Source organism: Bacillus rossius, chromosome 16, assembly GCF_032445375.1.
Source record: "Bacillus rossius redtenbacheri isolate Brsri chromosome 16, Brsri_v3, whole genome shotgun sequence".
NCBI classification, from domain to species: domain Eukaryota; kingdom Metazoa; phylum Arthropoda; class Insecta; order Phasmatodea; family Bacillidae; genus Bacillus; species Bacillus rossius.
Genome location: NC_086343.1, coordinates 26,450,324 through 26,594,502, shown reverse-complemented (window position 1 = coordinate 26,594,502; position 144,179 = coordinate 26,450,324). Strand labels below are relative to the sequence as shown.

The 144,179-nt window shown below is 37.6% G+C and overlaps 3 protein-coding genes across 5 annotated transcripts; all 3 read right to left on the bottom strand.

The window, feature by feature from the left end:
- Positions 1-60,351: 60,351 nt before the first annotated feature.
- LOC134540237 (uncharacterized) lies at positions 60,352-85,244 on the bottom strand. Of its 3 annotated transcripts, none has more exons than XM_063382853.1 (9): positions 85,160-85,244; positions 79,113-79,213; positions 68,154-68,291; positions 66,205-66,368; positions 64,915-65,249; positions 64,491-64,822; positions 63,424-63,561; positions 61,456-61,619; positions 60,352-60,863 (listed from the first exon to the last, which is right to left on the bottom strand). In XM_063382853.1, exons 2-9 carry the CDS (start codon positions 79,146-79,148, stop codon positions 60,569-60,571), a joined length of 1,602 nt encoding a protein of 533 aa, XP_063238923.1. In that variant the 5' UTR covers positions 79,149-79,213; positions 85,160-85,244; the 3' UTR covers positions 60,352-60,568. The 3 variants fall into 3 exon arrangements, with proteins under 3 accessions (XP_063238923.1, XP_063238922.1, XP_063238925.1); XM_063382852.1 differs by having other exon boundaries at positions 79,108-79,213; positions 85,160-85,238; XM_063382855.1 differs by lacking the exon at positions 68,154-68,291 and having other exon boundaries at positions 79,108-79,213; positions 85,160-85,238.
- A 5,393-nt stretch (positions 85,245-90,637) lies between these two features.
- Positions 90,638-113,680, bottom strand: LOC134540227 (serine-rich adhesin for platelets-like). The gene is made up of 8 exons (XM_063382842.1): positions 113,507-113,680; positions 110,197-110,305; positions 100,834-100,971; positions 99,885-100,039; positions 97,756-98,242; positions 95,474-95,608; positions 94,729-94,880; positions 90,638-91,555 (listed from the first exon to the last, which is right to left on the bottom strand). The coding sequence occupies exons 1-8, from the start codon at positions 113,581-113,583 to the stop codon at positions 90,949-90,951; spliced, it is 1,860 nt and encodes a 619-aa protein (XP_063238912.1). The 5' UTR covers positions 113,584-113,680; the 3' UTR covers positions 90,638-90,948.
- Positions 113,681-116,791: 3,111 nt separating this feature from the next.
- LOC134540214 (mucin-2-like) lies at positions 116,792-143,600 on the bottom strand. The gene is made up of 8 exons (XM_063382807.1): positions 143,500-143,600; positions 139,205-139,310; positions 137,963-138,100; positions 133,723-133,877; positions 124,340-126,671; positions 121,075-121,212; positions 119,678-119,832; positions 116,792-118,146 (listed from the first exon to the last, which is right to left on the bottom strand). Exons 1-8 carry the CDS (start codon positions 143,565-143,567, stop codon positions 117,489-117,491), a joined length of 3,750 nt encoding a protein of 1,249 aa, XP_063238877.1. The 5' UTR covers positions 143,568-143,600; the 3' UTR covers positions 116,792-117,488.
- Positions 143,601-144,179: the final 579 nt, after the last annotated feature.

The window sequence follows — 144,179 nt, the reverse complement described above, 5'->3', positions numbered from 1 at the left end:
ATAAAAATCAGAGTCGCTAAAATTTTTAAATAGTTAAAAGTTCTTAAAATGTAACTTATATTATATTTTTTATTTCAAAGACTTTTTAGATGACTTGCAAACTTTCACATATATTACACAAAGATAAGAGCGTTTTCACGTGACACTGTAACAGCCTGGAGGGGAACCAAACGTGGAAAGGAAAATGTGATTTGTCGCCTGCTGTCAGACATGGCGTGAGTAAATTTGCGAATTATGGTTAGCTGGTAAAATGTGCTCTATACAAAACACTGACTGGCGAATGCGATTAAAATTGAGTACATGCACAAAAACCTATGCGAATGACTTGCGCGTTTCACACTCTTAGTGTTTAATGTCGTGAAATTTATGTGAAAAAATTGAAAAAGAAAGTTTGATTTTTGTGCTTCAAAGATTACACACAATCCCTTACAAATTAATAGCTATAATTCATCCCAACCTATTTAAACAGAGGCATAATACAAAACCTCACTCTATTGACGAGGAATCCAACCCATGCCCAGGACGGATCTAGGGCTTTCCTTCAACGGGGTCAAAAATGTGTTTGCGCTTCCCACTCACAATGTATTACAGACCAACAGCAAAATTATTAATTTGCGTCCGTGTACATTATAGTCCTAGTATAAAATTAAAGTTAACATTCGTCTAACCCGTGTACTTGAATTTCATTTCACAGGTTTAAGTATAAAAAAATTTGGTTTGATGAAGCACGGACTGGATTAAAATTAGTAATTTTCCTAACTAACAAATGTGGTGAATGTAGCCGACGCTCGGTGGGTTTACTTGGGGCTCTCTCGTGTTTTATCACCCCTTGAGGAAAATATATTTTAAACAAATAATAACAATTTTGTCACTATTTATTACATACAGCAAGCACTACGCGGCTTTCACAAGGGACTTCCAGAAAAAAAAATCTGTCGCTCTCATCCCCACCCTGCTTTTCCTCCCGCGGATCAAAACAACTGCATTCCATGGTGAACACACCACAGATTGCACAAGTCACTGGTGATGTTCTGGCTTGCGATGCTCGAGCCGATCCCCCAAGAGAGACTTCACTCCTCACAGCACCGAGTCGGCACACAAGTCACACAAGTGATTCAAAGCCCACTATCGCCAGGCTCAGGCTTACACGCTATATTAATTCTTCCCCATCCCCCCCCCCTTTGCTTATTTTTCATTTTCTCTCAATAAGTATTGGTCAATAGGTAGTACTGCTAATTGAATATTATATTTCTTTTGCGTGTGTTGTTCTGTCACAGATATGTCCAACTGATATTTATAAAGTGTAATATAACGGGCGTAAAATGTTGCGTAAATGTTAATTATTAGCAGTTTCGCAACTGTCTACACTCATTTTGTTGTAGCAGAACTACAAATGCAAAAGAGTTCTAAAGATAAAATCTACAGAAATAGCCCTTATAGTAGAGAAATGTCGTAAAAATGAAGTCATCAACATATGCAGGCCGTGCTCGGCTTGGCTTCAAGGTCACAGGTTGTGGAGTTAAGACGGGTCCTGTTGTTTTTCTGTAATATAAGTTTATTGTGTTGGTTGGGGGAGGGGAGTGGAGAGGTTTGTAAGCTGTCACCAGCTTCCTACCCAGTAGCAAGATAGGCACACATAGTCTAGCCGTGGTTTTACAACGCTCCCGACTGTGCGACCGGCCGAACCAACAGCAATTAGATACGGCACGCGGCAGAAGCACCACGAACTCTTCGGCTGTGCACTTGATTTGCGCTGTAGGACGCAGCAAGCCTTGATCTTTACATTTAATGACCAATCCCCAGGTGCTTAGTCGGAGGAATTAGATTAGTTTTTCTGAGAGTTCGCCGGGATTCTACTCTAAATTAAAAATGACAAAAATCTCTACAGAAATTTGTAACATAAATTAACCTGCCATCTGTAATAAGAGACCAGCATTTAGTTATGAAGATACCTTTATGAATACGTCCTGTTGACAGCGACGAGTTTTATTATGACTGCAGAATTTTTGAAATTAAACTTTATGCAGACAATAAACGCATTTATCCTTAATACTTGTCCAATAATTTGCAATAAACGATTTGTTCATCTCCAACTTAAAGGCGTATATAATACTTGGAAAGCACTAATAACCATCAGTTGTATATTTTTGGGTTATATTTTCGTGATAAACCTTCAGCCGAAGTTTGTTGTTTGAATTCTTACTCATACTGGATAGCATCAGTTCTTCTTCATTGCACTAACGGCACAGATATCCATGAACTTAAATCCTCTCTCTATTAATAGACGTAATTTTGTCAATGAAGCAAAATTTCCTTGAATACACCAGCAATAGTCTCTAAAAAATAAAACACTTACATAGGTTGGTTACTAAATGAGATTTTCTCCATGGTATCTCGGCTTCCTACAGATAAAGAAGAATATTATAACAAAGTCATAAATTACAAATAAATAATAAAAATAATTAATATGGCTTAGGAAAATATTACCTATTATAGATAATATCAACACATGTAATAAATATTTTCTTTCGTTTCACAATCATAATCCTTGATTTATCTTCTCTTTGAAAATTTTATTTTTTACTTCCAAAATTTTCCTTGGCCCTGTATATGATTTTACTTATCTTTGTAAATGATCAAATCTATAGGGAACAGTCGGTTAAATTACTCGTTTCCTTCGTTTATTCGAAGTGGAAATGAGCAGAAATACCGGCCTTCCTAATTAAAATCACTGTGGTTAAGTAACAAAATGTACATTGTGTGTACCTATTTTAGTTAGAATCTGCTTTTTTAACAGTTTAACTATAAAAATGCGAATAATTAAAATCACGTTTTTAAATATTACTCTTAAAGTAAATAATTTTATGATAAGCGGGGGTGAATATGTCAACAGCACTTAACAGATCAAAATAGTTGCTAAGTTATTTAAATGCACTGTATTTATTTCAGTAACATACTTATTTTCTAGTACACGTTTTAGTCCAATTACTTATAGCGTGAGTGTAATAAATACTATTCATTATTACATCATTTTTTAGGGGCTAGTGTTAGAAACCAAAAGGTTATGCAAGTTTTGTTTCCAACAGTTAACCGTATTAACACGTCCGTATACCACAACATTCTCTAGTGAGAAGTTAAAAACATAAATTTCAACAACAAATATGTTTATTGGTTTAAATTTTTTAATGGCTTTTAAGTAGATAAGTTTATTACATTCTTTACGATTGGTATATTTCGTGTCCATTTGCAGGCTATAAACAAGAGCGATTATAATAACAAATAAGTAATTTATAGACAATATTCCATTATGATTTTGTAAATTATAATTTTTTTCTAAACAACTATTATTTATAAATTAATTTAAAGAGAGGTAAATAATAATTTTAAAATACATTCCTAAGAACTACAGCAGAAAATTTAAATGTGTAAGTGAAACACATTTCTCAAACATGCATGTTATTCGGAAAGTCTTAGTTATGCACCAAGCGCGCAACGCGTGAGAAGAAGACGTGAGAGGATGACCTTGCGAAAGGGTTGGTAACCTTCCAGGAAGGAGTTAGCAACGCAGCCGGCCTACGCCTCCTCTCCTGCTGAGACTGCGCCCAGACGCGTGCTGGAGCCTCGGGCCCTCTATGTCTCCATTAGAAATGTGCATGCTGTGTTTATTCTGTGTTTTGACTGTTAAGTTGATTAAATGACTAGTCTGGAACCTATACTATTTTGAAATTCTTCATTTTTAAATATAAAATAAATATTTACGCCATTCCTCTACAAAGCTCTTGAAACTCTCAGTTTTTTTTAATCACAATGGTGATAACGGTGCGAAGATTTATTTTGCATATGGATACCTGTCCGGCAGCCGGTCTGGATTCGAATGATTCAACCATGCGACTTCGAAATCTTCTTAAGAGGATAGGAAAAGTAGCAACGTGCATTACTGACGAAAATATAAATACAAAAATAGAATTTGAGAGACCTCAAAGAATACAACGGGATTTGTTATGTCGTCTAAATATTTTCATTATGGTGACCTGAAGTACAGAGAAAGTAAAAAAAGACAATATTTAGTTTTAAAATTTTTAACTTTCTTCATAAAAAATGGGCTTTAAAATAAAATTACATGGAAAGAAAAAATTGATTGTAAAGTTATAAAAATCAGTTAAGTTAAACCTCTACAATAACCAAATAAAAGAAAGAAATTCATAACTATTTTCGTTTTCAATTTTTAAATTAATGTGAAAATAATTTAAAATTATTATTTTGTTAAAATGTTTAGTAATTATATTGCTTTTTCTTTTATGATTCCAATAATTTTACAGTTATGTTTATTTCATAGATTGTATTTTTTTTCTAGGGTTTCACAAGCCATTATTTTATTTTAAAAAAATTCGACTAAAAATAACAATACACTCCATTATTTCAGGAAATTCAGGTCTCCATAATGAAAAGATCTAGTCGGCCAGATTATATATATATAGATAGATAGGTAGATAGATACGATAGATAGATAGATAGATAGATAGATAGATAGATAGATAGATAGATAGATAGATAGATAGATAGATAGATAGATAGATAGATAGATAGATATATAGATAGTTTCTCAAAGATGTTTTTGGTCAGTTCGCCATATCTTCCTTACAACTTCAAAATTAATGATTTAATAATGTAAATAGACAATTTACAAAAATTAATGTTTTAAATTAAATTATTATAAAAACATGTTTATAAAAGCCTTATTTTGGTCACAAGTCTACGCCATTTTTGAGATTGCCGTAGCTATATAAATAATCTTACATGCATGACAGCTGTTGAAGCAAATTAACCGAAGTAAGTTCCACATACTTTTATAACTTAATTTGTAACATAACTTATTTAATTTTTTCATTACTTATTTATATAGAGTTTGCAATGTTACTTTATATTTATCTAAACCCCAATAACACTGATATTGTCTGCTGTTAGGCTATATATTATTTCTCATAGGTGTTTCTTTGCCGTTACGCTAAATCTCCCATTGTACTTCATCAAAATGTATGATTTGCATTTACACAGCAACTTTGCTCATAGATTCCGCATTATACTCACAATTTATTATACAACTTTGTATTTCCAAATGATGAGGAATGTATTTCCAAATGATGAGGAAATAATTCCCAAGAAAAGTAGGCATAACAATGACCATTAATAAAACACAAGGTCAGACGCTTTAAAGGGCAGGTTTATATTTCCCAGAACCTCTTTACCACATGGTTTTTTCACGAGTTCGTATATTCAAAGGTAGGCCTATTTATGTTTGTATCAGGCACATACAGCCAAAAAGTAAACGATTATCACATTATAACTTCTAACATTGTTATTGAAGAAGATTTTAACTGTAAGAAGTGTAAAAATAAATATTCGATACGGCCAAAATCTGTTGGTACTATATTTTCAATACTTTGCATTAATAAATACTTGCATTTACATACTACCCCATTATTATATTACCATTCGATGTCTGATCAAGATAAAATGTTATATTCGCACGGGTAAGTTATTTGTTTTTATATTCTCGTCATTCATCCTTACAGCTCCCGCACACTAGGCGACTAATCACACAAATGACATGGTCTGCATCCACCTTCAAGTCGTAGCGACACGCCTGAGCCTGGCCGCCGCGGACAAGTGTGTGCTCTCTCAGTAGTTGCCACGCACTCTCAGGTCACGGCGAACTGGCCACGGCAACTTGGCCGTCTAGTGCGGGAGCTGTTAAACATTATATTTTAGGATTGGCATCCATGTTTTCTGGACCCGGCCACAGGCTGAAAGCAGTGATGTTGTTATCCATGCGGTGTCATTATTGACAGTTGAAATAACCATAAAGCCATTAATTATTATCTCCTTTAAAGAGTTACTTTATGTGATTAAATACTACATATCTCAAAATAAATAAGCTACTTTAATACACGTGCTGTTCTGTTAAAACCAAAGTTAATACAATTGTTGATATCAATCACTTCACCACTTGATGCCGGGAACATAAAATGGGAACGTTTTAAAAACTGATCTCATCTAACTTACGTCAAGTACGTCACAAACCATCTCCCGAATGGTCTTTTGCTATAAAATACGTAAAGAGGCCGGCAAAAATGTGTTTAGTTCAAGTCGTACAAACGTTCATGGAAGTTACTTAGTTATATATTTGAGTTCATATTATGATACGCAAACACAAGTATCTATAGGTGTAATTTTGCAGAACTACACAGCGTTGTCTATGTCATTAACATTAAACTAGGTCAAAGTTATTCTGTTTATTTTACCAAAGCGTGAAAGTGAGAATTTCTCAAGAATATCTGAATAACTGTTTATTTATCCTTACATATACATTTATTATCTCAAAGGCGGCCATATTGTGTTTTCGCTACGTATGGCCACATGTGACACAACGCTAAGGCGGAAGAATACTTTGTGATCCTTACGGTGTTCCCGAGCCGTGATAAAACAGTCTGCGTTTGAACTTCACTGTGAGAAACGATAGCAACAATATTCACTGAAATATCATTTGCAAGTTTCATAAAAATTATAATTTGTCATCATTATAAAACTATTGCAAGTAGTGTTGTACGTTTTCTCGTAAAAATACATATTTATAATCAAATTCCCATGAACGCAATGAAACACGCAGTAAAATATTTTCGGGGCGGTAAATTAATCTTAAGAAATATGTTGTTCAATAATAAATTTTTTCCCAAAAAATATATTTGTTTAATGAAACAACGTAGGTTACGTAAATTATTTTTATTTATTATCTAGGGATGAGCAGTATGATGGAGGAGGGGGGGAGGAAGCAAATTGCCAGAAGTATTAAAAAACATTGGTTAAGTCAAAGCGTTCAGAAGCATAAAAAAAGACTTTATTTGATGCCCCTGACTTTTTACTTACTGACATAGGCGATAAAGTAAACGTGTATAGACGGTTGCAGTGAATGTCCGAAAATATTCGTGTATGGACTGCACTACACGAATCTGAAATAACAACTAAGAAGGCAAAATTCGTTTGTAAAACAGCGTTTTATACATTCCAGGAAAACGCAAATTTCAGCTCTTGTATTCAAATGGTTGCAACTTTTATGTTTAACCGCATCCAGTAGGCAAAATTGAACAAGCTTAAAACGTCCACACACCATTTGGGTGTATATATAGGTACATATATATATATACATATGTATAACATATAAAATCACTGTTCGTACAACGTACAAGTCCTCGTTTACCACCAGAAAATGCAAGGCCCTCTGATAGCAGTGTAAATACCAACGTGTGTGTGAAGCTATAGGTCCGCACTTCATATGGGTATATTTATATAATATTAACACACTGTGCCTCCAAGTCCTCGTTTAACACCAGAATATGCAAGGTCCTCCGATTGCAGTGTAAATGCCAACGTGTGTTTGAAGCCATAGGTCCGCACTTCATATGGGTATATTTATATCATATTAACACACTGTGCCTACAAGTCCTCGTTTAACACCAGAATATGCAAGGTCTTCTGATTGCAGTTTAAATACCAACGTGTGTTTGAAGCCATAGGTCCTTTTTTCATATGGGTACGTTTATATCATCTAACACACTATACTTACAAGTCCTTCGTTTAACACCAGAAAATGCAAGGTCTTCTGATTACGGTGTAAATGCCTTTGTGTGTTTGAAGTTATAGGTCCGCATTTCACATGGGTATATATATATATATATGGTTTGGCACCGACTTTAAACCGATTAGTAGGTAGCACCTACCAATTATAATATTTTATTAAAATTATAGGTAATAATTATGTTTGGACAAGAACTGTCACATCGAAATTTATTGTATTGTTTATACAATTTTATTGTTTATACAATTACAATGTGAAAATTCGTATCCAAACATATTACCTATAATTTTAATAAAATATTATAATTGTAATTATTAATTTTTCGATTTCTAGTACCTATAGTATTTTGTTGTGTTTTTTTAGGTCCGTTTGGTTTTTAAAAATATTATTTTTATGTTTTAATCTTCATGTTCGAAGGCTTAGGGTAATTATGACTTCCAAATAAAATTAAAAATACATATTTCTAATAATACATATTCCTACTAAGAAGTTTATGAATTGAATGTAAGATAAAGGCTGTAAAGTAACGCGTAATAAAGAATTAATTGTTCATGTAGCACAGCTTACATGTATACGCCTGAAATGGCACCCAGTTAAGGTCCTCGGATCATGCGTCTGTGGCTTCGTAATGTGTGAAATGAGAGACGTCCACCACGTCCTCGCAACCAGCGTTAGACACTACGGAGATGTGTATTAGATGTGTGTAAACTCGAGCGAAATGTCCTCGTTTGGAGCGTTGAGAAACATGGGATACACACAGTGTGTAAAGGAGTGTAAGTGACAACGATACTAGCGCGACGTGGTGGTAACACACACGCACTACATACTTGATTCTCTACGGTCTATCCGAGGACCTCAAAAAAAAATTTAAAAATCATGTTTTCACACACTAGGTTGACAGAACAGCGTGAATCCGAGGTCTTTTAATCCGAGGACCTGGGGGAGGTCCTCGGATTGCCAAAGGTCCTCGGATCCACGCTGAAATATCATGCGCAAGTCCTCGGATGATACCCTAAGTCCACACGTACGTATATACACAAACCAGCTTCGCTCGCATAATTTCTGTGTATTGCTCATATCTCACCAATAAAACAAAAATTATGTGATTATTTACAAACATGTTTATCGAATCAATATACAAAATAAATTGTCAGATAAAAAACAGTTATTTCATAACATAACATTTTAATCATGATATTTTTGGAGTAGAGATTAAGTATCTGGTTTTAAAACTTCCGTTTCAGAGTGTTCGGGGATATATTTGACCTTGATTAAATCACACTTAACTCCTTTTCAATTCATTAGGTAGACGATTAAAAAAAACTCTTAAACTTAAACCTATATTATTTTAGCAAAGTTTATGTCATCGTTTACACTGAACCTTTTATTTACTGTGGTTAGAGATATTATTAGAATTATTAAATAATTTCACCTTACTACAAATATATCCCATTATTTAAGCATATTTGATACAATCACATATTATTTTAAATATAAAATGTACATCAAAATTATTATACGAAGACTGCCATGCCAAAACGTTGAAAGTGCCAAACCCGGCGAAATGTGTATTCCTGTAAAAAAAGGTTGTAAGTGCCATGTTTTTTAATGTGTTAAAAATAGGTGACGATTTTGGCGCTCCAAGTGGCAAAATATGTTATGTGAATCTCAAAACGTTGTAAGTGCCATAGTGCGAGTGCATTCTCTATGCTGTTGCTAGTGTTGTGTGTGTTGCCTCCTTTATCTATGGGGTGTTGTTTTCATTGGTTGTTTATAAAAGTGTTGTTATTTATTTTGTTTAAACTGTTGTGTGTAGTAATGGTTTGTACCTTATAATGATGAATAGTGCTAGTGAAAATTGTAACAAACGAAAAAGTGATAAATGGAAGAAAAACATACGTAAGAAGAAGCGAAATTCTGGCGAAGCGTACGTTTCTGCAGGAAAAGGCTCAGCTAATGTACCACGCCCGGAAATGTCTGTAGAGGTATGTATTATATTTAATAAGCAAATTTACAGAATAAAAAAGACATAGAAGCGATATGGCATGGGCTTTATCATTCTCTTTTTTTTTTGTTGCTTTGAAATGGCATCAGAGCTTGTTTACTCCGTCTTGATGTTTGGTTATAGTGAAACTTTATTAAACAAATGTTATTTAAATATCTGTCAATGTAGTATTCCTGAATAGTGTTACAGTAACTTACTAGACTTAATTATAACCAATATTTTATTTTGTTCTCAGGTGAACTGTAAGTGCAAGCTTTCATGTAGGACATTGCGCCCAGATTACCGTAGTGAGCTTATCAGGCAGTTTCAACTGCTTGCTGATTATGAGAAACAGCAGGACTTCTTGGCACGGTTTGTTCACCCTCAGGTGATACAGAGGAGGAGACATGGCACTTATGACCATCCGAGTGAAAGTAGGAGACAGCATACATTTACTTACTTCTTGCCACTGCCAGGTGGTTCGGAAGTGAGAGTGTGCCAGAAAGTGTTTTGTAACACTTTTGGAGTCACACCTCGTCGAATCCAGTTGTTAGGAGGGAAAATACTAGCAGGAGCCACACACTTTAAGTATAAGAGAGGGGGTGCACGTACTGCCAAGAAGAACGAGGAATCGAAGGCGAAAATTGTTGTACATATTGGGTCATTTCCAACCATGGAGAGCCATTATTCAAGGAAAAATTCTGATAAACTATTTCGGAGTTCCGACTTAAATGTCAGCCGCATGTATCGTGCTTTTGTTGAAAAGTATTGCTCAAATTATGCTGTGTGTCCTGTTTCGCGGCAATGGTATCATCAAATTTTTCAAACCAACTTTAACTTACGCTTCCGTGCTTTGCGAGTGGATACATGTTCTACTTGCGATAAACTAGCAGTACGGATAAAAAATGGCGGGGATAGGGAAGCTTCCGTAATGCAAGAGCTGCATCACCGTAAGGCAGAGAGTGCTGCAAATGGAATGAAAAGTGATTGTGAAAATGCCAAACAATCAGATGCATATGTTGTTTCTTTTGATATGCAGCAGCAGATGTATCTGCCTCAGTTAACACACACCGAAATGTATTATTCCAGGCAGATAGCATGTCAAAACCTTGGTATACATGACTCGGACAAAAGACGAGGACACATGTGTGTGTGGACTTAAGATGTCGGGGGCAGAGGATCATTGGAGATTGCCCATTGTCTTTTCACATACTTAATAACAGAAGTATCGACACAAAAGAAGAATTTAATTTTGTGGTCCGATAATTGCGCAGGTCAAAATAAGAACCAGATTCTTCTTGCTATGTACCTGACGCTGCTGTCAAAAGGGATTTATGCAGAGATAATCCAAAAATTCCCAGTCAAAGGCCATACTTTCTTGGACTGCGATAGGGATTTTGCAGTCATAGAGCGACGCAAGAAACGATGCACAGCACTCACCTTGAAGGACATAATCAGTATCATTACTGAATCAGCTATCGAAAATCCATTCATGGTGACAGTTATGACGGAGTTCATTGATTTCAAGGCATTAGCTAAGGAGAAACTTTCCACTGGTAAACTGAAAATATCGTCTGCTTCTCAAATAAAAGTATATTCTGAAAGATTCGGTGATGTTCTCATAGCAACAAGTCACAGTGATATTGCTGTGTGGTCGGATCCTGTAAATGTCCTGAAGCCTGGTGTTACATCAACAGATTTTCTGAACTTCCCATTGGTTGCATCCAGGACTAGATTTGGGCTGCCTGACAACAAGAAAAAAGACATCAGGAACATGCTGGACTATGTTGCTGGCAATGCAAAGCAGTTATTATTAGATGTCCTTAATGAATGCCCTGAAGTTGTGTCCGAAAACCAGTGATAGTGTGCAAGAAAACTGTGAACTGAAAAAGTTTAGGACAATTTTAATTATTGTTTTTTTCCTAAGTTGTCTCATTACTAAAACATACTATAAAAGTATGTTGCTGAATCATCTTAATATTTTGTAGACTAGTACTTCCCATCGATTTATGTATTTTGCATTGTGTATTAATCTCTTTTATCTTTTCCCTGATCATAGAATATTTTGCATATGTGGCACTTACAACATCTTGCTTGGCACAAGAAACAATACATCAGTATTATACTTGACTATGGTAATGGCCATGAAATACAGAATACTCTTTATAAATGCCCTGAATTTATGCCAGAAACCTAGTGACAGTGTGCGATTGAACAGTGGACATACAACGTTTTGGAACATTTGTCATATTTCCATTTTATTATTACACATAAGTTTGTCAGATAGTTTAAGTATACTACCAGGTATTATTGATGCATCATATAAACATGTATAGGAGTGTATCCCATTGTGTTATTTATATTTAAATATATATTAATCACATTTTTCCTTCTCCTGAACATTTTAGTCAATGGCACTTACAACGTTTTGGCATGGCAGTCTTCACAATATATTAGTTGACTCTTCACTCCTCACCTCTTTTCCCATAGGGATGCCAATGTGAAAATTAAGAACTAAGTTGATATTGCAATTAATAAAAAGTTGATATGGCATATAAATAAAAAAAACATTTTCTTTCTTTTAACAACATTTGTGAACTCCAAAACAATTATAATAAATTTATTTTTATATTGACTTATAATTAATTTTGCCAATAATTATTTAATATTTTCCATAGTTTAAAAAAATTGTTTAATTATATTACCCCATGTTACAACTTAAGAGGGGATATTTCGGAAAATGTTGAATAAGAGAAGTTAGGGAAAGGAATGTTTACTTAAACATTTCCTATCCTTAAATTATGTTTGTTATGATCAGAGTTCAATGTTAAAACCACTATTTTAAAATTTTCACCTTTTATAAAAGTAGAATTTAAGCATTTTGTAAGGAAGAGATGGTGCACGTTCACGTCTGTAAATAATACCACATGACATACATCTCTCCGCTTGATTATCTTCGGAGGTACGACAGAGCAGTTCGCAGCTCATCCTGCACAGGGGTACCAACTCTCGCTCAGAAACCAGTTCCAGCCGCTTTCACGACTGCGGCCGTCCGAAAGACCACCCCTAAACTTCACCCCCCCCCCTACCCCCTTCACCGCATTTCCCGAAAAGTGGTTCGCGCGCGCACGTCAGTGTACAGTGTCTCGGCCGAAGAAACAGCGGACAAAGGCGGGGTCGCTACGCCGGAGATTCCTTCTGTCCCTAGGAGAGCCCCGGGGCTATCGCGGCGCAGTCGGAGAGACTTCCTCAAGAGAGAGAGAGAGAGAGAGAGAGAGAGAGAGAGAGAGGGTGGGCGCTCTACCAACTCCCCCAAAGGAAGTTCCCAAAGCTCCACTGTATTCCCCGTTTGTGTTCGGGGAGAAATTGGAACGGGGGCAGGACGTCGCTGCCGGAAACACCCTCGACCAAGGACATACGCCTACTAGTCTCTCGATCCTCCGGGCGAAAAGTTCTGAATTTGTGGTTTTGTTCTACTGACGATCATTAGCACGAAACAAGAATCCTCCGCTTCACAACTCAACGTGTCCAAAACGGAACTTAAATACAGGTTGAATCTTTTAAAAAAGAGAAAACTGTGAAACGGTGTGAAAATATTGAATAGCTAAATACATTACAACCAAAAGGGGACGAAATTTTTAGCACCACCTCCAGGTAAGTTTCTGTCGTACATGCACTGTTTTCATGATATCACTCATGCTTTTCACACATCACTCACGGGCCTCTTTTTTGAAAAACGTACTTCTCTCATATCTTTGTAAATCCGAGTTTACTTTCTTTGAAGTAACTTCGCTGCAGCCATATTTTAGTGTATTGCCTTACCTTCAAGAACTTTCCAAGTCTACGTCAAGAATACACTCTTCCTTACACACACATGTATTTTTACAGTCTGATTTCAAAGGGACATGTCATGACTTAAAGGTATGCTTATCGCGAGGTTTCTGCAAAGATCCGGTCATGTGTAAACACGAAAAAAAAAAAATTCCATCGTTCGTTTGACTTGCAAATTTCGTTGAGAATTCGTTACGGTGTGTTCTCCCGTAAGTTATTACCTCGACGCTGTTGTGTACGAGAAGCGCGTTGGACGAACAAAAACGTTCACCGTTGGACGAACAAAATCGTTCATTCTTGGCCGAACAACAACGTTTACCGTTGGCCGAACAAAAACGTTCACTCTTGGCCGAACAACAACGTTTACCGTTGGCCGAACAACAATGTTCACCGTTGGCCGAAGAACAAAAATTTTCACCACAAGTTTGGTTTGCAAGTTTCAGCCGAAGTAAAAACATAAAAATCCTCGTCTCGCCGCTGCAACTGTGGAAACAAAGAGCTCGGGGGTTGGAATAAGAGTCATGAGCCAGCTCAAGGGGTGGTTTCATCTTCTGGGATGCCGAGGGGATTGGGAGGGGAGGGAGGGAGGGCGAGATAACGTGCGAGGAGTTGCGAAGTTTCTCCGAGCAGTTCCCGGCCCAAACTGCTGGAACGTGATGATAAAGTCTCCGGGTAACTGCACTCCGAGCAATCCCGAGAAAGAGTGCCCACGCAGAATTAGTTCAGCGCGCCCCTTTAAACCCCCCCCCCCCCCCCAGCCACACCCCCAATTTCGCAGAATCGTCCTTTCCAGCAGTCCCGCGACGGTAAAACAATCGCCTGAAATCCTCGAGTATCCCGGGAGTCGCTATCCTTTCTAGCGAGGCACTTGGATCTCTTTTGAATTTCACCTATCACAAGATTTTACGAGGGAATTGCTTGAAAAGACTTTGGGAGAGCAGCAAAAGAAGGAGAAGAAAAATAATATTCGCGACTTTACCAAAAAAAAAAACACATAGCTTCTTCCGTCTTCCATGGGAAACGGTGTCCGTGTGTGTGTGTGAAAAGATTACGTCAAGGACAAAATTATCAGTGGCATGATGGCGCAAAAACTGTTGTCAGCTTACTGAAAAAGTACAGAAACTTATTCGGTGTAATACGTACAAGCTCCGCCGTTCTTGAATTGGCGCAGTGGTAACTAAATAGACTTGTGTACCAGAATTTGGTCCAGTTATAGAAAGAGTGGTTTTTTTTTCTGTGATTGTTTCAAACTACCATCAGAAAAATTCTGATATGGCTTCTTACTTGGTGCCATAGTTAATTTCTTCTCCAAAATCCTAGATTCGTGACTTTATCTGATCCCGTCCCTAATGACCTCACTGGTAGCGAGATGTAAAGCCCAAGTAAAATAAAACATAATTTTTACAATCAATAAATGTTAATATTAATATTTAATACAATTTTTAAATAGTTTTTTCCAGACTTTTTACTTGAAATTGTCAACCATTTAACTTTAAAACTATAGTCTGTAGCTATTTATAGAATGTCCATGTTTATCTTAACAGCGAATTAAAAAATAGCACAAAATGTGCAAATAGATGGAAGCGACGGACATAAAAAATATTCTTAACCAATCACGTACGACAAATGTGTGACGTCAGCGCGTCAAAATTCGTGGGCGTTAGACTTTACTGACATTTTATACTTACATCACGCTGCGGGTGCGATGTTGATGTAACGTGTGTCAGTAATAATTTTACTTTCGAGTGATGGTTAGAAAACTTGAAATTGTTTATGGCTGTTGAAGAATTTGTGATGTGTAGGTATTGGCAAAAATATTTGCAAGTAACTGTTACCTGAAATAAACGTAGATTTCTTCGTAATCTCAGATAGTTGGATCCTGATAGGAATTACAGCATATTCCGACTTCTAAGTTTTGTGTTTTTTTTTTTTTCGTAAACAATGTAATGACACATATTAAAGAAAAAAAATGGGTGCGTATACTTATGCACGCGCGTTAGAAGTTATACTTTTTTGGCGTAGTAAAGAACAAACTTCAATTTTGCATGCAAATAATTGCTAGAACTAAAACAATAAAAATACTTGAGTGATAATACAAATATGGTGGATAAATTATAATTTCAATCCAATAAAAAATTTAAATAAATTTTCAGTATTCATTATTTGTGTAAACACATGCATAATATTTATTATTTAATTTAGTAAAACAATAAAGTTAAATTTGAAATAATAATGAAAATCAATACATATGCTGAATGTTTATTCTAATTTTTAATTTTAATTATTTATTATGTAGCAAATAATAACATATAATTTATAAAGAAAATAATTTTACAATCGGTAACGTAACCTTATTTACATAAATACACTTAGCCTACTATTGTACGTACACATGAAAAACTTTATAAACACAATTTCTATCACTTATAATCACAATAAATAAGTGCTTTAATAATATGGAGCAGTATTCAATATCAATAACTAAAGTTAATATTTCTGAAATTTATTACATTTTTATATATAATAGTTTCCTTCCTTCATTATTAAAAGCGAATTTTCGAGAATAACCCTAATATTAATAAATACTTGGATTTCTTTGTATTGGGATATTTAATATTTCAAAACCTAGGTAATTTTTTTATTAGGTTAAGTGGTTTCTCTAGTTCCAAATGACAAACAATGTCCTTTCATATTATTATATAATGCCTCTTTTTTCAACATTAGATAGATATTCACAAAAATTTGGTCTTTGTGTGAACGTTACAGGCAAAATTTTATAAGGAAAATCACAATAAAAATTTATCATAAAATTCGTCTGAAAATTAAAAAAATAAGCATTGATAAGTAAAGAGTGACTTATGTTTTTGAAAGGCCTTCAGTGTATTAGTCGGTTGCTTTCATTCTTTGGATGGGGTATTTTCTTCTCTTGTACTTGAGATATACAGAAAATTATAGGTCATTATTTACATACGAAGACAAAGTTGTTATTTTTTTTAACGTGACAACGTCTAATAAATCGATGAACACCAGCTGCACGCACGAAAAAGTGTCCCGTTACACACATTGTCCCGTTTCGCATTGTCCCGTTACGCTCATTTTATATTGCTCTTTGAAAACCTGAACCTCCTAGAATTGCGACCGAGTCCGTGGCGTAATTCTGTTTTCATGCATTTCAATGTAACATTTTCATTGCTCTTTGCTAACCCGTTCCTCCTAGCATTGCTGCAGAGTCCGTGGCGCAAATATATTATTTTTGACTTCATTTTGGTGTTGGGTAAGCCATTTTTTTTCACATCATCCTTTTCCTACTTTCCCTATCATCGTCCTATCCTTAACAGAATAACACAGATTGGAAGAAGTTAAATAGCAAACATGTATAAAAGTTATAGTTAAAATAATCTCTTCGTTAAAGTAATAAACACATTTGAATTAATGAGTGCAAATAATAGTAAATTTATCAATTTAATTGTAGATTTCATTTCATTCCTTCTTTGTATCCATACAAAATAGTGATAATTCAATAAAAATGATTCAATTTTATTCATAAAAGTATGAAATAATTTCATCAATGTTTTATTATGACTTCACGTTAAACTATCGTTCGTAAACCGACTTTAGAGACAACCAATTTTTTTTCCGAATAAACGTCTAATAGTCAAAGTTTTCGTTATGGATGGACAAATACAGTTACGTTTCGTCGGTCGTCAGTTTTTCGACAGTTAAAATCAGTTGCCCTGATTCCGCAAGGTCACAAATGGCACGAGGCCAATTCGTTCCAGCTCATCGCCGCACTCTGAGTGTCCCGTTAAGTGGAGGGCGAAGAAGACCAGAGAGTCGACTCTCTTAAAAGGCACGCGCACACACACACGATCAGTTTGAACTGTCAGTTCAGACAAATCAATTGGAACTGCCGTGTGTGAACAAGGACGGTGGGCTGGTCAGTCGGAACTGGTGGACTGACGAACTGATGGCTTTCCATCAAATCGGACCTTTTTGGCTCTAGAACCCTCAGTACGACATTCCGGGTGTGGGAACAGCGTATTGCCAGTCGGAACTGATGGACTGACGAACTGATGGCTTCCCATCAAAAGGACTTTCGGCTCTAGAACCCTCAGTACGAAATTCTGGGTGTGGGAACAGCGTATTGTCGGTCCAAACGACTCAAATGACTCTCGATCCACCGACTTCTACCCGACACGAAAAACCCGAAACTAGTTGTTTTTCTTTTCCTGGCTGCAACAGAAAAAAATGGACCGGGAGAGTTCAGCTGCGAGGCGTAGGCCTACACCCTTCCAAGGAGAGTATTGTGGCCAGCGCGCTGGGGGACTCGTGTGAATATGCATGAGCTTTGTTTTAGGTTGTTGAGGAGAGGGAGGATGCGAAAGGGGCTGAAAGGGGGTGGTATGTCATAGAGTGGTGGGGTGGGGAATAGGGAGGAGGCGGAGCCACACACGACATTAGTCCAGTTAATTTCAGCTGAGACCTGGCATCCCCTTAGCTGGGATGGGACCAGGAGACAAAAGGCCGGTGTTTTCGGCAGGGAGAGGGGTGAAGGGGGGGGGGGGTGGATCGTTGCTTGCGCACGTGAAGGCCAACAACACACATCGTCCATCAAGGGATGTAGCCCTGAGGCCGAACGCAAGACGAAAGGCGAAAGGAAGAGAGGGGGGTGGGACGACAGTTTTGGGTGGTGGGGAGGGAGGGGTTCTTAATTAAACCAAACACACACACCAGCTCCCGCGCCTCCAGTTCATTACGCACACACTTTACCCTCCTCCCGGAGGGTTTTCACTTGGGTAAAGGGGGGGGGGGCGTGTTTCGGCTGGCCTCTCGCGTGACAAGGGCTAGCAGGCCTCGGCACAACGGCGTAACTCCCTCGAAATTAAACTGTAGCTGGGACCCTGCGAGTTTGTACCCACTTTCGCCTGACCCTCGCGAGCATGCAGCCAGGGACATGTTATGTACAGCCTGTCTCAGGCGACGTGACATTTCTCAGAGCATCCGCGCCAGAGACTTAATTTGGTGGTCGGTGTTCGTGGACAAGATATCGTGTGTTCATTTGCAAGTGACGGCGACGTCTGGTACTTCTTTCGAGAACCGTAATTATTTTTTTTGTGTTAACGTCCTAGCTCTCGGCGTGCGAAATTCGGTAGGCGTGATTTCTTTAAACGGAAATGTGTAACAACCACGTCTGTAGCGGAAGGCGAAAACACAAAATTTCACAAAGGACCAAAGGGAAACTTTACAGTTTTAACGGTTTAATGAGCTATTAACAAGATAGGTAGTATTTTAATAAAACTCCTTGTCGAAAGTTGGTCAATAGTCTGTCCAAAGATGGGGTTTCTTCATTTTGTTACATAGTACAAAAATTTCAGGCTGCTAACGGATGTGATTTCATCATACTAGCCAGCGATATATACATACCTTGGCATTAGTGGTGGGAGATCAGTCTGCGGGTGGCTTCCGAGGAGAAAGACTCTGTCACCATTTTTATTTTTTCTCTCACCATGTTTGAACTAAAGACTCCATTTTAATACAATTTTATGAGTTGAATTTTTTGATTTATTTTTTTTATTTTCTTCTCGAACTTTTGGAATAATTTTTACAAATTTTTAATATGGCGAATATGCACTCAAAACTCAGTCCTACTATTGGCGAAGGAGGAACATTTACAAACTACTAGTTCTACTGTATGAATTATTCGTTGCATTAACTTTTGAAAACAATTTGCAGTTTTGTCTATTTTCTTACGTTGTCGATAAGAAGGCGAATAAAGTGTTATTAGGTTGGCGTTATTTTAATTCAAATAATTTCCTTTTTTTTTTATCTATTTTTAACTTTATAAAGACTAAAAATCAACGAACCTACATTTATAATCTTCCTCGGGATTGTTTTCTGATTTTACTTCAAACTATTTCCTTGGTTCTTCTGATACGAAGAAAGTAGGTACCTACAATTGTCAGTACGTACCAAAAATAAAAACGGAAAATCACGAGGTCACAGTTCGGGGGAAACTGGCAGTACGAAGTGTAATAACCTGAGCGAAAAAATTGATAGGCACATCAACTAAACACCATGCAAAATATTTGTGTGGATCTGTGTCGGGACACACGGCCGTTGGTTTGACGTGAAACGTCAGTGTCAGCGAGTCACTCTTGGTGTGATGGACTATAATGTCAACGAGACGTTGCCAGGGTACTAAAGCTTGTAACACAAGAGAATGGTGCTACCAGCATGTCCACTGGTGCAGACAACAGCGGTGTAGGCGCTCCAGAGACAGTCTCTCTGCTCGGCGCTCAGCCTCCTCTGTCCAGCGACTCGCGTGGTTTATATCCTCGGCCGGCTCTTGCACGGGCTGAGCCTCACATACTGTAGGTTAATACTTTCTCGTAGACTCACTGTATACTTATACATATAGATACTGTACAAATAAACATCTTTTTTTGCTTAAGTCTATCGCTCTAAATAAACTCTTCACACAAACACACGAACCACCGCCCTGTCACGTCTGAGTCGTGAGCTGCTCTGAGTAGAAAGGAGCTATAACGCCGGTTGTGACCAATCCGCGCGGTTCCCCTCCCCCGCCAACCAGCCCGCCCGCGACAAAAACTCAAGGACGTATCAGTGAGATGAATGTACACACTAAATAATGACACCGCACTTGCATCTCTGAGTCTAATAGATACGGAATTGTTAAGGCAAGACGATATTTACATTTAATTAGTTACTGTAAAATTTCTGTTCTCGAATCCGTGTGTTTCGCTGTGATTTGCGGAAGGTAATACCTATTCCAGGATAAGACAAAAAAAAAGACACTCACCTGAGAATAGCCTCCAAAATAATTGGAACATTTAATTTAAAATATTTAATTTTACTCAATTTTCAGTGTAATTATTCTCGATGTTCCTTAAAGCAGGTGCCCCGAAAAGCAGAGCAAAAAAAATCCAATACACAAAATATAAGGTAAGAACCAAATGAAATCACACTATCATAAGAAATTATGCAACTAGAAATATCAACTAGAAAATACGTACAACGCTTTATTAAAAATTAACTCAGAGTTTGAACATGGTTCCTCTATCATGCAATGGATCAGCCCGAATTCAATAAGATCTACTTAATATTTGCAACTACTGAAACTTTTTTTTAAAAATATATGTACCGCACTTGCAAATACCTCAAATGTCTTAGTACAATTCAGCCTGGCTATAATACTTAAGCAATTTAAGACTCTACACATGTAAAATACTAAAAAAAAATTAAAAAAATTCTTATTAAATTGTCTTAAACAATAATTTTTAAATGATACGAACCGGGCCTACTGATAGCCCGCGGGTTGCGGTACCGCATATTTTTAATTCGGGAGCATGTTTTCTTCTTTTACTTAAAGTAGTTCTACTGACCATAAATTCCACTTTCGTGATAGTTTAACTATAGTTTACGGGTGGTCCTCTCGCGCGAACAGTTGACATGAAGTCGCGACACTCGCACAGTCAAACTGGGCCGCCACGTGACACAGCAGGGGAGTGCAAGGGCATGCAGGACGGAGCTGGTGACTCACTTGTTCGCTGAAGACGTCGCTGCTGGAACCAGGTCTCCCGACCCTGCAGCTGCCTGGAGGCCTGTCCGGCTCGTGGACTCACTGGCTCGCCACGAACACCCCGTCCGGGACTATCCACTCGTGCAGTTCGAACACGTTACTCTCACGTGAAGTTGTTCGAGTTGAGCCGTGACTCCCGCACAGCCCGGCCCTTACACACGCCCGCACCAGTCAGCTGGGAGCTGGCGACTGCCCCGTCCTACTCGTCACTGGAATACTCTTCATCCGTCTCTCCTAGCGCGCCTGGCGGCGGAGACGTGCAAACAGTCTTCATTAGCTCGCACGATCGTCAACTTATTTTATACTCCGTACTTGTCCACGTAGTTCAGGCCTCACGTAAAATATATGGTACACTAAAACTAACTGAATATCTTTGAAACAATTTAAACTAAAAATTGCATTTAAAATGTAACAATGAGAACCAGGCTGTCAAATTTACCTTAAAAATAAAAAAATGAAAGTTTTCTTCTATCGGCGCTTACGGTTAAAACCAGTTAACTAAAATTAATTTACTAAAGTAAACTAAAAATTAATTCATATTTAGAAACAAGAAAAAAACAATTAAAAAAAAGATTACCCAGTTCAAACACATTTCCTAGGGGAGCAGCCGTTAACGACTCTTAAAAAGTGTGTTTTGGCCATTGCTTAGCTGGCCACGACTTTAAAGACTTTTCAAGTAATAAATATGTATATTTATATTCTTGAGGCATTTATTTGCTGGGAAAGAGACTGTGGCTCGCGGCCACTGGGTTGCAGACCTTGTATTACGCGCGCGCGTAGACCGTACGTCGCCGGCGGTCGACGGACACCGCCTCCTCCAGCCGGCAGCTGCGCGCGGGCTGTTCCAGGGGCTGGTTGTCTACCTTCGCTCACGGTTTGAACAAAAACAAGCGATTAAAATAAGTGTGTGCGTGTAGTTCACGGATGACAGAACTGAAACATTTTGCTCATCAGGTAGTATATAGTTATAAATTATTAGTCTTTCTTAATGAACAAGAGATAATACAATTCAGAATAGTAACGATGCGGGTATTTTCTTAAAAAAAAAAAAAAAAAAAACTGAGAAGTAGACAAACACAAGCAGCATCACTGCTGCGTCATTTCTATCTCTCCCCTGCTGTATTCCCTTCCGTCTGTGTTTACTTAGCATATAGCATCCTACGGTATGCACCTATCCCCCCTCCCGTCTGGTCGTCCTCCCATTGAACCGCTAGCGCATGTGTTGGAGTGGCGTTGCCGCTGACCGCACTCGCATGCTCTGCCGGTTCCCCAACACGTGCCTAACTATCCCCCTCTTGCGATCGTAATTTTCGTAACGCTCGAAAATTGTAACCTCCTCAGCAAAGAAGTTTTACTTCAAAAATTTAACCATGCGGCGAGACATGTGTCGCGATCTGAGGTGGAAACTAGGGACTGTACCGTAAGGATGATGTCTTTTCCAAGTAACCACTCGATCTAGTATATGGAGATAGGAACTTATGTAGTGGGCATGCACTATATTTGTCATTCAATTAATTGAAGTCTATAAAAACGACTCCTTACCACTTTTTCCCACCTGGTTAAAAAAAACAGTGTTTTTTAGTATGATTAAAGATAGTGAAATTTCCACGCAATGATTTTTGCACAGTAATATGAAAATCTATGTTTTTAAATTGCATACTTCACGATGTCTGATATTGAGGATGATTAAGCGTAATGGTTTAACATATTACATTTTATCTTTAAATTATGATAGGTTAGGATAAAACAATTCCAATTTTACCATTCTTCCTAGCGAGTGACTTTAAAAATTTTCATTACACAACTACGGTTTATTATCCTAATCAATGGCTAACCAGAGAGACCTAAATTTGGGACAGACACCAATTTAAACTCCTTCATGATCAATGTTGACTTGATATTAATCAGTAAGTAATAACATTCAGCAATAATATCTTATTTTAAAGGAATAAAAGTGAACTTTGCTATGCGTCATTTTATTAATGGGTTCGAGCCATCTTTAAATGCTGAAAACATATATTTGGATCCACGCCAAAAGTCTTGCAAACTGTTAGCAGACAAATTGCTTTAAAATCAAAACCCATATAATTTTTATTAGTTACTTCATTAACGTCTGCTTAAATTACACATTTAAAGACATGCACATACGGCAATAATATAGACTGCAATCAAGCTCTTGAGTTTTGATTAGGGATGAAACGGAAATTTAAATATTTTAAACAGGAAATAATTTTTATGTAAATTATATAATTAACGCTTATTGAAAATGTGTAAAAATTTAAGATTTATCTCTTTCTTTCCAAAGAAATCGATTTATAGGTTAAACAAAAACTGCTTATTGAAGTATAGTAAAATTGGAAAATGTTTCATTTTGCACTATGTTTTTTTAATTAATGTACATATTTCGTAATTGATACAAAACTCTACATATGTTACGATATATCTGCTATCTGATAGTAGATCCGTGGACAAATACATAAGCTCTAATTATAATTATCGATGGGCCAAGATGTGAGTTAGTGAGAATTGTAGCCCATTTGGATGTATCCAGGCTGTCGGTTCTGGGTTCGATTCCTAAGAAAGATGAGTTAACTCTTTATCTTCAAAACTGGTGAAAACTATCAAAACGTACAATAACCAAGCCATAAAAGTTATTAGGAATGGGTCAATTCATTCACCTCTCACGAGATCGATTCAGGTTCATTTTCCGGTGATGATATTTTCCTATGTAAGAAACGGGGCGGACGTTTCCATCGGAGGAAATGTTTTCTCGGGGTACTTCCCGTTCCCCCCTTACCCTTTCATACCGCTAATGATCTCAGATTAAAGGGAAAAAAATATTACCTCTTTACGGCAGGGAAATTAATGTCTGATAAAAGATTCCCGGCAGCTAAACATGTTTAACGCGAAAATCCAATTATTTTTCAGTGGATTCGTTGATAAAAAAAAATTATCCTGAAATAATATCATTCAAGCCACTTGCCGTTGGTAATATAATAATCTGTAACTTTCCATTGACTCTTTTGGCGTGAATTCATTTCGCTACTCCACAACTTTAAAGCAAAAAAAATAAAAAATCCTTAATGTCGTTATCTGTTGCTTATCTATTTTTTTTCGGTGGATTCTAACCGAAAAAAATAAAACAGTTGCTGAACCACCCCTTCCAGCAGTGACTGGACGAGTGGACAAACTCCTGACCGCGTTATTTTTTTTTATGACGGGGTGGAAAAAGAGTTTGTAGATAAAGCGAGACCGCACACGCACTCAAGGAGTGTGTGTGTGTGTGATTGTAGGAGAGGGGGGATTTGGGGCGGCAGTTTACGTAGGGATATAACTGGCCAATCAGGGCGATGGAGAGAGGGAGGGGGGTTTCGCTGCACGCCCCGCCTGCAAGCCGTAAATCTAATTTAACGCCGGTTGTGATTAGATAGCCCGCGACGCACGTGATGCTACAGGGGTTGAAACGAGACAGGGGAGATCTCCTCTCTCACTCTCTCTCTCTCTCTCTCTCTCTCTCTCTCCCCCCCGTCACTGCGGTAAAAGTGCTGGTCGCGGATTAATAGCATTAAAAAAAAAAAACACCCAGTGGGTGGACTACTCGACCACGCGTTTAGCGCAGTAGGGTGGGTTCATTTTCCGGAACCACTTTATTTAGGAAAAGTTGCCTGCTTTAATGAGAAGTAAATGTAAAAGAAAAAGACCTCAAAATCAGGTAATTATTCCGTATCTCGTATCCAAGTTTATCCCTTGTTCCTGATGGCATCATCTTGTGTTTATTGATTCTACAGTGCATGATGATTGCTGTTTTAAATGTTTACGTCGAAATATCCTCAAAAAAAGAAATTATCACAATGTCTACAAAGTAATTATTTCTTTTCTATTTCCTTTCGTATACATTGTAAAATCATAATTCTTTGTTAAATCGCAAGTTTTTTTTAAAGTCCAGGATATTTCGACGTACTAAATCAAAACAGCAGATATTTGTAGGTATTGTAAGATCAATGCATATTGGATCATGCCGTCAGGATCATAGTTTAAAATTGGTTAAATTAAAGGGTACTTTTTTCCCAATAAAAAATTGTGAGTTTACGAATGCGCGCACGTTCGTTTTGATTATGTTTGTTTTTTAATTTCGTGTACTAAAATATCTTGAAATTGGTGGCTTAAAAATTGTATCAAATCTTATTACAAATATTTTTTTGCAAAAAAAAACACTTAACAGCATAGTGTATATATAATTAATTATATTGCACCCTATTGGCTTCACAGGGAAACCAATAAGGTACAATCCACCCTGATCTAGCGAACAACAAACAAAGGAAATGCGCAGGATACTGTTATCTATTACACGGAACAGAGACATGAATTATTTGTGCGTTACTTAACTCAGCAACATGAAAATTTTCTGTAAACAGGATACCACAGATTTAATTAAAGAATAAAAATCGTAAAAAAATTTTCATCAGCGTCAATTTTTATCAAAGGATTTTAAAAAATTAACCACTTCAATATATGAAAATAAACACAAAATACAAACAAGTATAAGGGACGCTTACAAGTGCTTACAATAGCATTATTAAGAACACAGACCAAAAAAGTCAGCATTAAAAAACAGGGTTCAACCAGAAGTTTTGCAAATTAAACAAAAGATTACATAGGTTAACACGATGCCAAATTAAGATCACAGCAACCTTAATGAAACACATGCAATCTTAAAGGTTTAGTTAATTTTATGCCAATTTCATTATTATGATTATTATTAAGTTTTTATTATATAGCTGCTTCTCCTTCACTATATTTAATAGTTTAAATTATATTTTTTATTAGTTTGGTTTCTTGAGTTATGATGAACGCATAAGCGACGCCCAAGGGATAACTTAAATAAGGCAGAATGCTCAGAAAGGTTTGCACAAAAAAAACCATAACAATGAATCGCGCCCACAAAAACATCGAATATTCATTAATAGGGCGGAGAGGAATAGATAAATATCCTTAAAGGCTACAATAATTACATATCAATGTTTAGCATGAATCGCTCAGAGGTTAACTGAGGCTCGTCATGCCATACATAGCCAGAGATCTTTCAATGGCATCAATGCCACTAGGGCACAGACAACTTGAAAACCTGAACTCAAATTTGGACGGTGGCGTTCCAGGACAACGATTAAAGACGAACGCGACCCATTAAAAGATGTAAAGCGAATACATCACATAATAACCATTATTTTCCTATACGTGACCTTGTAGGCACAGATAACAAACTTGATTACGGTTGTAAACAGTTACAGTTTCATTTTATTGTCAGAATTATCATTCTAAATGAATTTTTTTATATTATTGATTTAAATATATAGATTTAAGCATAACTAAATATACCCAACTTAATGTAAGCATTCCATTTCACCTTGGTTTGGACGTTGATAGAAGGTAATTTCTGACTTTTAACTGTATACTTATTCTTTGAAGTATTTATTCCGTTTCTAAACTTATATATGCACCAGACACATATTTTTAGTTGTTTTCTCTTCTCGCAATTTTCATTAACTCCGTTTGGAAATAATTCTCATATTTTCCTTGTGCCATGGTTGCTACAAAAAAAATAAGAATGGCTTCGAAATTAGAATAGGAAGGAAGCTAAAGGAGAAGAAGTGAGAAGAAGTCGTCTCATCACGTGTGGGACTGGCTGGATATCCTGGACCCGCGCGGGAGATTTGAAGAGACGCGACTATCAAGATTTAGCTAACAGTCATCGGCAAAGTGTTGGTTATTGGAAACTCTGATTTTTCTAGTGTCAGAATTAGGGAGTATACACGTCCCAACAAGTCTACCACGTCGGTTGCAGTCGTTTGTGAATGCGACGAGATGACTGTGTTGCTAAGCTTGGTTGCTACTAGATCATCGATGGTGACCCAGTTCCAAGTCTTTAAGAGGCTTTTCAGGAGCCACAGAAATCCCTGATTTCTGACGACGTTCTATTTTCCGGCATCCATGGCAGTAGTTTTTCTTGAAAGCTGTCCGTAGTAAGTTCCTGCATGTCAGTTTATTGAAGACTATTTACCACTTGTGAGTAAGAAATGAATATTTATGAAACTTAACTACCCTCTTTGCAAAGCTCACTTCTCTGATTGTCCTTTATAGCAAGGAGTTTTGCGCCGCTTAAGAATTGTGCTCTGTTTTTTGAAGCGCAGTTTTGGAGGTTGCTTGACACCGTGTGTAAGGGCCCTTCAAATTAACTGTAGGCAATTGCTTATAATTTATATTAAAAAGTCTCAATTTAAAGATATCATTCGTAGATCACTACATATTTTGGTTTTTAATAATTCTTTAACCTAGAAATATTGAAGATTTTCGCGGAAAACAGAATTTTTCTTCTTTTATGAATGGTATTCTAAAAATAAAGAATTTTACTACAAATGCTTAATGCAAAACGGTCACATTAAATCTGTTTAACACACGATCAAATGCTCTCAATTAATGTTAATATTTAAATATAAATACTTTATAAATTTCTCGAAACCATTTAATGTCCATTATTAGGGTGCTATAATCTTTTAAAATCCATCAAAAAAATTGGTTGTCTGTAAAGTCAGTTAACGGATGATAGTTTAACGTGGCAACGTGACAACGTCATAACAAAACATTGATGAAATGATTGCATACTTTTATGAATAAAATTGAATCATTTTAATTTTAATAATAAAATAATAAATACTTTAAATAATAATTAACCTATATTGCCGAAATTTTTGTTGTAATAAGCAATGAAAACCACATTAACTTTTCACTTTACTTTATAAACAGTCGACGAAACAGTTCACGTGTAGATGTAAGTTGTGTGCTGCCGCTGTCTTTCTTCTCCTCGGACTCATAGGCCAATCGAGTGGAAGAGTGATAGATGCGGCGCAAGCGTACAATTAGCGTAACGGGACACAACGTAACGGAACAATGTGCGTAACGTGACACAGCGTAACGGAACAATGTGCATAACGGGACACTTTTTCGTGCTTGCAGCTCGCGTTCATCGATTTATTAGACGTTGTCACGTCAAAAAATATTTTATTTTCTCATTTGAAATCATTTGCAAAATACCAAACTATAATAACAAAAAATATTACAAAACCACAACTTAAAAAAACTAAAATTATAAAAATGCTTCAAATTATTTAGTAAAATTGTAAATGTGCTCTGTATTTAAAAATCAATGTATCGATATATATTATGAAAGGAAAGTGATCGATCACGGCTGTTCAGTACTCTCGATTGCGAAGGGGTCGGTTGGAGAGAGACCTTGCTAGAGTTCCCGCGACTGACAACCCGGGAAAACCTCACGCTTTGATTGAGTGCTCCGGCAGAATCTAAGAGTGTCATTAGCAGGCGCGATGTAAACTGTCGCTTATTGGCAGGTGAGAGAAACGACGCGGCGGAAAGTATTTATCCGCCAATCTCTTTTAAAGAATGAAGACGTGAAAAGACTGGAAAGCGCAAAATGGTTCCGCGAAGGAAAAAAAAAAAGAACGTTTTGCAGAGCTGAATGACAGGCCGGAAACCAATAAAGACTTCGATGTGGGAAGCACCGAAACGTCTCTCTCTCTCTCTCTCTCTCTTTCTCTCTCCATCTTTCTCCACCTCTCACTCTCTACATCTTCTTTTCCACCCCAGCAAATCCCGCGGCGGAACTTCCCGGGTGATGAGGAACCCCTCGGAGAATGATGGATTGCAAACCACTTTATGCGCGGTTGCCGCCCGCTCTCGTCAGATCGCGTTTTAATTCGTCACGCCGCTGGAGATTCTCGGGCCGATGACGTATTGCCTGCCAAGAGCCGAGCGTCCTGGTAAACTGCACAGGGACACGGTGATTTATCCACGAAGGGGACTACGCAAACCACGATTCCACGAGAAAAAAATAATGGCATTTGCTTTCACGGCTATATTCCTATTGTGATTGATTTAATACAAATTATTGGTATTATCATTGAAAGATTTGTGCAATGGGAGTGCATGACTTGATGTAAGCTTTTGGATTTAATATTTTTGTGCTCTCATCATTTGTGTTTTTTTTTTTTTTTTTTTTCGTTCTGTTAGTCCATTTTTCTTAGTTTTTCTTTGTTTGCTGACCATATTCCTGTTATGGAATATTATGTGGTGTTTATATCCTGTTGACAACAGCAGTTTTTTTTGCTTAATTTGTGTTTTTATCTTTTGTAGTTTTTTGTAGTTTTCTTCTACAGATGTACATGTGCTTAGCTATAGCGTATGTCCAAAAGCTTACATCAAGACAAATTCTTGGATATACGCTATTGCAGTTTTACGTGTTCGTCAAGCGAAAATAATCATAAATTAAAAATAAGAAATAAAAATATAAAAATAAACACACATAAAACAAGTCTAAATCAGCTAGCTGAAGTCAAACAGATAAACACAACGATAAACGTAATCAGGTATTGTGGACAACACGACAGCACATATGAACACATTCAAACCGAAATATCAGACAGCACAAGAATTCTGTGGAAGTAATTTAGTCATGAAAATATTATAACGGCATAGACGAACACAGTGGGCTAACAACAAAGAGACTACAATAACAGAAAATGCAGACGGACAATAAAAGCTTGTACAATGCAGCAAATAAACGAACATAACAATGAGGATAAATGCATATTATGAACAACACAATGACGTCAACACCGACGAACACAGTGGAAAACAGTGGAAAACATAAATGGCGTTTGTCCAAGAAATTGTATTTTATCTAAATCCCCGTTGCATGTATCATTTAAATAACCTATCGTCATTATCATCAATGTAGCATTTCCAAGAAAATCGTATTATTGTTTTAATACTCAGTTTATATGAATGATTAATTAATATATTCATTTAACTACAATTTGAATGTCTGACACCTCTCAATGCCTTTGAAAGTCAGGAACTCAACAAATGATACCATAAATACAGATTCAAATTACACTCTTGAATACAGGATAACACAATAAATTACGTAATGCAAACAATAATTTCACGACAAAGACAAACACAGAACGAAGATACGAAAAACAACCAAACAATATAGCAGAATGTTTACAATTAACTTAATCATACACACAGTAATTAACCATGCTTTTCATCTTGATTTATCCAGGATGATCAACCTGGATATCAGCCATCCTGAAGTGTGCAATTTTTAAATACAGATTTTTAGAACACTGTGCCAGTACCATTGTGTACAACATCATTAACTTCATTTAAAATAAATAATTATTTTTCTATTAATATGAGTAAAAGTAGCAAGGAGTCATTTTCATATGAATTAATGGCAAATGTTGTGCACGCCCACTAAATAAGTCTTACCTCCATGGTTACTTGGAAAAGGCATTGTTGCAAGCTTACTGTAATGCAGGGCTGTGAAATGATAACAACATTACTCAGTGTAATATTTACTGGGCATCTCTGTGCACAGTCACACGCAGAGCCTACAAGCACACTGTCCCCTCGCGAGCTCTGCGGCTCCCGCTTCACGGCACCCCTCTGTTCGCTACCCTTCAAAACCGGTTTCAATCCTCCCCTGCCTGACCCTCTTCTGTCAGTACAGTCTGTCCATCACCATTAATGACACACAACATCAAACATTCTCCGCCCCCTTGAAACCATTGGTTTCAAATTTAAAATGCTAAGTACACACAGAATTTGTTGAGAACACACTCACAAAAACTAGTCTGTAGGTAAAATCACAAGTTTTTGAACAGGTCGCTTCAAGATGCCACTGGAAGTTTTAACATTCACCACCCTTACTACACCATCAGTTCCAGGAAATGTCTCCTGGACAACTGCTAGTCGCCATCCAAGAGGAGGCATGTTGTCTTCCTTGACAAGGACCACCATTCCTGACTGAATGTTGGCATTATTAGACTGCCATTTACTTCTTTGTTGTAGCGAGTTCAGATAGTCTTTAGACCAATGGGTCCACAACTGTTGAGATAACCTTTGAACATGTTGCCACCTGGATAGCTGCTTCATTGGTAAGTCAGACACATCAGGCTCAGGAAAGGACATGAGTGGACAACCAATTAGGAAATGTCCAGGACTAAGGTAACTAGGGTCATTAGGGTCGTCGCACAACACTGTCAGTGTCCTGGAATTGAGACATGCCTCTATTTGAGCGAGCAATGTGGTCAGCTCTTCAAAGGTAAGAAGGGATTTTCCTGCCACCCTTCTCAAATGATGCTTCAATGATCGCACTCCAGCCTCCCATAGCCCACCAAAATGAGGGGAACTTGGGGGAATAAAGTGCCATGTGATACCCTCTGATGATGCAAACCCATGTAGCATTTGGCTGGATTCATCATTAAAGAAAAGTTTCCGAAGTTGTTGTAGTTCCTTGTTAGCACCAACAAAGTTGGTAGCATTGTCACTATAAAGATTTAACACCTTGCCTCGGCGAGCTATAAACCGCCGGAGTGCCGCAATAAATGCCTCTGATGTAAGAGAACTGACCAGTTCTAAATGGATTGCTTTTGTTGCCAAGCATACAAAAACAGCTATGTAGCACTTGACCACAGATTTGCTCCTGACACTACCAGATTTTACTGCCAGGGGTCCTGCATAGTCAATACCAGTGTTCAGAAATGCACGAGCAGGCCGAACCCATGCTGCTGGTAATTGGCCCATCAGTTGTTGGGTAACAACTCCCTTCAGTTTTGAACATGTCACACACTTGTGGATGACAGAGCGCACATTTTGACGAATTTTTGGTATCCAGAACTCCTGGCGCAATGATGCTATCAAAAGTTGAGGCCCCGCATGTAGCAGACGTTTGTGTTCAGCTGTAATTATGAGTCTTGTAATGTGGTGTTTGGGTGGCAGGATAAGTTGGTGCTTGTTACCGAAAGGCAGCTCCGAATTATGTAAACGTCCACCCACACGTAAGCACCCCTTTGCGTCAATGAAGATATTCAAGTCCTTTAACTCACTCTTAGAGTTGACTACATTAATTTCCTTTAAGTCATTTATTTCCTTTAGAAACTCCTCATGTTGTGCAATTTTGATGCAGGTTTGCAAAGATTTCTGTAACTCTTCAGCTGTCAAGAAGCCTGTCTTTTTGTTCACTGTATGTCTTGCATTGTATGCAAATATTTGGATGTATGCAATTACTCTTTTCAGTCTAGCTAGTGAGGAAAAGTCTCTCAGAATGTTTTGAAAACAGTTCATGGTTGGTTTTGTTGTCATTGCAGAGATCACTGGCATTCGTTGTTCTGGAGTATTTTTGTCTTGATCCTTGCTGGCTGTACAGGGCCAAGCATCTGGTTGCTGCAGAAGCCATGATGGACCATGCCACCACAGATGTAAGTGATGCAATGTCTCTGGATCAACTCCTCTAGAGATTAAGTCAGCAGGGTTGTCTTGCGATCTTACATGTCTCCATTGACATCCATTGGTTAAATCCTGAATATGTTCTACTCTGTTTGCAACAAATGATTTCCATCTTGCAGCTGGTGAGTCTAACCAGGACAGGACAATTGTGGAATCCGACCAAAGTGTGATACTGGAAACACTGAGTTCTAGAACTGGCAATGTCCTGCTTAAAAGGTCTGCAAGTAGTACTGCACCACATAATTCCAATCGAGGAAGAGTTGTGTGTTTAACTGGAGCAACCCGAGATTTGGAAACCAGTAACATCACTGCAACATCACCACAACTGGAAACAGATCTTAGGTACAGACAGGCCCCATATGCTTGTTCGCTGGCATCTGAGAACCCATGAACTTGCACATCGCAGTTTAGACCACTGACAAGTACGTGTCTATCGATTTCGATGTCTCTGACAGCTGCTAGTCTCATATAGAGCCTTTGCCACTGCAATGTAAATTCTGGTGGAATGATTTCATCCCAACCTAACTGGAGGGACCAAAGATTTTGTAGAAATATCTTGAAACAAATGACCACTGGACTAATCAGTCCCAAAGGATCAAATATGGATGAAACTGCTGAAGATATCATGCGCTTTGTTGTACCACTTAACTGATCATGTGTCCTCATAGCTGGTCCTATATTATTCGTTGCTACATGAAATGTGTCAGTCACTGGCTGCCACAATAGACCAAGAGTTCTTACTTCATCTGAAGTTTCAAATTAGTGCAGTGCTTGATTTTCTCTATACTCTGGTGAAATTGCTTCTAGAACAGCTGGGTGATTAGAACAAAATTTTCTTAAGGGAAAGCCACCAGAGTTAAGAAGTTTGATCAGTTGATCTTGTATGCTAAGTGCCTCTTCTACTGTGTTAGCCCCACAGAGTACATCATCTACATAAAAATCCCTCTTTAATATTTCTGCTGCTTTAGGGTACTGGTGACATTCATCTGCAGCAAGCTGCTGCAGGCACCTTGTAGCCAAAAATGGCGCAGAAGCTGTGCCATAAGTTACAGTTTGAAGCTCATAGATCTTGACTAGATCATCTGGAGATTTTCTCCATAAGATTCGCTGAAGTCTGGTGTCATTAGGATGAATGTTGATCTGTCTATACATTTTTTCAATATCTGCTGTAAAGGCTATTGCATGTGTTCTGAATCTCACGATTATTGAATACAAGTCCTGCTGTATGGTTGCACCAACCAGAAGTGTATCATTGAGGGATACACCTGTTGTGGTTTTTGCAGATGCATCGAAAACTACCCGTGTTTTTGTTGTTGAACTTGATGCCTTTACCACTGCATGATGGGGAAGATAATATGCCATATTTTCATTTCTACTCGTATCCCTTATTTCTGACATGTGCCCTAACATCTCATACTCCTCCATAAATTTATTGTATTCAGTACGAAGTTCTGGTTGCTTGTGTAAACGATGTTCCAATTGCTGCAACCTTCTAAGTGCATGATCATGCGAGTTACCCAATTTAAGTTCATCTTGACAACGTGGTAATCTGACTGTGTACCTGCCATTGGAGTCCCTAGTGGTGTGGTTTATGAAGTGCTCCTCACACTGAATTTCTTCCTTTGAGCCTAGTGCTTGATTAACTTCTTCTATTTCCCAAAATTTTTGAAGTCTCCTGTCAAGTGTTAAGTCACGTCTGGAAAGGAAAGACTTAGAATGTGAAGATGGAACCTTTGTGTTATGTGATTTAACACATCCAGATAGGATGTAACCTAGCTCTGTGTTTTGAAGTACTGGATAATAACCTGTCCTGGTTATTTTATCCCCCTTTAACAAATGACAGAAAAGCTCAGCTCCAATCAGAACATCAATTCTTCCTGGCTGATCAAACTTATCATCGGCTAGCACAACATCATAAGGAATGTTCCAGCCTTGGGTGTCTATGGATACTGCTGGAACATTGTCAGTTATTTTTTGCAGTATTGCACAGTTGAGATTTGTCCTAAAGTTGCTAGTGTTAGAATGCAGCTCAATGTTTACACTATGAGTTGCTTGAGTCAGGACATTACCGATTCCATGTATGGGCATTCTGTCGTATGACCGCCGTAGATTAAGTAACTTGGCTAATGAGTCTGTTATGAAGTTGCTTTGTGATGCTGAGTCAAGTAGGGCACGGCACAGATGCAGCTTTCCTGAACTGTCGCATACCTTAACTATGGCTGTTGACAGTAAAACATGAGTGGTACTTCTGATTTTCAAGCTACAATAACTTGCTGTTGAGCCCCTTAGGCTATTTGCATTGCCAATGCCAGATTCTTGTGTTGATGCAGTGCTGTTCTCTAGGTATGATATTTTATTGTTATGATTCTGGCGGGTTTCTTGATTTTCTCGATGTAGCAGTGTGTGGTGCCTTTTTGTGCATTTTCCACAATGGCCAGACCAACATTTTGCTTCATGATGAGATGATCTAAGACAATTGAAGCATAAGTTGTGCTGCCTTGCATGTTCGTATCTCTCTTCTACACTGGCTTCTGCGAATGAACTACATTTGTAAAGTGAATGATTCTGATTACAGAATGGGAAATTATCAGTGTTAGTTGCCACAAAAATATTAGTATTTCTAGAAGTGCTAGCATACTTGATTTTGGAATCATTTGAAGTGACACTGGAGGCATTATTGAACCTTGCATTTTGACTTGACTGAATAAGTTCCAGTGCCTGGCATCGCTTTTCCAGAAATCCCAACAGTCTCTCAAGGGAAGGAAATTCACAAGATGCAGTTTCGTGTTCCCACTCCCTTCTTGTATTGATATCTGTATGATCAAGCAATATATGTATGAGCAGGGTTTCATGAAGTGGTGTGTCAGTCTTGAGACTAGTTATAGCATTTAGATTACGCCTGACATGGCTAACGAGCTGTCGTAATTGTGGTCCTGACTCTTTGGTTACTTTTGGTGGTGTTAACAGTTCGGTTACATATTTGGCCACAATAAGCTTGGGATTGTTATAACGCTGGTTTAGTAACTGCCATGCCACTTGAAAGTTTTCGTCGGAAATAGTCAAATTTTGCACCATTTCAAGTGCTTCACCTTTCAATGAAGAAATCAAGTAGTGAAGTTTCTGTACTTCTGGGAGAGATTTATTGCCAACGATCAAACCTTTGAATGTGTCCCTGAATTGTACCCATGTTGCAAAATCACCAGAAAATGTAGGCAGATTGACTGCAGGGAGATGTAAATAATTTGGTTTGCCATGGGTAGATTTATCTGTTGAACTGAGTGTCATAAATGTTTCTAAGTGGGCCTTAACATGATAAAACATAGCTTCAAATTCCGCTCTGTGTTCACTATGGTCAGTTTCTTCATCATCCAATTCCAATTTTAATTTACATCGTCAAACCGTGACCATAAGTCGGGAAGTGCCTGTAATCTACTTAGAATCTCACCAATGTTCTGAGATTCACTGTAATTGGATGCAAAGGTTTGCATACGAGTCAATGAACCCTTGTACACAGCGCGTTGTTTCTTAAGTCGTTTGCACTGATCCTCATCCATGGTCGAAAATCGACATACAATATACAATGGATATGAGTAGAAGGATTAGTAGGGACAAGGGAGGCCTGTCATGATGTCTAAATAACCTGTCTCTGTTCAATGTTGATCCTGAAGAACCCCTGTAGTAGTCCAAATTATACTTCGTCTGCTGGCATTTGCACTCTATTGCTGGGAATACTTGTCGCGGATGAACGCTAGTTCAGATGCGCGCGTAGTTGCGTTTTTACGGCTCGTGCCTCGCCGGAAACATGCGCGGACGCGACCGGGAATGATTGCGATGACGTAACACGGGAAGCTCCCAAACTGTACCAAGTCTCTTACACAAACACAATGACTGTTCGTTACATTTGTATAAATTACGCCACTGTATTGTTAGTCGTGTTTTCATAGTGCGCGGAACCGGTAAACACTCACTTGTCGTACCGATCCGGCCCGGAGGACCAAAATGTTGCAAGCTTACTGTAATGCAGGGCTGTGAAATGATAACAACATTGCTCAGTGTAATATTTACTGGGCATCTCTGTGCACAGTCACACGCAGAGCCTACAAGCACACTGTCCCCTCGCGAGCTCTGCGGCTCCCGCTTCACGGCACCCCTCTGTCCGCTACCCTTCAAAACCGGTTACAATCCTCCCCTGCCTGACCCTCTTCTGTCAGTACAGTCTGTCCATCACCATTAATGACACACAACATCAAACAGGCATCTTGCGGTAGTCCCTAGTTTCCACCACAGATCGCGACACCAGCGTGTCTCGCCGCATGGTTAGATTTTTTAAGTGAAACTTCTTTGCTGAGGAGGTTACAATTTTCGAGCGTTACGAAATTTACGATCGCATGAGGGGGATAGTTAGGCACGTGGTGGGGGAACTAGCAGAGCAGGAGAGTGCGTCAGCGGCGACGCCACTCCAACACATGCGCTAGCGGTTCAATGGGAGGACGACCAGAAGGGAGGGGGGATAGGTGCATACCGTAGGATGCTATATGCTAAGTAAACACAGACGGAAGGGAATACAGCAGGGGAGAGATAGAAATGACGCAGCAGTGATGCTGCTTGTGTTTGTCTACTTCTCAGTTTTTTTTTTTTTTTTTTAAGAAAATACCCGCATCGTTACTATTCTGAATTGTATTATCTCTTGTTCATTAAGAAAGACTAATAATTTATATTTATATACTACCTAATGGGCCAAATGTTTCAGTTCTGTCACCCGTGAACTACACGCACACACTTCTTTTATTCGCTTGTTTTTTTTTGTTTTTGTTCAAACCGTGAGCGAAGGTAGACAACCAGCCCCTGGAACAGCCCGCGCGCAGCTGCCGCCTGGAGGAGGCGGTGTCCGTCGACCGCCGGGGACGTACGATCTACGCGCGCGCGTAATACAAGGTTTGCAACCCAGCGGCCGCGAGCCACAGTCTCTTTCTCAGCAAATAAATGCCTCAAGAATATATAGATTTATATTTATTACTTGAAACGTCTTTAAAATTGTGGCCAGCTCCGCTACGACCAAAACACTTTAAGAGTCGTTAACGGCTGCTCCCCTAGGAAATGTGTTTTATTTGGTTGATTTAGTTAATAATTTGTTATGATTGTTTCTAAATCATTAATAAGTTTTAGTTTATTGCAGTAAATTAATTTAATTTGATTGGCACTTAACCGCCGATAGAAATAAAACTGTCTAGTTATTTTAAGGTACAGTTGGCAGCCTGGATTTATATTATACGTTAAGTTTTTATTACGGTTTTTTTTTTTAATTGTTTTAAAGATAGTTCGTTAGTTATTGTGTAACGTATATTTTACGTGAGGCCTGAACTACGTGGACAAGTACGGACTATAAAATAAGTTGACGATCGTGCGAGCTAATGAAGACTGTTTGCACGTCTCCGCCGCCAGGCGCGCTAGGAGAGACGGATGAAGAGTATTCTAGTGACGAGTAGGACGGGGCAGTCGCCAGCTCCCAGCTGACTGGTGCGGGCGTGTGTGTGAGTGTTCGCCGGCCGCTATCGGGCCGGGCAGTGCGGGAGTCACGGCTCAACTCGAACAACTTTACGTGAAAGTGACGTGTTTGAACTGCACGAGTGGAGAGTCCCGGACGGGGTGTTCGTGTCGAGCCAGTGAGTCCACGAGCCGGACAGGCCTCCAGGCAGCTGCAGGGTCGGGAGACCTGGTTCCAGCGGCGACGTCTTCAGCGAACAAGTGAGTCACCAGCTCCGTCCTGCATGCCCTTGCACTCCCGCTGCCGTGTCACGTGGCGGCCCAGTTTGACTGTGCGAGTGTCGCGACTTCATGTCAACTGTTCGCGCGAGAGGACCACCAGAAATCTTAAATTAAACGATATCGAAAGTGGAAGTTATGGCCAGTAAAACTAATTTAAGTAAAAGGCGAAAACATGCTCCCGAATTTGAAATATGCGGTACCGCAACGCGCGGGCTATCAGTAGACCCGGGTTAGATCATTTAAAAATTATGGTATATGACAATTAATATGTATTTGAGAAAAAAAAACGTTTTTGAGTATTTTCCAAGCGTAGTGGCTTTAATTGCTTAAGTATGATAACCAGGCTGAATTGTTTTAAGACGTTCGTGGAAATTAATTCTAAGTTCGGTACATATATAGTAAAATGTAATGCAGTAGCATATAATTTGTAACTCTTATTGAATGCAGGCGAATCCTTTGCATGATACAGTAACCATGTTCAGACTCTGAGTTAATTTTGAATAAAATTATGAACGCATTTTTTTGTGGCGTAATTTCTTCTATTAAGGTAATTGCACTTTTTTCTTAACTTGTCTTGTGATTTTTTTTTTCTCTGCTTCTCGTGGTACCTGCCTTGAGGAACAGCGAGAAAAATCACACACTTAAATATTAGGTAATGCATATTAGGAAGGAAATTGTAAGTTTTAAATTATAATTATATGCCGTTCCTAGGCGGGTGTCTGACATGTGTTTGATTATATAAAATTGCATAACCCACCGCTAAATCACAGCTACAAAAACGGGTAAGAGAATAGAAATTTTACAGTAACGAAAATGTTGATATCGTCTTGCCTTAATAAAATCCAAACTATTAGACTCAGAGACGTAAGTGCGGTGTCATTATTAAGCGTGTACATTCATCTCACTGACAAGTCCTTGAGTTTGCGTCGCGGGCGGGCGGATTGGTGTGGGAGGGGAACCGCCTGGATTGGTCACAACCGGCGCTATCGCTCATTTCTACTCAGCGCAGCTGACGACTCGGACGGGATTCGTGTGTTTGTGTGCATAGTTTATTTAGAGCGATCGACTAAGGCAAAAAAAATAGACAGTTATTCTGTACAGTATCTATATGTATAAGTATACAGTGAGTCTACGAGAAAGTATTAAAGTACAGTATGTGAGGCTCAGCCCGTGCAAGAGCCGGCCGAGGATATAAACCACGCGAGTCGCTGGACAGAGGAGGCTGAGCGCCGAGCAGAGAGACTGTCTCTGGAGCGCCTACACCGCTCTTGTCTGCACCAGTGGACATGCTGGTAGCACCATTCTCTTGTGTTACAAGCTTTAGTACCCTGGCAACGTCTCGTTGACATTATAGTCCATCACACTAAGAGTGACTCGCTGACACTGACGTTTCACGTCAAACCAACGGCCGTGTGTCCCGACACAGCCCCACACAAATATTTTCCCGGGTGTTTAGGTGACGTGGCTATAAATTTTCGCTAAGGTTATATATAACACTTCGTAATGCCAGTTCCTCCTGAACTGAGACCTCGCGATTTTCCGTTTTTATTTTTGGTACCTACTTTCTTATTATCAGAAGAACCAAGGAAATAGTTCGAAGTAAAATCAGAAAACAATCCCGAGGAAAACTATATAAGTAGGTACGTTGATATTAGTCCTTACAAAGTTACAAATAGGTAAAAACAAACAGAAAAACAAACAAATAAATAGTTCGAATTAAAATAACGCCAAACTAATAGCTATTTTTTTTGCAATGTAATCGACAACCTTACAAGGTAATAATACGAAAATAGATAACAGAGCAAAATTTTCTTAATTTAACATGACTTATAACTGTTACAAGTGTGTTAGATATAATTCAGTTACATTTGATTGTTTGTTTGAAATATCATGATTTCTATAGGTACAATCTTGTTTGGTTTGGATAGCCTAAAGTTCACAGGAATTAAAGCCACATATACAACCCGAACATTCGAAAGCCACATCCACAACCTGAACAATCGAAAGTTTACTTAAGTAAAAGTTTAGGTTAGATTCGGCCAGTATAATAAATTATTATTTTTTTTCGGGAGGGTAGGTTAGTTTATGATAGGTTATCGCAAATAAAATGAAAGGATGATAAGGTTAGGTTAGCTTTATTTAAATTATTTTTTTGATCGTAAAATATATAAATCCTTGCAATATAGTTTTTTTTTTTTTTTTTTTTTTTTAACGGGCCATTGGCAAACTTCGGAGAACTTCGGAACTCTTCGGGTGTGGCTCTCATCCCTGTGAACTGCAGGCTTCCCAATTGGATTCCAAGCCAGAAATTTTATTCAGTTACGTTGAATTATTTTTTTTTCTTTTTTTTCTTTACTTTACTTTGAGACGTTCAGTATCATACTCACTGCTATGTGGAAGTTAACGTGCGGGAGAAAATAAACAGCGTGTACCCCCAAGCTGGATTGTATTTTGATCCTCGATGTCGCTTGTGCCGCTGTTTCCCCCACGCCCGCGGATCGTAAGTGGGTAATGCCGTGTTTTCCGCCGCTGCACTTCCGAGAGACGTCACAAGGCCTCTTAGCCCGCTCTTCGCCGTAACCTGCAGTATACTCGGAGGATAACGAAAATGGGTCATCCTCCTGAGCCGCTGTCGATCCTTTATCGCGTCGCAGCTGGAGAGACGAGTCGCGAAAATACCTAAGGGGGGGGGGGGAAGGGGGAATTTCGGCGGAGGAATTCTTTAAAAGCATCAAGCACTTGTCAACTTGATGCGTATCATCTGACGCAAACTGCAACAAGTAATTCGATCTCCCCTGTTCTTCATTTCTATTTATAAAATTTTCAACTGTACACCTCGCTTGTGTTTGTGGTTATGACAAAAAAAATATTCAACAGATGTTCGATTAACGTAATGTTACGGGTGCGAAAGGTCGCGCAAGTAATGATATGTAATTAGGAATTATCGAACGCCTTTCTTTTTTTGCACCCATGATATCACACGAAGTAAATGTTTCTTGAAAATATTTGTGGCAGAATAACAGATGCAAGAGAGGTGTTGAGTTAAAATTTTAGAATTAGCCCATAAATAAAAGCATTCACGAAAAAAAAAAGACAATGAAAAAATCAACATGGCGTGTGAGACGGAACCTCAAGATAGTGCCGGTGGCATCCATGTCCCTATTGTCCCTTGCAAGGCATCACATAATGTTTGTCCATAAACACTGACAACCACACGAACACACGATGACACACACAGTACGTCACGCTGACAATCTGTGGAAATAAAAATGGAAATGTTCGTTCGCTTGAAATCTCAAATCTCCTAACGTTCTGCACCGTTTGCTTTGAAATGTCGACAAAAAATTTATTCGAATACGCTCGTGTTTTTATATATCTATGTCACACCTGTGGCCGGTAAAAGCTATAAAAATAGATAGGTGAATATATTTATATCAATGGTTGTGTGTTTGTCTTCTGTTTTTTTTAAGATAAAGATATAGATATGTCGATATATACTTAGAGAGATAAAGATATAGTAAGAGGTATAGAGAAAGACAGGGAAATGTAAAGATGTATAGAGAGATATAGAGATAGAGCGTGGGATATTTATAGATATGTAGATAGCTATAGATATGGAAAAATAGTAAAGTTATGGATTAAAATATAGATAGAATAATATTAAATAGAGATATACAGAGATAGAGTAATATGGAGAGATATGGATATATGTATATACATATATATGGAGGAAGAGATTTAGAGGTAGATAGAGAGATTCAAACATTTTTTTATAGAAAATATTGTGAGATTCATAAAGGGGGGGGGGGGGGGAAATATATAAATGGATAGCGAGAGATAGAGCGATTCTTTTTATATTTATATCTACTTAAACAAATTTATTTTCCATTTAACCATACTGAGACTTAGCAACGAGAGGCAGGTACAGATAGTAAGTGCTTTTTTGTAACTGTCAAATATAAGACAAGTTAAATGATATACACTATTCAAACATGCATTTCTTGCAATTAACATTGGCGCACTATTTTCAATGCAAGCGTAATTTCACAAATATTACAGCAAACATTTAAACAGCTGGATATTGTGACATAATGGACAAAACGAACACAGATCAGTGTAACTTAAGACTAGCTAATCGCGTATCAATGAAGGAAAAAAATAGACTCTCGGCTGCCATGTGCGTTAGTGGAAAACAGGAAATTTGCAGTGCATTCGAAGATTTGAAACGCACGTAAGAATGGGCTGAAAACAGACTTAATTCAATGAAAATGAAAAGTACACAATGCAAACTAAATACCACCATGCCTATGAAATATAGATCCTGGGGACAGCCTGAGTGTGTTTGTTGGCGTGTTTCCATCGGGTTGTGTCAATGAGGAGTGGCGGTACGCAAAAGGAAAACATTTCTGTACTTTTACAAAATATTCCTTTAGAAACCAGTTAACAAGAAATATTGTGTAATACTTTGTAGAACACATGGCAATGGGTTTATAAAAATTCCCCCCCCCCCCCCACCGGCTCACAGAATTTAAAAAAAAAAACCTGCTTGCGCTTTCGTGTCTGTGGAACGGTATTGATAAACGTGAACATCAAAAGAATGTTTTATGGAAAACTTTCTGTTCGTTTTACAGTTTTCTTCTTGTTGCATGCACAATAATCCAAACATATGGGGCAGCATTCAACACACATGCTCACTATCCAGAGATTACTTGTGTCAGTAAAATCCCGCGTGCTAATCTCTCGTGTCACGCACTGAGAATTTCAGTGTCCCCCCCCCTTTTTTTTTTTGGGGAATCCTACAGATTTCCACCTTTCTCATGGATATGGTTATTACTGCATACATATTATATGAAATACGTTTTTCCAGATAATACTAAGAATTCGCGCCCAATTTTATTATTTTATTTAAATTTCAATTCAAGCATTATATTTTAAACCATGGAAAAAAAATTAAATGTTAAACATTTTTTTTTAGTTTTGTTGCATCATACTTATCATGTGCGCAGTTAATACTGAAAGCTATTTAGAAAACGGTTTACTAATAACTTTAACTATTGGAGCTACTGGGACAACACAAAGCATAAACGCATGGGTAAGAATCCGAACCCATTATATCTGCGAACACTATTTTGTAGTGATATAGTTTTATTCGTGTAAATTTTAAATTTAGAAAATCTGTAATTTTACACGAATATTTCTGTTCCCTTTACAAAACATTTTTACAGTGCAGGACGAGAATGTCACAGAGGAGTTTTACAAACACATTGTGTTTAAGTTGGTTTTGTGATAAATACGTGTCTCAGCAATAAACTATTATTTAAAAATTTTGCACCCTAATTTGTTAAAACGACTTTTCTATTGAAAAAATTACTCAGTAACACACTTCAAACACACACAATTTGAAATTTCTGTACATCTATTCAGAACTCTAATAGATTGAAATGAAAAATTTAAGCGAAAAAATGTTGTCCTTCCAGTAAAACTAAATGAGCAGCACCTAGGCATTGCTTCACTGATCCTTTACCTTTATATCCCCCACCTCCTCCGACATTGAGCGTCCCGCTCGTGTGCATTGCTTGTATCGATACATTCTAATTAGCAATCATCGCCTCGATTTACCTTTCCGGCTGTATGGAAGTTTGACTTCGATAAATATTTGTTTGATAGCATGAGTAAATTGATATAATGAAGTCCTCTTGCACGCTGAAACCCCTGCTGAAAATATTTTTGCTTGGAGTCCACGCGCAACAGAAATGAAACTTCTTGCTTATTAATTATAGATAGCGAAAAAGTACTAATATTTATTTTATAGAACAAGAACATTTGCGCAATAGCGCAAGTGTGCAAGAGCGCAAGAGAGCAAAAGCGCAAGAGCGCAAGAGCGCAAGAGCGCAAGAGCGCAAGAGAGAAAGAGCGCAAGTATGGTGCATCATTTCTACCTTTCTCTAACGTCTCCTTTATCAGTTCCCCCACCATGTACCTAACTATTCCCCTTCTCTCCTGGTTCCCCCACCACATACCTAGCTATTTTCCCTCATGCGATCGGAATTGTTGTAATGTTCGAAAATTTTTACCCTCTCAGCAAAGAAGTTTCACTTCAACAAAAATTGGTTGTCTGTAAAGTCGGTTAACGGACGATAGTTTAACGTGACAACGTCATAACAAAACACTGATGAAATGATTGCATACTTTTATGAATAAAATTGAATAATTTTTATTTAAATAATAAAAGAATAAATACTTCAAATTGTACTAGTAATTAGATTTTTAAAATGTAAGAATAATATTGCCGAAATTGTTGTTGTAATAAGCAATGAAAACCACATTAACTTTTCACTTCACTTTATAAACAGTCGACGAAACAGTTCACGTGTAGATGACCTGTAATTAATTTTAATAACTGGTGCTAAGCTATAAAGTTTAAATATAATTATGAACAAGTTTTCATATAAATAAACTGAAATTATATATATATCATCTATTATATGTGTCACCATAATGTTTTAGTCAATTGTAACATAACCTATTATTACTGCACTCGCCGACAGCGTAACGGAACACAGCGTAACGTAAAAATGAGCGTAACGGGACACAGCGTAACGGAACAATGAGCGAAACGGGGCACAGCGTAACGGAATAATGTACGTAACGGGACACTTTTTCGTGCGTGCAGCCGGCGTTCATCGATTTATTAGACGTTGTCACGTCAAAAACGTTACACCTATTCGCGAGCAGAGTGTAAGATGGAAGTGACACGGTGATAATTCGTCTGTATGAACGAATGGACCAGATCTTAGCATGTCGTTGAAGTCCGTCCATGACGAGGGGCGATTAGACGAAAATGGAGCAATTACAGAATGCCCGTGTGAAATAACGCCAGAAAATCTAGAAATGCGGAACAGTAAGTAATACATTATAAAGCAAGTTTAACATTGTGTGGCTAGAATAAAAATTCTTTAGTGAGAGTAAACTAAATTTGCGTTAAAAATTTATTCTTATGATTATTTGAGCAGTGAGACCAACCAATATTAACAATCTGGTGTGGACTACAGGAAAAGCAAAGTGCTAGGTAAAATATTGAGAAAACTTTACTTATTTTGAAACACACGGCTGAAAGGCCATGAAATTTACAAATAAAAAAAAGTGATTCTTTGCTTCTTTGCTGACCTGTTAAATCTCTTATGTCCTTGAGAGAGATCCGTACACGTCACATTGTCACAATTCGTCTTTATGATTTATCCTTTGAATCAAACCTTCAAATAGCTAACACTTTGGTTCCAAAAAATAATGTTTTGACAAGATAATACAATACAGAAGTAAGTTGTCTCTGAAGCAAAAAAGATATTAGAAGAAGAAAAGAATCATAATTGGGAATGCAAATTCCCACGGTATGTCGCATGATTTCAAAATCCCCTCGGTTAAACTGTCCATATGAAGGATTTAAAAATACAAAAAAAGAATCATTACCAATAATTTATTAAGACACTTCCAGGAAACGAGGTTGTTCGGTGAGACGGCGTAACGAACGCAGGAGAACGCTGCCGTAACTTCAGGGCGGTGTCACGAGCATCTGACCCTCATTTGGCATTCCAGTCAGGCGCGCCGCCATTCAGCCGTCTCGCTCATCGACTCTGCCCTGGGGGAGATAATGTACTTAATTGACACTGGTTGGAAAAGGGGTCTCTCGAGTCACCCTCCCTGGTCGAAGAATGGGGCAGTCGAGTCCATTGTTCACGGGGTTAATTGCTTCGAGAGCAGGAGCCCTAAAAGACCAGCCGTGGCAAGGGGAAAGGAGGGTGTTGATAGGGTGGATCCCCATATTGACCCGTCCCCAGTGGTTGGGGAGGGGAAGGGGAAAATAGGTGATCGTGACGTAGGCGAGGAAGGCTCTTTTTTTTTTTTAAATCGCCCGCCTCACCCCAATCGCACTGGAAAATGGGGAGAAGGAAGACGATGTCATCATGCGCCCGGGTGGATATCTCCGACCCGGAGTCACAATAATTATCGTGCTTGTTATCTGGAAAGAGATACCGGCGGATCGTTTGCAGCAACTAATTGGCGTGACTTTGTGTGAATTAACACAGGCAATACGTTATACACTTCGGTGACCATTGAGAGAAACCAAGAAATAACTTAAAAATTTGTTCAAACCCCCACAAGTGAATGTTACTGTGGCATTGTGGATGTAATCTGGGCGTATCGCATTTCTTGTAAGGTTTTATGTGAATTCTTTTAAGAGTCATACTTTTGTTAGACTTGTCATTTTTTGTCATCTCATGGGGGTAAACCAAAGCTAAAAAATAACCTTATAACTCTAACCGGAACAACACACACACAAACAAACCCACAAAAACACACACACAAACAAACACAAACACACCTCCCCTCCCCCAAGGACATGGGGCCAAGATATCCCACCCTTTTTTGTCAAATCCTCTAGATGGCTATGCCTGTCATATGGTTATTGGTGTAGGACAATGTTCTAATTGAATTGTATGCGGTGGTAAGTTGTAACCTTGTGCCCAGTCCTAAGATTTGGGGTAGCGGAACTAGAACTATAAAGTTCTTAGAACCAGTCTTTAGGTGAATGCCTTCGCGTTGACCATATGGTATGACGATGGAGGATCGAACTGAGTAAAGAAGGTGGCGTGTGCGGGATTAACCCTAAAGCTAAAATCCAGCGGTGCACAGTAACATCCGCCACGATTTCCCGCGTGTGAAACATTCGGGCCTGACCTCACGACCGGGAATCTAACCCGGATATCACTTGAGTGATCTTAGCACTCAACCACCGTGACCCAATTATGTCCTGTTGACCAGATAATATTCCCGCCAACCCGGAACATATGTGAGTGGATGAAACACTGCTTGTCTTGTGATGCAGGTTATATATGAGTTAAACTGTTCAAAATATCTTTTTTTTCCCCATGAATACAACTTTTTTACTGCACATTAATTTTTCTTTTAAAATTATTGTGTACATAGTCTATATATATTTTTTTAACCTATGGCTTGTTGTAGGGTTAGCAAAATAAAACACCTTGATGGTTAATATTATTACTTTATCCTGTTAGGATTAACTGGATGTCTGACGAGCGGGACTCTACTTTAAAGTTAGTGCGGACGAGCTATAGGCGTAGAGCGTCCCTCTCTTAAGATTGCAGCGTGGAAGTAAATGGGAGCTTTCTCTCTCTCTCTCTCTCTCTCTCTCTCTCTCTCTCTCTCTCTCTCTCTCTCTCTGACTAGCACACGCCGACCGCCGTAAGCGCTGTCCTTTCTGCACGCGTTGTTGCCAAATGTAAAAAGTATTTGAGATTGAAGGTATTTTATATATTTTATTTGTACACTACAATCTTCGAATAATTTACGTTAATTGTTTCTTGTTTTAGGTTAAAAAAATATTATTTACATATTTATGAGCGTGATAGTAGTTAGAAACGTAGAAAATATTATAAACATAGTTTAAATGAATTTTTATAATGCTTCTCTTGTACTCAGAATTTTAAAGGAGCACATTCCCCCAAGAACATCTTCGTAACGTGTCAAAGATCTGGCAACAGCGCGGCCATAGGCCGTGTACTGAACCTAAGCGTGGGACGGTCTATAGCGCTAGTTCGGGGGAGCTGAATTGTTGCCCCTTGGAAGGGCAGCCCTTCAGGATTTTTCTGGCAATGGTTTGTTTGTACAGCGACTGGAAGGGCAGCCCATCCAATTTCTGAAAACATGTTTCTTGAAGTGTTTACAGCGACTGGAAGGGCAGCCCATCCAATTTCTGAAAACATGTTTCTTGAAGTGTTTACATAATCCTGGAAACTTGCCCCTTGGAAGGGCAGCCCATTAGGATTTTTCTGATAGTAGTGTTTTTGAAAGGTTGTCTGAATTGTTGCTCCTTGGATGGGCAGCCCTTCAGGGTTTTTCTGACAGTAGTTAGTTTAGTTTAGGTGAGGTTTGGTTTGTTTTGGTTTGATTTGGTTTGGTTAGATTAGGTTAGGTTAGGTTAGGTTAGGTTAGGTTAGGTTAGGTTAGAGTAGAGTAGTATATGAATGGGGCTCCGGGGACAGGGTTCAGGGTGAGGAACCAGAGGAGCTGCACGCAAAAAAATTGTCACGTTCCGGTCATCATCTTTGATGAGCGTAACGGGACACAGCGTAACGGGCCAAGCAGTACCCTGATCTTTGACCCTCAAAACTTGTCAAAATTGGGCAAAATTTGCCCAAAATTCCTCAAAAATCACCAAAATTGCCATTTTTTTGGGGAAAAAAATCCGTCAAAAATTCTCAAAAAATCTCACAATACAAAAATTAGGATTTCGAAAATCCTCAAAAGGCGTTTTACCTTAGAAACCACGAAAATTCCTAAAAGCAGCTTAAAAGTCCTAAGAGCTAACCGCTTTAAGCCACCGAGGTCATGACCTTGAAAATTAGGATGCCATGCCAGCCATCTTGGATAATGACGTCACCGTTGCAATTATCGTTACGCCCGCCAACTTTAAAATCTTTATTTATTATCCGATTTTAATGAAAAAAAATTTAAAAAATATAAAAAAAACAATCAATAAAATTTTAGTAAAAAAATTAAAAAACAAACATTTACGACACGGAGCTCGAAGTCCTCGGTTCGAACCCGGTAGAGCAAAAAAATAATAAAAATGACGACCGATCCTTCCCCCACAGTGGCTGCAGGCAGAATGACCCCCACCACTTTTTACCATGCATATATATCATCAGGTAGTATGACGTTATGTCCGCCATCTTGAAAATCCGTAATTTTTATGTTAGAAAATTGGGAAAAAATTTAAAAATCATAAAAAAATTAATCAATTGAATTAAATAATAAAAAATTAATAAAATATTACTTATAAACCACTGTTGCACATATCTTTACAGTTACCATCTTGGATTATATAAATGTTGCATGTTTCGTTACGCCAACCATCTTGGTTGAGTACGATGTTATCGTTACACTTTACGTTATGAACGTCATGTTGGATCATATTATTCTTGCATGTTTCGTTATGTTCGCCATCTTGGAATCGTGTAATTATTTAGCTAGATTCGGGAAAAATTCCAAAATTCACCGAAGAAATTATACATTACTTTACATATTGAATCGATATTAGGTACGACCCCTGGGCGATACAAAAAAAAATATGTAAAAATACCTCAAAAATTACAGGTTAGAAAATAAAACACTGTAAGTTCTTTCTCAAACATAATATTTATTACATAATTTCTATTCTACTACACGAACACTTGCGAAAGCCAGCAATCTTATAAACATTTAGGTCCACATAGGCGTGAAATGACTAATTCTTAGCTCCAATCGGCTTATACCAGACAGAGACCAACCAGATCCTTTACAAACATAGTCCTCCTCTTCTTGACATAGATTCTGGATACCATTTTTAACAGATTGCTTCACATCGTCAGAACTTTTAAAGTATAACGGTCGATGTCTTGAGAGGACTTCTTCTAGTTCCTCGAACGGAAAAGATTTACCATATATACAGTCAAGCCACAAGTTATAATTTAAAGGTCCGTACGATGTTACTTTATCAGTAAGCTGATTGATAATGTTCTACCTGATATCCTCAAGAAAAATAAAAATGTATTTAGTTCCGAATGGCTCCAAAAGGCTCCAAATGCTCCAAAAGGCTCAAAAGGCTCCAAAAGGCTCCAAATACTCCAAAAGGATCCAAAAGGCTTTAAAAGGCTCCAAATTCTGCAATAGGCTCCAAATGGCTCCAACAGCTCCAACATGCAATGTACGCTAATACATGCAATTTACGCGCAATAAATGTAATGATTACACAGTACACACAGGAAACGGAACGTACACACAGTACACACAGGAAACGGAACGAACACACAGGAAACGGAATGATCACACATACAGTAGTGGAAACACAGGCTTAGTTGGAAATCATAATACAAGAAATGAAAACATTATATATTTACTTTCAATATTTAATTTATTTCTCAACATTACACAAATACAAGTAAAAGAAGCCATTATTGTATGTAGCCAGCTTTCCTCAGTTCTTTGAGTTTGAAGGATATTTCTTTGATGCACGAATAGTTTCCTGCACAAAGCGAGCCATGTAGAAGTCTTAGCCGGTCAACCAATATGTTTGGATATTTCCATGATGTGTAATCAATCTCTTCTACCACCATCTTACTTGCTTGTTTATTATACATACTTTTAATATCACAATCGTCCCAGTGATCATAATAAGAATTTTCAGATTTATTTATTATAACACGTCTTTTCCATCGTTTCGGTCTAAGGACACCACCACATTCTTCGATCTTGTCAGCTTTAGGTGCTTCATCACAGTCTATGCCTTCGTCAACAACCTCAGAGTCACTGTAACAATCACTGTAGAAGACATCCTCTTCACCCAGATTACCGTATGAATTCGATATCAATGATGTAGAAGTGTCTTCATCGTCTTCTTGCTTCCTTTTTAGTAGTCCATTATTTTTACAAAGATTGGAGGATCTACTGAATATAGGCTTGAATGTATTCTCACTTTTCACGGTGTTGATACTTCCATTAGTTTCAGTCTTCCCGAAGCCATCAGCATCCTTCAATTTATGTTCTTCGTCACGATCGGGTGAGCTAATACCATCACGCTCAGGACAAGGAAAATTATTGTCGTAATGTAGATCACTCTTCTTTAGTCTAGTGTATCCATCGATGTCCTCTATGCCGTAAGTAGGCTTGGCTTTACATGTTCTATCATGTCTGTTTAAGCTTTCCATTCGTGTTATCAACCTGCTACACTTATTACAGCTTAAAATTTTGCGTAGTTGGTATTTAGCACAATCATTCGTCTCATGACGTCTAGCATTCCTTCTCATGACAAAATCCTTGCCACAGTATCTACAGCGGATTCCTTCCGATTCAGCTGCAGATAACAAACCATGATCCATGATAGCTTCTGTGACTAATGTTAGATACAAACTGACAGTTTTACAATTGGAACCATTTTTTAAATATAATTTTTTTAATATTTCATCAGCGAGAGTTAAGTTATCTAATTCAAAGCAAATTGATGCAAGTAGTTCTGCTTGTCAACAACAGATGTCGACAAATTTTTGCTTGCAGGTAAATATTATTTATTTTATGTGGTATGCGGGATACTCACTAATGATCGCAAAAGAAGGAAGGCTTCGCTAGACATCAAGGAGAAGGAAGTTCGTCCTTCGTGATAGTGTTTCTCTTCCGTCTTATCAGATATTTTTGGACTGAGTAATGTTTTTTATTTTTTTAAATCCACCTCATAAAAAAAATGTTGTCATTTCTGATTTAGTACCAGAAATTAACAATTTATTTGCATCACAGGATAAAATGACATAACTCATTAGGTAAAAAGTCCTAAATGCGGAGATCAATTTCTCATCTGTAACCAGAAGCACTCGGAGAAAACCATCAGGGGTCCAGTCAGGAATAATCAGGAGCACACGGAGAAAACCACCATAATATTTAGAAGAGTAATCGGAAGCACACGGAAAAAACCACCATAATATTGACAAGAGTAATCGGAAGCACACGGAGAAAACCACCTCAAGTTTTCTTTAATGACATATAATTACAGAAAAAATAAATAAAAAAATAAAAATAAAAACGAAAAAATACAAAGGATTCTGCTAGCTGTGAACTTCCCATTGTTGTGCAAAGTAAGAGTTCTAGTACAAGCCAGAATTCTTTCCTGTGTGTTTGTACTGTGTGTACGTTCCGTTTCCTGTGTGTATTGTGTGTACGTTCCGTTTCCTGTGTGTATTGTGTGTACGTTCCGTTTCCTGTGTGTACTGTGTGTACGTTCCGTTTCCTGTGTGTATTGTGTGTACATTCTGTTTTTTTCCTGTGTGTGTACTATTTCTTAATTTCGTTTCCTGTGTGTACTGTGTAATCACTACATTTATTGTGCGTAAATTGCATGTATTGCGTGTACATTGAGTGTTGGAGCTGTTGGAGCCTTTTGGAGCATTTTGAGCCTTTTGGAGCATTTGGAGCCTTTTGGAGCATTTGGAGCCTTTGGAGCTGTTGGAGCCTTTTGGAGCTGTTGGAGCATTTGGAGCATTTGGAGCTGTTGGAGCCATTTGAAGATGTTGGAGCATTTGGAGCCTTTTGGAGCCATTCGGAGCTAAATACATTTTTATTTTTCTTGAGGATATCAGGTAGAACATAATCAATCAGCTTACTGATAAAGTAACATCGTACGGACCTTTAAATTATAACTTGTGGCTTGACTGTATATATGGTAAATCTTTTCCGTTCGAGGAACTAGAAGAAGTCCTCTCAAGACATCGACCTTTATACTTTAAAAGTTCTGACGATGTGAAGCAATCTGTTAAAAATGGTATCCAGAATCTATGTCAAGAAGAGGAGGACTATGTTTGTAAAGGATCTGGTTGGTCTCTGTCTAGTATAAGCCGATTGGAGCTAAGAATTAGTCATTTCACGCCTATGTGGACCTAAATGTTTATAAGATTGCTGGCTTTCGCAAGTGTTCGTGTAGTAGAATAGAAATTATGTAATAAATATTATGTTTGAGAAAGAACTTACAGTGTTTTATTTTCTAACCTGTAATTTTTGAGGTATTTTTACATATTGTTTTTTTGTATCGCCCAGGGGTCGTACCTAATATCGATTCAATATGTAAAGTAATGTATGATTTCTTCGGTGAATTTTGGAATTTTTCCCGAATTTCTAGCTAAATAATTACACGATTCCAAGATGGCGAACATAACGAAACATGCAAGAATAATATGATCCAACATGACGTTCATAACGTAAAGTGTAACGATAACATCGTACTCAACCAAGATGGTGGGCGTAACGAAACATGCAACATTTATATAAATAAAGATGAGAACTGTAATTATATGTGCAACAGTGGTTTATAAGTAATATTTTATTAATTTTTTATTATTTAATTCAATTGATTAATTTTTTTATGATTTTTAAATTTTTTCCCAATTTTCTAGCATAAAAATTACGGATTTTCAAGATGGCGGACATGACGTCATACTACCTGATGATATATATGCATGGTAAAAAGTGGTGGGGGTCATTCTGCCTGCAGCCACTGTGAGGGAAGGATTGGTCGTCATTTTTATTATTTTTTTGCCCTACCGGGTTCGAACCGAGGACTTCGAGCTCCATGTCGTAAATGTTTGTTTTTTAATTTTTTTACTTAAATTTTATTGATTGAGTTTTTTATATTTTTTAAATTTTTTTTCATTAAAATTGGATAATAAATAAAGATTTTAAAGTTGGCGGGCGTAACAATAATTGCAACGGTGACGTCATAATCCAAGATGGCTGCCATGGCATCCTAATTTTCAAGGTCATGACCTCGGTGGCTTAAAGCTCTTAGGACTTTTCAGCTGCTTTTAGGAATTTTCGTGGTTTCTAAGGTAAAACGCCTTTTGAGGATTTTCGAAATCCTAATTTTTGTATTGTGGAATTTTTTGACGGATTTCCCCCCCCCCCCCAAAAAAATGGCAATTTTGGTGATTTTTGAGGAATTTTGGGCAAATTTTGCCCAACTTGGCAAATTTTGAGGGTCAAAGTTCAAGGTACTGCTTGTTCCGTTACGCTGTGTCCCGTTACGCTCATCAAAGATGATGACCGGAACGTGACAATTTTTTGTGCGTGCAGCTCCTCTGGCTCCTCACCCTGAACCCTGTCCCCGGAGCCCCATTCATATACTACTGGTTAGGTTAGGTTAGGTCAAGTTAGGTCAGGTTAGGTCAGGTTATGTTAGGTTAGGTCACTTTACAAACTAACCATTGTCAGAAAAATCCTGAAGGGCTGCCCATCCAAAGGGCAACAATTCAGGCAACCTTTCAAAAACACCACTGTTTAAGATATCCTGATGGGCTGCCCTTCCAAGGGGCAGCATTTTAGTCGCCCTTCCAGTTCTGCCTCGAGAGCACAGAAGCGAATGTCGACGCGTGGTCGCTGATGCGGCGAATCTTCACGAGAGCGGAGTCGTTGCAGGACGTGCACACAATCTTCATTGTCTGTGAACTGCACAGACTGGGTCCTCGAAGAGTAAGCAACGTGCTCGTGAGGATGACGCACATTCATGATGATGTTTATGTCTAGTTGTAGGACGGGTCTTGCAAATTGCATCTCCATAGCTATCATGTCCTAATATTACCATTTAGTGGCTTTCCCTCACGCGAAAAAAAATAAACGCTCAAACATTTAATATAACTTTTGATTTTTTTTCTGCTGTTACAATTCTCCCGTTTGGTCATATTTTCAGCTAAGGTTTTGTTCACGTTGAACCACCCAATCACAAAAAAAATAATAATACAGAGAAGACATTTCACTCCGAAGAACTCGAGCAACCTCCTCAGTTTAAATGATGACTCCAATTGATCGGCACATGTTCAGAATACTGTAAAATTAAAACAGCAATTTTTATGTAATTGATCATTGATTTCCTTGTAAATGTGTTCCCCTCATTATTTGTGTTCCGATGCAGTTGCTCATTATACCCTTTTTACATTAAGTAGCAAGAAGCATTTTTTTTTCTAAATTGGAAAGTTATAGATGTTAAATTAAATTATTTCAGTTTTTGTGTAGGGCCTAATACTAATAACTTAAAAAAAATATATAATACAGTTTTGTTTCATTTTAAAATAGTTAATCCATTTAAAAAGCCTAAAAATGTTCCATAAGTTTAATTAATATACAAAATGATGACCTGTAACAAGACGCACAGCCTTAAATTCTGGAAGTGTTATATATATACATAAACACATTCGCACATACACATATAACATAAGAGGCGAAGTCAAGCCTTAGGCATCAATGTTTCTACGGCACTGTTCACATTTGTATCCAGGCAGAGAGGTGGGCGGATGATCGTTTGCTTGAAACGTTGAGGGTGGAGGGAAGGAGGGGTGTGCACTGCTTCGGAAGAAGCAAAGCAACTTAGAAACTGCTCTCCATGCATCCCAGATTGGTGTCTTGCCAAGCAACGAAAAGCACGTAAGAATACTCTGAGGGCGGTTGAGTAGTTCTGTTTCGTTTTTTAACTGGATTTTTAGAAGTGAAAATGACCAAAATATGTGTTAGTTGTGAGCATGCTTCCTGCCTGGATATTGAGTTCAGCGTGATGATAAACACTCGGGGACAGAATTCACGTACACACGAATACAGACGAGACCGCGAAGGGGCTTGCGAACGACTGCCGAGGAGATGGCACACGGTGAGAAGCTCCTGCTGGCTGAGAGCTGCTCCGACCCCATTTGACGGCAGTGCAGGTCCTGCAGTTCCGCCAACTGTTGCAACAATGCACGTGCGCGTGCAGACACTGAAAGCCTACAATTCACTCGTCCTTCTGAACATACCCCAATACTCACGTTGGCAAGCCTTATTTTCACAGACGAGAGAGCCAAACCCGAAGTTCCCCGAAGTTCATGCTCGCTTTTTTTCCCCCGTACCACAACAGGTGTATTTATTTGCGGGAAACCGTTTTCATGATTTCACAGTATCTTTAATGCAGCTATCCTAACCAAATCAACCATCCACAATGTTTTAAAGTATTTATAATGTAGATAACCTAACCTAATTGACCATTCGTTATCATGAGTTATATTTATTTATAATGAACAAAAAAAACCGAAGATGCACGATCGGGCGTTTGGCTCTCTCGTCTGTTGAAAGAAGGCTTGCCAACGTGAGTATTCGGGTATGTCCAGAAGGACGAGTGAATCGCAGGCTTCCCCACAACACCTGAGGTCACAGCGCCGTGTTTCTCGGAAGGGAAAAATGCCCCAATTACGACTTTTTTTAAATTTCCTTAATTTAAGATAAATTGGTTCCCATGTGTTGAAGTTTTGTATCAAGTGAAATAATGAATAAATGACTTTAAGAAGCGTATGAAAATCTAGTGAATGTATCGATCCCGAATGGATTTTTTTTCGAATTTGGAGAGAATGCTGAAAGTTTTCGTGGTCCTTCTCAGAACATTCTCAAAAATCAACTTATAGACCAGTATTCGAATGAGGTTCACACAGCTTGCAAAATGCTCCGACTTCACCCGACGATACCATAAACATTCAGGAGATTCAACACACTAATGCCAAGTGCTCAAGTGGAAAGGCTTTTCTCCTACGTAACAATGATCAACATGCCAATTACATTTGACTAATTGATAAAAATAAATTGAAAAACTCGTACATTTCAAGCTAAGTCATCATTCAACTCATAAGTGATTGAAGTGTACTTACTATAATTATTAGGGAATTAGAAGAAAAGAGCCTATTATATTTTATGAAGTTGATATGGAAAATATATTTTTTAGTGAAATAATTTAAGACTTATAGTTTGGTGCACTAATTAATTGTTTAAAAATCTAAGTGTATATAATATGTTATAATATTACATCAATTATAAATTTTTATTTTATCAAAAAAATCCGACTTTCTTAACAAAAATTTATACTATTAATATGTTAAAAATTACTACAACTTTTAATAAATTAAAAGTTTTTCTTGATACATTGAAGTTCTGTTATTTGAAGCCTAACACGCTGATAAAATTTTATTCTAGTATTCTATTCATGTAATACTAAGTACCGATTATTCTCATATGTAATGGTTTTTTTAAATGCCAATATTAAACTATTATATTGTGCATTTGTATTTTTGAAGAGACTGATTCAATTCAAATTTCATAGGCAATTTTTTTTATGCCTCATATTGTTATGTCACATTAGTGTGTAATTTACCTTTGCCTAAGAAATAACGGAAATTATTTAATGGAAATATTTGGCATGTTTCATTATTAAAAGACAAAATTTAATTTATGAAGAGTGTGGACCTGTGGAGGGTGGACCATACTTTTCCTCCAGGATTTTGGAAAGTAACCAAAATTTATGTTCTATAGCTCGGGAAAACTGTGTAAATATTAATGAAGCTGGTAAATTTGCATATTCACTGATATGAGAATATGAATACGCGAATACAAATACACGAATTTGAATATTCGCACATATTTTCGAATATGAAAATTCGAATATGAATATTTTATTCATGTATTAATATTATCTAATATATGTGAAAACGAATATTCACACGAAAATACGATTACAACTGTCATCGTATCCACTCCTGCAAAACACGAATGTTTTCGTATCGACACCTGTAAGTACAAATATTTTTCAAATTCATAGTCAAAGAAAAAATTTTTTGTGAATATTTTCATATTCGTTTTTGCATAATTATATGCATAAAATTGTTTACCGTAGATAAAAAAAATTCCGATGTACAAATGGATTCCTTAAGATGTATAATGTAAAACAATATACAATACTAGCAAAACCCGGCCACGCTTTGCTGTGGCACAGTTTAATATTAATTCATTGTTTAATTTAATATTTTACTGTGCATGGCTGTGGAATGTAATAGAAGAAATAAAAATGTGTTTAGCTTAAATATTTTTATTGTAAAGCTAATGGAAGGACTACATTCCTTGTTTTCCCATTTTTTGCATAAACATATAGATCAGATGGTTTACCGACTCTGGAGCACCCGACATATAACTGTCCATGAGAGAAGCATTCATTTTCTAAATTCAAACCGCACACTTGCAAAGATTGTCCTTGTGCTTTATTGATGGTCATAGCGAACGCAAGGCGTATTGGAAATTGAAGTCGTTTGAACTCGAACGCCATATCTGTCGGAATAAGTGGCATTCGTGGAAGTAATACGTCTTCACCTCTATGAAGTCCAATCAAAATTGTTGCTTCAATAAGATTATCCATTAATTTTTTAACTACTAATCGTGTACCATTACATAATTTAGGCTGACAGATATTTCGAAGCAATATAATTGGCACACCAATTTTCAAATTCAAAATATGTGGTGGTAATCCTGGAACATCGAGTGAATTGAGAAATTCCGTTGGAAAGTTCACTGCTTCATTTTGGTGCACTACTGAATCAATAGATTTGTATGTCATTGTTTCACCTTCGATTCTGTTTATAATACTATTGTTCATATCGTGTACGTCAACATTTTTAGCCGCTAGAATGGCTCTTTCGCTCAACCATGCATGATTTTTGAATTTTGTTTCGATGTTTTTGAATACCTTGTCTACTAATTCCTCTTTTGAATCTACGATGTTGCATAAATCAGATGATAAGCTGATTTTTCCTGTTTCTGGATTTGTAGGTACAGTGCCGTTACCAACTTCAATTAATTGTCTTGAAAATATGACTGCTGTTGGATCGTTCTGAAGTTTAACTCGCATATTCGTGGTTAAATGCATTTTTTTTACTGTGCTCCAAAAATTGGAATATTTTAAGCAGGCATGCAATTCATCAGCAGGTGTTGAGCGAGGTATCACTGGGAGCGTTTGCCTGAAATCACCGGATAGTAACACCAACACTCCCCCAAATGGATCTGGATTATTTCGCAAATATTTCAGTGTATGGTCTAATGCTTCCAATGACTTTTTGTGAGCCATTGTACACTCATCCCATACAATGATTTTGCACGTCTGAAGAACTTTTCCCATTCCTGATGTTTTTGAAATGTTACATGTTGGACTTTCTGTGCATTGCATGTTTAGTGATAGTTTAAGAGCTGAATGCGCTGTTCTACCTCCTTCCATTAATGTTGCAGCAATACCCGAGGAAGCAAGAGCTAATGCAATATGGCCATTTGAACGGATCGTAGCAAGGATTAAGGAAATTAAGAATGTTTTTCCAGTTCCACCTGGAGCATCCAAAAAGTACAATCCACCGGATTGGTTGGCCACAGCTTGTATGATAGTATTATATACTATATTTTGTTCTTGAAGAAGTCTCGGTGTATTTTCCTGGACGAACAATTATCATAACAACGTACGTGATTATAACAAATTATAATAGCAATATATAAGATATAAGCTATAAGATAAGAATTATTTAATTTTCAAATGTATTGTACGAAATGTATTTTTTAATTTAAACGTATTTTTATCAATAGAGTCGAAAGAATATACTTTCAAATTAAATAAAGTTTTTTATTCTTTCTTGAAATATATATATATATATACATATTTGTGTAAATTATAGTCGTCAAGGCACAATGGTCGAGTAGCCTGATGTGCTTGAACTTCGACAATATGTTACAGCATCGTCGAGCGTGGTCACAACTAAGTTGGGTGACCATGATATTTAGTTATAGAAACTTTTTTTTCCGACTTTTCCGGTGGATTTTCCCAAACTTTTATTTCATATAAACACTCTTCTGTTAAGATGCAATGTTCTGTAAAAATTTCAATCCAAACCATCGTATACTTTCCGAGTTTTGCGGCCAAATACATACGGAAGCTAAATTTTTATATATATAGATAAGTATATTCATATGCTTATTCAACGGAGCATGCTTTGACAGACTTCTCTTTAAATGACATTGGTGCTATAAGGCAGGAGCTCATACATTTGCCTTTTTTTTTTCGTCTTAACATTTATTCAAAGGGCTATTTATACTATTTGAACGCGATGCCTCGCATGAAATTTTTTTTTATTTTCCCTGCTACAAATATTTTCAACGGATATTCATTAATGTGATGTCATCGTTTGCGTGAATTTTTTTCCATCCTGTTATATTACACTGGGTGAGCATCTGAGGTGGCGAGTGAACACGGAGTTGCAACGCGGCGACGCAGCGGGAGACCTCAGGCGCTGAGACGAGGGGAAGCCTTCTTTTCACAGACGAGAGAATCAAACTCCCGATCGTGCATCTTCGGTTTTTTTTTTTTTGGTTCATTGTAAATAAATATGGCGGTGTTGATAAAAGGATACTAATGGTCAATTAATTTAGGTGAGCTGCATTATAAATACTTTAAAACCTTGTGGACAGTTGATTTGGTTAGGATGGCTACATTAAAGATACTGTGAAATCGTGTAAACGGTTTCCTAGCGCTGGATAGCTACATATTAAAAAGTTATTTGCCAAGCAACCATGAAATTATTTTACAGTATTTTTAATGTAGCTATACCTACTTACCTAATATAACCAACCATCCACAATGTTTTAAAGTATTTATAATGTAGCTAACCTCTCATATGATTCTTTTGACTAAAAAAAAAACAGATACCTATTATCCTCATTTCCTGAAAAATTCTTTAAATTACTTTTTGCTTATTTTAAGAATGACATCTTATAAGTTAAACCCGCACATTTGGAGAATAAATACCCGCGAATTTTTTTCCTCAAAAATAAATACACCTGTTGTGGTACGGAGAGAAGAAAGCGAGCATGATACTTCGGGGAACTTCAGGTGTGGCTCTCTCGTCTGTGGAACGAAGGCTCTACCCCCGAGAGCGACACACCCTCCCCGTCAGAAGGCTTTCTTCTCGGAACTGAGTCACGGAACGAGGAGGGAGACACAGAAGTGGCGACTGCTACAGTGTGGGAACTGGAAGACGAGCAGGCCGGTGGTGACAGCGAGGACGACGGTCCAGGCCGGCGGCAGGACGGCGGCGCCTGAGGACGTCACCGCCCCCCTCCCGTGGCAGGACGCGGCCTCCACGCCGCGCCGGAGGTCCTGCTGCAACCTGGGCAGGAAGTTCCTCCGCAGGCTGCTGCCCGCTGCGTGGGACACCTCCCGCGCCGCTCCCCCGCTTAGAGTACCCCCGGACAGCACCGCCGCCTCGTAGCCGCTGCAGCAACACACACGACCCTATTGCTTGCCGCCACATAAATTACAGCACACCGACAAGCCTCTATTGCACACCGACACGACACTACATCACGCCAGTTAGCCGATCTAGCTGGTGGGGATCTTCACTCCCCCGCCGAATTAGGTACACGTAACTTTTACAGCATTACACACCCTACCAGCGCGCACACAGGCCCGTGTGCCAAACCTAGACAGATGTACGGATGGGACGGACAGATGTACGGATGGGACGGACGTACGGACTGATGGACGGATGTGACAGACGGATGTGATGAACTGACGGACGAATGGGACGGACAGACGTACGGATGGGACGGACAGACGCACGGATGGGACGGACAGATGTACGGATGGGACGGACAGATGTACGGATGGGACTGTCAGATGTACGGATGGGACTGACAGATGCACGGATGGGACGGACAGATGTACGGATGGGATGGACAGATGTACGGATGGGACGGACAGATGTACGGATGGGACGGACAGATGTACGGATGGGACGGATGTACGCACGGACGGACGGGGGGATGGAAAAAGACGGATCGTTGCAATCCCAGCTTCAGACTCACGGGCCGGGCAGCAGCCTCAGGTCGCGGAAGGCGTAGCGGACGGCTGGGGCGTCCGTGGAGTTGGCCGAGAAGGTCAGCTGACCTCGCAGGCCGGTCACGTGACCCAGCACGAGCCCGGAGCCCCGGGCGTGCGGCTTGCCGCCGGAGGAGAAGTTGAACCGGAACTGCAACAGGAGTCATGTTCAGTTTCACTGTTTCACGCGGTGGGGCGTCTAGAGGCCGACCTTTGTAGCGTTCCCGGTGAGAGGTTGTCCCGGGTTCAAGTCACGCGCAGAGGAGAAAAAATCTTGTAATTTTACAAAAGATTTCTTTGGAAACCAGTTGCCGAGAAATAGTTTGTAATGCTACAATAAAGATTTTTTTTTTACTTTGTACTACACAAGACTATGGTATTTTTGCATATGTGGAATACGTTTTTCGAGATGATACCGAGTTTTTCACCACGAAAATCGGTGCATAATTATTTTTTTTAATCAGTATTTCAATCGTAATACTTTTAAAATACTAAAAATATAATCGATTATCAAAAAATTATGCTTTATTACGTTGTATTAACTCGAAAAACGTGTTTCGTTATTACAATATATTTCTTTACAACTGGTGTTCAAAGAATAGTTTATAAAATTACAGGAAATTATTTTTATTTTGCTGTCATTTGAATCGCCCCAAATTGATCAATAAGCAACCAATTTGGGGCGATTCGAATGACCACCACACTGTGAACCCTCCATGGTGGGACAACGTTTTGCCCATGGAGTTTTAATGTTAGCTAGTGTGTGCAATCGTTACGTTAAATAGTAGAAGACAAAACTTAAACCTTTTCCCTCCGGGTGTTAACGCGCCATTTACAAACCGCTCAAGATACAATGAAAGCGCCTGATTAAGATTTTTATTTAAGAACCATTGCACTTGTGTATACAAATTTTATTCCATGGCTTCGTCTATAAAGTTTACTTTTAGGAGAGTGAAAAAGTTTTAAACAGGTGTGTTCACTGGTATTTTTAGTTATAGGTAACATTTCTACACACATTAGTTATTGTAAATGGTATAGAGAGGTACAAGGATCAATTATATGCAATATTCCACCATTAAATCATAGGGTTACGACTTAAAGTCCCACAGAGGCGCATTACTGACGCAAAGACTGCAACGCCAGTTCGGTGGCCGGCGCTTAGAGGCGAAGAGGCATGTGCTTCGCCAGCCAGTGTCGCCCTTAGTGTCCCCACACTTTAAGAGTGCGTGCTCCCAGCGAGGCGGTCACCTTAACAATTCTCACTTCATGATACAATTTTAGATTATTTCTAGTGATTTACATTCATGTTATCACACCAACTTCTAGTATTAGCCTCTCTGCAGCTATGATTTTTTTTTGCTAATTAATTGCTTACCAGAATGCCCTTACAATTTATATCACATTACAACTCTGTAGACTAATACCGCCATGGTAATGTCCCACCATAAATTAAAACAAAATAAGTAAAATATCCGTTTAAAATTTGTCTTCTTTTTGCACAAGACTAAGTGTCACTTTCTGCCGTATTCAGAGTTTTGGGAAGAGAAATGTAGCAAAACATAAGCCGCCTGCATTTCGTATGTAATAAACCCCTTTTCCTTTTTTTAAGATACGCACGTAATATCCAGGATCTGGTTATTAATGACAACATGAGGATAAGACAACATGCATCGGACATTTCCGCTTTTAAGAATTACTTCGTGTAAGATTTCTGAGGGCTATATATGAGATGCTCGCGAGCGATTTTTGAGTACGTAGCCATATGACATGCATTTAAGATCCATTTTTGATTACGGGACACACTATTAAACAACCAATATTTACCCAAAAGGATTTTGGGCAATTATTCACACTTTTGTGACGTTTACTTGCATATATTTATCAAGTTAAAGATGTTTCTGCAAGAATCCCAGTTGGATTGCTGAAGTTCACTTTACGGTGTATTCCACTCTCACCGTGACGTTCTTGAAGTTGAAGTCTGCAGTGAGAGTCGTCGATTCTCCATCCAGCTCCACTGCGATCTTGTCGCCGTAGCCGAGATCGTCCAGACCAGACACGAGACCTTCAGTGAGGTTCACGGAGCCTTCGGCCTTCTGCAACAGACGTCACCCGCAGTGACAGCGGAAGTTGCCTCTCACTTGGGAAAAGGAATTGGAAGAATCGTCCTCACTATTTGGAACCACGGTGAATGTACAGACTTTATAACAAACAATGACACTTCGAAATAAACAATGACTGTTTGTAGTGCCTGATAACTGGATATTCGTTCAGTTGAATCCTGATTCCAAATTCTGGGTGCAGTTTTCTGTCAAAAAAAACTTCCACTTGGATGGAACCAACATCCGATTTGATTCTAGTTATTTAAAGAGACAGTAGGTTAACTGAAATGCCGTTATTATATTTAAGGATGGATCTCACACAATGTTGACAATTTTTTTGTTTCCTTAATCATTAATTTTTTTAAGGACTATATCTTAAATTTCAACATAAAACATACTTTAAATTTGTCGATCTGCTACGAACATCACATATTCACTAAGTAAAAATGCTCAGCAGCAGTGAATTCCACTCGCAAGAGATTTCTGAGTATTTCCTACATATTTTAAGGTGTTTATCTCTGGACAGGTAGATGGTGATACTAGCCACGAATGTGCCCATGGTAACATAAATGTATAGATTTGGATAAAATCCAAAATTTTAACACTGCATGACATCTGATCTTTTCATGAGTAAGCCCATGGGCTGCAGGGTTCTCCTTCTGTCTATGCAGGTATAACCTAGGCTCACATAGTTAGAGTTAACTAACTATGTTTGAAATAAAGTGATTTGATGGTCGTGGCACCAATCGTTGCTGTTCCTGCACAATCTCCAAACAAGGCTCATGATATATGCGACCCATTTCATGCATTACTATTTCTCAGAATGATTATGTGTTAAGGTTTTGGCCTTAACAGAAAAAAAAATACACATCATGTTTAGTTGTGTTAGGGAAAAAATATGTTTCAGGCTTTCTCATGCTCACCTTGAACATCTCTTCCTCGCCATCCAGCATGTTGTAAGGAGTCATGTTCTGGGACACGAATCTCTTTCCAGTGCTGACCAATAGCTTGTCGATGAACAAGTTGAAGTTTGCTATCAACCACTTTTCGTGGACTGTTTCCGTGGTCCTCGCTGTCGTAACTGTCGCTTTCCTGGTGTATTTTTCCTCCAGGCTGTTGCTTTGTCTCCTGAATTTGGCATTCTTGCTTGCTAATGAGTCTTTAATTTCGGGTTTTCTGATCTCACTCGATGTCTCATCGATTGATTTACCAGCGTCTGTACCTTTAGTCAGGGATGTGGTGCCTGTTCCTTGACCTGAAACCGAAGGATAATTACTTCCAAAACTTGTAGGATACTTGAATTTTACTCTGATTGAAGATGCCGTAGTTTTAAAAATCTCGATTTACCTGAGGGTCCAGTGCCAGGACTGGTTTTACTGCTCGCACTTTCGGTGGAAGTAGGAGAATGAACGGACTCTGAAGCCGAAGTGCTTGTTCCCGTGTGAGTTGTTGCAGGCGATGCTGTTGTTCTCGACGTTGTGGTGGTGGTGGCGAACGCTGCCTCGGAGCTCATGTTGAAATTTGCATCCGCGAACGTGGCGTTCAGCACGGCTTCGATGTCGTCCCGCAACGCCGGAAGGGCCTTCTTAGTTATGAAGCTGACGAGAGAATTGTCGATGTAAGGGCTGAAAGTTGCCACATCGGTCACGTTCTGATGGGAAATCTCCTCGACCGTCACTTCTCTGAAACAATGAAATATTCGGGTGTTACTCATATTGTTAAATACACCATCACTCAACGTCAGTTTTGTTTAAATAAAACTATGAAACTAAGATTATTATACTGTAATATAAACGTATAGAAAAAAAATAGATTTTAGTCTCCAATAAGACAAGCAATGCAAATGTTACTAAGAAAAAATCCAACCATCATAAAATTGTTCAAAGCGCTAAGCAAGATTAATTTGACATAAAATAAAACTTACTAATTTTCTTTCAATATATTGAAAAACCTATCGTAGAAATGAGATTTTCCCTGTCCCTGTTTCAATGCGTTAACATAAATGAAATTGAAAGGAACTGATCATACGACAGTTCAATACAAATTCCCTTGTTTTAATCATTTTACAAAAAAAAAATTAAATTAAATGTGTGTTCATGTATTAATACTTGAACTGCATCAAAGTTGGACTCAACTGTGGATGAATATCTCTATCAAACAGTTTTAATCTAATTTCCTGATGCTACAACATCCGGATCAAGAGACCAGACGGGTGATTTAGGGATTCCATCAAAACAATGATATTTGGCCAGTGGAAACACTTAAGTTTTTAAGCCACAGTATCTCTCTGGTGCACAAATAATGAATAGCAAGTTTATTGATTATTCAAGTTAATGAAAGTTTGACAGGGAAAGAAAAAAGATTGGTAATGTGACTTCAGGAGTAACACAGGGGAGTGTTTACAATCCAGATTAATGACTCCACAACAGGTCAGTTAAGGTTGGAGTGCTGGTCATCAGAGGAAGTCCTGGGTCTAAATGTCAGCCAGACAAGGATGGTGATATGTATCTCAGAAAATAGTGACCAAAAGAATCTCGGTAAAGAACAGGCCATTTCGGAGGCAGATGGTTGTATGATCAGAATCAATGTGAACATGTTTGTTTCGTTTTGTTATGAATGAGGCAACGACAGTCTCACGTGGTCGGCTGCAGCTGGAAGCTGCGCGGGCCGGCGGTGACGGCCGATGGGTCACTGACGTTCGCTTCGAAGACCAAGATGGCGGACAGCCGCGTCACTTTGCCGTACATCTCGCCCACGGCGGTGGAGAACATCTGGTCGTCGGTGACGAAGTCGTACGTGTACTGGACGCCATGGAAGAAAACAAAAAAAAAACAAAAAAAAAAACAAGCAATAATACATCACGCACTCACCCATATTGATATGGGTTTCAATTAATTTTTTTTTAGATATGCAGAATAACATTTTTTATTAATCATCCTGTTTGTAATCACCTTCACAATATCTCAATCTATTATTTTTTCTTCTGTCAAGATAAAAGAAAAAAGATTTCGTAACATTAAATTACGGTGCTTGACTAACACAAAAAATAAATTATAATCGAGAAGTAGCAAGAATTGAGTGTGCGGCCAAGCTTTGTCTTCTGTCACGCCGTATTAAAAGAAAATGGCGTAAATCTTTCAGTACTACCCCCCCACCCCCACCCCCACCGCCCAACCCCATGATCACTCAAAGCGATGTGTAACATGTAACCTCGTCATTAAGGGTTGGCATCAAGGTTAAGTTTTGACTTTAACTACCGTTCTCTTAAGGGTCTGGAAAATTATTACTTTTTTTTAAAAAAAAAACCAATGTTATGTACAAAAACCATTTTCTACTGACTTTAACTACTAAGAAGTATTGAGCTGAAGTCTTCCTGTGAGCAGACATTGGCTGAACTGGGCTTGTTTTCTGTGTGTTTCCGTAATAATTTTTGTTTGTTTTTGAGGTTTCCTATGACATAAAGTGTAACCAGCAGTGGCAATTGTCCGAAAATAATCTTAAATCAATCTTTCCATGTTAAGAATCTTCTAAAGGACTGTTCCGTTAGTTGGGTTCTTAAAATAGTGATTTTTTTTTGTAAAACATTACTTTCGAGAGAAAAAAAGTTGCATCTCCATTCATCTACATGAGAAAAATAAGTGAGCGACACCACAAATTTCAAGAAAGTTATTATTATTTAATCCTTTGGGAGAAATTTTCGGTTCCTTTTTGGTGAAAAAATGACTTTCGAGAACCAAGCTGAGCCTTAATTTACGAATTCGACTGTTCACGGGAAATAAGATACCCCACATTTCATTCAAAGTGATTATTTCATCGTTCGGGAGGGACATGGTTTTTAAAAGTGTCAAATTTTTCGGGGGAAAATAGTGTAACCAGCAGTGAAACAACTTAAACAAATCTTAGGTCAAATTTTTCCCATTGCAAGAACATTTCAAAGGAATCTTTCCGAGTTAATGTTCATACTAAAACGAACTTGGGTATCCGTAGATTTTTTTAAAATTACCGAGTGGGTCTTGCAGGGCCGGATTTAGGGGAGGGCAACCGGGGCGAAAGCCCCAGGGCCTCCATAAACAAAGGGCCCCCACAAACGGAGTGCCCCCACAATAGAGACTTTGGAAAAAAAAAATATTTTAAATTCCGACAAGTAAACACAAGTAAATATCTTTTCCTTTGATATTCTTTTTTCGCTGTTTTACTTTTACCTACAGTACTTTGTACATACATGATTATATTATTGTTAAATATTAACAGAAATATTCATTAACACTAAAATTTAATTTCATATAAATCTCGTCTTCGATTATATTTATGTTTTTTTTAAATACTAAGATAATCTACTTGATTTCACAATAAATTATTTATTGGAAAACTCGACTGAAAAAAAAATTGTTCATTTTATTTGGATAATAATTTGGGGCCAGGGGGCCTCCGCTCCTCTGTTGCCCCGAAGCCTCCAGACCTCTAAATCCGGCTCTGGGGTCTTGGTGAATCCAAGGTGAAGTTGCTAAAGGGGCGAATGCTGAAGTTGCTAAAGGGGCGAATGCTGAAGGTTTCTTGTGGGCAAATCGCCTCCAGTTGCCGCTCACCCGCAGGTCGTCGAAGGCGACGGTGGCCGCCGCTTGGACGACGTCCCCGCTCTGCGACACCCGGCAGTCCCCGCGGCGCGTCCACTTGTCCAGGTCACCCAGCTCCCCGGCCTTCAAGGTCACCCAGCCCCCTGGCCCCTGCCGACAAGACGCCGTGCCTTAAGGGCTCGGTTCAAGGTCACGGTTGTGATTCTGTCCCGCTGGAGAGCGGTGTTGCCAAGCGTTATCTGACACGTGACGCTCGCACCAAGGGCTATGGGCTACCGAAGACAGGCGGTTCCGCGGTCGCTCTGCTAGCTATCCGAGGGCAGCTAGGCAGTGCCTTCTGCTTCCGAATGGGCCCCAATTGGCGGCTTGTGCTATTTGCTTGCTGGTTTAACCATGGATATATTGAATAGCAGTCCGTGGACCATTTGGCCGGCTGTTGGGAAAGGCAGTCTGGTACGATTAAGGAAAAGTTAAATAGAATATTACCTACAAAATTATATTTAAATAAAAAAAACACAGAACTAAGGGCAAAATCCTAATATAGTGATTCAAGAATTAAAACAGAATTATATTTTTGTGTATTATCAGTTTTGAAGTTATTTCCATAAAGGACATATATATTTATTTCAATGGTTTCCATTTTGGCAAACAATATTTTAATATGTTAACGTAACTTTTTTTAGTTTCCTGATATCATCATCCAATTGGTTTTAAGTACAATAAATATTTGATACATTCAGCAAAATACGTACCGTTTGTGTGTTTCAAATGTTACTATATTTATATAAATTTGAAATTGTACCGTATTAAACTAACACTGGATTGAAAAGAATATGCTGTGTGACAAACATAAATTATTCAGTGCAATATATACTAATCCAGGTTAATACTTTTTTACCAATAATTTTTTTTTATATATTTGAGGCCTATTGACTAGCGTTTTGATTAGGCTGGGACAATATGTTACAAAACGCAAGCAGAATTAATAATAAATAAACGACATTTTAGCATTTTTTCTACAGTTCATTTTCATCTCGCGGTTCCGGGTTATAAATGTCCAGAACATTTAATGAAATACTTTACTTGACCCAATATTTTTCACCCAATATACATGTAGCCCGCGATTGCTTTGTGATCCTTACAATCTGGAGCCTCACTTATAACTTATATTGGACACAAAAATATTTCCTTCATTGCTGCGATGAACCTCCCCGTTTTTCACAGTCATTCGAAAGGAAACTTGACATTTGACTACTGTAAACGTAAACACTGCTTGATATTAACATAATTCCATGTAAACAATTTAGTATTTATAGAAATAATTTAAGCATTAAATAAATAACGCCCAAACGCACCTCCTGTACTTTGAACCTCCGGAAAATCACGAATTCTACTCATTGAAAACAGAGACTTTACCACTCGCATCGCAACTACACATGTAGGTTTTATTTAATTCCAATAAATGATTGATATAAACTTAACCACGCAATGTTATGATTTATTTTCATTACCTACTTTAATTTTCTTACTAAATGAATATGACTGAATTAAGCACAAATAATCAAAAACCGAAATGTCACGTTCATCCGACCTTTTCTTATCCAACATTTCGTATTATCCGACATCTCAAAAATAAAAACTATTCTATCGGAAACATAAACGACAATTTGCCATAATAATTTTTGTTGATCCCGACTGTAGGTACTGCAACTTATTATTCAGCCAGATATTTTTGTTATTTTTTGGTTGTAAAAATGTTTATTAGGTTTGAAATGTTAAAAACATTAGCAAATTTTTACTTTTATAATGTTTTTATTAGCAATTCCCTATTAATCCGACATTTTAACTATCCGACTTTCTGCTGACCCGTTTATGTCGGATAAGCGAGACACTACTGTACGACAACACCGGGACGGCCTCCACTGTGTGACTGAGGGGTCCCAGTGTGATGTGGGCGCCAGCAGTGCTGCTCCAGGGGCTAAGGTCAGCTGAGCGAGCAGGGAGCCGAGGTGGTGGACATGCTGGGAAGGGTTCCTCAGCCTCTGTGCATAGCCGGAGCTCTAGCGGCTTTTCCGATTGCGTGTATGTTGTACCCATATCCACGCCCGTGGGGGCCCGGGGCGGCAGGGCCTTATGGCTAAGAGCGCCGGGTCAACAAAGAAAAGGGGGGAAACCCCTGAAAGGTCTATGTACGACCACACCAAAGATGTATAATGATTTTGTTATAGGTATTCGATGAAACTCAAGCAATATTTAGTTTCCCAGGTAAACTTGTAGAGTTACAATGTAGATCGTAAAAAAAAATAAAAATATATTTCTCCATGGTGCGATTTTGGTTTGTGATTATTTGAAGTATCACAATTGATTTGTCTACTATTTATATCAAATATGATGTATTAATTACACTTAGCTTTATGCTAAGTAAAAAATTGGCATTCCAAACATATAAACTCTCGTCAGTGTTGTAATGTTACACAAATTTAGGTAAGTAAATATAAAGATTTACCGTGATTAATATTTCAATTTTTCAAACATCATACATTTCACTGATTACAAAACCTAAATTCAATCACAGAATTTGATTTAGTCTCATATTACAATAAATCCAGTTACAGCTTCCTTAAAAAAAAACAGAACGAAAAATTGGTTGTCTGTAAAGTCGGTTTACGGACGATAGTTTAACGTAACGTCATAACAAAACATTGATGAAATTATTGATCCAGAAGAAAAGTAAATATCATATTCGGCCTGAGACTGAGCCGTAATAGGTTTTTGCAACCAAACCATTTAGGAATTAAAAATATTATATTCTTTGAGGAAGAATTTTTTTTATTTTTCTGTCTTTTGTATGATAAAATCTACCTCTGCATACATTTATGAATAAAATTGAATCTTTTTTATTGAATTATCACTATATTGTATGGATACAAAGGAGTGAAATGAAAAGTACAATTTAATTAATAAATTTACTTTAATTTGAATTCATTAATTCAAATATATTTATTACTTTTGAAATGTTGCGTGCGCCGTGTTTATTTTTACAAGTACAAAAAAAAATTCGCAGCTGCCGAGTTCGAACCGACTTCCTTTGGAATGGAAGTTTGCCTTGCTGACCGCACGGTCACGAGGCCATACTTCATAACGATAGTTTCAGTTGTTTTATACATATTTATAAAAATTTTGTTCACGGTAGGGGAATAATATTATTTCATTTTTATAACACGATTTTATAACAAATACGCATCCCAAACACACCAAACTTATTTATAATGTGTTACAATATTTTTTAAAACATTGTGCAAAAGATCCCGGGTGTAATTTGAATTATTATGTGTAACTGTAAAACACCATTTTTGGTTCAAAACGTATTTGAATATTCAACATTACTTTTAAATAACCGTACCGATTGTGCTGAAAATCGGTGGACGATCGTTAAATTACATAATATTAATAATTCAAACTACGAAAATATGATTAAAAAGTCAAATCGATGGTTGTTCCAATCGAGTGGAAGAGAGATGCCCTGCATGCGTACAATGAGCATGAAGAGAGATGCTACGCATGCGTACAATGAGCAAACAGGACACATCCGTAGTGGGACACTTTTTCGTGCGTGCAGCGGGCGTTCATCGATTTATTAGACGTTGTAACGTCAAAATAGAATAATTGTTGTAATAGTTTTAAGTTGTTTTCTAGGAATTGTAAGAGGCCTGAATCGGTCTGCACTTCAGAGTCAAGATAAATCTTCTACCTGTGTCGCTGTAGTTACTTCGGGATCAGGAGGCTGGAAGTGGGGTCAGTATAAGAAATACTGGAAAATTCGTGAACACAATGCACAGTGATACAAATAAGGCCACAACTGTGATTAATTAATTGCACAAGTACTGCAGTCTTTCTTACTTTACTCTCTAGTTTTGAGTTCATTTCAAAATCGTACTATATGGTAGCAACTCAATTAATAAACGTTACCCACTAATTTTGTGAAGCTACGTAGTAAATAATCAATATCCATGTTTAACTTGAGTAAGTCCCATAAAGAATACATTATTATCAGTTAAAAGTAATAGGAAATAAATATTCTAAAGACCATGACGAATTAATTTTTTGAACTGAATGGTTCCTGCAGTGCACTGTCTTGTGTGCTTTTCTTGTAGGTTTAATAAATATGGTATTACATATGAGGGTCTGAATATCCTGTTTCCTTGTAAATTTATCCATGAAGAACTCTCAATTTGGCTGTTTTCAACAATGAGGTTTGGTAAATGCTCATTAAAATCTTCACAAACAGCCGAACTGTAAAATAAAAATAAGAATAAAATGTGCTTAACAATAATAAAATAAGAAATTAGTACAAATACATATTTTAACTTAATGTTGAATACATGACTATTGTTAAGAAAGCATGCTTATTACACAGTTATTATTTGGCATTTGATTCGGAAATATTGTTTTCAGACAAAGACGTGTAATGATGCAAAATGGTCATATGTTAATGAAATGTATCGCTACAAAACCTCGATATTGTATAATCCTATCATCTTATTAAACGTTTTTAGGGCTTAAAAAAACAAACTTTTTTTAAAATGATTATTAGTTCTGATTTTACTTAAAGACTTTATTATTAATGAATGCTCAGGATAACATGCTATATTTTGTTCTTATGTTTAGAATGACAATGGAGAATATTCTGTATGAAAACTAAAATTATTCATAAAATGTTTGTTCACATCGTAATTATCACTGGAGACAAGAATGATTCATTTAAGTGCATTTAAAGTAAATCTTAATTTCCGCATCGTAATAATGTAAGATGTAAACTAGCCCTATTATGTAAAAATTTTCCGTAGCAGGTTTCCTTTAAAAAACTTACTGAGATGTACATCTAAATAGCCTTAGTTAAATATTTATAATTGTTTAATTATTTCATGTATTAAAAATAGCAAGACGAATAGTGGAACGATAATAATGCTGTGGCTATCAGTCCTCGCGTATCTTTATGTTATTACTTTTTTGTCGAGGTTTTCCCACTACTATGCCGAAACACACAAGACCTTAAAAATCACAGTGAAAACCTACAGCTATAACGAACATTTCTCTACTTCTTAAAAATAAAAGTAACTATTTTTTAGTGTTTTTTTCCTGTGTATAAAAAAATAATTAAGAAGTTGTGGTTCCCAGATAAAAATGAAATAGCTTCACACGAATTCTTAAATCACACTTTTTTTCAGCTCTATTTAATTCTTTTTTAGCTTTTTAGCTAATTTCCTCAACTCTTTCAGCTCTAATATGTATTGCAGTTGTATTTTGTATGCGCTGGCTTGAATATATGTTCTTTATTGGGGTAAATAGTTATTTGCACTGATCTGACCTGAAGAATAAAATTTAGAATACATGTAGATTTTAAATGCTCAGGCACATTATAAAATGTTCATAAACTAATTCTATCAGTTAAATAGTTCGTTCATGTTTATCTTTTTCAAATACATGGTGAACAGCGTGCGCTGTGGATGTAATAAACAACATTTATTATTTTATTTAACAGTTTGAAATATAAGATGGAAATATTCAGTTTACCTATCTATTTACAATATTAAATGAGTTGTTCTATTTAACTTGCTTTACATGTCATTTAAATGTTCAGTATTTTGAATATATATATTCATAAATTAAGAGGTAAAAAAAATCACTGCTACAATAACTGTCCAAGCAATGTCACAACGACTCATCCATCTAGTTGCTCACTCAATGGTCCTCAGAAAAGCACTGTTCACCGTAGCTCAAATTGCTAACAGCTCGGCTGTAAGCAGACTATTACCAAGATAACGACTGGACATTGAGTCAGAAGTTCTTTGATGTGGTAATGCACAACATCGCGAAAATTCGCCCGCTAAGAAGTTTGGCGCAAATTATACTGAAGATTATAAGAGAAAATAAACGTAATTGCAGTTACTAAGTGACCACTTTACTACATAAGCCTAAATGTAATTTATATATATATCTATATGTATAGATATATATATATGTTCCAGCCTCATGAACCATCTAAATTAACTTACAATTAACTTTGTTTAACATAGGCCTAATCAATGGCTACCATATCAAAATTATTTTCAAGGGCCTGTCGAATTACTACAATTTCGTAAATATAGTTTGTAAGGAAAAATTATTTTTTCCTGTTGTTCGAATCAAATACAACCATGTTATAAAAAGAGCAACATAATAACATTGTGCGTATTATAATTGTAGTCATTGGCATGATGATAGTATTACATTCTCTTGTAAGTAAGAAATTGTTTAACTGATAACAATGTTTTAATATCCTACTTAGTAATATTCATTTTAAAACATCCAATATTTCAACTCCATTAATTTCAGCACCGACTAGTTTTAAAAACTTTGATACCTTATTTTATTTTACAAGTTCCCGTGTGCCGGCGGGTTTGTTAGGGCTCGGCGTATCAACTACCTAATCTTAGGAACACTAATGGCTAAATTTATTGGCCAATAAAAGCAAGACAATGGCCGCGAAAGCCGGTGGAATCTTTATTACTAATGCCTAAAATTTATTTCAAAATCTCTGATCCAGATTTAGACGTCCATAGGTTTTTTGATAGTTTAAATAGTTTCATCGCATTTTTATGCAGTAATTAAGCTTAGATAGTTTCTTGTGAAATTGTTGCTTTTTAACGCTCGCTCTTTACGTCTGCCAGTCCGGGGCGGATGGACAAATAAATTATATAAAAAAATTATACAATTTTAACTAAATTCATGGCACACCCGAAATTCTGATCCAAATTCCTTCCAAAGGTACATAGCGACTTCAGCTACGGTCACCTGAAATAATACTGGGGAATATCGCATAGAGTGGTCATTTCATGTTGCACATTTAAACTGTATTGCTTGCAATCTTTTAAAAAGGCTTGCTGAATTTATAGGCAGGCAAAATAATAAAACTTTTAAATGTGTATTGTTTTTCTTGTAAGGCTGCATGTAACGTACACAACCTATAAGGCCAATAAAAACATTTTACGAATGAAATATATATTCATTTCCCGCTGGAAACCTTTAGCCCTAATCCGGTTGTTCACTACAGAATTATATACTGTACTGACTGTGTTGATTTCAAAAGCATACTCCAGCCGTAAAACCCATAAAAATCATATGGACGAGTGGCCGCTATGCGCGTTAGAAGTGATGTATCAATATATGTAAGTGATAGGGGAATAATAATGTCTACGAATGTGTGGATTGTGTGCAAGTATGCAAGTGAGCAAGTAGACAAATGCGCAAGTATTCAATTAAGCGAGTGTGCTATAATGCAAAACTTTCATTGAGCACCTCACTCCTGAACCCCGTTCCCCTATCCTCCTGCTGATAGTTAGTTACCCTGTAAGCGTTACGCTTTTGTTATGCTGATTACAACATCGCCTCAACTTACTTTACCAGCTGTAAAAAGGTTACAAATAAATTTTCTTAAAATAATTGTTGCATCATATAAATATATACCATTTACTTTGACGTTTAGATGCTAGAAGAAGCTTCATTCGATTTTTCATGGACTTTCTACTGTGAGATAAAGGTCGCGAGATCTTGTAACACTTACGCCAATTTCTTCCCATGACTGTAGCGTAGCAACTGGAGAATTGAACCGAGGAACAAAATCACTTAAAGTGCGGGTTTACTGTCGCGTGACAGCTGATGGTAAGGGGTGGATGAGGGGGAGATAGGTGAAGTGGCAACTACGCCGTTACTTCTCTCATTCCACGCGGCCTTATCTCTTGTCCGCCGCCGGCGGAGCACGTCATATTACCAGCGTGCATTGCAGCCTATACATCAGGCAATTCCAAAATATTAATTTTAAAAAATTAGTGTTGCTTGTATATTTAACCAGATACATTGCCAAAGCCAAGGACTTTTCGTGAGATTGAGATATGACCAACGTTGTTACGAGATGATTATGGGGGTAGAACATACTGACTGATAATTGTGACAAAATTAAAACTTAATTTTACAATATCAAACTTAAAAACTTAAATTAAATTAAAATTGTTTTTGTAGAAACCTGTATGCTTATAATATCTACAATTTGGTGTTTGTTTTAGTTTTCTATTACAATAACTGACGGAATCGCGTGCATTTAAGTTTAACCTGTAAATCCCTATCCCGCCATTCGGCTAGCATCGCCTCGTCAGGGGTGTGTGTGTGTCGGCGAGGCGGGATGATAAGCGCGACGCTCGCTGGTGCTTCTAGCGCGGTGTCGCCTCTGGACTGGCGCGCAGTCTTCTCGTCGTCACAGGACGACTGTGACCGTAATATTATATGTCACGAGAAACGAAGATAAAGTTGTAATGCAAGTCCCTTAAGTGCTTTTAATAATATGTACTGGTTGTTTTACGCCTAAAAATAACTCTGAAAACATGCGTTTTAGCCATTTTAACTCTTCTAGAAATACAGTTTAAAAATATGATCCAAAATTAAAAGTACTTTTCGGGCCTCAGCGAACTCTTAAATGCTTTTCGTAAACATACCCCACTCGGATATCATGAGTAGTTTTAAAATCGCGTTGTTTTTCCTGAAGCTCTGCGCACCGTCTGTGTGACGCGGTGCGCAGAGCTTCAGGAAAAACACAGTGATTCCAAAACTACTCGAGATATCCCAGTGGGGGTCTGCTTACGGAAAGAATTTAAGAGTTCGCTGAGGCCCGAAAAGTACTTTTAATTTTGGATCATATTTTTAAACTGTATTTCTAGAAGAGTTAAAATGGCTAAAACGCATGTTTTCAGAGTTATTTTTAGGCGTAAAACAACCAGTACATATTATTAAAAGCACTTAAGGGACTTGCATTACACCTTTATCTTCATTTCTACGCAATATAATGTTAAGGTCACCGCTCAAATATCACAGTTGTTGTCCTGTGACGACGAGAAGACTGCGCGCCAGTTCAGAGGAGACACCGCGCTAGAAGCACCAGCGAGCGTCGCTCTTATCAACCCGCCTCACTGACACACATACACCCCTTAAGAAATCCGCCGTGAGAGAGCAGCTCTCTCTGGCGACGGGCCTCGTTTACGTCAACACGAACTCAGGGCGCGTCCGAGAAGTTTGCTGACGCGGCGACCCAGCTTCTTTGTGGCTTCCGGATTAAATGTCGCATCCGTTCAAAACGATGGTGGGCCCCGACATTGGCAAGGGGGAATGGTGGAGGAAAAATAAAGATTTCGTATCCCCTCCCTCTTTCCCCCTAAATTTCGGGGAAAATTTTTTGATAAATCTCAGCGAAGGCATCATGTTAGTTTTGGACGTTGCAAGTTGAGTTGATTTCAACATCTGCTATTTCAACTGCATTGGAACCTGAGTCGCCCACGTTTACTGCTATAAGGACGTGTCAGTTTGTTGGTGTTAATAGTGATATTAGTTATTTTTATTTCATATGTGCCAATTAATTTTTTTTTCTATCTTTTCTTTATCCCTCTCTGAAAACAATGCCTGTGTTCGCTACAGGTGCGTGACGTTTCAACGGGTCTTGCTGCGACAAGGCATGCCAATAAGTCGGGTACACAATCACTTCCACGTGCGTGGCTTCAGACCAGAACTTTATCCACGAACACCTACGGTCTATATTTCAGTGAACAAGGTCAATATTGCTTTATTTATACAGTACACTCCCGAGTATCCGCGATATTAAGTGGCAGGGCCAAGCGGGTAGTGAAAATCGCGGATAATCCGCAAAAGAGCCGAAAATGGGAATCAAAAAAGGAAACATTAATTTCAACTTAAAAGTTTAAACATTTATATACAGTAAAAGTTACAATAAACAGTACAACATGTTAAATGATGCTAAAATTTTAGTATTTTACTGAATAATTAACATACAGTACATTTCAGTAATGTAAACATAAAAGTGTTTAACCATACGACTAACAAAGTGCGACAGAGACAAAAATAGCAACGCATACCAGCCTACTGCGTGAGTTCCGAGAAGGCCTGTGGTGTTTTACTGTATACTGCACACAATACACTCGTCAGTAGAGTTAAAATTCATCACTTGTAATAAAATACAGTTTTACATATGTGCTGTATTTTTTCGTAGCATGCGCGGATAATAGGGAGTTTACTGTACTTTATTTTATTTTATCCTATTTATGTAAAAAAAAAAATACTTTGTTTTGGTTTTGAAATTGAGAACTCGAGATACTTATTTTAACACATATGTTAATCAACCCTCAGAGTAGAAATTACCTTAAAGCTATATAGAACAAGATCACTCGGTAAATTGCTACAAAATCTCCATAACTCCGAAAAGCATGTTAATAAACCATGAAGCACAGAAAAGAACTAAATCATCAAAAAACAAGAATGTTTAGTTAAAATTTTATTCCAATCACAAAAACGTAATATTTTACTATACTAAATTTATTTATTTTATTTATTTAGTACGAAATTTGTATTAAAAAATGTGTAATAAATATATTGGAAAAATCCAAATGACATTTTTTTTGTTAAATAGGTATCATGAAAAGTTTTAATTGTAATATTTGTTGAATCAGAGACATCTTTAAAAATAAATATAATTAATATCAGAAACAAAAAATCTAAATCGGATTTAAAAACAAAATTGGCTTTACAACATAACCATGTGATCTTGCCAAATAATAGCCTAAAACTTCGTCGCGTCTGTCTGTGATGCACTGACAAAAACAATTCCTGCGTGTAATTTTCAGCATTAACTGAGGCAATATGCACTACGTAAATGGCCGAAAAATAATGTTATATTTCTGAACTGGAAACCTCTTACCTCAAGTTATTCCTGAGCTCAATTTAAAGTCAATTTTAATAAAAAATCCAAAAACATGATACAATAAAATTAATTCGAAAGAGATAGTTGAAAAAATTGATTTCCACTATCTTTCTCACTTTCTTATAACGTGCACAACATCAGAATGTGGTAAAATATTATATCATTTACCTCACCCATATCTTCTTCTGTGTCTGGTATGGCACGAACATCGGACCAGTTTCTGCCAACTTCGTGAAAAACCTCCCGCAGAAATCCACGGAAATCCTCAATCAAGCTGTGCAAAAATTCATAGACATAATTATATTATAGATAATTTACGTAACTTAGTCTTAGGCGGAACCTATTTATCATGGGATGAAGACTGAAGTGAGGATAAAACATTTTAAATCAAGAAAAGCAAGGTTTCAATTCTTAATTCGGTTCGGGAAGAGAATCTATATAAACACGTAAAAAGCATAAAAAAAATTTTTTTTTTTTCCATAGTTTTGAAACCTCTCGTTGGTGTATTGCTCGTGAAAGCACGATATAAATTGTTTTTGAAGAAGAATGTAATTGAAAAAGTAAACTTCTCCACACATACAACTCAAAGTGATATAAAATTAAGGAATTTTTTCAGTATATTTCTATGCATAAAAATATGTATTGCGAAATTTAAATGCCTTCATTACTTGTGCATGAATTATAACACATATAATTTCAATAGTTTTTAGATTTTTATACAAACTAGTTGAATTGGTATGTATTTGTTTGTTATATATTTTAGATGTCATTCCTGTATTCTAAATGCATTCTCTGTGAAGACTTATGTATACTATATGTAATTTTATACTGTTCAAAGTTTTTTGTGTAGTATTAATCCATATTTAGATGATTCAGTAGTCCCAAGTATTTAACAAATTTTTCCCATCGTCTATTTGATTGCTTTATTTTTTTATTTTTGTTTTGAAGGAACATTATGATAGATGGCTTTCGAACTTATCCTAAATACAGACATGCCAAGCAGGGACTCAAACCCACGACCCAGGTGACAGAAGCCTGGTGCACGAAGACAAGAACCGCTTGTGGTGGGCGGAAACGTTAAAAAATATTTGCTTATAAAACCAATACATATAATGTGGTAAACACAATTTTTTGGCAGTTTCGTGAATATTTCAGAAATAAGATTTGGATGAAATTTTTTTTCGATAAAAAGCTGTTTCTAACAAAGGCTATTTCTTCTCTTTGTCCTTAATTTTCAGCGCAGAAAACTTGATGTAAATATGAACACGAGGGCACATAAGCCGAATGCATGGGTTCCCTGACTGCCCAGTTAGGTTGGCAGTCGTGGTAAAGCGAACCTCCGCAGCCCAGTTGGGTGCGCGCGGGTTTACGGTGCGATGGAGTTCTGGGTTCGAGTCCCGGGCAAGGCTTCAGTGTAATTTGTTTAGTCTAAATTCATCACAATAACGGATCAAATATCAACTAAAATCAAATCAAATGAAAGCAATGGATTCCAGTTAAAATTATAAAGAGGGATGTTGGGATGGTTGGGGATAAACACTAACAACGGTTCTAAATATTTAAATAAAATGTACATAAAGTAAGTTGCGGAGAAAAATCAGGGAGCTTCCTTTAAAAGGATAAAAGCCCGCAATTGAAATTTAGTTGTTTTTTTAAATAAATCAATTAAATTTATCATGAGTTATTAATCACTCCCATTTAAAAATCAAATCAAAAACATTTTTTCAGGCTTATTTCTTTTGTCCTAGTAGGTTTTCAAAATAAAAGTTTAAAGAAAATAACAATCAATAAAAAATAAAAGAATTATTCTCTTGGGTGACAGAAAATGATGTAGTTGCCTTAGGCTACGATTTTATACATAAACCAATGCTTGAAATTAGGTTCTCTGCCCTGTAAAACCATAAAGTATATGTTTAAGCCTAAGTGCAAGCTGTAGCAAATATTTTCAACATTTGAAATGTTAAATAGTGGTATTTTATAAAGAATAAGATGTAGACATATAATTGACTTGCTTCCGGAATTTCCGAATAAAAAATAAATCATTAATATATCTGTTTATGGTGTTCTAAGGAAAGTTAAACAGGCATGACACTAGGTCATTATGATTATTTTCGTTATTTATATTACAACAGTTGTAAAAAATAACAATGTTAAGCTTCTTCAAAGCGTTGTTTATCCAAAAGTAGGCGTCAACTATGAAATATACAATCAAAACAATTGTATTGGAATTTGCTTTGAAACGAAAATATAAGATAAAATACTCATCGTGACGCATAGTTTATCAAATGTTATTGGGTGGCACTGAAGGATGTGAGAGCGTCAGTTAAGGAGCATTTACTCCGGTATAGTAAATGGAATAACATTACATCCCCTAGTTGATATCCCGTTTACTGTTTAAACTCTCCTTTATACAAACTAGAATGCGCTCAGTGATACCATTTAGACTGAACTTGTAGGCATACTGACATACAAGGTTACACCAGATACAGATAACTTCCACAATGATAGAAAATTTTTGTAACAGTCGTACGAAGTAAACACTTATTATCACAAGTTGATACGAACCGGTATTTAGATTGTCTAAGCGCGTCACTAGATAGTCTAAGCACGTCCTTTACAAAACAGATTCGTTACTAACACGTTAAAAAATTTTGGTTGAGTGTGACAAATGTAGTAGTTGGTACATTTTTATACGACCAGATTTGGCAACGTGTTTAATCAATTTAATGGAAATTCTTGTTATTTCTTAGTTGAAGCAGTTGTTGAAAAACTAGATCACAATATCTTTTGAAGCTAATTATAAGTAAACTTAAAATCGTGACCTACCGACCTTTGTGAGGTAGGTTGGAAATTAGTAGTAGATAACAAGTTTCCGATAAACGTTCATTAGCTAAAATTGTTAATAAAAAATATTTTTAGTAAGCCTGTAAGAACTCGTAAACTTGTGAAAATTCACTTGTCACTTCAAGTTTACAAGCGTCTATTGTTATTGTATATTTTAATAAACTTGTTAAGAATTACTGGTTAGTTTCAAACTTGTACTTTGTGAATGGACCCCAGATTCACACTTGACGCATGTCACACGTTGGGCTACTTCACGCAGTAACATGGTAAACAAAACACGGTAGCACAAAGAAAACGCGAGAAAGAGTCTTCCAGTACTCGCCAGTGATTTGTAGACATCTATCCTCGGTAACGAGCAAATTCATGAGTTCCCATGCTGCAAATAAACTTATAATGCGAAACTAGGACACGAAGTTTAAAGTAGAATTATTTAAAATAATGCCAAGCGTCATAAATGTACGCAAATTATCTTTTAAACTAAATTTCTGGACGCGAATCACACTTAGTTTCCGCACACGCCGCTAGAATTCGTTGTTGGAGCAGCTTAGTCAACCATCGAATCATTCCATTAGCACCCCGAAATTTTAAACTATACTATGATGAAAGGCTCCGATAAAAGCGAAAAGACTTAAAAAAAAAAAACTAAACCCCGGTTTTGGACATGATTTTCGAAGAGATATTTTATTAAAACACTGCCCATCTTGCCTAACGGTTAATTTTGTAAAGTTTGTCTTTCGCTTTTTGAACTTTGGTTCATGCCGTCCGCCACAAATGGCAGCAACTTAGTTACTTATTTCCGTTCCATGCGAATTCCGCCGCAATAACGAAATTACTCTTACCAAATGCCGTATACTGAGAGCTAAGATGTTACACATAAAATAAAAAAATCTGTGCGGCACATTTTTCCACGTGCTGCGTTGCATTTTGTGGTGTTATCAAATTGATAAACTATACTACCCGATACAATGGCCGGCATATTGTCTGACTATACATAGATTAGAGTTCTGATTTAGAATCGGATGTCGAGATAGAATATGTTAGTTATTTAAACCATTGCTTTCAACATGCACCGTGACTAACTTACACATAACGTCATAGCGTAAACCTTAAGAACGGACAAAGTAGGACAAATGCACAAAGAAAAAGAAAAGAACCAAGAAAACCAGCCGATGTCAAATGTTAAACTAATAGACAGCAAGGAGCATTCCGTGGAATTATTTAGAACAGCAATACAGCTTAGACGAACATAGTGAGCTGAGAACGACCAAACAGTTGCAACAAAAACAGTAAATACAGACATACAACAAACTTGGACAACAGGACAACACAGTGTCTACCAGAGGAACCCAACGATTATTCTAAACAGATAATCTGGTCAAAACAACGACAGTGCAAGGACGCAATTGTGAACCCAGCGATGACATTAAACATATATTCTGATAAAACAACGACGAACAGATGGACAACTCAGACGAACAGAGACTGAGTAGTTTATTCTATGGAATTCTCTGTGCTTTCTAAGCATTTAACTTTCGACATCGACTGATTTTGGCACGTTTTTCTATGCGGTTGTGTAGTCACATTTCTTTGTCCGTTCTTCCGATTTGTTCTGTGGATGTGACAATATGGCAGCGGCGAAGTAAACAAGTGTTTTCTCAGCATACCGTTTCCTAACAATTACTATTTCCTAACAATAACAATTTCCTAACAATTACTTTATTGCTTTATGACGTGCGTTTTCGAAGGCCATATTCGAAGAGAAGTGTTTCAAAATCTTTTAAAGACGTAGACGTAATGTTTCTAGAAGGGTAAGATGGTCGTTTTGCTATGTACATCAAGTTACCACTTGTTAAACTTCACACAGTAAAAGAAAATGAAACTTTTCAACTATTTTACTGTAATTTTCTTTGATTTATGGTAAATATGCATTATTAAAAAAAAATCCCCACACTTTTTTTTTTGTAAATGGAATCAAAATATTTATATGAAATTACATATATTTGTAAATTTATACATTTAAATAAAACCTACTTTATCACTATTAAAAAAATGTTCGCAGTAACACTGGGTTCGGATTTTCACACAGGCAATTATGTTTTGTGTTCCAGTACCACCCATAGTTAATTTTATTTGTAGACAGTTACCTGAATAACTTTTCAGTATTAACTGCGAACATTAAATAGCATTAAAAATCAAACAAGTCCAATTACAAAATATTCGATTATATTTCCATATTTCCAATTGTTAAATATATATGCTTGAATGTAAAATAAAATATATAATTATGCGCCAATTTTCGTAGCAAATATTCAGCATTTTTTCAATAAACTTGTTTAATATATTACAATATATTTCTTGTAGTATTCCAAACTATTTCTTTACAACTGTTTTACAAAAATATATTTTATAAAATTACAGGAAATTATTTTTTTCTGCTGATTTTCACAATATGAAATTGAAGGGCTGTGATTTTCTTGGGTTGGTTGAGTGTTGTGTTTTATTTTTTGTGTAGTTTCTAAATCTCCCAATGAGACCCTTCTGTTGGACCGAGTAGACCCAAATGCGTCTGACGAACTTAAGAGCCATTTTCGTCAATGCCACCTGGGTCATTTCATGCTAGACCATCCGGCCGTGTTACACTTTGTCCACCCCACCATCCTCGGATGATAATTGGTACATGGTTTCTTCTAGAACATTGGTTCTAGTTTAGAATTTGAAGCCCTTCAAAGTTTCCCTCTGTTTGGTGGGAATTTTTTGACGTGAATACGTCTTTAAAATTGCTTTCATAGTGGTAGGCAATTCAAAAAACCAATTATAACTAAATCGGGGGATACAGTTTGGTGTTGCAGCTACATATCTATCATCTCCATCCAAAATTTAATTACACCGCTGGACAGCTAAAGGATCAAAGAATTCGTCACGATAAGTGAGGACTGTGATGCATCGCGCGCGGTGGAGGGGGAAGCACCGCCATTTTGAGGTCATTTTGCTGCGTTTCGAGATTTCCATTTAGTATAACTTTTGATTCGGAGAAGCTACAACGTTCGTTTCCGTTTCAATCGTCAGCTCTCGTCAAAATCTATCGATTTCATATAAAAATAATGAGTGTAAAATAGTTACAGTGAATATATATGGTGTTAAAATTAAAAAAAAAAAACATGATTTTAACATACAAAAAATATTTGTTTTGAAAATATATCCTGTTACGTACACGTATTCACGTAAAACATACGGTCGTGTCCATGACACAGCCACACGCCATTTTTTTTAATCCGCAACCGAAGTGGAGTGATATGCGCTGCTCTGGCCTTCTCTGGGCGTCAACTGGCGGTGTTTCTCATCAAGGGTCTGCGTCGCCCCAGCTGGCTGTACTCACGGGTCTGTGCCGGCGACGCAGCAGCACAGCCACGCGGCCGCGGCGCAGCGAACAGCCGCGGACAGCATCGCCTCCCACGGGTGCAGCGTCTCGAACAGCTCTGGGCGGCCGCCGCGACCCGGGAGCCAGACGCCGTCCCCCGGCGGCAGTGTTGCCAACGCGGGCGCAACCCCACTAAGTTTCCTCTCGCTCTTTATTGAGTCACGTGATGCATACAAAAATAAACATACCGCTCGTGATCATGTGCGTGCGTTATAAGCTACACTTCTTAGCTAGTGCGGAATTCGTCATGAAGTGTTGAAATATCATTGAAGCCGAGTAGGTATGTTGGTTGTGACACAATTTTCTCGGTTATCAAAAAAAAAAAAAGTAAACCTTAAAATATCGAATTGCAGAAACTGTGTTCAGTGGTTTCAGCACTAAACAAAATAAGTAATAATAGTTGTAGCTACAAGCTAGTTTAATTTTAAAAAAACATATAAATAATTTTTATTTATTTTTTATTTTGAAAAGTAATGTTTTTTTCATTCTTTTTTAAAATAAATAACGTGCCAAGTTTTATATCTTGCGTTGGAAAACAAATTGACGAAACGCGCATTCCCAATGGACTTCATGCTGCTTAATTTCCGTTACATAATGCACGCGTACTTCGTTGCGTTTTTAATTTTTACTCTAAAAAAATTGCCTAATTTTGATTTTACTTGTACAAATAGTTAATTAGGCATTGCCACGCACGGCTAACACAATGCATTGAAATACAGATCTCGCCTAATTTTGGTCCAATGTTAAGGGACCGTCCCAGAACTTACTTGGTGTGATGGAGAGAAAAATTGGGGAAACAAAGACTGAATGGTTGAAACGGGGGTTTGAACTTGGATTCTCCAAAATGCTGGTTCAATCCTTTTTTTTTTTTTTTTTTTTTACCAGGGAGATGACACTTCATGTACAGGAGCTGCATAGCTCTTGTCTGAAGTTAGTCACTGTGCTAGTATCGACTTCGTAATAACGCAACAACAACGCGTATGATTTTAAAAATAAATTCTTTGTGTTCGAGCAACAATATTAGTTTTTCCGATGACCTAGAAATCATTAAATTGCAAATTATAACTCCGTTGCACCATGCAAGTGGGAAACCTGGCGCAATCCTGACGTTGTTTGTGGGGTTTACCTCGGGGTGCTGCCGTTTTCCTAACCAGTTAATTCCGTCGCTGCTCCACACACCACCTAAACTCACCTCACACATTCTCCAGGCTGGCCGGAACGACAGGTCTGTCCCTCGGGTAGGGCAGCCGGCTGCTGCAAGTGTCCATCCATGCAGACCCTGCCCCAGGCGGGAACTACATGTCAATTTTGATTTTTAACTTAATGGTTTGACGTTTCTTCAAACCTTAAATCTCTTTATTTTTCTCTTGTATAATATATTATTCATGATTACAGGTTTGGACTCAAGACACATTTTAAGAACATTTTTTTTAGAGTTTCAAATTGTAGTATTAATTGTAGTGAATTATTTCCAAGGTTTTTAATTAATTTCCCTTTTTTTTTGGTTTATTTATTGGGTTTCATGCAGTTTGTATATTTTTTTCTGGGGCTTTCTTACGCAACTTCATTAGAAGAAGATTATTTTAGGTGCAACATATGATTTCTTTTAATGATCTTCGAACACTCGCAAATTAAATTGTCTGAACAAACCGACTTGCAGTGTTGATTCAATGAAATATAACTGATTAACTTCTAACCAAAACGATGTCGTGCTGAGGTATTATTGAAGAATAAGTTAGCCAGCGTTTAAAGAAATGTTCAAACTTCTTGTGAGAAACCAGAATCACAATCACAAACTAAAACATCACTTATTTTATGGCTTCTCCCAATTTCAAATAAATGCGCATTTTTCAAGCTATGGTAAAAACAAGGAAACCAGCATAGTTAGTACAACACTTAAAAAAGATTTTACCGATTCTAAGCTGTGCTTGGTATTTTCCATGCAATTAAACGATCTTGCAAGGGAACAAATTGAAACACGACGGTTAGATTCATACCAAACTATTGTAATTTAATTTAATATTGTTCTTATTACTTTCAAAAACTTTGCTTCCGGTGTTTCACTAACCAGTTATAAAGAATACAAGCGAAACAGAAAAGGAAAATAAGAGCTCTTTTTAATTACGTAGGGTAGTTTTTTGCAGTAAGAACCGTTTTAAAATTCGGCCGCTGCAGCGCTGCGGTTGCCATTCCGCGCATGCGCGCTGTGTATCTGCATCTGCTTGCAAGCCACAGACGTCATTACGGAAACATTCGACGTTTGTTTACGTTTGTTTGCGAGAGTTTAAAATGCCTCCGCCGATTGAGAATCCCGCCGACTGTGAAATACGTGCTGTTATTAGTTTTCTTAGTTCCGAAGGCGTGAAAACGGCTGAAATTCATCGTCAGATCAGTGAAGTGTACAGAGAAAACATATGACCAATGAAATGGTATGGAAATGGGTTTGGAGCTTTTAAAGATGGCCGCACGACTGTTTATGATAAGGAATGAAGATCTGGTGCCGAAATTTGACGGAAAAGGGAACGAACAGAAGTTTTAAAATTGGTTCGTTATCTGATGAGTTTAACTCATGCGGCAGACTTATATGAGGATGGGATTCTAAAGCTGGTTGTACGGTACGATAAGTGACTTAATATTGGTGGGAATTATGTAGAAAAGTAGGTTAAGGTACAGGCTTTTATGTAAAAATAAAATTGTTAAGAAAATGTATGCTTGTGTTTTTTTTACTTCAAAACTTTACTTACTTGAAAATAACTTCAGGAATTACAGAATCCATTCAAACAAATCATACTAACAATTATGTTGTATGAAAGTAGGTAATCGATTAACCAATATATTTTTTCGTCCAAAATGCAGTTAATTATTAAGAGATATTTTTAGTACGTAGACGTACTAATCAACGAAACATTGATTTCAAACATTATCATTATTATATATATATTCGTTTTGCTGCAGTGGAATATTTCAATGCTATTTTGGTATGACTGGTCACTATTAGGTAGCGTCTAGGGTCAAGTGATCTGTCTCTTCATGTCGCGCATCATATCCATTGCTATCTATCTTTGCGTATAGTCCCAGATAATGCTAAACGACCAACCAGATAAGCAACAGATATTGGTTTTTTTTTTTGTTTGCTGAACCGAAACCTTGCGAGAAAAAAAAAATAACAGTGAGCAGTCTACTTTCAGAAATTCATATTTAACTTTTACCAAAGATGAATCCACTACTCGGGACTTGTAACTATTTAGTTCAGAGCCCACTATAGTATTGAGGGTTTTGGATTTTTTTCTGCATTACTATTTTAAAATAAAATTTATAATCTCCAAACAAATAACTTCTTATAAAATGCTTGGCCATTTTTTTCACGGACGATCAAATAAATATAATTTAACATATCCTGATAAAATTTCTGTTACATAGAAAGAAATATTACTATAATGATAACATTTGATTTAAATGGTTTTATTTGAGAAGCAACTGGTTGGAACACTAAAACACAACAATATTTTGCACGCAGAGTTTTAAAGCCAAAAATGAACATTTAATTTAAAAATAATAACCTCTAGTTAATGTCAGTCGTAAGCCACTGAATTTAAAATAACTTTTAGATGAATATTTTATAAATTCGAATGGTATTTATTCTTCCAGGTTTAAAACCGCTTATAATTAATTTTTACTACACGAATGTATATTATTGCAGAAGAATTGGGTTTATAAAACTATGAATTTTCTTCTATCGTGGCATAATGATGCTTCAGACACGAGTGAATGCAGACGAAATGTGATTTAGCTTCCAATTAAAGGTCCCTAGCTATAAATATACAGAATGTGTCAATAAGAATCATCCGATTTGGCACGTCTATATTTCTGAAACTAATAAACATATACAATTATTATTATTTTTTTTTTGCTGAAAGAGAAACTCAAAAAGTTTTTTTATAGGTGTGCGTGAGCAACGTACTGTTGGAAAGAGAAAACTCTCGAGTTTTACATGGTTCCCGCTAGGTAGCAGCGCTCACTTCAGTTCTAGTAAACATGGCGTCTGGACAACAGAAAGCGTTTTTTGTTCTACGTTTTGCGCATTGCAAGTCAGTAATAAGAGTTAAACGTGACTTTCGTACTAGGTATGGTGTTGATCCTCCTACAGCACAGAGCATTAGACGATGGCATGAGCAATTCCGAGAAACAGGTTGTTTGTGTAAAGGCAAATCGCCGGGCCCTCCCCGAGTACCCGACGCAGACATGGAGCGCATCCGCCATTGTTTCACACGCAGTCCGAAGAAATCCGTTCGCCGTGCAGCTCGACAACTCAACATGCCCTCGATTTCCGTGTTGCGTGTGTTGCGCCGACGTTTACACATCAAACCTTACAAAATTCAGTTACTGCAAACTCTTCGTGGAGGTGACAAAGAACGACGTGTGGAATTTTGTAAGTTTGTTCTTGACAAGATGGAGTATGATGACAGTTTTATTCCACGCTTTGTGTCCAGTGACGAGATAACATTCCATTTAAATGGAAAGGTGAACCACCATAACGTGAGAATATGGGGTACAGAACAACCACATGAAGTTGTACATCATGAGAGGGACTCTCCAAAATTTAATGTGTTTTGTGCGGTTTCACGGAAAAAGGTGTACGGTCCATTTTTTTTCTGATAACACTGTCACATGAATAACATATCTCGATATGCTTGAGAACTATCTTTTCCCGCAGTTGGAGACTGATTCGAACGACTTCATTTACCAACAGGATGGGGCACCGCCACACTGGCATCTGGAAGTGCGGGAATTTTTAAATCAAAGGCTTTCTGGAAGAAGGATAGGTCGCACTGAACCAAATGATGCAGCCTTACATTACTGGCCTCCAAGGTCACCGGACCTGACTGTATGTGATTTTTTCTTGTGGGGATTTATAAAAGACTCTGTTTATGTGCCTCCGTTACCAACTACAATGAATTAAATTGAGACATTGCATTACAGCAGCCGTGGAAGCAGTAACGCAAGACATGCTCGCTGCAGTGTGGGACCAATTTGAATACCGCCTTGACATATGCCGTGCATCTAAAGGGGGGGGGGGCATATGGAACACCTTTGAAAAAAAAACTTTTTGAGTTTCTCTTTCAGCAAAAAAAATTGATTGTATATGTTTATTAGTTTTAGAAATATAGACATGCCAAATCGGATGATTCTTAATGATACATCCTGTATATTAAATAGCTTTTAGTTTTGAAATTTATAATTAGGAAGCATTAAAATTGGCAAATAAACACTGAAAATTTATTTTTAATATATGTTTTATTTTACCAGAATTTATCTTTTATATAATATCTTTAGGTAAACATTCAGTGGCAAGCATGAATTATAAATGAATTCGGGAATTTTTTTCTGTAAACCACGACACAGTGATGGTAATCGTGAGGGAATCGTTAAGAAATATAGCTACAATTATTTACTTAAGCTGTTCAGTATTCAGTACATGAATTTTAACAGTAAAACCTAATAAGAAAATTTGATATTATTTCCACGATACATAGAGTAGAAACTAGTTAATCGCTTAATAATATCGAGAAGGCCTTGATTCCCTGTTTCTAAAAATATAATGTCTACATATATTTTTATTATTTTTTATTCAAAAACAAAAGAGAAATATTTGTTCAAGTAATGCTGGAATGTTGCACATAAAATTTATTTTATGTAAAATGAATTCGAAGTTGATGAGGATGATGAGATAATTTTTCTTAAAAACTTTAGAGTATAGTTTGAGTAGACAGTATAAACATAATATACATGGATAATGTAGCCATCCAAGCATGGCTAGAGTTGAGTGGGGCAGCTGAGGCAGGTGGGCTTGAATCGTCGCCAGGTAGAGAGGAGGGGCTTGGAGACGGGACATCAGCGGGTGAAGCAGGTGAGGTCGCGTTTGGAACAGCAGCTGGCGAGCTGCGCGAAGCTGTGTGTGCAGCTGTGGGTGAAACAGCAGATGATGTGGTGTTTGAAGCGATGCTCGTGGGAGCAGCACTTTGGTTGGTTACAGCAGGTGTCCACACAGAGGTTGCAGTGGTGGTTGTAGGCTTTGCAGTAGTCGAATGAGTTGTAGCAACCGTGGAAGTAGAAGTAGTAGTAATTGTAGTAGTAGTAGTAGTAGTAGGAGTAGTCGGGGAAGCAGTTGTAAATGCTAAAGCTTCGCTGACGTTGAGTATTTTTCCATCTAAAGATTTATTCAGTAAAGTTGTAACGGTGTCCTCGACATATGGGAAGATTATTTTCTTGAAAACTCTTCTCACTGCGTCAGGTATTTCTGACTGAAGTTCAAACGTCACGTTGTCTCCAGACAACGATGCCGATACGAAGGAACTGTAAAATAAAACATGCATTTTTAATACAAAAAAAAACTTGTTTTAGTCCAACGAATAATTGAATGGATCTAAAAAGTAATTGATTTCCAGAAGGAAATTCCACAGATTACATTTTATATAAAGGTATTATTGATCACCACTAATACGACATTGCTCAAATTACGCGGATCATAGCTTATGCATTCAATTGGGTGATTCATGGCTGAAATCTAAAATAAAATATATTTTAATCCCTCTAAAATATGTATTATAATAATATCCTACTCATAAATTATTATTAAACAAAGAAAAAACGTTGCTCGTTTAAATTTTGAGGAAAAAATACCTTAAATATAGATATATTAAAAGTAGGCCTACCTATAGCATAACCTGCCTAGTGTTAGAGCCTATAATTATAAATAAATGTCTGGATAACTGCAATGAAATTACTGTAATTATATAATGAAAATGGATGGATAGACGTTATAAGTTTCAGGAAAGTCAAGGCCTGGATAGCAGAAAAATTATTATATACCATAGGAATTTTCATTTATGTTAGTAATTAATAGTATCTAATTGTCAAACTGTTAGCGATAAAGTGCAATAATTGAATGTTATATAGACGATTGTCAAGAATTCCTGGGGTAATAGCGTATTTACACTTTCAAAAATAAAGCTACGAATATCTCTACGTAATTTTCAATGGAATCAAGTACAATAAATGAATTTATTTACCTTATAATACGTTGTAACATAGTTCATTAATAAAAAGTGAGAAACAATTATTCAAAACACTTGTAGACGATTCTAGGAAAAATTATCTGTGAATTAAAAAAAATTAAGTAATACATATTAAACGATAAATGAAAAGTCAAAATGAAACCAAAATATCTATCAATCAAGTTGTGGGTAAAGGTTAGACTAACGAAAAAGTTGAACAGGCGGAAAGACTTTTTGCAACATATGTCGCCTCGCAGGGTGACCGGATGACTGATATTCATACGACTCAGGGAGTCACTAACTCGTGATGATAGCAGTGGCACGTATAACCGAAACAGCAATCAGTAGGCTGATAGTCAATGCTAAATACACGCAAGTTTAAGTCTAACGTTTATCAAAATATCAAAACTTAGACGTACGAAAGAAAAAAAATATATATATATATATATATATATATATATATATATATATATATATATACATACTAGATGCCCGACCCGGCTTCGCACGGCTATACTAATGGAAAAAAAATCAAGCCACATCTCCCATTTACAGTAATAGTAAATAAAAAAAAATTCAGTGAAAATTTATAACAATTCTGTATAATGTACCGGAGAGACAATGAATAGCACCACTGCCGCGCGATGCCCGTTGTCATGGAGACGCAGAAGGCATGAACAATGCAAAAGCCTGTTCTCATGCAGACAAAGTACCCACTGTTGCCTGGTTTTAACCACCCATGGTATCTAATTTTCGGAAAATGTCATCCTGTGGTACATAAGGAACATTACTGTGAAGTTTCAAGTCTGTAAAATATATATACTTGAAAAAAGGGCAATAAAAAAACAAATTAAACACAGAGAAAGGAAAAAAAACAATTGTTTAGGTTTGCGATTTAAAGTGATAAAAAGTATTTAAATACCTACTAATTTAACTCTTATGAGGGTCCTGATTGCTTCGTTATTAATATCACACGGGTGTTTTTTACTTGTATGGGAAAATTAAGAATGATAAGGCATCTAGTGCGTGGCAACAATGTTAATAGGCAATAGGAAATAAACTTCTAGTGCCTAAGGCATTGTCAACACACACTTCGTACGTGTACTGCATATTGTATCTAACCCCTTCCAACGCATTTAATTCTAAATTGGACTTTTAGTAAGGATACCTAATGTTATTGATAATATAATATAGCCTATAGCCTTTCTCGATAAATGTACTATCCAACACTCAAAGAATTTTTCAAATCGGACCAGTGGTTCCTGAGATAAGCGCGTTCAAACAAACAAACAAACAACTTCTTCAGCTTTATAATATTAGTATGGGTATATAAATACAAGTTGGAATCATAAATACATCAATTTTGAAAACAGTAACTAATCCGATTCTTAGGGAAAAAAAACTCTGTTTGTTACACGCTTTTATCCATCTGTGAAAGAAAAAGTAAACGTCAACTACATTAGTATTTCACAAGTAAAAGTGGTTAAACTTTGACTAAATAAAATATCTATGTAACCTTTGGAAATTTAGTATTGGAAGAAGAATTTGACAGATATCTCAGATTTTTGGTCGAATGGGTGACTAATCAGCCAATTCAACAGAAAAAACTTCATCTTGATATAAAAAACAACTAGCAATTCAAAAAAAGCCACAATATTCAAGAATCAAGCAGCATTACTGCTTTGAATCCTAATGAAACGTCTACCAACAAGGTTTCTGGAGGAGCATGCTAATCTACGCCTTATGTCTGGGTCTTGTAAGATATTTTGCAACAAAACGTAATAACTAAAGCCATCGAATTTTCTGATAATAAATGCATACTGATCATGACATAACATGCCTACTGAAACATGGTTTAACTACTATAGTATTAACGCCCATTATTTTAACGATAACTACCATATATTTATAAAAAAAAACAGACACAGCTCACAAACTTTCATAGAAACTGTAGGCGGGGTTTTTATTGCAGTTAATGAACATAAATGTTGAGATATATGGCTACTTACTCATGAATTTTTTTACCCCTGTATTGAAGCTACCTGGATAAAATTAAAAGCCTCATTAACTAAATACTTAACACATGGGACAATATATTCCTCCACTAACAACATCCAAGCCATGTTTTAATTACTTTGAAGTTCTTGAAGCAAAATTTACTGATTCCCAAGGTAATCTGCCAATACCAAGTGACTTTAATGTACCTGGTGTTGACTGGAAGAGCATACTACATTGCAGTTCTAAAACTGAAACACAGTCATTGATAAACTTTAAATGAAGTGTAAACTTATCCAAAAATAATCATTTTCAATCTTTCAATCATCTACTGGAACTCCTTTTTACAAATCTGCAACAATGTTTGGTCCCAAACATTGTTAGTGAAAGAAGATATACCTCGTCCAACTACGTATAGTGGATACGAAATGAATATCATACAGTTGGAATACAGTTAGAAAAATGAGTTCTTCGTACAGTGTTGGCATCATGCGAAATCTCGCAAGTCTCGACGTGGCAGCTGATGAGTTTGTCACATCCGCCACGATGATCATCTCTCCCATGAGATTATCCACTTTCCCGTGTATGTTTGCAGGTAGGGCCGAGTCGACATTAAAATCAAATTTTATCTGGAAAACAATAAAGTGAATTGCACTAAATTACTATACGCTAAAATGCATCGTGTGCACAAACGAATGTCGTCCCAGTTATGAAATTTATTTGTATCAGTTATAAGCGTTCTAAAGTTTTGGCTCAAGGTCAAAATTAAAAAGTAACTTAAAACAGTTTTAGATAAGCGCATGCGTGAGTACTGCTTTGTTTTTTTTCTCGCTTGCAGAATGAACGAATGGCTCTTTCCCTAATGTCACTTGCAGAGTCACTTGTTTATGAGCAATGACAATCACACAAATTTGTTCACGAACGTTGTTGACACACCGACAATGACAGATATATACGTAGGCGTTGGTACAAACTTTTGAGTATTGTCAATTTAAGACGAGTTACGTGGCACAGACTACAGCCAGGAGAAAATAAGTACTTCACCAGTATTTTTTTATGAAAGTATTTGTAACAAAACTTACAAGTAACAACTTCTGCGGTAGGCCAGAAGATTTGTGACTAATGTAAGATGTAATAAATAGGGTCTGAGCCTGCCTTATTATTTCTACTTTATTTTACTGATTTTCACAATAAAAAATTATTAACTTTTTGATGATCTTACCACTGTACTATCAAGTTTCACATCCGCAGTCACCAAGACAGAGTTGTTAAGTCTCAGGACTGCCGGTTCAGTCTTAAGGCTTAGGCTACTGGTGCCATAGACTTTTCCCGTTATAAATGCTGCGCCATCAGTTTCCTGTTGGGCAAATAAAAAAATTTCACCAAACGTGGAATATTTAAACTGTTCCCTAGTTCCCACTGTATTGGCCATCTGAAAACAACAATGGCCAGGAGTCTTAGATAAAGGCAAATGATCCTCTCCCTAAAATCCTTCAAGTTTAGTTAAATAAACACTTACAACTATTAATAGATTGACACTTATCCACATGTGATTAATATATAATACTTAAGCTTGCTAGTTAAAATTTTTTTATAATATTTTTTACATGTTACTCAACGGCGGATATCATATACTTTTTACGTCATTAGCATGTGTATTTCACTTCACATATCCTTTGCAGTAATGCTTCCAAGGTTTTTAAAATAAATTTGAAATAACTTAAATATATGGTGCACGATCTCATTTGTATGATAAAAAAAATATATTTATTCTTCTATCAACTGTTTTACAGTCAATTATACCATCTAGTGGTTTTGGAGATTCCTTATAGGTTTTGGGCTTCTGAAAAACGTATTTTATTCCTTAATGGATTAAAATTTCTTAAAACTTATTTTATGTTGCATACTAAACACCTGTCTCAGAGTCTTTAAATTTTAAGGGTAGCAAAAAGTGTAAAATAATATAAAGTGTATGGTATGTTTGCAATTGAGGTTTTGGTTACAGACAATTGAGTGTATTACATACCTACTAGCAACAATTCCCAGCTTCATTCAGGTGGATAAATATTTTCAACAGAGAAACACCTGTCTTGAAAGATCATAATAAAAATTCTGAAAAATTATTTATAATTTCCAAACAAATGCAAAATTTATTACATAAAATATTAAGGAAGGATACTCAATATGTATGAGACAAAAAAAACGTTAAATTTAACCGATTCTATTTTAATTCATTATTAGTGTATACTACATTATTGAACTATTTTTGAATTTTTGATTTTCCGCACTCCCAGATCTAGATAGACTAGCTATACAGGTGGCCATAAGAAAAGCTTTCTTTTCTCAGATCAACACCAAAATATTTGTATGTTTGACCTTGAGGTTTGCTAACGGTGATCTAAAATGATATTAAAACTGGAAATTGTAGTCACTTAATTGGAATGGTAAGTTTGGTTGGGATCATGGGAAAGCGAGGAATTTTCCCCATTTGCGCAGCTGCTGGTTATGTACGATGATGGTTTCACTTAAGTTGTTCCTGAGCGCATTAATCAGCAATCTTGTTCCATTGCACAGATTTGGAAGTTGTAGGTTACGGATCAAAATAATTGGAATCCCAAATTTTACTTAAAGGCAGTGAGGTGGAAGTCATGAAGGGCTGAGGAAATTGGGAAAAACAATTTTATTATGAAAACATGTGGTACTTAGTGAGTGGATATTAAGTTAAATTCACAATAATAACCCCTTAACACCAGCCGAAATAGCGATGGCCAATTTTTAAAGTTTTAATAAAATTTTCGTTTGCATGAATTGCCTACTTTGTATAACTACTTTACATCTTACATATGTGACATTTTACTCAGCTTGGTTTTAGTTACAAATATTGCAATATCTTAAAGGAAAAAAACTATTTTAAAGATTTTAATTGACCTTTCCCTATTTCCATTTGCTAATCTCCATGGAAAGATTATTACAAATTAAAAAAGGAAATGTAAATTAATTTAATACTCTCAAATTTTATCCGCACTTTCATATATCTTTGGTGAAACTTTATTTATTCCTGATATGTGTATCTTCAAGATAACACATATATATAGTGTATGTTATTATTGTAATTTTTAAGTAATCCAATACTATTTTTTTGAATTAAAAAAATAAAATATGGTCTATCTTCATCTTGAATAACGTAGAATTATTACAGTGAAATAAAACTTGAAATCGGTCGAAAAGTTTACTAGTTTACTTCGGGAAAAAAAATCTAACCTTCTTTCTTTACAATATTAGTAAAAATTATGAAACTCAATGAACGTTAATTTTGCAGCGTTGTTGCAACCATATTCAAAGGTGATTAACAACATTTGAAGATTGCCGCAGTAGGGAATTGCCGAGACGTCGGGAACACCATCATTAACACGTGACGTCAACTTAGAAGCCAAAAATGTTGCGTGTGACTCTGATCATTAATTTCCTGCGATCTGGATTAACCACCTTCTTTGCAACCCGTACCTGATAGAGTTCTTGCTCGCTGTCTGGCATGGCGTACGGCAGCAAATTCTCGGACGAGAGTTTTTCCGCTCCGTTTTTCAGCAGATCATCAATCAGCTTGTTGAGATGTTTCGTCTGGTCGGCAGGTGAAGCGCCACGTGTGTCGAAGCTGTTTTGACGTTCACCACCAGAATTAACGCCGTTGGTGAGGTCGTATTTGTTGGGGCTCTCCCGGTTTGGCTTGGACGTTCTACTGTCCTCAGTAGTTACTGAATTTGTGCTTTTGGTCGCTTCCGTTGTGACAGGCAGTTTGCTCGTGGTTACAACGTTAGAAACAGCACAGTGCACAGAGCTCATATCTAAGCTTCCTTGGGATAGTGTGTCGTCTAATGAATTTTGGATGCGAAGCTGAAGACGAGGCATTGCTTCATTCATAGCTCTTTCTAGCGCACTTGTCACTTCCTGCACCACAAGCTGATCGTCAGAAACGACCACTGAGTTTACACTCCTAGGAAAAAATAATACAGTATTAACAGACAATCAACTCTAATAACGCAAATGCCTGTGAATCAAGAAAAAAAATTGAGAATTCACATAAATAGTAATGACTACAGCCTAGGTTTTATGGTTTTGTATTTAGATTTATTTTAAATTTAAAAATTTCTGATTTCATTGTTAGTTTTTATTTTTATGAATGTTGTACATGCATAAAAATTTATAACGTGAACAAATAAAAAAACAATCATATAACTTGTGGTTTTATGTCAATTTGAATGTATCAAATAATGAAACCGGGTTTTTGGGAACTACTAAAGATACTGAAATCAAAGAACAGAAGGAAAATTGTTATTTTTTATTGATATCTGGGTTTTACTTCCTTTACCTTTTTGGCAAAATTAGGAGGAAAAATTCACTAAAAACTATAGATAAATTTTCGTACATAAAACATAAACATTTTTTATTGACCCAAACAGAAGCCCTGACGAAATATTATTGAACAAAATTTTTACTTTTAAAGGTGTATTTCGTTGCATTTTTTTGTATTATCCGGTTTTTAAGGAGGATTAGGCCTCGCCATCTTTAAATTTCCAATATTTTGATATCGCTTGCAATAAAGCTGCCTTGCTAAATTTTTTGTGTCGACATGGCTACTCGTTGAAGTCAACACTAGGGAACTGGCGTGATCATCATGGCAGCTGTAGTCACCCGCGAGAAAAATAAGTTATTTCCTCGTGGCGCTTACAGACTACACTGTTAGAAATATCAGTAAATTTACGTTCTTTTGAACGAAGAATCAACATAAAATAAACTAAGAGTCCTTCATGATTTCAAATAACATAATCTTCGTAGAAACTATGCAGTATGTTATTTACGAGTTGTATGTTTCTTTCTAAACTAAAGTAAATGACAAATGGACTAAAGAGGAGTGTTCCTAAAAAGTTTTTGAAATTTATACCAAAGAATATTCTTTTGGATTTATGTTCAAAGAAAAGTGAACTCACGGTCCGTAAATTTACGAAATAGCCTTAAATTCACGAAGATCCCTGGATAGTTTGTAACCAGATTCTTTGTAAATTGAAGGTGAGAAATTTTAACTGTGTAGAACCTGTTGGCAAATAAGTGGTTGTAGCAAGGTTGGGAGATGTGATTTATACCTTGACATGCCAAATATTCATCATTAATAGTTCAAAATTAGACTCAAAGCAAAATATGGAAAAAAAATCCAAGTTTATGGGGTCTAGTCCTTCTTAACGCAACAGTATCAATCGTAGAAACTAAGCCAAATTCCGACTTCCTATTTGGGTTTGTCATGGTGAGCTAGGTAAACAAAACACGATAAAGAAACAAGAATGTTTTTTGCTGTAGGCTTAAAAGTTGTTCAATGTCTTGTTACTACGCTAAGATTATTCTTGGTGGTTTTGTGATAAAAGATGGGTGAGTGAGCCCGGTACGTGCACATTAACGGAGACAGTTTTTTTATTTACGAAATGTCCGAGGATCATTTTCCGCCAGCGTTACGCAAGAGGTACCTATGAAACGAGTCAACAGAACTGAATGGATCATGCCACTTCGGAAATGCTGTCCCTGAAATGAATTCGTACGCACGAGGTGTGAACTTTGTCGTGGGCACACGCGGAATGTTTACTCACGCGGTTGGCGACAGTTTGAAGTCGGTCCAACGACGGGAAGTGTTCTTCAAGTCCACCAGGACTTCCAGCCGGGCCGACAGTCCTGTGAGGTTACCAGTCAAGCACCTGGAAGGACTTAGCGAGTTGTTCTTTTCGATGAAGTATCTGTAGGAGAACTGCAAACGAAGAGGCAAAGCCATCTTAAGTACTGTCCTTTAAACATCAATAACAAAAAAAAATGGTTGCCTGTAAATTCGGTTTACGGACGATAGTTTAACGTGACAACGTCATAACAAAACATTGATGAAATGAGTGCATAATTTTATGAATAAAATTTAATCATTTTTATTGAATTATCACTATATTGTATGGATAAAAGCAAGGAGTGAAATTAAATCTACAATTTAATTGATAAATTAACTTTTATTTGCACTCATTAATTCAAATATGTTTATTACTTTAACGAAAAGATTATTTTAACTATAAATTTTATACATGTTTGCTATTTAACTTCTTCCAATCTGTGTTAATCTGTTAAGGATAGGACGATGATAGGAAAAGTAGGAAACGAATGGGAGTGTTTGAAGTTTAATGTGCCTCAAAAAAGTCAAATCGATGGTTGTTCCAGTAGAGTGGAAAAGAGATAGATGCGGCGCAAGCGTACAATGAGCGTAACGGGACACAACGTAACGGGACACTTTTTCGTGCGTGCAGCCGGCGTTCATCGATTTATTAGATGTTGTCACGTCAAAAAATTAAAAACTTAATCCGAAATCAATATTACTTTTCGGCCCGCAGCGGATTAGCTAAATGCTTCCCGCGAACAGATATTATGAGTAGTTTTTTTTCAAATCTCGTTGGTATTTCCCAGCAGCTCTGCGCACCGTGTGTGTGCCCGGGTAGGCGGAGCCCTTCACTCAAGGCTGCTCGAGGGGGGATATTGCGTCGGCCGAAGGACGAGGGCACTCACCGGCAGAGGGTCGAAGGTCACTACGCCGACGACCGCGGCGTGTCCTGGGTCGCACGTGACCGCGGCGTCTCGCGAGCGAGACCACGACCCGAGGTCGTGCAGTTGACCGTCACGAAGTGAGATCCATCCGTCACCGTCCTGGAGACATTACTCCCAGATCTCAAAACCATCTCATCAGTAGAGACCGGGAAATTATGCAGATTCATTTCGTGATAGGCTGAAATTCAAACATGTGTACAGTTCTGCTGGTTCTGCTATTGGCTCGCAGTTTAACTGGACCAAAGAATCATCGAATCACAAGCTACCCAGTGGAGACGAATCACAAGTTAGCACCCAATGAACACGCGTGTTTGCTTGAGAAATGCAGAGGATAATGGAGGCTATCCTAGAGGTCATTGAATCAGCGAATTTTTCAGGTCTCTACTCATCAGTAGAGACCTGCAAAATTTGCGGCTGCGATGGCCTTCAGGATAGACTGCACATACCCCTGTACACTCGGGCCAATAACTAGAGACCGGAAAAATTCGCGAATTCATTTTGCGATAGGCTTAAATACAAATAGTTATACCTCAGTGCTGCCTCTGCTATTGGTTCACAACTAACCTCGATGACTGTGGGCCAATGAGAAAAACCCGACCAAAGCTTTATCGAATCACATGATGCTACGCTGGAACGTCTCACAAGACAGCATCCAATGTTTGGGTGGCATTTGACTGAGTGTACGTAGAACTATGGAGTTATTCCTACAGGACATTGAACCCCGCGAATTTTTCCGGTCCATACTCATCAGTAAAGACCTGTGAAAATCGCGATTTCAAATCCCTAAAGGATAGACTCCATGATCCTCTACGCACTCGTGCAAATTACATCTGCTGATTGGTTACCGACTCGTAACACCTGTTTACTGGAATGATCGTGATTTGCTAATTCTTCTGTTAAAGATTTTTCATTGGCCCAGAGAACGTCAGATAAACTGTGGCCCAATCACTGAAGCAAAAAAAATGTATTTGGACTCTATCCTATCGCGAAATGAATCCGCGAATTTTACAGGTCTCTACCCATCAGTAGTGGCAGGCATTTTTCGCGAATAAATCTGAACGCCTATTAGACTGCAACACGGTATATCCGCACCAGCTGTTACTTCCCTGTGATTGGCGGCCGTTTGCGAGAGGAAGTCGTTGAAATGAATGACCGGGCCATTCAGGACGTGATTGCTTCCGCACTGAACTTCTGTGATTGGTGTTGCAACAATCGACGTGGAACTTGAAACGAACTCCACCCAACCACGAAACACAGACGATCCTACAGTGTATCAACTCTCAGCTAGTCTCGGAATCTTTTCGCGAAATATGCATGCCCCTAATCATCAGGTTTGGGCACCATTTAATTCAATTCCAACGAATTGATGTTTGCAGCAAAAAAAAAAAACCTTCAATTATGTTGACAGTTATGTTTACAGTGTACAAGCTATCGACGTGTTATTTCTACAAGAATGCGCCATAGCTCAGCTTCCATATTTTTATGAATACAACGTCTACCCCAAAATTGGCCATTATGGTCGAGGCACGATCATTGTCACGAATAAGCACTTGGATCTTACACACGTCAGGGAGCATGCGTCCGGAAGAACTCTTCAGGTCCGTCCGGGAGGAGCATTATCGGTCCGTGAATCAATGTTTATGCTCCATCAGGTACCCAACACCGAGCGGAGTGGCAGGAATTTTTAGAACGGAAATTCTTCCATTCACCCAGAATGACGGCACGGGAATTATTCAAGCGGGAATTTCAATTCCGTTATTAACCCCATTGACCACATCGGTGGCCACTATCCAATAAACACCGCACTGCAAGAACTTGTATCAGCTAAGAAAACTGCTTATAAGAAAACTGAGAACACAATCACGAAACAGCAAATTGCATGGCATTGCACACTACGTTTTCAAATGTAAACATGCACAGGCAGTTAAACAGTGATTTGCTCTTAATAAGAATACCACTAGTATATCTATGTTTTAAAATTATTCCTGCTTCACTGGAGCAAAAGAGGTAATGAAACTATCCGGTAACAGTTTAATTCAATTTTCAAATTTTTATTTAATTAACTGACAATGCTTATGAGTAGTATGTAAATGGGCCTCCGGGCCCAGGATGCAGGATGTGGATTGTGATTGTCGGTCCGCCATATTGGATTTGTGACGTCACGGCGGCAAAAATTCCTCAAAATTCCTCAAAAATGACTCAAAATGACTCAAAAATTCCCGTTTTGAGGAAAAATTTCCCGTTTTCGAGGGAAAAATTCCCGTTTCGAGGGAAAATTTCCCGTTTTTAGTCCGTAAAAAACCAAGCGACTAGAAAGTCCTAAAAGAGGCTAAAGCATCCTTAACTCAAGCCTCAGTTAATTACATTACATAAACAGATTCTGCTAGCTTGTAAACTTATCATTGTTGAGCAAAGATAGTTTTCTTGTACAAGCCAGAATTTTATGTATTTTTTTTATTTTTTTTAAATTTTTTTATTAAATTATTTTTATCTTTAAATATTTTTTCCTGTAATTTTATGATATCAAAGAAAACATGTGGTGGTTTTCTCCGAGTGCTTCTGATTAATCTGGTCAATATTATGGTGGTTTTCTCCGTGAGCTCCTGATTATTCTTGTCAATATTATGATGGTTTTCTCCGTGTGCTCCTGATTATTCTTTCCAATATTATGATTGTTTTCTCCGTGTGCTCCTGATTATTCTTGTCAATATTTTGATGGTTTTTCCCGTGTTCTTGCAATCATTCTTGTGGTTTCTTCAAGTGCTTCTGACTATTCTGAGAAACCGCTCTCTGCATGGATTTTTTTTTGTCTAATGAGACATGTCATTTTATTTGGAGTTACATTTAATTCGATAATTTCTGCTACTAAATCAAAACTTGCAATATTTTTATCAGGTGGAATTTAAAAAATATCATTACTCAGTCAAATTAATAATATGCCATGAGACATCTGTGGAGCACCAACATTCAAGACGAACTTCCTTCTCCTTGATGTCTAGCGAAGCCATCCTTGTTTTGCGAACGTTAGTGAGCATCCCGCATACCACATAAAATAACTAAATAAATTATCACTCAACACAACACGTGGCGACATCTCATGCTAATAATCGAAACCACATGTAACAATTTCTTTTGTATGAGGTAACTTAATTCTTGCTGATGAAATATTTAAAAAATTATATTTAAGTAATGTATCTAATTTAATTCACTCAGTTTGCATCTGACAATAGTCTCAGTAACTAATATGAATCCTGATTCGGTGTCTGTTGCTGTATTGAAAGGACACAGGTGTAAGTTTTGCAACAAAGGATTTATCTTGAGAAATAATGGAAGACAACACGAGAAGAATGACTGAGTTAAAAATCCACTACGTAATATGATAAGTTGTGTTAGATGTAGCAAGTCGTTTACGCGGAGAGCTTAAAAAGACATGACAGAATTTGTAACGCCAAGCCTGCGTACAAGCTAGAGGACAACGATGGCTCTACTAGGCTAAGGAAGAGCGATTTGCATTACGACAATAATTTTCCTTGTCTTGGGAGAGATTATATTCGCGGCTCTTCCGATCTCGACAAAAAACTTAAATTGAAGGACGATGATGATTTATGGAAGAATGAAGACAATGGAAGAATCCTTAACGTGAAAAGTGAGAATACATTCCAGCCGAATTCAAGTAGATCTTTCCTACTCTGTAAAAATGATGGACTCCTAAAAAGGAAGCATGAAGACGATGAAGACACTTCGACATTATCGGCATCGAATTCTTATGGTAATCTGGGTGAAGATGATGCCTTCTACGGTGATTGCTACAGCGACTCTGAGGCTGTTGACAAAGGCATAGACTGTGATAAAGCAGCTAAAGCAGGCAAGATCGAAGACTGTGTCGGTGTCCTGAGACCGAAACGATGGAAACGTCGTGATATATTAAATAAATCTGATCAAGCTTGTGATGATCACCATCTCGATAATGAAAGTTACCCTGAGGTTGGTGTTAAAACGGAATACACCAGATATCATAATATTTATAATAAACAAGCAAGTAATATGGTGGTAGAAGAGATTGATTACACATCATGGAAAGATCCAAACATATTAGTTGACCGGCTAAGACTTCTACATGGCTCGCTTTGTGCAGGAAACTATTCGTGCATCAAAGAAATATCCTTCATACTCAAATAACTAAGGAAAGCTGGCTACATACAATAATGGCTTGTTTTACTTGCATTTGTATAATGTAAAGAAATAAAATAAATAGTTTGAATTATAAAAATTTAATGTTTTAATTTCTTGTATTCTGATTTCTCACTAAGACTTAGTTCTCGTAACTTTGCTTCCAAGTGTGCTTCCTTTTCGTCGATGGTGCTGCCTTTTCGTTGGCGGTGCTTCCAAATGTGCTGCCTTTTTGTTGGCGGTGCTGCCTTTTCGTTGACGGTGCTTCCAAATGTGCTGCCTTTTCGTTGACGGTGCTTCCAAATGTGCTTCCTTTTCGTTGGCGGTGCTGCCTTTTAGTTGTCGGTGCTTCCAAATGTGCTGCCTTTTCGTTGACGGTGCTTCCAAATGAGCTGCCTTTTCGTTGTCGGTGCTTCCAAATGTGCTGCCTTTTTATTGTGCTTCCAAATGTGCTGCCTTTACGTTGTCGGTGCTGCAAAATGTGCTGCCTTTACGTTGTCGGTGCTTCCAAATGTGCTGCCTTTTCGTTGTCGGTGCTTCCAAATGTGCTGCCTTTTCGTTGCCGGTGCTTCCAAATGTGCTGCTTTTTCGTTGACGGTGCTTCCAAATGTGCTGCCTTTTCGTTGTGCTTCCAGAATGTGCTGCCTTTTCGTCGTCGGTGCTTCCAAATGTGCTGCCTTTTTATTGTGCTTCCAGAATGTGCTTCCTTTTTGTTGATGGTGCTTCTATTTTTAATGTTGTTTTGACTCTAGTATTATAATAAATTGATCTTGATTTGACTAGCGTATTATTCCATTCTGAGCATGTATATAAGTGAGTCCTATACAGCAGGTCGCTCAGTTTGTTACTGTCGTCGACGGTGTAAGGCTCACCTAGTTTGTTTCTTCTGGTGCATTAGTCACGTAATTAATTACTAGTTCTTGCGAACTCGATGGCATCTTTACCGACTTTAACGACGAACTCGATGAAGGTTGTACCATCGTCTACGGGAACCTTGACGACAGGTACGACGGAGAAGGAGCAGATCCCGTTGGCAACGACGACGACAACACTGGAGGAGACTTCATCAGACATGATACCACCAGCAGAAGAGACTTTAATGTCGATAAAGCTGACTGTACAGGAAACCTCGACGAACGCTGTTTCGCCCTCGATGGTGACTTCAATGGATGGTGATTCGACAACAAACAACGAACATCGGTGCTGTTACTGCGACAAGATTTTCTCAAACAACAGCAATGCTCGACGACATGAGAAGAGAGAATGTGCTAAGAACTTTTATCGAAAAATGTTTGGCTGTGATAAATGTCGTAAGAAATTTACAAGAAATGCTAATTTGCAGCAACACTTGGAGACTTGCAAAGGACCTGTTGTGCGGCAGAAAGTAAAGGTGTCTATACAACAGCGAATGATTGATGTGCATAAGTGTATGCCTGGATATGGTACGTCGGCGGCAACGTCAGTATCTGGATCGAGTCTGAAAGGTTCGTCTTCACCACCGCGGTATCCTTGAAGCTACTGTGATACGTCGTTCGCATTTTCCCATGATGCACGAAGACATGAGCGGAGCAAATGCATGAAGAATCCTTCTCGCATGAAGTTTCGCTGTGATGAGTGTTATGAATGGTTTACTCGAATTGATAATTTGCGCCGACATGCGAAAAACTGTAAAGGTAAAGTCCGTGCACCTACTACTGAACTACCTGCAGAAATTTCGACTCCTAGCTTTAGATTGGAGACTCGTAGGCGTACAAGCAAGAGAACAGATGCGCAGCAACCGATTGTTATGGCATCTGGACATGGACCTAAACCTAAGACTGTGATCGGTGCTCTACAGGTGAATGATAATGGCTTCTACTTGGCGCAGTCTGCATTTCGTGGATCATTGAAAGACTACTATTATCTAAATACGTTAGGTGAGTCGAAAGACATTTGTAATTTTCTTGGTGATATCAGACAGAACATAATCAATCAGCTTACTGATGATGTAGCAACAAACGGACCTTTGAAATATAACTTGTGGTTGGACTGTATATATGGAAAGCTATATCCGTTAGATGACAAAGTGAAGAAGTGTGCATTCAAGACTTCGGCTGCAGTAATTTACAGTTCTAACGATGTGAAGCAAACTGTAAACATGGTATCAAGAAACTCTGTCAAGAAGAGGAGGACCATGTCAGTAAAGGTTCCGGTTGGTCTCTGTCTAGTATAAACCGATTGGAGCTAAGAATTAGTCATTTCACACCGCTGCGTAACTAAATGATTATAAGATTGCTGGCTTTCACAAGTGTTCCTGTAGTAAAATAGAAATTATGTAATAAATATTATGTTTGTAAAAGAACTTGCGGTGTTTAATTTCTCGAACCTGTTACTATTATGTTAAATTGATGTTATATTTATTTTTTTGCATCATCCTAGATCGTACGAAGGACCTTAGTCGATCTAATTAATCTGTATATTGATCGGAAATTTATTTAATGATTTCTGAACTTTTTCCCAAATCTCTAGCAATATAATTACGAATTTTCCAAGATGGTGGTGTTGATGGGTTATATGATGATGGTAGTAGAGGTTTTAAAGTCTCTTTAAGAATGTTGAACATGGTATATTGAAATTATTTTTTTTTTACATAAAATTAAACATTATTGCATCGATCTGGTATCGAACCAAGGACTGAAACTGGTCGAATCAATGTGTATATTAATGAGTGATTTATTTAATGAATTTTGGAACTTTTCCCGAATTTCTAGCATTAAAATTACGGATTTTCAAGATGGCGTCGAAATGACAAGATGGCGGGTGTCACAGTAATAGATGATTACTGCACTCTAGCAGGTAATAATTAAACTAACATGGCATCAGCGCACTCTCGCCGACGATACAATGATGATGGCTTCCAGCATCGAAGACAAGATGGCGAACATGATGTCATACTAGGTGACGATATATATATGCTTTGAAAAAAAGTGGTGGGAGTCATTATGCCAGCAGCCACCGCGGGGGAAGGATCGGTCACCATTTTTATTTTTTTGCCCTCACCGGGTTCGAACCGAGGACTCCGAACTCCGTGTCGTAATAGTTTTTTTTTAATATTTTTATTAAAATTTTATTAAATTTATTTTTTTATGAATTTTAAAATTTTTTTCATTAAAATCGGATAGTAAATAAAAAAGTTAAAGATGGCGACCGTAACGGAAATTGCAACGGTGATGTCATCATTCAAAATGTCGGATAACACAATGCCGGAATGTTCGAGAACACAATGACGTCATCCAAGATGGCGGATCCAAAATGGCTGTCGGGGTCAAGGTCAAGGTCAAAGGTCAAGGTCACATCCTGATAGAGGCTTAACTGAGGCTTGAGTTAAGGATGCTTAAGCCTCTTTTAGGACTTTCTAGTCGCTGGGATTTTTACGAACTAAAAACGGGAAATTTTCCCTCGAAACGGGAATTTTTCCCTCGAAAACGGGAAATTTTTCCTCAAAACGGGAATTTTTGAGTCATTTGAGTCATTTTTGAGGAATTTTGAGGAATTTTTGCCGCCGTGACGTCACAAATCCAATATGGCGGACCGACAATCACAATCCACATCCTGCATCCTGGGCCTGGACGCCCATTTACATACTACTCTTATGAATACCAATGTTTCAATTCTTATGTAAAGAGATATTTTATCTTAATTTTGGACCACTGAGTGGGTCTAATTGAAAATGACTACGGCTCAGATTATGTTAGTTAATTGCTTGGTTTTCTAAATCTGGAATCCTTTTTAGAGATTAAAGATCTGTCGGTGTCACCCATGATAAGGTTGTTTCTTAACTTACTAGTTCAATATAACTTTGGTTTTAAATATTAATTAAACTCTGAATTCGTATTTTTACATAAAATCCTTATATCAGTGACAAGATAATATTGGTATCACTATCCAATTCTCAGAATTTTCATGTTGCTATTCATCTAACTAAAGATTTCGGTCACAACTTTCAGTAACTTAGCCGATTAAAATCGACCTCTTCCCAAATATATATATTTAGTTTCCAAGCAACAAACAAAATTTCTAAAACAATAATCATAACAATAAGTTTGAAAAAGACAATTAGAATTAAGGATTGGTACCATGGCAAATAAATTTAAAAACAAATAGTACTTAACATAGATAGAAAACATAATGTTTACATAACCTTATAGTATATTATCATATTATATCTACTTTAAATATAAAATTATAAGTTTTAATATTATTTACATTTTAATAAACATAATGTGAACAGACGTATTCAGAACTAGTCCAAAGAATCTTTTGTAATGAGTAGAGACCTGTAAAATTCGCGGATTCATTTCGCGATAGGATAAAGTCCAAATACTTTTGACATTATTTTGCTTCAGTGATTGGGACACAGTTTATCTTAAGGAATCTGGGCCAATGAAAAATCGTTAACAGAAGAATTAGAGAATCACGATCATTCCAGTCAACAGGTGTTACGAGTCGGTAACCAATCAGCAGATGTAATTTGCACGAGTGCGTAGAGGATCATGGTGTCTATCCTTAAGGGATTTGAAATCGCGAATTTTACAGGTCCCTAGTGATGAAGAAAACTATAGAAAAATGTGAAAATAGGAAAATAAACAAACTAAAAACCACTAGACGTATTCAGAACGTAGAAAAACTGTTAATTGTTGAATGTAGATGAATACCCGAGACTTAGCACGTATGAGTACACAGTGTCTTATTTAAATTTTATTTGTGGATGATTAACTGTTAAGGGTTCAAATTTCTTGGAGTTCTTTCCGTGTTAGTATCTGAGGCCAAAAAAAAAAAAAAATAAATCTTCCAGTTACACATAGTGATTTCTGTAAGATTTTCTTTGAGCTTGATGTGCTATATGAAGAGTTTTTCCTTACATTCTGTACCTACTGTAAATATTTTTGCAGCATATTAAAACCTACATTAACAGCAAATCTGCACTGCAAAATATCATTAATATATATTTACACATAAAAAAAATATTAAACGTGTTTTCAAAGGCTGTTGTTAAAAATAAAAGACCACGGCTTGAATTTTTGATAACTAACTTCAAATAGTGAAACTATTAAAATTTCAATATTTTTGAGAGAAAGTAATTGCATTTGAGGGATTTTTGACTTAATAAATTACCTGTATCAGATCTGTCTCGTAATTGCTTAAGTTGTAAGAGAGTGACCAGCCAGCAGAGTTGACTTCACCAAGCACGTTTCCCAGGAATCCACGGAACTGAGTTACCAAACTGCGCAGAGAGGGAACAGAACTCGGTGAATTCCAACACGTTTTCCGGATACATGCCAGAACCTGTAAGCTGTCCCCCATTCTCCTCTTGCAACGGCACCTCTCATGTAGTAGAACCTGTAGATTGTTGTTATGACGTAATGTTGTAAGCCGTCGGACGTTCGAAACATGTGACCATGGCAATACAGTTACAATATTACAATTCATGTTCATTATGGCCACACATCTGCAGGACTTATATATTATAATGTATGTCATTTCCTTTTGGCGTGCCTGTTAAAACTATATTGGCGTTCGACAATGTGGCAAAATCGGCTACATAGTGTGTAAATTGTAAAAAAAAAAAAAAGCTTTTAAAGAGCCTTATCTAAGAGAATTGGGTTTATGTTCTACGACACTAATGCATTTTAACATTTGTTGTATGAATAACATGTGAGTAAGGCATCTGCTCATTCTAGCAGACAACAAGAGAAACAAATCTGGTTGTCAAACGAAAGTTAGTTATTTATACATTTAGAAAAAATAAAAAAATATATTAAATAAAAATAATGCTTAGCACGTATACAATATAATGCAAAATATCTGCTGCATTGGTAAAATTAAAGAGTGTTCAAAAATTGTAAACCAAGAATGTTTCAGTGATTTCATAGGTCAAAGGTAATGATGAAATAATCCAAGACGGTGGCGGTAATGTTTTAAGTAAAAGTTGATAAGTTGATTACATAGTCCAAGATGGCAGTGGTAATGTCATAGGTCAAAGGTTATGATGGCGTAGCCCAAGATACCGATGGTGAGGGCATAGTACAAAGGTGAAGCCTTTGTCGAAGATATGCTAGATCAAAATCGCACTGGTGATGACATAGTCAAAGATGGCGTCAGTGATGTCATAAGTCAAAGGTAAAAAAAAAGTAAACAAACCCGCAGGTTTCATCATTAATGATGCAATAAGATGGCAGAAAGTTCTAGAAATCAAAATGGCGGAAGGTTCTATAAAACCAAATTATGGATTTTACTGAATTAAAAATGGCTAATGTAAATGACATAATTCAATATGGTAATCGGAACTGTCATAATCCATTATGGTGACCGAAAATGTCGTAATAAAATATGACGCAGATGACGTCATAGTTCAAAGGTCACAACAGTGACGTCAAAGATCAAAGGTCACGAATCCGAATACGATGCCTCCAGCCTCTGTGTTCGGATCGACCAAATCATACTACACATTGTAACATATACGACTCGCATGTCGTGCGAACAGTAATATTTAAAGTCCACATTTAATATTTAAGTAAACCTAACTAAATTTTTCCAGCCCTATCCACACTTTGACAAGTTTCTTTCATTTTGGGGGAAGGTGGGAGTCACCTAAGAACATATTATTTACCACATGAAGTCTAACTTCGAAGTAATAAGAATAATTTGTATGCGACGATAAAATTCAACAGGTTTAATCTGTGAATTTTTCCCTGCCTACCCCAGTATGGTGGCAAGTAAATAAAAAAAATTAAAAGTTCAGAATACAAGAGTGAAAATGATTCGCAATTCAAGAACATTGTCCCTTTAAATGACAATCTATCAACTTGACTGTTTCCTCTAGTAAGCCAGATTCATCTTAGAATACACGTATTATATTTCTTGTCTATAAACGAAAAATATTTTGATAAAATATTTGTATGTAGTTAAAGTTATAAATATATATGCACTCATTTAGAAATTTTGGTATTTTCATTCGGTACATCATACAGGAAATTAGTCTTTTCCTAAAAAACTACACAATATTTTTAGGGAAATCATTTAAACAGATTGTAATTTAACATTCCTCCTTTTTACAACATTATGATGAATTTCAAAACAATTGTTGCCATGGCTATGGCCGAATTTTCTTGCAAAACTACGAAGTCGGTGATCCAGATTTGTGCGGGTTATAATCAAACAGTTTACACTTTACTAATGCTCTTTGGCAAGGTAACGGGGTTAAATCAGTTTTCTAACCTTTCGCTCTCAGTTTTGGTCGTTTACCCAGGCTCCGCCTTTCAGAAGGGAGTCTGTGCCGTTAAATTTGAAATGTTTGCACGAATTTATTTTTTCACCTATATTCTCCAACATAAACTTTTTTGGACCATTGCGCATAATGATCAATTTTTTTCTATTCATTGTCCCGCCACTCTTTTCCGACGCTTCAACCTACGCCCAGACAGGAAGCCTAAGATGTACATCAAGTTCTGTCCCTGCCCGAACACGCCCGAATATTCACTTTCGGGCAACCTCGGGTTTATTTATATATATATTTATATTTCTCTGTTTATTTTAATGTAGCTATACTAACCTAACTAACCGTCCATAGTGTTTTAAAGTGTTTTAATGTAGCTAACCTAGCCGACCACTTTTAATATTAAAAATTCATTTTTCCCTGCGCAAAAATAAAACAAATCCCGAGGTTGGCCGAAGATGAATATTCGGGCGTGTTCTGCAGGGACAGAGCTTGATGTACATCTTAGGCTTCTCACGCCCGGACGGGGGAAGCCTACAACTCACATAGTTTCGGTTCCCTGTAAGAATTTCCGAAGATTTCCGAAGTTTTGCGTTTTGGTATTAACGCCACTTCAGCCGCTAAATCAGAAGTTTCCAATGAAAACAAGCATGTTGTGACTGACCTAACCTAACCTAACCCTTCGATTTTTTTTATTGTTTACACACGTGAGTGCAGAAAAAAAAATCCGAAGTTGCACGAACGTGGTAGGGAACCGAAACTACGTGAGTTTGTAGGCTTCCCCCCGGACGGCGCGACACCGTCGGCGCGGGATAAGGGCTCGATTTCTAAATTTTTTTCTAACCTAACTAAAACTTAGTGTATTTTGGAGGGGTCCGGGTTAGGGAGGTATCTAGGCGCGTCTCAGGCGGAAGCCTATACGCCTAGTCATGCTGGGATTAGCCATGCAGGGAGAGGGTCGCATGCATCATGTGCTAGGAGGTGATTGGCCAGCCATGGCAGCGATTGGCGCCATGACTAACTCCCCTCACTCTTAAATCTGGACTATAACTAGAGATAGGTTGGGCCCGGGTAAAACCTGCATAGACACGGGGAAAACCCTGGGCACATTCATGCGGGATGCAATTTGGCATGCATTACGTGTAGGAATTTACAGGAGACAGAGGATGGTCTGGATGAAGTGTTGGTCAGAGTAGAGGCTCTACTCACGGGTCAGCGACGGACGAGCAGGTAGCCAGGCGGGACGAGGCGACGCAGGTCAGCAGCAGCAAGTAGTCGGGCCTCATGACGGGGGTCGGTGCGGTGTCTGTCGTCTCCGCGATGGATGGTCAGCGGTGCGATACAGAACTGCAGCGTGACGGCGAGAGGGTCTGATCCGAGCCCGCTCGCTCCCACGCACTCACACCCCCGCACTCTCCAGATTATCTCCCCGAGCTTATCCGCTCGTGAAGAGTTTTGCGAAGCCTTGGACTTTCGACGTCCCGGACGAAATCACCGATTAAAAATGGACGCGTGTACTTAGGTATACGCGCGTGAGAAGTTGTACTTCTTTTGGCATCATTAAAAAAATAGTTTTTAATTTCATGCAAATAATTCTCCATGGTAGCGTTATTCTCCGTGGTAGCATTACACGTTTAACGCAACCTTGTTGGAAGTCGCATTAGAAGTATAACTTCAAAATTAATCGAGGCGCTCTTCATTCGATCACCAAAGCTTTGGTGGACAATTCACCCGATCCTCTAAAAACACACTGTCGTACACCTTCACCTACAAATTACGAGGAAAACTGGTTACAAACTAACCAGGGCTCTTCGTTGTTGTGTCCACTTACTTTCAAAACGATTCGACACTCAATAATTTTATTATATTAACAAAAAATTCAAAAACCTTTTTGTCTAAATCAAAAAAATTCTTCCTTCCCTTCGGTGTGTAGGTTTACCTTGTTTGCAACTTAATGCATAACTCGGAACTTGAAACCGAATTAGTTTCTACGAAGACTCAGTTGAAATTAATTTTTTTATAAGTCCATAGATCTACTGTAATTTCAAACAGTGCAGTTATCCTCTTTATTCGGCAATGAGATCATCTATTTCGTGGAAAGAAATACAATGATTCAATCGCACATACAGATACATATCAAGATACCGCTTGCTTGGACGTTTCACGTTTGCATTAAGTTTTTAGAAATTTTCAAATTTTTTGCAAGATTTCAAGCATGTCTCACTGATCTGCGAAGTGTCAGAGTTGTGCTAATACAATAACTACAATATTAAGAGTTACTCAGTCTAACTTCACGTGTGCCTTAGTAGGTTCATCTTTTCCAGGCTCGTAGAAACCTTGTATCTTCTGGTACATAATCTCGGGTATTTAACCAATTTTTAACATGACATTAACGAAGAAATCTGTATACATATTATCCAGAGATGTTCGTAAATTTATCGAAATATGGAAATAAAAACTCATAACAAAACAGGGTTTCATTTGCAGTCACCATCCCCAAAGCTAAACGTGGCTGACGTATCCAGAGAGTTTTCTCACGGTACTTCCATCCTCCCCCCTCTTCAGGCGTTTTGATATGTTTTTTTTTCGTCATCAGCTTGGAGGACTGGACATGATTGGTGTCTGTCCTTTTTGGACAGTCGTCTGCATGAACCAGCTGTCACTTTCTAAATGTAGAGTCCACCAAATGTGGAGAAATAATGTGAATAATATACTATGCTAAAACAGTAATAAGGTATTCATTAAATAATGCTACGCGGTTTCCAATAAACCAAGGTACCGAGGTAAAAAAAAAATACATTTCAATGAGTCATTAGACCGTAATTTCGTATTAGTTGCTCGTTTCGCATACACCATTAAAAAATCGTTTTCCAATAGCGTCGGCTATTGGCTGGAACAGAATAATACGCTCAATTAGGCGCAGCTTACCAGCCCAGCAAGGCGCTGACAAAATTAATAACAGTGGCCAGCAGCGGTTTTCCAAATGCCGTTGACGCAACGGTAAACTAATTAGCACGTGTGCTAAACCACCGGTCGTTTCCAGATGGTAATTTAACCACCTTGAATTAATGTACCTTGCAACACGATTGAAATTTACCATTTGTTCTGCGATAGACTCTATTTGAATTATTTTTTACTTAACTTTTTTGACGTGATAACGTCTTACAAATTGATGAACGCCGGCTGCACGCACGAAAAATTGTCACGTTCCGCCTGAGCCGAGCGTACATGAACCGGCCAACCACGGTGTAAGAAAATCTTTTATTTTATCAAACAGATTAAGGTGGGCTTTTTAACTAATTGTTCATGATTACATTTAAACAAATTATTTCAATTAAATTTGCAAAAACTGTAAATAATATTTGAAAGTTAAAAAGTATGCAATTTTTCATTTATGTTATCTTATGATGTTATCACGTAAAATTATTGTCCGTAAACCGACTTTACAGACAACCCCCTTTTTTTATAAATCAAAATATCATTGCATACAAAATTGAGTAAATCTGGTGTTTATAAAGTGGTAAAGGTTCCAAGGTATATTTTGAGCTAGGAATTTTTGAGGAGGGTCCAGTTGGCGATGAACTTATAATATTTTCCTTACGCATGTTCAAGCTTATGAAAAGGATGACTGAACTATGATTAAGTATGTGCATATCAAACAGTCTGGCACCATTTTTTTTTAGTAGCAATAGGTACCCAAGACCCCAGAATGGAAATACTTATTAGGCTAAGTTGACAAGTTAAGTGTTTGATATAGGTATCTAATAAACGGATTTGCTTAATATCAATGTCATATAATTTATGCTTCACCCTCTTAAAATAATTGTAAGGACGCACCAAGTACGGAGAATTATTACACAAAGGAATATGTCGATTTTAGAAATTCCAATACTGATACGTAATTAAAAGTTATAATGGCTAATTCCACTTATTATCAATCCTTATTTATTATCAGTGGTGACTCATAGAAAAACGGAAAAAACTTTACACAATCACTAAGTTTTAAGTTGAAAATCGGTGTTTCGCTTTCGGCGCTCTCTCAAGTTAATTACTAACGTTAACAAATATGGCGTGGACTTTCGACACACTCACAGGCGTAAGGGGAGTGGTCTGAGGTGATATATGCAAGGCTAGATTGGAAGCCAATATTTGTTACTAGTTGGTTATAAGTAGAGACCTGAAAAATTCGTGGATTCATTACGTGCTATGCTAGAATTAAAATAATTATACCTTAGTGCTGCTTCTGCCATTGGTCCACTGCTAATCTGGAGGACTGAGGCTCAATTACAGACCCTCACTCATAGAAGTGTCGAATCACAGGCCACCCAGTCGTGACGACTCACAAATCAGCAGCCAATGAACAGTTGGTATTTGCCCGAGTGTGTAGAGGATATTGGAGTCCATCCTAAAGGTCATTAAACCCGCGAATTTTTCCGGTCTCTAGTTATAATGTGCCCAAGGCGCCCGTTAAATAATGATGAATAGAACAAACAATTTAATACACACGAAATCTTTATTGATATTTGAAATTATTTTTACGTTGTGCAAATGAAAATTATTTATGAGATATATATACAATGATAAAAACGTAATTGAAGAACAATTGTTTTTATTGAAGAACATCTTGATAAAACTACATTGCGTGTGAATCGTCTTATCAATAATCTTTTAATGAATTTTAACGACATACTCATGAAATCAAAATTGATTTTCAGCGATAAATTGAATATTTACTTAATAGGCGAGGTAAATAATTCAAATTAGGTAAGTAAAATATTGATTAAAATCTCACCAATTAAATAAGAATTATAGCTTTTCTAAAATTCTAAAGCCATCTTTTGGTGAAAAATACAAGTGCACTTCTTAAAAGATATAACATTTTTGTTCTAAATAAATTCAACATGAAAAGTTACAAAAATATAAAACCTTTGTAGATTTTGTAGATTATTTAAAAATATATATCGTTTTAAGTCTAAAGTAAAAATTTAGGAACTGAGAAATATTTTAGGAAAAATTTAAATTTACATTAGTAAACCCAAAACCATTAATAATATTATTTCACTGAAGTTGACACCGGATAGTAGATTTGTTTTTTAAAAAAAATCACGTATAACTACTTGATGACGCACACAACGTACAGAAACGTTTCTAGGTAAAATAAAAGTTTTAAACAGGGATATTTTTTGGGGTTTTAAAGGAGCAGCTTCGCAGCCAGAAAAGTTGTCAGGACTGACGCCAGTCCGATGGGAAGACCCAGGAGCGAGCGCGAGACAGACCCCGCGCTGGGTGCGGTTGACAAAACCGGTGTCGAAGTCGACGTCGGCAACGCCGTTGTGGTGGTCGGAGTCTCCGACGCTGGCGCGGTCGTCAATCTCGATGTTGGACCAGTCGATGTCTTCGACGTTTGCGCGGTCGTCAATCTCGATGTTGGCGCGGTTGTAAGTATAGATGTTGGCGCGGTCGTAATTCTTGACGTTGGACCAGTCGATGTCTTCGACGTTGGACCAGTCGATGTCTTCGACGTTGGCGCGGTCGGCAGTTTCGATGTTGGCGCGGTCGTAAGTCTCGACGTTGGACTGGTCGTAAGTCTCGATGTTGGACTGGTCGTAAGTCTCGATGTTGGACTGGTCGAAGTCTTCGTCGTCGGCGCGACCGTGCTGGAGGGGAGCAGAGAACTCAGGTCCCACCGCTCTTCCCAGGAGACGTTCTGCAGCAGGGGCGAGTCTCTACCGAGCAGGGTCGAGAGCACGTCCGTCTTGAACGCCCCCCTCGCCGCGTCTTCGATCTCGCCGGCGTCCACAGACTTCCTGGCCCCCGACCCGGTGGCCGTGGGTGTGCCCGTCAGCAACCTGCCGACGGGAGAAACATTTTTTAATCCATTTTGGAAATACGCCATTGCTAAGCACATGTCTGTCTGTAGAAGAAAACTAAAGAAATACCCAAAAGAGAAAAACAAAAATTAAGCAAAAAAAATTGCTGTTGTCAACAGGATATAAACACCACATAATATTCCATAACAGGAATATGGTCAACAAACAAAGAAAAACAAAGAAAAATGGACTAAGAGAACCAAAAAAATTCCCCCAAATGATGACACCACCAAAAAAATTCAGCAAAACAGTTGAAACGAGACCAAAACACGAACAAACGAAAAGATTAAACAAACACAATAGTTATCCAAAACAGAAACAAGCGACGTTTCGGGAACTACTATCTGCTCCCGTCCTCGGGCAGAGACGCACATGGTACGAAAACACAGGTGCGACTGATAATAGATAATATTTTGTAATCCAGTCACGCTCGAATAACTGGAAGCGATACATGATCATTGCAGTGTGTCGTACAATCATTTTTAAGGTAAATAGATTTGCCATCGTTTAACTCATCGAAGCGAACTGAAGTGCTTCATGTAAATGCAACACATTAGCTACACCAGTAAGGAATTTCACAGAATTTTCATATGGCATCTTGACTTCTTAAAACCATTATTCAATGGCTATACTTTAATAACAACCATAAATCCAAAATATAAAATATATGCACTTTAATTCAAAAATAACCTGCACGATCTGTAATTTTATAATTGATTAGGTAACCACTGATGGTTGTCTGATGCTTATATAGTAAGGTTTCTAGAAAACTTGGTATCCAACAGAAACTGGTTAATAGTATTTTGCTATTAATAACTAGACGAATTTGTAATTGCAACTTCATGGCTTCTTGACACAAAAATGGTTCTCCACGCCTTATTTATTACGTAACAACAGATTTAAAATAATGGATTTTGAAACGTTTTCTTATAACCCCATGATATGTAAGGCAACATCCAACCCACGTTGTTTGTTTGTCATCTAAGGTCATAAGCAGTGGTGGGCCTTTGTTTGAGGGGGTTGGAGGAAGCTGAGCCATTTACTTTTTCAGACCCTAATATTTTGTAGAGAGACTAACCGGGGGGTCCAATAAAAAGGAGAAAAAAAAATAATAAACTTCTGGACAATGTTTTATCCTTAAGTAGTTTTGGAGTTCTTTCTAAAAAAAATTATTCTTGGATTAGTTTGATTAAAACTAACGATCAAATTCCGATAAAATCGCGTCATTATATGTGGTAATAATATATCTTCGATGGTTTTTCATTATATTAAATCATGAAAACTCAATTGAAATCGGAAAAAAAATGTATTTTTGTGAACTTTAAAGTAGATGTGATTTAAAAAATTATTATTATTCCACTTAACGTCCTTATTCCTCACAGAAAAAAACTGGACTGAAATGACCGTAAGAAAGAAAATGTGCAGGCGCGGTCCATGAGCGTTTGTCCAGCCTTAGTGCTGTTCCTACCGCTCGGACCGGATCAGATATAGGACCGGTAGCGACTCTCACACGAATGGCTTCAGGCTGAACTCCTCTACAGCAACGGTGGCTGCCGATGCGTTCTCGTAGTCCACGAGAACCGCCAGTTGACCCGTCAGTAGTTCCACGTCCCCTTGGGCAGTCCACGACGAGTCCTTGGAGTGGAGGCGGAACAACGCGGTGTACTGGAACGAAAAACAACTACATAGTAAAAAATTGGTTGTCTGTAAAGTCGGTTTACGGACGATAGTTTAACGTGACAACGTCATAACAAAACATTGATGAAATGATTGCATTCTTTTATGAATAAAATTGAATCATTTTAATTGAATTATCACTATTTTGTATGGATACAAAGAAGGAGTGAAATGAAATATACAATTTGATTGGTAAATTTATTTTTATTTACACTCATTAACTCAAATATGTTTATTACTCTAACGAACAGATTATTTTAACTATAACTTTTATACGTGTTTGCTATTTAACTTCTTCCAATCTGTGTTATTTCTGTTAAGGATAGGACGATGATAGGAAAAGAAGGAAACGAATGGGAGTGTTTCAAGTTTAATGTGCCTCGAAAATTTTCGCTTTTATTGGAGCCGTTTCATTATATAGTTTAAAAATTTACTCTGCCATTGAAATGATTCGATAGTCGACGTAGCTGCTCCGGCAACGAATTCTAGCGGCGGGTGTGGAAACTACTGTATTCGCTCGTTGAAAACCCAATTTGCGTTTCTTTATCAAACTCTGCATTATTTTAAAGAACACTACGTTAAATTTTTGTACGAGTTTCTTGTTGCAAGGGTATTTGCAACATGAAAACACAAGTATGTGCTCGTTAACGAGGTCAGATTTTACACATCTCTGGCGAGAACTGAAGACTCGCCCACGTTTTGTTTTACTCAGGTTCCGTATACCACGAACCTCAAGCTAGTCGGTGATGCTGAGTTCTTTAAGGCTTTCAACAGTAGTTAAATTTGGTAATGCCTACGTGCAGTTGGTAACGGTAGTAGCTAATACGTTTCAAACGTCTTCGCTGCTCTGCTGTTTGGTGGCTTCCCTGGTGTCTTCCGATAATCTCCTCAAATTTGGTTAAAGATTTTTATATTCACAAGGAATAGGAGTGATTTTTAAGTAGTTTTAAGTTACATTTTAAATGTGTTTTGAAAATTTTCTAATTCATATGTTAGTCAGAAACGTAGAAATACCTTCCCTAGTTTGTATTTAAGGAGAGAAGACGTCTGCTATTTTTTTTTGAGTTGTTAGCCCAATTGGAGTAAAGGCCGCCAAGAATAATTTCAGGAATAATTTTGGCCAACTGCTATGGAAAATTTCTGTAAAATCTGTTGTTAAGTATTTTAATTTTTTTAGGCAACTAACCAACATGAAATCTTGCAAATCTTTCAAATTTTTTCTCCTCTTACCGTGACACCGCCGAAACACACATCTGCTACCACTCTGCCGGCGGTTGCATTGATCCTCTGGAACGTTGGGTCTCCGCTGATCTTCAGGTTTCTCAAGCCCTTGAGAGTTATGTCTATCGTCGCCAAACCTTCTGCTTTCTGGAACACAAGTACAGTTCATGCCCACTGGTCGACTCCCAAAACTATATTCGAATGTTATACACATTTTAACAATGGAATTTCTTATGTATTCAATCATCTCGTCCTTCTATGCGGCATCAAGAAACTGCACATTTAAGGGAAACTGTCTACAGTAGGAATCCGTTTCCGCATTTTCCTGGAGTCATTTTTCCCTGCATCTCGTAATGTGCGTCTAGTATGGACTTTAAATTCTACTCAAACTGGATATATTTTGGAAGCACTGAACATTTGTTTGAACGCTGATTCCTACAAAATAAATTCGAAATAGCAGTTATAGTGACATTGTATTTAAACCTTTTTTAATCCTTTTGAATGTATGAAGATGATAAACAAGATTGTGCATAGAGCACGGAATAAATAAATTGGTGTGTCCGGTCACCCTTTACAACCGGTAATGTTCATTAAGGTTTTAATTTATCAGACTAATAAAATCGCAAGTTTTAAACTGTGCACGAATCAATCTTTATTTTGAATTTTTTCATAGATAATAATTTAAGTCATTGTGAAAATTTTTATTCAAAACGTATTCATTTTGGCGCGATTTTTGTTTGTCTTGTCACATTTTTGACCTTCCGAAGCAGTTATCAGACGTTCTTTAACTTCGTGGTATACTTAATTGAGATAACGTATTGCATCTTACTACGCAGGTGCATTTAACATTCGCCTTTGTCAAATATCTACTATTTAATTACCTGTTGCTGTTTTAGTATTAGTATTTATATTTTATGTTATGTACTGTTTCTGAATGGTGAATCCTTTGAATATTTGACTAGTTGAATCAAAAAATATATATATAGCTCAAAAACTAGCCCTAAGACAAAAGACAATACCTTCAAATAATGTATTATTTATATAGGCTATTTAAAACTATATGTATCAATTTGCTGCACTTTTACGTGAATTAAAGGAAAATCCTACAAAGTTATGTAAGGTGAAATTTCAGTACAAGCAACTTAAGACAATCAGTTCAGAAATTATCTTTCAAAGAATTGTAATTGCTTTTTATCAAACAATTGACGAGTGAGAGTTAGACATTAGATTCAAGATAAGATTTGGCATTGTATTATTGCGCACAGCTAAAAGCTTCTTAAGGCATCATTGTTTACAGACATTCTTACCTTGAAAATCCTTATATTATTATGTTTATGTCACTGTATTGCTAAGGTGAAACACACATAACGTTTGCTCAGTAGTTTGGCTGTGTGGAAAATAAAATAGCAATTTGCCAAAATAATTCAAGAAATAAGTTCATTCAGAATATCGTTCTTGAATTTTTCTTTGCCCAAATGCTTTAAAAAAATCGAAGCAGCTGAAAAGTTTCCGAATAAGTTTATATTCGTTTTCAGTTTGTTTTAACGCGCGTTAGTTTTAAAACGAACATTAGTTCTAATGTTATATTTGTAAAATTTTATGTTTCAGGAAGCGAAAATTTATATTTACTAAATTAAATTTTTTAACCAAAAAGAAATGAAAATTAATTGACTGAAAATTTTTATTTCCGTTGTAATTAGTTGTGGTTGATCACCACGAGTTCATTAATTAAGTAAATTGTTATCGTTGAACATGTTTTATTGTCTTATTTATGTCTTTTTTTGTGCTTATTCTATGATACAGTATGGCTAAACCTGAAGAATTTTAATAAATAGTCGATTTAACCTGACTCGTATTGCTAACTTGCGTTAGCTACTGAGATAATCTAGTGTTATCTGAAATGCTTCCCAATTCTGATTTAACATGCACTTTGCAGAAAACATTAAAATTTTCTTAATAATACCATGTTCTGTATTATACTTTCAGTTCCATTAAAGCAATTCTAACTTACTACTTAGGCTGTAAAACAGGTTCAAAATATCTTGACTCAAGATGTTATTTTGGACATACGCCACTGCTTGTTACACTGTATTTTATAACTATTATCTTAAGAAGCCTACTGTTTTCATCTGGTATCGTAGTGGTGTCCCGAATAATATGTTTCGTCACATTGCTGGGTTCACCTATGCGTCTCTGTGTTGTCGTTATCTGTTTAGTATATCATCGTTGAGTTCGTATATTTTTCGCTCTGTTGTCCAAGGAATACACAGTCTCGTTGCTACTGTCTCGTCGTTTTATACCACTTTGTCTGCCTGTGCTGTAATAATTGGTTGACTAAATAGTCACACGGGAATTATTTTATGTTATCTTGTTAACTTTTTGAGATCGGCTGATTCTGTGCGTTTGATGTTTCACAGTGTAACCAGCAACGGCGTTAAGACCAAATTACCATCTTGAATCTATCTTCCCAATCGCAAGAATAATTTAAAGAACGTATACAAATATATTGCGACATACTGCTTCGAGTTTTGAGCTATCTCGCTAAAACTAGTATTTTTTTCATTTTGAATTACAAGTCGTGTTTTCAGTAATTTATAAACATGGCTAAACCATGAATTCTTTACGATTTTACAGGAAACAAATGTTTAAAAAAAAATAGTGCCAGGAGTCCCTCCGAGCGGAAGAAGTTAAACTTCACTGTTTACTTCGCTGCATAGCAAGAATACCACGCGCATGTGCTTGGGATCTACCGACTCACTCTCTTTCTCTCTCCTACTTTCTACCTTTGTGTATCTTTCTTCCTATCTCCCTCTTGCGTTGGAATATTGGACGCTACTCGTTGCTAACGCTCGCGCTGGCCTGTAACAGGTATACTACGCGCATGCGTTCGAGTGGCACGCATTCACTCTCGCTCTGTCTCTTTCTATTCCCCCTCCCCAGGAGCGTTGAACGTATAACGCAACAGTGCTTTAATACCCCCTCCATGGTAGCGTTAACCGTTTAACGCAACCTTGTTGGAAGTCGCATTAGAAGTTTCACTTCAAAAAAAATTTAATCTGGCCTTCGTTCTGTTTCAGTAATCAATAGGCGTTGAGGTGACTATGTTAAGATTATCCAAGTGATACCATAAATATTTAAAACTTCTTCTTACGATTTTAAAGTTTAAAACAACCGTGATGCAAAATTTAAAAAAAAAAATATTTTTTTGCACGTAGAAACTTAACGTTTTGGTGCCAAACTATTAGTGAGGTACTAGTAAAGAAAATGCGCGTACCTGATAGAGTTCGTCTTCTGTATCCGGCATTTTGTAGGGTAGTAACTCCAGGCTGGGGAAATGTTTGAGCGACTTGTTCAGTATATTGCGGAATATTTGGTCGACCTTCTGAGTCGCGTTCGTCAGCGAGTCGTCACGCCTGCCGCGGCCGCGAAGTTTTTCGACACCGGGGTGTGTTTTTTCCCCTCCGCGCGGTGCGCCGGATCTGGCGGACGCCGGAGTTGTCGCCACGTGGTCTGTGGCTCCGAGGTGGTTTCGGCTGGGAAGTTCTGCGTCAACTGAGGGTTCACCCCTCGTGGTCCTCGAAGGATCCGCAGGTTGTTGCTCAGCGGAGGTTCCGGAGGCCGGGGTGCCTGATCTGGCGGACGCCGGAGTGTTCGCCACGTGGTCTGTGGCTCCGAGGTGGTTTCGGCTGGGAAGTTCTGTGTCAACTGAGGGTTCACCCCTCGTGGTCCTCGAAGGATCCGCAGGTTGTTGCTCAGCGGAGGTTCCGGAGGCCGGGGTGCCTGATCTGGCGGACGCCGGAGTGTTCGCCACGTGGTCTGTGGCTCCGAGGTGGTTTCGGCTGGGAAGTTCTGCGTCAACTGAGGGTTCACCCCTCGTGGTCCTCGAAGGATCCGCAGGTTGTTGCTCAGCGGAGGTTCCGGAGGCCGGGGTGCCTGATCTGGCGGACGCCGGAGTGTTCGCCACGTGGTCTGTGGCTCCGAGGTGGTTTCGGCTGGGAAGTTCTGTGTCAACTGAGGGTTCACCCCTCGTGGTCCTCGAAGGATCCGCAGGTTGTTGCTCAGCGGAGGTTCCGGAGGCCGGGGTGCCTGATCTGGCGGACGCCGGAGTGTTCGCCACGTGGTCTGTGGCTCCGAGGTGGTTTCGGCTGGGAAGTTCTGTGTCAACTGAGGGTTCACCCCTCGTGGTCCTCGAAGGATCCGCAGGTTGTTGCTCAGCGGAGGTTCCGGAGGCCGGGGTGCCTGATCTGGCGGACGCCGGAGTGTTCGCCACGTGGTCTGTGGCTCCGAGGTGGTTTCGGCTGGGAAGTTCTGCGTCAACTGAGGGTTCACCCCTCGTGGTCCTCGAAGGATCCGCAGGTTGTTGCTCAGCGGAGGTTCCGGAGGCCGGGGTGCCTGATCTGGCGGACGCCGGAGTGTTCGCCACGTGGTCTGTGGCTCCGAGGTGGTTTCGGCTGGGAAGTTCTGTGTCAACTGAGGGTTCACCCCTCGTGGTCCTCGAAGGATCCGCAGGTTGTTGCTCAGCGGAGGTTCCGGAGGCCGGGGTGCCTGATCTGGCGGACGCCGGAGTGTTCGCCACGTGGTCTGTGGCTCCGAGGTGGTTTCGGCTGGGAAGTTCTGTGTCAACTGAGGGTTCACCCCTCGTGGTCCTCGAAGGATCCGCAGGTTGTTGCTCAGCGGAGGTTCCGGAGGCCGGGGTGCCTGATCTGGCGGACGCCGGAGTGTTCGCCACGTGGTCTGTGGCTCCGAGGTGGTTTCGGCTGGGAAGTTCTGCGTCAACTGAGGGTTCACCCCTCGTGGTCCTCGAAGGATCCGCAGGTTGTTGCTCAGCGGAGGTTCCGGAGGCCGGGGTGCCTGATCTGGCGGACGCCGGAGTGTTCGCCACGTGGTCTGTGGCTCCGAGGTGGTTTCGGCTGGGAAGTTCTGTGTCAACTGAGGGTTCACCCCTCGTGGTCCTCGAAGGATCCGCAGGTTGTTGCTCAGCGGAGGTTCCGGAGGCCGGGGTGCCTGATCTGGCGGACGCCGGAGTGTTCGCCACGTGGTCTGTGGCTCCGAGGTGGTTTCGGCTGGGAAGTTCTGTGTCAACTGAGGGTTCACCCCTCGTGGTCCTCGAAGGATCCGCAGGTTGTTGCTCAGCGGAGGTTCCGGAGGCCGGGGTGCCTGATCTGGCGGACGCCGGAGTGTTCGCCACGTGGTCTGTGGCTCCGAGGTGGTTTCGGCTGGGAAGTTCTGTGTCAACTGAGGGTTCACCCCTCGTGGTCCTCGAAGGATCTGCAGGTTGTTGCTCAGCGGAGGTTCCGGAGGCCGGGTCGCCGGGAGTTCCGTGGTCCTCCGCGGCGATTGTGGTCCTTGCGGAGGTCGTCGTGCCGACGGCAGCGGCTCCTGTACTGATGTCCGGCGCCGCCGTCGTCGCTCTCTCGGTGCAAGCGGCTGATATCGCGTACATGTCCATTATGTCTATCGCGACTCCCAGCACTGTGTCAAGCTTCAGCTCCAAGTCGCCGAGCACGCGGTCGTTCATGGCCCTCAAGAGGGCGCTCGACATTTCCGCCTTCCGGAAAATTGTGTTGTCCCCCTTTGCGGGATCGACCACTTCAACCGATGTATTCCTGCGGGAGAGAAAAAAAAAAAAATTAAAGGCATCAAAAGAAATTAAAAAATATATATATATATATATATTATTTACATCACAGATGGAAGGCACTTATTTTTACATAATCCGGATACATAAAAAAAATACTGGATTAAGTTTTTAAATTTTCGGAAAATTATTTCTATATTCTTACGAAAAAAATTGGCTTTCTGTAGGGAAATAGGTACGCCTATATTTGACCGGCGCCTTTGATTTGGACCACAGGTCTATACAGCACGTTTGCTGAGTGAGGTGGCATCTACCGGCGTCAACACGAACCACTTGCACAAACGAGCGCTGAAATGGACGCGGTCTCTCGGTGTCTGATGGTGAAAGTGTTTTTGGTCTAATTAAAGTAAAATTTTACAAGTGTTTTTTTAGAGAAAACTAGTAGTGCAGGGAGAAAATAGTCTTGATTCGTATCCAGCACCCATTTTCACTTAAATTCGACGTTTAATATATGACAATACTATTCGCACTGTTAGTTCAGTCATAAAACTTGTGAACATGGCCGAGTTTCCTAATTGGTACCGCTTCGAGTCGCCTTATTTGAACTGATCCTATTGACGGAAAATTTTATTTTGAAATAAACCTGCTAACATACTATAGTTATTAAAATTTACTTTAGCAGAAAATATTCTCATAAGTGTAAATGAGTTCCTTTCAAGAATTTAAAGTTAAAACATAGTATAAGTCACTTAAATTCCTATAAACCTAAAATCTACACATTATTAACCAATTGTTTTATTGGCAATGGTAGGCATACAATCACAACCTTATTAGCAAAATTAATAATGAATTTACGTTCAGCAGTTCTAATTTGTAATAAATTTAAAGTAAGTTAAAATGACTCGAGGACAGTAGAACACTGTAATAGACTAGTCTTAGTGTTTTATTTATTGGATTTTTTTTAATTTTATGTTTTCTTATGTCTTTTAACCTTATTTTTAATTTTTAAATATTATTTTATATCATTTTAGTTTGCCTTTCTTTAAGAATTGATTAATGCGCAAAGTACAGGAAACGGAACTCAGGACAAATTAGCATGGCAGTTTCAGTATATCAAAATAGTAATCACGGTCTCAATTTTAGAAAATTTTTCGAATTTGCGAAGCTAATGACTTGGATGATACAAGATTTTACTACTTAGATGAAAGTAATTCTGTACTGTGCAAAGGAAATCGTTGAAAAAAATTGTGGGACATAAAGGAAAAAAAAAAACCAATAGGTACACTTTCAAATGGAGAGCGTGGAGCTAACACAACAATAGTTTGTTGCATCATTTTAATATTCAAAAGGCTGAGGATTGCGAACCAAATATTTCACAATTTCCGAGTCAGGGTACAAAAACTCAGAAATTTTTATTTGGTGGCTAAAACATTTCATCAATATTTACACCCACCAACTGAAAGAAAAAAAAAGGGGTTTGGCTGTGTCATGGACACAACCGTGTGTTTTACGTGAATATGTCTATTTGTATTTGGCTTTTTGACTCTTATATATTTTTGATTATAATTTTTTAACACACATATATTCACTGTAACTAATTTACACTAATGTTTTATATTTGCAATCGATAGATTTTGACTAGAACTGGCCAATTTATACTCAAACGAATGTTGTAGCTTCTCCGAGTCAAAAGTTGAACTAAGTGGGAATCTCGAAACGCAGCATAATGACCTCAAAATGGCGGCGCTTCCCCGTCCACCGCGCGCGATGCGCCACAGTCCTCACTTAGCGTAATGCATTTTTTGATCCTTTAGCTATCCAGTGGTATAATTAAATTTTGGATGGAGATGATAGATAGGGTAGGGTGGGGTTATTTGAATCAAGGGGCTATTCGGATCAAAATAAGCTTATGGCCTGCTGGGCCTAGATCCTGATGCACCAGCAACGTCACATTCGAGCTTGCGTTTTAGAAGGAATATGTTGAAATATGTTCTGAGGAATTATTCTGATTGCGCTATTTAGAAGCCTTCTAAACCGCATTTGAATCTGTACAGGTAAGTGGTACTTTCCCTTGTTTTATACTCATGTAATTTTCTCTATGCAGAATATAAGGTCTGACGTAAAAATAAGTATTTCCTCAAAGTTTCTCTCTTCAGTGGTCACAGCGCCATTCTTTCTACACATGCTTATGATATAACTTGCGCGATCTGTTGATTTTTGGAGGAACTACTAGCCCTTTTCGAAGAGTAATCACAAGGGGCTATTTGAATCATTTTTAGAGGGGCTATTTGGATCAGCGTTGTTCGGACGTGGCACGACATCTTTATCGAGTTTGCACTGCAGTTTGTTATCTTTCGTGGAAGAATGAGTTTAAGCAGTTTACAGATAGCCACTGTGGCTCTACAAATTTGATACATTTATTCTAAAACACTTCCTACATCGCGAACTGCGTTGAGTGAAGTGTGTCTATCAGTGTTTTGTGTGTTTTTAATGATGCTGTTTTGACCTAGGATTACGTGAATAAATTTTTGTATGTTCGTAATATCCCAATACACACATTTAGGTTAAAATAATTCCAACAAAATTCAGAGCTATTTGTAAAAAATGAAGGTGGGGGAAAAATGTTTTTAATTTTTAAATGGGTTAAGTTTATACGTGTGTGCAAGTCATTAAATTAGCTTTGTTTGCTTTTACCATGCTATAATTTAATGTGCGATACTTTTGGACTCGTTTATAGCATTTGAAAAACAATATTCAGACCTTTTATCAAAACTTAAAGTGATTAATTAAAAACTCTTTTAAAAAATGCCAATTTGTTCTTGCAGTATTAACTTGCAAGCATGGCTTTACTAGAACTGGTATGGATACTCGCATTGACCCTACCTACAAACGCTGTCGAATTTGCCTTCTTATTAAATGATTTAGTTTCTGGTAATAACCCTAAGTGCCAATAGTGTCCATACCTGCTTTTCTAAGACTGTATGCTGACCTGTAACATAATATTACCAAAAGCTGGAAAAAATTGTTTGTTTTCCAATTGTTTTCAGATGGTGAGAAAATATAAATCGAAGGATGTGTATTTGAAGTGGAAAGAAGAAGATATGAATCAGGCCGTAGCAAGCACACTACAAGGACATCTGAGTTTACATGCAGCATCTGATCATTTCAATGTTCCATTCACCACACTTCAGCGACGAGTTTCACAAGGTAAGGACAAAGCTGCCAGGGGCGAAGAAATTACCCACATCAGACCCAAGGCTATTGGACATCCAACAATTTTTTCAGATGCACAAGAAAGGGATCTTGTAGAGAGATTGAAATCATTGAGTAATCGTGGTTTTGGCCTCACCCCAATCTATGTGCGCAAAGCAGTTTTCCAATTAATAACATTACTGTTCCTTGGAGTGACTAAGTGAAAATGGCCGGTGAAGACTGGTTTATGGGATTCATGAGTCGCCACAAAGATACCATTGCCCTAAGAAAACCTGAAGGTCTATCAAAAGCACGAGGAATGGGCATGAATAAGCAGGCAGTTGTCAATTTTTATGAATTGTTGAAAGAAGTTCAAACCAGTAATGGGTTTCAGACCCAGCCTCAATCAATTTATAATATTGATGAGAGTGGTTTCCCTATGAACAACAAACCAGCTAAAATAATCAGTGAAAAGGGCAAAAGAGAAGTTACTTCACTGACAAGTTTGGAAAGAGGCGAGAATGTTACTGTGGTCGCATGCTGTAGTGCCAGCGGGACTTTCATTCCTCTGTTTGTATTCTTTAAAGGACAAAGGATGCGTGAATAATACAAACAAGGCTTTCCACCAGGTACCCAGGTTACTATGTCTGAATCAGGGTACATCAATGAAGATCTGTTCATCGCCTGGCTTGAACATTTTGAAAACAATCGTGTCAAAGGAAAATGTTTGCTTATTCTAGATGGCAACATCTCCCACCATTCGATCGGGTGTCTAAATTTTTGCACAGAACATCAAATTGAGTTTCTTTGCCTACCACCTCACACCACTCATATAGTACAACCACTCGACAGAACTTTCTTCAAGCCTTTGAAGACATTTTATCACCAAGAAGCTACTTCCTTCATTCACACCAATCCCACAGCATCGATTACCAAATTTATTTTTGGTGGTATTTTTAATAATGCCTGGAGGAAGGTTGCCACTGTAGGCTATGCAGTTAAAGGATTTGAGTGCACTGGACTGTATCATTACAATCCTAACCGAATACCCGACCACAAGTTCCTACCTTCAGAAACTTTTGGCCCTAAACAAAATGAAACTCCTTCGTCCTCCAATCCAGGACCGTTCCACACAACAGCAGGCCCTTCAAATAAAACACCCTTTCCTTCCAATACAAACGTACAATCTTACCAATTGACTTGCTCTGAAATCAAATATTCAGAAGTTTTACCATCTCCAGTTCAAATGGCGCCAAAGAAGAGAAAAATTAACAAAAAAAGAATACTTCACTTCATCTAACATCACCCGAAAATATGAAGGAAAGGAAGGAAGGAGCAAAGAGAAAACTGTTGTTGGAAGAAAAAATAAATAAAAGATTATCACGAACATCAGAAGCACCAGCGACATGCCAAGAAAAAGTTAAAAAATATGTGAGGAAAATCTGTAATGATTCCAGTGACTCAAGTGATGTCCCATTTTCAGAAGACGAAGAAAACACACCATGTGGTTTCTGTGGAGTCCGGTATTATGACACCAAATCTCAGAAGAAGGGAGAGTGGGTACAATGTCAAGAGTGCAACATTTGGTATCATGAACACTGCGTAGGAGCTACTGGAGAAAAACAATTTAAGTGTGGAAAATGTGATTAAAGTACACAAAAATTCATAATTGTATGATCATGAGTGTTTAAATCCATTTTAACAGTTGTGTAAATATATAAATTTAATTTAAATTTCTGTAACCATTTATATTTTAATATTATATAAGTTTTTAGGGGGGAAATTCTGATCCAATTAGCCCCACTTCCTGATCCGATTTACCCCTCCTTTTCAGAAAAGTGCATTATTTACGTGGCAATCTGTTTTGTGGTGTGTTTAAAGTTATATGGCATTTTTCAAATCTTATATTGTATTTTCTTGTTAAGAACACATAGAAGCACTGTAATTTCAGTGCCTAACTAAAAATAATTAAATAGAAGTCTTGCAATTTGAGTCAAAAGTTGAAATGATTCAAATAGCCCCACCCTACCCTATGTAGCTGCAACACCAAACTGTATCCCCCGATTTTGCTATCATTCGTTTTTTGAATTGCCTCCCACTATGGAAGCAATTTTAAAGACGTATTCACGTCATAAGATTTTGCTAATGCTTGATGGTCAGATCGCACACAGCAAGAATCTAGAAGCCTTACTACTCGCTTGAAACAACAATGTTATACTTTTGCAGCTTTCTTCTAGTACTGCTTATCGACTACAACAACTAGACGTAGCCTTCTTCAAATCCCTCCAGGTCCACTATGACCAATCTGTGCAGAAGTGTTTGAGAACACATTCTGGGCTCACAGTTCCCATGTTCCAAGTTTGCAGGGCTGTTGGTAGAAGCGTATGAACGAGCTGCTGTCATTTCTAACAGATTCAAATGGTTTCAGGGAATCAATATTACGGCCAGTCAACTGCACAATGTTATAATGTCCCAAAATTTTACTGAATCGACTATCTTAAACCAAAGCAATGTAGCAGTTTGCAGTACATATACTTCTCTCACAGAGATATTTTATCCTGTAGAAAATGAAGCTGCTTAGCGGCAAAACATGACTGCAGAGAGAACAACTGTTAGGTGATTCATGCTAAGTGATGTATCACCTCGCCCACAGGTTGAAGGAAAGAAAGTGAAGGCGAGAGAGAAGTGCAAGAACAGCAGATTTATTAACAGCCTCATCAGTGCCAATGCGAAACGAGTGTGTCCGTCGGAAACATTGTGTTCTTCTACACATTCACATGCAGTAAAACAGGAAAGAAAAAGACAAGGTAAAAGTATGTTTTTCTGCAATTTTTGTGATGAGGTGAGCATTGCAGACATGATCCAGTGTGTGAAATGCAAATCAGGGTACAATCAAACATACTTGTGTCAATAAGGGAGTGAAGAAGTGTCAATAAGGGAGTGAAGAAGTATTTTTGTGTACCGTGTAGTGACAACAAATAATTTACTACATTGTAGTATCTTAAAAAGACTTTGGAAATATAACTAAAAACGTATTTAACATAAAATATGAAGATAAATACATTACGAATATCACTTGAAAAAATATTTTGCGACCAGTTTGAAAATTATATATTATCTAGCTTATTATATATCTTAAAGACAAAAATAATATAACCGTCTAAGTGGTCAAGTTAGAGAGACTGGAAGTCCAATTCAGGAAACCGGTTCCCTTAATTGAACCGTTTTCAGAGTGTTGAAAATTATTTTTTTTCCTGAAAATGTACAAATGATTTTTAACTCTCGCTTCGTATTATATTGTAGAAATATATGCTGAATATTAACCATGAAATAATTTCATGAAAACATATGTGTAATTACACGAAATTACAACATTTAGAAAACTGGTCAAATTAGGAGACTTTCCATAATTTGATTATAATAACAACTAAAGTACTATTTTTGATATTAAAAAAAAATTTCAGCAACTTTTGTCATGATGTGGCATCTATAAAATTTAAAGCTTTTTTGTGGTATAAAATATAAGTTGATATTTAACAATTTTATCAATTTTTTGAATCGATACAATATTTTTTCCTACTTTAAATGATGATTGAAATGTAATATGGTTTAAAAATTGGAAATTAATTATAATAAACTGCCGATAAGTCTATTTATAAGAGATAAGGTACGTTTTCGTAATTTGTAACTTATTTTACATTTTGGTATTTAATTTTTAAAAAAAATAGGAAGCTAAAGAGTTACGTGACAAATAACGCAATACGCCGGTGAGTTCGTGAAGATGCTTCATCAAGAAGCGATTGAACATTACGGGGCAGTGAAGCTGAAGCATCGGTCATGCCGGGACAGAAGTCACAAAAAAATAAATCGACCAGCTACCCACTTACTCCTTGCGGAGGTGGAAGTTGAACTTCCAGAAGTAGTAGTTGGGGAATCTCGTCACCAGGAATACGAGCCGTCCGGCCAGGCCCCGAAGCGAGCCCGTCAACTGGCGGACGGGTTCCAGAAAAGTGCCATTGTCGTACAGGTAGCTGAAGGAGAACTGCAGCAAAGCAGCAGAGCAAAGCTTCTTAAGGCCGGTCCACACGCAACGTTTTGTTACACAGTTATGACTGCGCAGGCAAAACTGTGCAAGCAAAACGTTGCAGTTTAGCCGTGTCCACACAACACAGTTTGCATCCAAGTTTTATCCTATCAGTAGAGACCTGCAAACTTCGCGGATTCATTCAGTGATAGGCTAGAATTCAAACACATATACCTCTTAGATAATTTTGCTATTGGCTTACAGTTCATTTGGACGAATCTCAACCAGTTATACACCCTCAACCAAAGAAGGGTCGAATCACAGACAAACCAGCTGAGACGACTTACAAGTCGGCAGCCAATGAACTTGCGTTATTTGCGCGAGTGTACAGGGGGTATGTGCAGTCTATCCTGAAGGCCATCGAAACCGCGAATTTTGCAGGTCTCTACCTATCAGTTGCGAGAATTCCTTACTTTGGCCAATTCTTTCCGGTATACCGACCTCAAAGAATTGATTTTTTTTTTTTGTGATTTTATCTCTGTTAGCCGCGATGTCAACCTCTTTGTATTTTTTTGCACAAGTGCTTCATACGCTTGACTTTTTTTTGTCCCTATCGCTATATTCTTTTGATTTGACCCGCCACAAACACGGTTAGGACTTGTACAGACCAATGAACTCTGTTAGAAATTCACGTGAACACTGTCGGAAATCGGTCATCGTTAAACATATTACACTGTTCCGGCACAAATACCCAGGGAGAACTGAGCCCCGTGTACGGAGAAGACGGAGGAAGTGTCCACACGCTACGACAAGTCTGTGCAGGTCGACTAAACTGCGCGGACATAAATGCTCTTGGCCACAGTTTATCTTCTCCGTGTTCCGTCTCCGCGCAGTTCACAAAACTGCGCAGTTTTCCTGTCTACACGCTACGTCTTGTCTACAACGATGTGACCTGCGCAGGTAAATCGTTGCTGAAAAACGTTGCGTGTGGACCGGCCTTTACGCTCGACGTCTTTGTGTCACAGTGCGTCTGCGAAGCTCAGTTCGCGTACTGCTACTTTCCCGCTGCTCCGGATAAGAAGAAGCTATGTATTCACACGAAAAGCTTTCGTCTCAAACAAACGGGAGTTTTCCAATAATTTATAAAAAAAGTTGTCTGTAAAGTCGGTTCGGACGATACTTTTACGTGATAACTAGAGCCATGCAGATTTCGCGAAAAGATTCCGATAATAGTTATAAGTTATAACACTGTATCATCGCCTGTGTTTCGTGATTGGGTGAATTTCTTTCAGGCGCATGTCGATTGTTACAACACCAATCACAGTAGTTCAGTGCGGAAGAAAACGCATCCTGAGCGGCTCGGTCAAAAAAAGAAACTACTTCTCTCGCAGACGGCCGCCAATCACAAGGAAGAAACCTCTGGTGCGGGTATACCTTGTTGCAGTCTAATCAGTGTTCAGATTTATTCACGAAAATTGCCTGTCCCTAGTGATAACGTCATAAAAAACATTGATGAAAAATTGCATACAAACCACATTAACTTTTCACTTCACTTTAAAAAATAGATGACTAAACAGTTCACGTGTAGGTTTTGTGCTGCCGCTGTCTCTCTTCTACTCGGACGCATCGGCCGATGGAGTGGAAGAGAGAGAGAGAGAGAGAGAGAGATGCGTCACAAACCGATCGTGCCTCTCTATCGCTTGTCCCGCGCTCTCGCTTGCACGCTCGGCTCAGGCGGAACGTGACAATGAGTCATGCTTTTTCGTGCGTGCAGCCGGCGTTCATCGATTTATAAGAAGTTATCACGTGAAAATAAAATAATGGTTCCTTTTTAAAAAAAATATTTAATGAAAATATTTGATAATCACCCACAAAATCATAAAAATAATTTATTTTAAATTAAATTGACAGTCTGTAAAATAATTATTTTTTTAATGAATTATATTTAAAACATTATGTGTATTTGAGGTTAAACTATATGATTATGTGAGCGAATGCATTTCTAATATTTAGTCATTAAAATTAATGATCGTGATTTTACTCGGCGATCCTGGTGAATCACGTCCTATAACGGCTTTTGGCAGAGGGGAATTATAAGTTAAATCAGTCAATATTTCTATTTAAAATTTCAACTTTATTAGCTTCGTACCTTTACTTACCGAACATCTCGCTATTTCCTTGCTTACCAGTAAACACAGCCTAACTATTCTTGCATTTTACATACATACCACTAAAATGAGAAAACATGAAGAAGCGAAAAATAGGCTTAGTTTAGGTATATGTTTACTTATTTATTTTACAAAAGATAGTCCAAATAACTTAAAATGAGTCTGGGTTTCCGTTTAGGGTTATTTTAGTTTTGGAAATGTCAGACAAAAAAAAAGGTTGTTAAAATTTAAAAATTTATTTGGAGAAAAACAAAATCCCCGTCACTCAAAACTAACCTCGTGCATCCACAAACTAATTAAGCATATTTGTCTCTTGTTTCGAATGTGAAATTTTTCGAAAACGGTACCGCTAGTAGACATTTTTCAAATGTCACTTGCAATGCACCAAATTATGTTTGTCGCTAAAACCAAAAACCACGTTACGTTATTTGCAGAAACTGTCGACAGAAAATCCGACATAGAAGGATACGGAGACAATTGGTATTTATACTGTATTAAAAAAAGTTCAAATAACACACACCTTAAACTTTTCCATTATTAAACCACTTAACGATCATCATACATACTTCAAACACTGTACGTTTAAATGCTTTATTAGGCCTTTGCAGTCGCATGCACTTAAATTATGAGGGTTATTTAGAAGCAGTATATGAAAGGGACTCCGAACACAGGTTCAAAGTTGTGTAGTCGTGGAGCCGATCCACCATCTTTGATTGTGTCGATACGGCGGTCATCTTGGATGACCTTTGACCTTGACCTTCAAAATTTGCCAAAAGTTCTCCAAAATTGTCTCAAAACTCCTCCAAAACAGACCAGAGAAATATGCAATTTTTAGGAAGAAAAAATTATTCCGTCAAAATATCTTAAGAAGCGTAAAATTTTCCATCAACAGGAATTGAAAAATTGTTAATTATAAACTCCTCAAAGCTTTTTTTTTTTTTTGTTTTTGAAAAGAAAATTTTCTTTGGTGTTCTGGTTTCAACTTCGTAAATGTTCGATAATGCGCTGTAATCGATATAGTGTGGCATTGTCGTGGTGCACATCGTGACGGACTAAATGGCTTTGAAGTGCAGCTTATTTTTTGTTAATACATCTGTGGAAGTCATAGACAAGACACGACGCGCATGAAAGGAACCGCCGAGTTGTTGCGGGAGGTTCCTCGGGAAGCCATCTTTTCACAGACGAGAGAGCCAAACGCCCGATCGTGCATCTTCGAGGTTAATTTTTTTTTGTTCATTGTAAATAAATATACAACTCATGATAACTAATGGTCAATTAGGTTAGGATAGCTACATTAAAGATACTGTGAAATCATGTAAACGCGGTTTCCCCCAAATAAACACACCTGTTGTGGTACGGAGAAAAAAAATTGGTTATCTGTAAAGTCGGTTTACGGACGATTGTTTAACGTGACAACGTCATAACAAAATATATTGACGAAGTTATTGCATACTTTTATGAATAAAATTGAATCATTTTTATTTCAATAATAAAAAAATAAATACTTGAAATCATGCTAGTAATCAGATTTTTAAAATGCAAGAATAATTAACCTTTATTGCCGAAATTGCTGTTTTAATAAGCAATGAAAACCACATTAACTTTTCACTTCACTTTATAAACAGTCGACGAAAGAGTTCAACCGTAGATGTAAGTTGCGTGCTGCCGCTGTCTTTCTTCTCCTCGGACGCATAGGCCAATCGAGCGGAAGAGAGATAGATGCGGCGCAAGCGTGCAATGAGCGTAACGGAACAATTTGCGTGACGGGACACTTTTTTTTCATGCGTGCAGCCGGCGTTCATCGATTTATTAGACGTTGTCACGTCAAAAAAAGGAAAAGCGAGCACGAACTTCGGGGAACTTCGGGTGCGGCTCTCCCGTATGTGAAACGCAGGCTGCCCGGTGTTCCTCGAGGTGTTCGAGGCTCGTGCTTACGGGGAGAGCCTCGAAGGCTGTGTCGACGGTGACGACGGCGGTGCTGCCCGTGCAGTTGAGGTCGACGTCTGCGGGCAGGTTCCACGACGAGAGGTTCCGCAGGGCTCCTCCTCGCAGCGACAACCACCCGTCACTGTGCTGCGAGACACACACACACAACACAACACCAAGCTTTAGGTGACACCCTCTCACGTTTACATCAGCACGTCCTACGACGAGGGGGACGCACCACAACGCCCAAATACCACAACGCCGAAAACCATAACGCCGAATGCCAAATTGACCACAACGCCGACAGCTAGAAAACTGCTGTGTACCACAACGCCGAAATACCTTAACGCCGAAAAAATGTAATTGCAGGACTGCCACAGAGGTTAGGTTAGGTAAGGTTAGCACACAAATTCATTCAGTTGTTTTTCATTTTGCTCCTGTCACCCCCCCCCCTCCCGCGACAACATTTGTCTGCTTTACTGTATTTCGGCGTTGTGGTACACGGCAGTTTTCTAGCTGTCGGCGTTGCGGTCAATTTGGCATTCGGCGTTATTGTACGTTCGGCGTTGTGGTATTTTGGCGTTGTGGTAACGACCTCCTACGAGCCACACACTGAAAAAAAAAAAGTCCGTACTTTTAAAACAGATACCTTCGGAAAAAAATCATTGGGCCGAGAAATGGCGATATTGTAACTTTCTATAACGCATGACTAGTCTCGTATTTTTATTGATGTTTCATTCCAACATTTTTTAAATTTTATTTTCAAACCATGAAACTATGTTCGAAGGTTCAATAATTGGACTTTATTATTTTTTATCGTGCTCACTAGTGTGTGCCATTAATTCTGGGCAGTTGTTCAGGGAACGCGCTTTACAAATAACTTGAACATTTGGAGTTACTGGGTCAACACAAAGCATTAAATACCTGGGTAAGAATTCAAAACCCAGCATTACTTCGAAAAAAATTTTGTAGTGATAAAGTAATTTTTCCCATGTAAATGTACAAATTTTACAAATATACCTGATTAAACCTAAGCTACTTTTCACTTCCGAAATGTTCACGCTGATGTGAAAAAAATCTATATTGAGAATTTTACGATAGCTGACATGACACAATGTTTACATAACCACGAAATGAATAGAAAAAATAAATATATCCTGATTTATTTTCCCTTGCGTAAGTCGATACTCTATAAATTCACCATATTTATAAAAATTTAAGAATACCTAAACATTTTAGTTGTAAACTTACCTTAACGAGAGTGGTCGAAGCATTTGTGATGTTTGCCTCATCCGGCCATCTGTTGCTGGCTTTCTTCAGCAGTTCGTCCAGTCTTAGACGAAAAAATGAAGCCCAGCTGAAAATAAATACTCATGTCAAGTAGTTTGTAATATTTCAGTGTACGGTATCCAACATTCAAAATGTACAAATTCATAAATTCATCATTATCTCGTATTTTTAATATTTTTATTTAACTTAAAATCTCGGCAAATGAGATGTCATTGATACCTCGAGAAACCGCCCGCTGTAACTCCTACGTGAGGGTGTCACCTAACAAATACTAATGAGGGAGTTGCTTATTGGCTTATGAGAAAAAATTGGTTGTCTAAAGTCGGTTTACGAACGATAGTTTAACGTAACAACGTCATAACAAAACATTGATGAAATAATTGCATACTTTAATGAATAAAATTTAATCATTTTAATTTTAATAATAAAAAACAAGTACTTGAAATTATACAAGTAATCAGATTTTTAAAATGCAAGAATAATTAACCTTTATTGCCGAAATTGTTTTTGTAATAAGCAATGAAAACCACATTTACTTTTCACTTTACTTTATAAACAGTTGACGAAACAGTTCACGTGTAGATGTTAGTTGTGTGCTGCCGCTGTATTTCTTCTCCTCGGACGCATAGGCCAATAGAGTGGAAGAGAGATAGATGCAGCGCAAGCGTACAATGAGCGTAACGGAACAATGTGCGTAACGGGACACTTTTGAGTGCGTGCAGCCGACGTGCATCGATTTATTAGACGTTGTCACGTCAAAAAACATTTCAGAATTTTCTTGAGGTAATTTCAGGAATCTATGCAAAATCGTATCTAGATGGCCAGACCAGAATTCAAACTCTAATCTTCTTGAACACAATTTCACTGTTTTACCACTGTGTCATCTCACTTCGTAACAATGATTGCTTAGAACAGTGGAAATATAAAACACTTTAAATTCCTCTATCTACTTAATAACACTCTAACACTGGCTGAGCAACAACGCACAACATAAACCGTTGGTTCCAGAAGCATGAAATGTTGCAATGGTGTTCCTTTAATAACGTAGGTGGGCACAAGAAAGAATTTTTGAAAATTCATCCCCTAAGTGGTTTTAATGATGGATGAAAATTTTCATAGAATGTTGTCATTTTTGAAGTTATAAACATGGAAATTGGTGTTTAGGCTTGTGTTTATAAACTAAAAGTCTGTTGTTTCAGCGTTTTCGGTAATTCATCAAAATGAGGATCAAATACATTCTCATCGGGCACGTGGCTAGTATTTTTATGAGTTTTTAAAAATAAATTAACATGAAATTTTAAGAAAATTCTTATATTTTGCAATCACTATGTATAAACATTACTAATATAAATTTATATGGGTTAAACATGTAAAATAAGGTAAACGAAAAACAAAACTTGCATTATGAAATAAAGTAAGTACAACAATAAATTTTCTTGGAATAATTTTTTTGAAATTTTTTATTAGGTATTTATTTTTAATTGGTATTTGAATTCAACTAAAAAGTAATTTAGATTTCAGATAGAAAATATTTTTATACTTAAGTCTCAGAAGCAAATTCATAATTATTAGAAAATCCTGAGAAATCCTGATTTGATTCTAAGATAAAAATTTTTTTTACATACATGTACCTACTTATATGAGGACCTAACACCTATCGCAAAACATTTTAAAATTAATTGTATTTTATCTATAACCAGTCATGTATTTAATTTTTCATATGTAACTGATATATATTTATATATATAGGCCTATATTTTTGTATTTGTTTTATTCAGATGATAAGTTAATATTTTTGAAGAAAAGAGCTCAAGAAAGTGTTCATATAAAAATTCCAATTTAAAAATATTGATAATGAAAAATAATAGGATTTTTCAAAGTAAAGTTAAAAAAAATACAAATGCGGTTAGTTTAATATACTTACCGAAATGAAAATCTTGATAAAATAAACAATATTTTCCGTCTTAAGTTACATAATTTAAAGTAAAAAGCAAAAGAATAAAATTTATCAAATAACAATCGTTATTATCTTTACATGACGGACATAAAAATGCATTCCAAAATAAATTTAATAGTGGTACAGTGCAATAATATTTCCATTATAAAAGTCATTTCACATTTTACAATTCAAATTTCACTTCAGAATAGGCTTGAATGCAATAAAATTCATATATAATAGGGAAACAGGTTCTTTAAACCAATTAATTTCCAACACTTTTATTTGGTTTTTATTTGGGGAGACTAAATTATGTTTAACGTACAAGATTATAAATTTAAGTTTTGGGCTAAACTGAAAAATGAATTCAAATTATTAGTCTTTATAATTATTCATGCTCCATGATTTATATAACGGCACTTTGTGGAAACGAGATGAATGTAAGTTTTCAATGTAATGTTTGTTAACATATTTGTTAATTTGTTTGTTAACACCTTTTGTTATCAACAGAACAGTTTGAAGCTTGCTTAAATCTATGTTCACATTGTGTACGAATAACACAATGAGACACAAATTATATCATACAAATCGAATGCAGGAATGGTTTATTACAATATGTCTTGAAAATTTGTCGAAAGTTTATTTAATTTAAGGATTTTTTTTTATTAGAAAATTTCATACTGAAAGATTTATTAATGGATTGCGAATGTGCACTACTGTACAAAATTATAGTATCAGTGTGTAGATTACTTATTTCATTTTAAATTTGTGGAAATATACTAGAAATTTATAAATATATATTTTAATAAATGATAATGTATAATGTATTTATATTTGCAAAAAGTAAATGAGTTTTAATCGTTCTTTCCTTACTGGACTGTCTACGTTTGCTTAATATTGTTTCTAACTGTGGTTAGAGGAATTATGTTAAAAAGGTGTAATTATTTCTATTTGCTAATGCGAAAAAGTGTATTTACTATTAATATTATGTTAAAACAATTTAAAATAAAAAGAATGATAATAAAATATCAAACGAGTATACGATTTTAAATTTTTTTTACAATAATAATGTGTTTTCACAATCACGAACACATATTTGAGGACATCGTAAATGAAAAGAATTGAAACCTAGTATTTTTTTTTTTCATTTTGAAATTAAATTTTTTCCCTTGGAACATATCTATAAACACTCATCTGCTGAATACTTAAGGAAATTTTTATACGCAATTCTAATGCTTATAATAATGTTAAAACGATACATGCCAATGCTTAGAAAGTTTTTAATTACAGTTAATCAGTACGTGTTAAAGAATACCATTAGGAAAAAACCAATGTAAAGTGGATTATGTGTTTGTAACAAAAACAGTGATCTTCTATGAAACAAAATCGACAGTATTTGAGCTAACCGTGAAGTTAACTTTTTGAGAATCTTTGCGTTTTTGTCTGCCCCAAAGTGCGTCGTAAATAATGTATTTTTCAAACAAATCCAACACGGCTGACCATCGAAAACCAAGAAAACCAAATAACTAAAAATTTAGTAGTTATAGCATTAATATATAATTTGTACTAAACTTGTTACCGTTTCAACTAACCCCCGTGATGATGAAACATTCACAGGAATTACCTATCAATCATTCGGTTAAATTAAAATTGTTCACACAAATAAAACTAAATGTGTCGTCAGCTTTGTGCACACCCAGTAGGCGCAGATAATTGTTAGCGTTCGTCAAAATTTCGCCAGCCTGTGAACTAACTAACGTTTTTACTAATTAAATATTTTTTTAATAGTAAAATAATTAATTTAAAATAAAAATTCACAATAAAAACAAAACTACTAAACATAAATGTCCATTATAAAGCCTATATAACATCAAAAAAAACAAAAGTTATACACTAAATAAAGAGGCTAATCCCCTTTATTCTTATGCGCAGAGATCTGTGTGTATTAGCAAACAGAGATTGTGGATCTCCGCGACCGAAACAGTGGAGTCCGTGCTCTTTGCAGCTAGGTTAGGTTCGGTTAGTTTAAGTTTAGGTTAGGTTAGGTTAGGTTAGGATAGGTTAGGTAAGATTAAGTAAGGTTGGGTTAGGTTGTGTTGTGTTGTGTTGTGTTGGGTTGGGTTGGGTTGGGCTGGGTTGGACTGGGTTGTGCTGGGCTAGATTGGGTTGGGCTGGGTTGGGTTGGGCTGGGTCGGGTTGTGTTGGGTTGGATTGGGTTGGGTTGTGTTTGGTTGGGCTGGATTGGGTTGGATTGGTTTGGGTTGGGTTGAGCTGGGTTGGATTGGGTTCGGTTATGTAAGCAGGAGCCGAACGCACTCACGTATCTCTGCCGGCGGCGGAGGTCCCCACAGAGACGCTGGCGAGGAACAGTAGGAGAGAGACCCTCATTGCGACACGCGTGTCAGCGGCTCTTTTGACGCGCTCAAACGATTGTCACGATTATCTCTCCAGCGATTATATCTACCTACTAGGCAATTAACGGTGACGCACTCAACCTTAACCCCCCAACTACCTTAAAAAAAAACTTTAACACATCTCAAGTGGATTCTTGAGCAAAATATGTTTTTGTTTATTTACCGCCAGGTGCCTGCTTTTTGTGTATCACCAACAACAGCTTTGGACCAGCTGAACTATTGGATGCACCTTATCGACGTGCTTACACGAACGAATGTGTTCGCATAGTCTGGAATCTCAGTTCGCTCTTGACACGATGGACCTTAATAATTGTGAGCCCCTCGCCTTTGGTATGATGGGCGCGAAGGTAGATTTTTCATTTTTTCCTTAGAAGGAGTTAGGAAGAAAATAATGTTACTTATTTCAACCTGCCTGACACTGTCACGCTATTCTCAGGTCTCAAAAATAGAAAGTTGCTGGTTGTAGTCCCTTTTTAGATACGACTGTTGGGTTAAAAAAAAAAAAAAAAAAAAAGGTTGTCTGTAAAGTCGGTTTACGGACGATATTTTAACGTGACAACGTCATAAAAAAAATTGATGAAATGAT

Bases quoted from the DNA above. Each gene is read 5' to 3' on its own strand.
- LOC134540237 (XM_063382852.1), bottom strand. From the start codon at position 85,227: ATGCTGTCCGCGGCTGTTCGCTGCGCCGCGGCCGCGTGGCTGTGCTGC. The intron at 79,214-85,159 runs GTGAGTACAGCC...ATTTTTGCACAG, and splicing joins TGCGTCGCCGGCACAGACCC to CTTGATTGAGGATTTCCGTG. The intron at 63,562-64,490 runs GTGAGCATGAGA...CGTCTGTTGCAG, and splicing joins GCGAGGAAGAGATGTTCAAG to AAGGCCGAAGGCTCCGTGAA.
- LOC134540227 (XM_063382842.1), bottom strand. From the start codon at position 113,583: ATGAGGCCCGACTACTTGCTGCTGCTGACCTGCGTCGCCTCGTCCCGC. The intron at 110,306-113,506 runs GTGAGTAGAGCC...CTCTCTGCGCAG, and splicing joins TGCTCGTCCGTCGCTGACCC to TTTGGTAACTCAGTTCCGTG. The intron at 94,881-95,473 runs GTAAGATCATCA...ATTGTTTTCCAG, and splicing joins TGAAACTTGATAGTACAGTG to ATAAAATTTGATTTTAATGT.
- LOC134540214 (XM_063382807.1), bottom strand. From the start codon at position 143,567: ATGAGGGTCTCTCTCCTACTGTTCCTCGCCAGCGTCTCTGTGGGGACC. The intron at 139,311-143,499 runs GTGAGTGCGTTC...ATTTATTTTCAG, and splicing joins TCCGCCGCCGGCAGAGATAC to CTGGGCTTCATTTTTTCGTC. The intron at 138,101-139,204 runs GTAAGTTTACAA...TGTGTCTCGCAG, and splicing joins CTTCGACCACTCTCGTTAAG to CACAGTGACGGGTGGTTGTC.